The sequence below is a fragment of the Lactuca serriola genome, chromosome 3 (genome assembly GCF_051521515.1).
Source record: "Lactuca serriola cultivar US96UC23 chromosome 3, Lser_US96UC23_V15, whole genome shotgun sequence".
Lineage (NCBI taxonomy): Eukaryota > Viridiplantae > Streptophyta > Magnoliopsida > Asterales > Asteraceae > Lactuca > Lactuca serriola.
This window is the reverse complement of record NC_136410.1, coordinates 284,294,241-284,438,419: the sequence shown is the minus strand read 5'-3', so window position 1 is coordinate 284,438,419 and position 144,179 is coordinate 284,294,241.

The window sequence follows — 144,179 nt, the reverse complement described above, 5'->3', positions numbered from 1 at the left end:
ACGTTTTCGAGTCCGGTGAGTTCATACCCCTACCTTTTTCACTGTTTTTCACTGTTTTCAGGGGGGAACACAAGCAAAGTACAAGGGTTTTCTCGTACTCAAAACTTATTTTCGTGTGTGTGTTTCACATTTCATATGCTTTTAATACTGATATACGTAACTGATAACCAGTAGATCATACAGTTCACTTAAACATTTATTTGTGAAATGGATTTTATAAATGATTATGTTATATATATATTTCACAAATGGTTTCCACATTTTATCAGTTAAAAGCATGACATTATAACACATGAACAATATAATTCATACACTGTCTTGTCCTCGGTAACATTCCATAGAGATACGCGAATGGAGAATTATTCTATTATTACTAGTAAATTTGTTATTCCGTATGATTGGAGACACGTCCTCGGCTAACACTCCACAGACATACGCGAGTGGAGGACTAAACCCGTAACCAGAATCTCTGGAATTTAGAGAGCGTGACTTGAGTGTATAGATCTATACGGGGCTGACTACCCCACACCTGGCTGCTAGCTACAGCCGAACCGAAATGGTTCAAGGGTGACGAAAGTCATAGAAATTGTGGACTACTTATTGCCACAGGTTCAGTCTTTAGTATGGTTATGGAACTCGCAATTAGGATAACAGAGATTTACTTACAGTAATAATGAACCATATACTACATTTTACGGATAATCAGGATTCAGTTTACATCTTTTACATCTTTTACATATGATAACCAACATTCAGGAAGGTATGGGATCTTCATGGGGAAAACTTTGTACATAACCAAGTTGACAGAAAACATCTTTTACATTAAGAACAATCATACAGGAAAGCATGGGGCATTCCTGGGTAACATTCACATAACCAGAAAAGTGTAATCAATTGTATATCTTTACATCTTTTTCAATAACTAACTATTCAGGAAAGTATGGGACTTTCCTGGGAATATACTGATACATTTTCAGAAACAGAAAGGAAACATAAACATTTTCACAAAACAAAACTACTTATGAACTCACCAACTTTATGCTGATTTTCAAACCGCTTGTGTTCTCAGGTCAACGTTAGAACAGGTACCTGGAGATTTCTTTTGATCAGAAGATGGAGTACATGAAGATCCGTTTCTTTTGTCTATATATACTATGTATCACAACTGTACAAACTTTACTTTTGAAACAACTGTAAAACTTTATAATATAATGTAATGGTTGTTCTACTTTACTTACTATGTGCATTGGATTTGATACTCAACGTGGAGTCAACCCCGGAAATGTTTCCGCCTTCGGTTTTCGGGGTGTGACAGAAGCGTACTGTATTAGACTTAGTATATTTTTTGTACACTCAGGTCTCCTATAAATAGGGACTGAGGATAGAAGTAGAAAGAATTTTTTTTCCTCTCGAGTATTCTTTCTGCTTAAAAGCTTTGTAATTAGTCTTCATCAATATAAGATCTGATTAATATTTACTCATTGTGTTCTTACTTTTCAATCATTCAATCATAATTGCTTTCTTATTCTCGATAACAATTCTCTTCAATTGGTATCAGAGCAGGATTCAAACTGCATTGATCTGATTTTCATGTTAGAATTATTTGCTTTTTGAATAGTAACTTTACTCAAAATTTTCTGCGTAATTTGGTTTTGAAAATCACATTTGATCTTCAGATTTGAATTGATTATGTCTTTGAATTGTTTAGTCAAGTGATCGATTAGTAATTTGTGATCAATTCTCAAATTCATCAAGTTTTTCAAGCTTTCTGAAAATTTTCGTGTTCATCAATGGCGAACTTCAACATGAATACAATGACTTCTTTCTCTCACTTGCTTGGTTCCTCAACCAAAATAACGATGTTAATCCCTGAATACTATGATCGGTGGGCTAATAGAGTGGAGGATTACTTAAATGGAATTGAAGAAGAACTTTGGAATCGTATCGATGGAACAGTGCAAGCTCCTACTAATGTTCAACCAATTGGACCGTCTACTACTTTTGTTGAAGTTGCTGAACAACAAAACGTTTGAAGAATAATGAAAAGAGATGCATGAGGGAACTAAGAGGTGCTCTACCTCCTGTGGTTTACAATTACATCCATAGTTGTAAAACAACCAAGGAGATCTCGAACACTCTAAAAGAGAAGTATCAAGGTAGCGAAAAGACGAAGATCAACTATGTGAAGCAATGTCTAGTTGAACTGAAAGAATTCAGACAAAAGGATGCTGAAACACTTGAAAATTACTATGATCGTCTGAATGAGCATGTGTATCGCTGCAATAGGTATGGAATCACTAGGTCTCTCATGGAGTTCAATTTAACTTTCATCATGGGCCTTCGCAAGGAATGGCGAAGTGTGAGTGTGATGATTAAGAATCAACAGAGTTTTGATACAACCAGTTTGAATGATCTCTACAATCAGCTGAAAACACATGAAAGTGAAGTTTCAAAAATGTATGAAGAATCAAAACAAAGTATAGGAGGACCTTTGGATCTTGTTTCAAAGGTATCAGAAGTTGAAATTAATGAAACAGATGGTTCAGACAATGAAGGCTTCTTAATGAACGCAAATGATGAAACTTTGGCATTCTACTCAAACAATAGAGTTAAGAAGTTTTTTCAAAAACCCTTTTAATCCAAAAGGAAAGGCAAATGATGTGAAGAGTGGAGTCTCAAAAGTTGGAGGAGAGGAGAATAAGAAAATGGAAAAAGTTGATGAAAAGCAAAAAGATGATAAAGATATGAAGAAACTGAAAGGTGATTCTGGAATCTATTGTCATTACTACAATGGTGCGAATCACTTCGCAGCTGATTGCACGTTGCAAAAGAAAGAGGAGAAAAAGAACAAAGTGAAAGATGAAGCTTACTATTCAGAAAAGATTGAAGAGTTGCGTGCAAAGACAAAAGGAATGTCACTTGTTGTGAAGGGTGAATATGATAAGGAAGAAAGTGGGACATATCAGATAGGGTCTTTAGGATCCGATGACGAAGAAATGAGGCATCCAACTCATGGAGCAATGTTCGCAAGTTTTGAAGAAAATTGCGAAGAGATTGTTTCAGGTAGGTGCTTTGTATCCAAATCCACAGACAAATCACCAATGACTACCAAGGTACGTGCTATTCTTGAATCTTTCAATATTGCTTTATCTGCTTATGATACTGAAATTACTTGTTTTGATGATACTATTGCTTATTTTGATTATGTTATTGTGTCTGCTAGTACTGAAGCTCAAAATTTAAATATGCAACTAGTTGAGACACGAAGAGAGTTAGAAATAAAAAGAAGCAGAGTAGACAAACTTGAATTGCAAATTAAAATGTAAATTGTGATAGGGACAATCTTGGAAATGAAGTTAGGTTGTTCTTAGCACAAAGAAATATATATTGTAACTCTGCTAAGCATTTGTATGCAAAATTAACTGCTTTACATCATTCATCTGAAATTAGCAAAGAACAACATAGAAAACTTTTACCTTTTCTTGAATATGATCGTGAAAAAGTTGATGTTGTGTCGTATGATTGCAAAAACACAATTGCTCAATTTGACAAAATACCTGATGATAGATTCGCATATGGTATTGTCAAAATTGATGAATTGTTGAATGGTGATGAGTTGGTTAGTATTGTCAATGAAAGTTTGACAAATAATGAACAAGTGAAAATCTTAAAGAAAACTGAAACCTCAAATCTTGATTCTCAACTCAATTATGATGTTATTGATGACAATTCAGATAATGTGAGTGAAATCAGTGAGATTGAAGAGGAAGAAGAGGTTGATTGTTCTCAATTGTCAATCATTAATATCACATCTAAGATCAAATGTAAAGAAATTATAGTCGATTCGATGGTCAAAGATGACATTGAAAAACCCTCTACTTCGCAACATTGTAATTTTGATAATGTGGAAGTTGAAAGCTGGAAATCTGATGACACTGAAGAAAACAAAGAAGATGTGAAGGATTCACATGAAATACCTCCACGAGTTGTGGTTGATCAAGTGTTTGAGAATACAAAAGAATTTGACAAAATTTTAAATGACAAAGGCGCACATTATTTTGAAACCAACACTATGGTATATCCAAATTTTGTATGCACTGATAACACCATTTTTCCAAATCAAGTCTTTGTCACTAATGGGAATGCTGAGAAAATTCACCCTGAATTCAACAAAATGGTTGAAAAAGATAATCAAAGGTCAACTACTGAAGGTTTTTTCGCAAATCAAAACACAGAAGAAAACAATTTAACTCAAAATCCTTATGTGTTTCAAAGACAAAAATCATCACAAAAATGGGTAGTTAAAGGGGAAAAAGCAAACAAAGTTTTTGAAAAAGTTGAAAAACCAAAGGTTGAAGTGAAATTAAATTCTCATGAATTTAAATTGATGGTTGGAAATTATTCAACAGAAAATAATGTGTCAAAAAGAAAAGCAAGAAAAGCAATTTTTTGGCAAGTTATGTCCAATGATAAATCAAAAGTTGAAAAAGAACAAATTTCAAAGTCAAAATTATCAAAGTTTCAAAGCATAAATAAACAAAAATATAAAAGTTTTCATAAACCAATATATTCTGTTGACAAGATTCCAATGAAAAATAATGATAAACTTGTTCTCAAATATAACAACAATCGAAAATTTGAGAATTCGCGAAAATTTGTGAAAAATCCAAAGTTTCAAAAAGTTGGCAAATTCACGAATGATTTATCATCTTTGAATGTTACAAATCAAACAAAAATGAAGTTTTCTCCTAAACAACCAAATTTTGCAAATCCTTCAGTCTCAAAACCGACCAAAGTTTCATATACAAAAGGAAAATCTGGTGTAGGTATGATCAATCATTGGCTTGAAGGGAAAGGAAGACAATATTAAAGTGGGAAGTTTTCAGAACAACTAATAAAAAATGCATTTGATAAGTTTGCAAATAACTCTTCAACTGGTAGTTCATCATCTTATAATTCGTAAGTTCTAGTACAAAAATGGAAACCAGTTATCAAAGTTGCGAATGTTGTGAAAGATGAGATGAAACTCAATGAAAATCCAAAATTGTTGAACAACTGTATTTCAATATCTTGATCTGATGATGTTGATATAATTGATAGTGTCACAGACAAAGTGAAAACATGGTTTTTAAATTCAAAGCATTTGTTCAAAAATACTAATGGAGGACCCAATAAGTCTTGGGTTCATAAATTTTTTCAATAAATGCAAGTGATATGTGACGAGCAATATGATGCGAAATGGTATATTGATAGTGGTTGCTCTCGTGACATGACTGGAAGGAAGGAAAACTTGAGAGATTATCGAAGCTTTGAAAATGCAGGAGTAGTCAAATTCGAAAATAATCACAAATGTTAAGTGAAAGGTTATGGGAAAGTAACAAATGGACAATTCACTGTTAACAGGGTTGCTTATGTTGAAGGTCTTCAACATAACTTGATTAGTGTTTCGCAACTTGTTGTGGGTACTGGAAACTAGGTTGTGATTAATGAAGAAGGAAGTATCATTTCAAATGCAAAGACAAATGAAGTACTTCATAAATCCAAAAGATATGGTGATATGTTTACACTGGACATCAAACCAATCGTGGGAAACCTGTTGTGTGTTTACTATCAAATGCATCTAATGATGTCAGCTGGCTTTGGCATAGAAGATTGTCACATTTGAATTTTCGCAATATTAACAAACTTGTCACTGAAGATTTAGTTCGAGGTTTACCTGTACTAAAATTTGACAATGATTCTCTGTGTGCAACTTGCGAACAAGGAAAACAACATAGAAAAGGTCATCCGATTGTGATAGATTCAAAAATCGTAGAACCATTGGAACTTCTTCACATTGACTTATGTGGACCGTCGATTGTTGCTACAATCAATAAAAAGCGGTACATTTTAGTTATTGTTGATGATTTTTCTCGATTCACATGGGTATTTTTTCTCAGGTTAAAACCTGAAGTTGCTCAGACGATGATTGATTTTATCAAATTGATTGAGATTAGCCTTAAAAAGAATGTTCACAAAATTAAAAGTGATAATGGTTCTGAGTTTAAAAACCAAACTCTTGATTCATTTCTCATAGGCAAAGGAATTTCGCATAATTTCTCATCACCATATACTCCACAACAAAATGGTGTTGTTGAAAGAAGAAATCGATCTCTATGCGAAGCAACCAGAACCATGTTAACATATGCGAATCTACCTCAATATCTTTGGGCTGAAGTAGTTTCAACTGCATGCTTTACTCAGAATCGATCATTCATTCATTGCAGATTCAATATCACTCCATATGAAATACTCAACAATCGAAAACCTAATGTCAAATTTTTCCATGTTTTTGGTTGTAGGTGTTTCATAATGAATCTCAAAGATAATTTGACAAAGTTCCAAGCTAAAGCTGATGAAGGCATATTCTTAGGATATTCGCAAAATTCAGTAGCATACAGGGTGCTAAACAAGCAAACAAGAAAACTTGAAGAAACTTTCAACTTAACTTTTGATGATTACTATCTTAAACAAACGGATAGTAAATTTGAAAATAAATCAATTCTTGTTGATTCAGATACACAAATTGATAATTCTGAAATAAATGATTTTGATTATGACTTAATTTTTGGAATTCCTGACAGGGCAATTAATGCAGAAAACAATGTTCCTGATAATCAAACATCGGAATCCTCAAAACATACTGATGATTCAACAATCACTACAAGTTCAATATCTTGCGAAAGTATGCATGAAGTTCGTATGGAGGGGGAGCATACAATTAACAATGAACATAGAAAGCAAACTTTCGAGGGGGAGAATGAAAATTTGAATCATCAAGTTGAAGGGGAGTATTCGCAAATTCAACAGGATCATCGTTTTGAGGGGGAGCATCAAGATGAACATCATGTTGAGGGGGAGCATGATGAAACAGAGACAATTAATCTTGATGAAAATAATGAGTTTCATGTACTAAATGATAATTTTTCTGTTGCAGGATCTGAAAATGAAGATATGTACGAACATGCACCATTCGAATTTAATCCTGATTATCCACCACTTGAGAAATGGACAAGAAATCATCCAAAAGAATAGGTAATTGGCAATCCACAAGATGGTGTGTTAACAAGAGCTCAAATTCATGCGAAAAATGAGGTACTGAATGCGAACCAAGAACTGTGTATGTTTAATGTCTTTATTTCGAAAATAGAGCCAAAGACAGTAAAGGATGATATGGAACACTTAGATTGGGTTGTTGCTATGCAATCTGAACTGGTTGAATTTGAACGAAACAAGGTTTGGAGATTAATTACTAAACCTTCTGATGTTTCAATTGTCGGACTAAAATGGATTTTTAAAAATAAAACCGACAAATATAGCAATATTATTCGAAATAAAGCTAGACTAGTTGTTAAAGGTTATTCGCAACAAGAAGGAATAGACTACGAAGAAACATTTGCTCCTGTTGCAAGACTCGAAGCAGTTCGCATACTTTTAGCTTATGCAGCTCACAAAGATTTTGATGTTTTTCAAATGGATCTTAAGTGTGCATTCTTAAATGGAGAACTTGAAGAAACACTCTATGTCGAACAACCACCAGGATTTAAAAATAATGAACATCCTGATCATGTCTACATACTAGACAAGGCAGTGTATGGATTAAAACAAGCACCAAGAGCCTAGTACACAACACTTACAAACTTCTTGAAACAAGCTAAATTTAAACAAGGATCAGTTGACCCCACATTATTTCGCAAGAAAGTTGGGAATCATCTAATGCTTGTTCAAATTTATGTTGATGATATTATATTTGGCTCAACTGACCCAACATTGTCAATTGAATTTGAAAATCTAATGAAGAGTCAATTTGAAATGAGTATAATGGGAAAAATTAATAATTTTCTTGGATTGAACATAAGAGAGAACAGCGATGGAATTTTAATCAATCAAGAAAAATACACGAAGAACTTGCTTGAAAAGTTTGGAATGACCAACAGCACGAAACTAAGAGTACCAATGGCAGTGGGAATAAGATTAACTCCTTCGTTAGATGCTCCTGCTGTTGACTTAACACTTTATCGAAGCATGATATGGTCTTTATTGTACTTAACTGCATGTAGACCTGATATTATGTTTTCGGTATGTAATTGTGCTAGATATCAAGCTAATCCCAGAGAACCTCATTTGACTGCAATGAAAAATATTTTTCGCTATCTTCAGGGAACAGTTTTGTTAGGACTTTGGTATCCTTTGAAATTGGGATTTTTCATTCAAGCTTTTTCAGATTGTGATCTAGGAGAATGTACTTTGAATAGGAAAAGTACGAGAGGTGGATGTCAACTATTAGATGGGAAGTTGGTAATTTGGCAATCGAAGAAGCAAACTTGTGTGGCTATATCAACTGCTGAGGCTAAATACATTCCAGCTGTTGCTTGCACATCCCAAATTATTTGGATTCAGAGTCAACTTCGTGACTATGCAATAAACATGAAAAAGATTCCCTTGTATTGTGATTTTCAAAGTGCAATTCGCATTTGTCATAATCCAGTACAACATTCGAAGACAAAACACATTGCTCTTCGATATCATTTTATCAAAGATCATGTGGAAGATGGGATTATTGAAATTCATTTTGTTAAAACAACTGAACAACATGTCGATATTTTTACTAAACCTCTTGATGAAAAATCATTTGTAAGAATTTTAGCAGGTTTGGGGATGATTGATGCGAATTCAATTTCAAAATATCAGGCATGAAAGTTTCATTTAGCACTTGTGAGTCAGAATTGTTCAGATGTTACTGTTCATCCAGAGGCTTCGCATGGCTTCGCATCCACATTTCTTCGCATTTGCACTCATGACAACTAAGGTTAGGTTTACGATTCATTTTGTGTTTTTGTTTTTGAAAAATCAAAAATCCAAAAAGATTTTATGTTTATTCATTTTTATTTTTGAAAAATCAAAAATCCAAAAAGATTTTATTTTTTTATGTTTTTAATTTTGAAAAATTTAAAATCACAAAAATATTCTTTAGCGTGTTTTGAGTTTAGTCCAAGGCTTAATGCGAAGAGGTCATGCTTATATGTTTCTATGGGAAGGTATCATTTTTTTTAATTTGAACTAGTTAGGATGTTCCTAGAAGCATGCTGCAGCATGTTGACTCAAGCCTCATCTGACTCTATCTGTGAGAAAAGAAAGCCTTAATGAAATTATCACATGAAAATTTCTTCCCAAATGGCTTGTATTTGCATAAGTCAAAAGAGCTACCTTACTCTTCTCATATGAGTTAAGAGTTTTCTGTTTGGTCCACAAATACCAGAGGTACATTCGATCTTATAACCAATCTTTTTCATCTCAAAATTCTTCACACAAATCAAACGCAAAGATGTATGTCCAAGAGGTCTCTGATCAAACCCATCGAGACTTAGATATACAAAAATTCTGTGTTTATGATCTAACATCATGATTCCGTGATGAATGTGAAACCCAAACATCATAAACCTTGAAGAATTGATGGGGAACATAGTTCTAGATTTTAACGAAACTTTTCTTTCAGTACCAAAATTTCGAAACTCCAAATCATATTCAATTCGCATGTGTGGTCTTGATCAAACATTCTCAACCCACGATGTTTGTTACCCAACAAGATCCAATACTTAATTTTTTATGAATATGATTTCTGAGTGAGTTTTACTCGCAAATCCTAGTCATGATAAATATTTTCAAAAGCCAACTTGTCACTGACAACACTGGTCATACAAGTAATTTCAGTAACAATTCCTCACCTTATGTTAAGGTTGATATGTAATGAAATTTGAAACTAACCCAAAAGTATCCTTCAAAAGAAGCCCTTTGATACTTATCAAAAAGTATTCGATTTTAATTCACGGGAAACTACACAAGCTGTTGATCATCTCTCTTGATGATTAACGAAGCAACCTTTGCCTGGGGTTTAACTGTCTTTGTGTCAAATTGAATTTTTGACATCACAGAATTCCAAAAATTTTGTAAATTGTTTCTCATCTTATTTCTTTGGAACACTGCACTCACGAAATCCTTGAGGTTCTGATTAATACCACCTCAGGCTGATGATTTTGCAAATCTGGCATATGAATTCACTTTACATCCCAAAAGTGAAAGAGCCTTGCCTCCATGCGAAGGGTTTTAACGGTTCAAATTCTATAACGGGAAAATTGACAGGTTGTGTACTCAAGATGGTTGATATTCTGTCCGGTTTTCTAGGAGATGTGAGAGTTACTTTTTGCAGCATGGCTATCTTTTACTGTCATGATCCGATTTTCAAGATGCCACATTGGATAACATTAAATGTATCCCGCTTTAATTTCAAATTGATTTGGGTAACCTATAAAAGGGGGATCAATATCAGTGTATATGGTTACGCGAACAAAACTCTCACAATCCTAAAAAGCTTCAAATTTCTTCAACTTCATATCTTTCAAATCCTATCAATGGTCGGTACTCAATCAAACACTGATGAAGTTCTCTCACAATCACTCATGAAGATCTAAAGCACCAACTATCTGGTTGATCCCAATGTCTCATCATACCCAAAGGGATTGAAAACGTTAATCGTAGCCTTGAAAAGATCTCCTCTGTCTACTGCAATGTTCAATTTCTTCTCAGTTCCAATGACTTGGTTGTCCTTGGCAGCATCATCAGCCTCATACAACTATGCAACTGATGTCATTACCTTCCATATGATGAAGAACAAAAGGGTCAAACTCACCAAGAAATTGTTCATCGAGTTCTTGAACATTCCTAACAACCCTGCTTTTTTTAAACCTCTAAATTCCCAAATCATCTTTTTGTTCAATGAAATGGGTCATCAGCCAGCATTGGAGAAGATTAGTGATTTCAGAAAGTCTGGATTACCATGTATGTGGAATTTTCTATTTGGAATTTTCCTCAGATGTTTGACAGGAAGATCAGTTGGTCTGGACAGGGGACGTATGGAAGTCTACGCAATGGTGATGGGCTTATACTATGATCTTAATGTTGATTATGGAACTCAGTTGTGGAAGGAGTTCGTAAAAAGTTTGGAAAACACTAATTTTGAGAAAGGTGTCTCATGTGCAAGATATTTGAGCCTTATTCTGGAAAAGGCATATGAAAAAGAGGGTATTCCAGTTCCGTAGGATGCTAAGGTTGCGGAATTTTCAATGTATCAGTTTCCGAAGGAGGTGGAGGATGATGAAAATATTTTTTCTCATATTGCTCGCATTCCAGATGCGATGCTTCGCAAAGTATCATCCACTCACAAAGTGTTGATGCGCTACATGAAGACTTTTGATCCAGTTGTGGAGACTGGGATCTTGTTAGAAGTTACTGCCAAAACCCCAAAGAAGAAGAAAGCCACCAAGAAGGATGAAACTGTTCAATTTTCGAAACAAGGTCAAGAAGAAGAGGTTCATATAGAGGTGACCTCGTCAAAATCGAAGAAGGAAACAATACCCTCAAAATCAGGGGTATTGAAAAAGATTCTCAAAACTAAAGTGAGCAGTAATGGGGTGACAGTTCGCAGTATTCCAGCTCCTGTCTCTCCAGGATCAAAGAGGCAATGAGCTAAGGATGTTGCGAAACAGATGCAACAAACTTTGTTGAAGAAGCGAAAGTTGATTGTCCGCAATGAGTCTTTAGATGAAGAGGTGGTTCCAGACACTCCACTAGTTTCTACACCGGTAATCGTTTCTCTTCCACCTGTGTCCATTATACATGTTTCGCAAATTTCCACACAACCACTTGAAATAGTCACTACCAAATCAGTTTCTGAGGAGGTACCTATTTTCGATACGGTTGTCAACGTATCTGATACGGGGGCACCTATCACAAGTGTTGAAACCACATTGCTCATTAGCCTACCAATTAAATTACCCATTTCCTTACCACCAGTATCAATTCTGTGACAACCCGAAATTTCCATTCTGAACAAACCATCTGAAGCCAATAGAAGTACAACAGTTACAGTGAAAACTCAGATTTCGAGTATAAGTTTGGCAGTTTTCAGGATTTTACACTTAAGGAGATATTAGGAGAGTGGATGCACTAGGGTTTTGTGCAACACTGTTATTCCAATACTCTAGGACATTAGAGTTCGTTCCAGGAATAAAAATATTTTATGCCAAAAATATCTCAGGACTATAAATAGAATTCTGAACCAAATTGGTTCATTTGTTGAATTCCATTTAGAGAAAAGTCAAAATTCTCTCTCATGGATCTTCGGGTTTTTATCCCAAATTGTGAGTACTTCGATCTAGTTATGTTATATAGCTTAGATTGTGTTTAGAAACACCAATTACATATCAAATCTGTGAGACTCGGGAGTTTACCGCCCAAGAACGTTCTTGGGGAGTAAACTCCAATATGTGGCTTAAATGCTACTTAGTCCTTTCCCCGTGATTTGTAACTACCTTATACTTGTATGCTAGTGTGCATATGACTAGAAAACATCAAAATCGGATTAAGACCCCAAGATTTGGGAGTTTACCGCCCAAGAACACTTGGGGAGTAAACTCCATTTTAAGGTCCTAAAGGGTTCCAATGACCCTCAAAGCTTTGGAACTCGAACTAGAAGCCTTCATTTCATATTTAGGACACCAAACTCAATTAGAAACAATGATGAAAGTGAGTTCATGGACAAGGAGCTTCTTGGGCCGTGAACTCCATGTTTAGGTGCCAAAATGCTTTGAAACACTTCCTAAGGCTTAGGCTTAAATTAGGACAAGTACTCTAAAGTGTTTATAGCCTAGAAAACATAAGGAATCACATGTATTAAGGAGTTTACGGCCAAGACAAGTTCTTGGGCCGTAAACACCTATAAAGGGGTCAAATGACACCCTAACTCCTTCCTTATGCCTAGAACCCTACATAGATCATAACCTTGAAATGTTTGAGACTTGAAAACACCATAAAAACCCTCCCAAGGGAATTTACGGTCATAAACTCCAAGGGAATATGTTCCCACGGCCGTAAACCCCTCAAAGGAGTTAATAGGAAGCCCAAACACTTGATTTAGCCTTGAAACAATTCACCACTAGAGTTGTAATAATTCTAAGCTTCATTTAGAGACTTGGTTGAGAGTTTACGGCCAGGAGTTTACTCCCCTGGGCCGTAAACTCCAAAACATATGGCCATTAGACCATAAACTCCCATTAGGGGCATTGCACTCCTTTGTTGCAACCCATTAGCCTCCTAGCACTTAACCAAAAGTGTTTTCCTCGCGTTTAACTGTTTATACTTGTATAATTAGTGTTTTAGTCACTAATTATTTATATACATATGTCTTCATATGTAATTAGGATCATTGTGTGTGTCTAAAGGCTTCACTTGACACCAAGCACTTGTCTGATCCTTCCTTACGATAACAGTCCGTTCAATTCCAGTCACCTACTGCAGGTGACTTCATACCCCTTAAATAATGTTTTAAACTATTTTTAAATGTTTTATGGGGGGATACAAGTAGAATTATGCTAGTTATTATATCAATCACATGTGATTAATATGCATCATTCAAATGATTTACTACACATTAGCCGTTTTACCAAACAGTTTCCTTCAAACGATTTTTATAAACATTTTATATGTTTTAAACTCCTTATTACACTGTACATTTTACTCTGTATATCACATTTCAAACTTATTTACAATTGTGTTCCAAACAAAGGTTTCCTTATATTTAAACTGTTTTATCAAACCTATGCCTTCAAACTATTTTATTGGTTGACATCAAGTCAATCTTTTCTGAAAATAATAATTATGTTCAAATGTTTTACAAAACTTATTTATGCTTTTATATTATAAGAAATGTTTAAAAGACTTAGGAAGGCTATCCACCCTATTTCCTTTTTGCGCTTGAGATGTGGTCTGGTGAGATATCGGGTACTCGTACGAAGGTCGTTTAAATATTAGTTATATAACATATGTACATATATAGTCATAAAGGCCCTTCCAGTTCATCCCATGCTCTTGGGTAGCAAGGGTATACATCCATGTCCATACGTACCAGTTAGATTACTAGTAAACTACCATATGGGTGGTTTAGGAAGATACTAGAACTATTAGTAGAACGCGATATCATACTATGAGTCAGTTCATTAATGACTCAATACTTACTACTAGAAGAACATATACAACTATACTAGAGAAGAACATATACAACTATACTAGAGAGGAACATATACAACTATACTAGAAAGAGAACATATACAACGATACTAGAACGATTACATTACTATACTTGCTAGGTAGAGAGCACGTACATTATAGCTAAAACAGTTCATTACATTACATATACATGAATACTTTAATAATTGTGATCCACTGGATCGGAGCATGCTTTAAATGTCATGGCCCGAGTTGTAGCCAGAATTCTCTTGGAGGGAGAGCGTGAGCTTACGTATAGATCTATACTGGATTGACGATCCTACACCTTGCTGCTAGCTACAGCCGGACCAGCAGGTCTGCGGGTGCCAAACGTCATTCTGTTATTACGACCATTCTTATGTCGTTGTTACCAGTCAATAGTAAGGTAAATTAATCACATGATGCCTTAATATAAATACGGTTTAAGGTAGTTAGTACAGCAGGAGTTCTTATAGCGCTACGTTTTAGTAAGACATTAATTTTCCCCGTACATATATTTAGTGATCTTTTCACTTAAACTATAAATGTAAAAACTATATTTTGATAATGATAGTTACACTTGGGAAAATTACACACTTTTACAAGAGACGAACATATAGAACAGTTAAGTCTTGGTAGAAGACTGCATGGAGAATAGTTAGGTTTTGGTAGAAGACACCCTTATATAATAGTAGGAATCATAGGGATTTCTAGAGTTTTTCAAATGTTTAAAGTTGTTTTACAAACATTTTCATACTTACAGTTCATATACATTTTCAATACCTACGATTCATTTACTTACAAATTCCTACATACAAATTAAGACACTAAATACTTATGATCTCACCAGCTTCAAAGCTGATACTCGCTTTCAAAATTACTTGTATCCTCAGGTCATCAGAGACAGATACCGATGCAAGGAGAAAGGAAGACGGAGGTTGTTCTAGACTCATCTTTCATTTTGATTTATGCTTTAGTGTTTATCAAGATTTGACAGAACACTTGTACAATAATTATATTATTAATGCAATGGATGATGTTGTTGCTTGTTTACTACTTTTCATTGTTGTGATACTGTACATGACGTCCTCCGCCCTAGAACGTTTCCGCCGTTCTTGGTTTTGGGGTGTGACAGATTGGTATTGGAGCATTGTTTATAGTGAATTAAGTATATCAACCCATAAAAGATATACTAACTATAAATACATAAGGGATTAAAAATACTCTGACCAAGAGTTTATACTTTAAATAATAAAATATTTAAGTAAGTATACGTGCCTGCATTCATACTAAAATCAGTGTCACTAGGACAGTACAAAAGAATTACGATTGTTGGGCAACACAAGTGGGCTTAGAGGCATATGTCAAAACTGGAAAGATATAGCCTGATCACCTATATTATCTGAGGGTTGACTAGCATGTGCCTAAGTTTAATTGTGTGGTTGCAACAATGCTAAAATCTTACCAACCCTACCACAATGAGAACAATAGAACATAACATTAAAATTAAAATACTATAGGAGTATTTGGTGTTACTATAAGTACTTTATACTTGTGAACTAAAACGGGATCTTCATTACTAAGTTGATAGTTCCTAAGTGGATACACTAAGGCTATATGTAATTAGGATGTTATAGACTTAGAATCTGTGGAAATTTTACTTCACCCCTATTCTGTGTGAATACGGATTTAAGGTCACTTATTCGAAGGTCTATCCTGTTTAGAATACACATAGCTGGTATGCACTTCACAAATAGTGATGTAACTAATGAAGGTTTTCTACATAATTATCTAGATAGTTCGTCTAATAATTATTCTCTTACCCTAAATTCTCGCATAAAAAACATAGCTGGACTCATCCCCACGTCAACCAGTATCTTCTGAACGAAGTCGTAGCTGGTTGGTTTGGAGAAGAAGCAGAGTATGATCATCCTATCCCCTTGAATGATCACCATGATGAAGACCTTTCGTATGATGCTAACTCCGAACCAGAGGTTGAGAACCTACCCCGAGCAGCTCCCTTTCCAATTCCTAACCCTCGTCCGACTTTTCATGGCCCGATCCTGAGTGAGTGGAATGCTTGGAAACATGGAGCCAAGGACAAGATCAGCCCATGCCATTTAATGGCAACCGAAGCTTTTACAACTTAAGCAATGGGGGCTCAGCAGATAGAGTCTTGCCAATCTTGGTCCATAGAGTGGCCCGAAATGAGATTCAAGGCAGGAAAGCCTTACATCAGATTACCGAAGTTGTCGCCGATGCGAGAATGCATACCCTCCGCACCATTCGTCTAAGAAGATGCTCACGAGAGATCACAAAGAAACCATGAAACACTGCTGCAAGCACTAGCTGAATCACGAGCCAAAGTCATAGAGCTCCGAGTACACCAGAGGGTGTACGAAAGACACCTACTTGATGTAGAACGTCAACTGGCTGAACTGAGAGTTCACCAGAGGGGTGACCGTCGTCAGTAGTAGACTCTTTACTTTGCTTCCCTTGTTAGAAAGTAACCGTTTTATGTCTTTGCCTGATGTGGCATTTTTTATGAAATTACCTTGTATTGTAAGTACTTTAGGTTATGTCCTTATGCTGTCAAGAACTATCTTCTCGGGATATGATGTAAGACCTTTACAAGGTCATTTTTCCTTAATCTTTACGTCGTGAATATCAAAGATATTGACAGCCGGCTAACTTCTGTGTCATTCTTCATTCGAGTACTCTTATCATACTTTCATTGGGGTCTATCTGAAACATGCTTTATTCAAATCATTGGACTATAGTGATTTATCTCCGGAGACATTTCCAAGTCTCTTTCAGTGGTTGGATCCTGTTATTCACCAACCCACGATACCTCGGCTTGAACGACAAAAGTCTTGAGGCCATTCTACGAACATACTTTTACCCATTACTAGTACTGCATCATAGGAATGTAGGTGAACCTTCGCAAACATACTTCCAATCCGTGCTAGGACTGCATCATAGGGATGTAGGTCAAACTTTCGAGAACATAACCTTACTCTTTTCTTGAGCAATCTCAGTACATCTAGGGTCAAACAGAATCGCTCACAAATCCTTATCTTTCATGTTACAAAATCATGTCGTCATCAGGAAACAATCAGCCGAGCAACGAAACCCCCATCCTCCATATCGACACCGCTACATTACAAGCTGCAGTAGCAGTTGCTGTGACAACTTTCCTTCCACACATCAACTCAGGTAACCCAAACAAGACTGAAAAAGGAGTCGAGAGTTTAGATGGTAGTACCAAACCGGGAAACCAACAAATAGTAACAGTCACTGGCTCGCAAAGCCGAAAGACAGAGAACAAGAAACGAAAGCGTCAAGCCTAGAAAGAACGCAAGAAATCCCAAAGGCTGGCTATGCAACAACAACAAGTGGAAACCCCTGCCATCCCAGTACCGAGCAGGCCATACGAGGGAAAGCTCCCGAAGTGTGATAAGTGTAGTTTCCATCATCATGGAGCTTGCCATGAGATGCAGTGTTGCAATTGCCTAAAAATAGGGCACCATGCTCGTGGCTGTGGAGCACCGGCACGACCCATCACTCAAGTCCCTTTCATCGGGGCTAACCCTACACACGAGAGTAGTTATAATGTCGAACGCTTTAGGAAGCAATTTTCAAAGTGGAGTAACGAGGAAGGCACTCGTGTCCACATAACATTGGCTAAACACCGCAATCCCGTCACCAAAGCTAGTACTAGCCAGTCATGCCATCAATGCAGGGAGATAGGGCACTTCAAGAAAGATTGCCCGATAACAAAGAACTCGAGTGCTGATGGGAAGATTCTCAGGATCACAGCTGCAGGAGAGCCTACGCCGGAACCCTCGTTAATGTAACTTAGGCGTGTTGTTGTAACAGACTTATAAACTATCCAGAACTAGTGCAACTAGAGTCTTACTTTTTGCGAGATCCTGTCAGTATAGAGATTCTCGTGCTGCGTATACTTGTCTTTTGTAGTATATCTTATTCGTAGCAATAGTCTTGTGGTAAATCTAAAGTACTGTAACTCTGTTCATGGTTGCACAGTTGTGTTTTGTCTGTAAACATCTTATGTTCAAATCTAATGTCTTTAAGTTTCTGTATGATTTCGACATTATCATGCGACTAGATTCAATTTGATCCTCACAAAAACAGCTTCATACGTACATCGCTTTCTTCTAGATCACTTTTCCAGTGAAGCCGTCATATCAGAACACCGAAGTACTCATGCCAGCAGTACCTCTTAGTTATTTTCTTTCCGAAGAAATCCCCGAAGTACCACTCGTGCAATACGTCAAGTTTAATCCAAGGATTCATGCGATTGATCTATCACTGAGGAAGGTATACATAAGAGTGATATATAATCAAGCTTCTACAGGTTTAGAATTGATGATTGCACTTTAACTTCTTTTCCCCGATGGGATGTGAGCTTAAGGAAGAATCAGTTATACGACTACCTTTTCAATCTTAATTATATACGACTCGTATACCCGAAGTTGTGATTGTGAAACGATGTATGAATTCTAATATGAACTTCAGGATGGAGAACTACTTAAGACTACAAGTAATCACATCATGATGTGAACAAACTTAGAACCCAGTACGACTCCCGTAAACGGATCGCCCTATAGCTTAAACACCTACAGAGACACAAAAACAGTGCAGACAACTTAGCGAACCACACAGAAATAGAATTAGAAGACTAGGCTTCTCATCCTAGAGAACCCCAGTCTTATTCTCCCATAGATTGACGGATTGCATCGTATGTGCCTCAGATATCGAGGACTCTGTCAAGATTTTTCATTAGAAATCGTTATCTCTACCTTGCATAGATGAAATGGTTGAGCAAACGCAAGGAAAGAATTACTTTCAGAAATGGATCTGAGATCCGAATATCACCAGTTCGAGTGTTAGGGAAAGATGTACGGAAGACTATCTTCCGAATTCGATGCGGACACTTCGAGTCCGTAGTGATACCCTTCAGATAGGACCAATACGCCCATAGTTTTTATGAGCTAAATGAATAGGGTACGTCTTTCTTACTTGGATCAATTCGGCATTTCTCTATATAATGACTTACTTATCTACACTCGTAGTAAGAAGGAACCCCCTGGAAACATTTCCTACAGGGGAACTTTTAGCGAAGTTCTCTAGGCATGAGTTTTGAAATTGAAAAGTCAAATTTCTATGACACACTGTTGTAATGTGGGAAATTTTGAGTACTCTTTCAATTTGTCAAAACTGTTGAGCATTTATCGACACTAGAGACGCCGACAGTCTTTCTTCAAATTCTAGGTCTTACCGACCTACTATCATAGTTCATTCAGAACTCCTCGCAAATTACAGAAACCCGTACGACTTTGACCCAACAAGGGGTGGCCTTTGTCTGGGAAGTTAAACAAGAAAAAGAAACCTTGGAGATTCCAAGTGAGTCAGCAAATTCTCTAGGAAGTCTCACTCGGGAACGGCTTAATACACTTCGTAAAGTGTGGAAAGCTAAATCCAAGATAGACAGGACCTCCGAGATTCTTATCAGAATCGGTCCTATGCCTCGCAAACTAGACCTACTCCGCGAACTCAGTAACGTACATTCTACTCTTCGCAGCTCAATCGTGAAACCATACCTTTCCATTAGGACTCTTGTATGTCCACTCCTCGAGATCCTCACCTTCATATTTGAACCATAGAGACCCTCGACCAAGAGGTCAAGCGGACGAAGCAGCGCCATCGCCCGATAGTGAAGCTTCATTGGGATTCCAACCAAGAACCCGATTTCACTTAAGTGCGCTAGAACAAATCGATTAGGAAGTTTCCTCCTCACGACTCGATCATTCGTACATACTTCCTTGCCTAAATTCTAATTTGGGGACAAAATTCCCTTCAACAAGGGGATGATGTGACAACCCGAAATTTTCATTCTGAACAAACCATTTGAAGCCAATAGAAGTAGAATAGTTACAGTGAAAACTCAGATTTCGAGTATAAGTTTGGCAGTTTTCAGGATTTTACACTTCAGGAGATATTAGGAGAGTGGATGCACTAGGGTTTTGTGCAACACTGTTATTCCAATACTCTAGGACATTAAAGTTCATTCCAGGAATAAAAATATTTTCTGCCAAAAATATCTCAGGACTATAAATAGAATTCTGAACCAAATTGGTTCATTTGTTGAATTCCATTTAGAGAAAATTCAAAATTCTCTCTCACGGATCATCGGGTTTTTATCCCAAATTGTGAGTACTTCGATCTAGTTATGTTATATAGCTTAGATTGTGTTCAGAAACACCAATTACATATCAAATCTGTGAGACTCGGGAGTTTACCACCCAAGAACGTTCTTGGGGAGTAAACTCCAATATGTGGCTTAAATGGTACTTAGTCCTTTCCCCATAATTTGTAACTACCTTAGACTTGTATGCTAGTGTGTATATGACTAGAAAACATCAAAATCGGATTAAGACCCCAAGATTTGGGAGTTTACCGCCGAAGAACACTTGGGGAGTAAACTCCATTTTAAGGTCCTAAAGGGTTCCAATGACCCTCAAAGCTTTAGAATTTGAACTAGAAGCCTTCATTTCATACTTAGGACACCAAAATCAATTAGAAACAATGATGAAAGTGAGTTCACGGCCAAGGAGCTTCTTGGGCCGTGAACTCCATGTTTAGGTGCCAAAATATTTTGAAACACTTCCTAAGGCTTAGGCTTAAATTAGGACAAGTACTCTAAAGTGTTTATAGCCTAGAAAACATAAGGAATCACATGTATTAAGGAGTTTATGGCCAAGACAAGTTCTTGGGCCGTAAACACCTATAAAGGGGTCAAATGACACCCTAACTCCTTCCTTATGCCTAGAACCCATCATAGATCATAACCTTGAAATGTTTGAGACTTGAAAACACCATAAAAACCCTCCCAAGGGAGTTTAAGGTCGTAAACTCCAAGGGAATATGGTCCCACGGCCGTAAACTCCTCAAAGGAGTTAATAGGAAGCCCAAACACTTGATTTAGCCTTGAAACAATTCACCACTAGAGTTGTAATAATTCTAAGCTTCATTTAGAGACTTGGTTGAGAGTTTATGGCCAGGAGTTTACTCCCCTGGGCCGTAAACTCCAAAACATATGGCGATTAGACCATAAACTCCCATTAGGGGCATTGCACTCCTTTGTTGCAACCCATTAGCCTCGTAGCACTTGACCAAAAGTGTTTTCCTCGCGTTTAACTGTTTATACTTGTATAATTAATGTTTTAATCACTAATTATTTATATACATATGTCTTCATATGTAATTAGGATCATTGTGTGTGTCTAAAGTCTTCACTTGACACCAAGCACTTGTCCGATCCTTCCTTACGATAACAGTCCGTTCAATTCCAGTCACCTACTGTAGGTGAGTTCATACCCCTTAAATAATGTTTTAAACTATTTTTAAATGTTTTATGGGGGGGATACAAGTAGAATTATGCTAGTTATTATATCAATCACATGTTATTAATAAGTAGAATTATGCTAGTTATTATATCAATCACATGTGATTAATATGCAGCATTCAAATGATTTACTACACATTAGCCGTTTTACCAAACAGTTTCCTTCAAATGATTTTTATAAACATTTTATATGTTTTAAACTCCTTATTACACTGTGCATTTTACTCTGTATATCACATTTCAAACTTATTTGAAATTGTGTTCCAAACAAAGGTTTCCTTATACTTAAACTGTTTTATCAAACCTATGCCTTCAAACTGTTTTATTGCTTGACATCAATTCGATCTTTTCTGAAAATAATAATTATGTTCAAATGTTTTACAAAACTTATTTATGCTTTTATATTATAAGAAATGTTTAAAAGACTTAGGAAGGCTATCCACCCTCTTTCCTTTTTGCCCTTGAGATGTGGTCTGGTGAGATATCGGGTACTCGTCCGAAGGTCGTTTAAATATTAGTTATATAACATATGTACATATATAGTCATAAAGGCCCTTCCAGTTCATCCCATGCTCTTGGGTAGCAAGGGTATACATCCATGTCCATACGTACCAGTTAGATTACTAGTAAACTACCATATGGGTGGTTTAGGAAGATACTAGAACGCGATATCATACTATGAGTCAGTTCATTAATGACTCAATACTTACTACTAGAAGAACATATACAATTATACTAGAGAAGAACATATACAACTATACTAGACAAGATCATATACAACTATACTAGAGAAGAACATATACAACTATACTAGAGAAGAACATATACAGCTATACTAGAAAGAGAACATATACAATGATACTAGAACGATTACATTACTATACTTGCTAGGTAGAGAGCACGTACATTATAGCTAAAACAGTTCATTACATTACATATACATGAATACTTTAATAATTGTGATCCACTGGATCGGAGCATGCCTTAAATGTCATGCCCGAGTTGTAGCCAGAATTCTCTTGGAGGGAGAGCGTGAGTTTGCGTATAGATCTATACTGGATTGACTATCCTACACCTTATTGCTAGCTATAGCCGGACCTGCAGGTCTGCGGGTGCCAAACTTCATTCCGTTATTACGACCATTCTTATGTCGTTGTTACCAGTCAATAGTATGGTACAATTAATCACATGATGCCTTAATATAAATCCGGTTTAAGGTAGTCAGTACAGCAGTATTTCTTATAGCGCTATGTTTTAGTACTACATTAATTTTCCCCGTACATATATTTAGTGATCTCTTCACTTAAACTATAAATGTAAAAACTATATTCTGATAATGATAGTTACACTTGGGAAAATTACACACTTTTACAAGAGATGAACATATAGAACAATTAAGTCTTGGTAGAAGACTGCATCGAGAATAGTTAGGTCTTGGTAGAAGACACCCTTATATAATAGTAGGAATCATAGGGATTTGTAGAGTTTTTCAAATGTTTACAGTTGTTTTACAAACATTTTCATACTTACAGTTCATATACGTTTTCGATATCTACAATTCATTTACTTACAAATTCCGACATACAAGTTAAGACACTAAATACTTATGATCTCACCAGCTTCAAATCTGATACTCGCTTTCAAAATTACTTGTATCCTCAGGTCATCATAGACAGGTACCGACGCAAGGAGAAAGGAAGATGGAGCATGTTCAAGACTCATCTTTCATTTTGATTTATGCTTTAGTGTTTATCAAGATTTGACAGAACACTTGTATAATAATGATATTATTAATGTAATGGATGATGTTGTTGCTTGTTTACTACTTTTCATTGTTGTGATATTGTACATGACGTCCTCCACCCCAGAACGTTTCCGCCGTTCTTGGTTTTGGGGTGTGACAAATTCCATCTTCTAAACTATCTACCTCATCCATTTTTGACCATCCTCAACAAAATACTTTCACAACCTTATTTCCCTCACAATCACCTGAAACTCCTCAACCTTCGCAACCCATGTCTGATAATGAAACAGATGGAGGAGCTTTTGGAGGAGTATTTGAAGATATACACTTTGATTCAGAGGAGGAGGATATACCTGATCATATGCTTATGACAGGAAGGCAATTCAAAGTCCTGAATCAAAAGTTGAATGCCATTATTCAGTCACAAGCTGATTCTGGCAGAATGTCATCAATCTCAGGAATGGAGGTTGATGTGATGATCAAGGTGGCTGAGAAAAGAATACTTGATAAGGTTGATCAGACAGACAAAAACAATGAGCTTCGCATTAAAGCTCAAGGGAGTTCATTCAATGGAGTTGTTAAAGATTTACAATCTGTTGCAAAAGAACGTCATGTTTTGTTTGTGCATGATGTAAAGAAGGTGCGGGAGGATGTGAACTTTAAATTTTAAGAATTAAAGTATGAACTTGCGAAGGAGCTTCAAGATATTACTTCTCAACAAATTGAAGTACAGAAGAGGGTTGATGTAGTTATCTCAGACATCAACAAAGTTATTGCTGCTCCTATCTTTGAAGCGAATCACAAAGAAAATAAGGAGAAGTTTGATCTGCTGATTAAAATGGTGACAGAGTTGAAAGCCTTGATTTCGCAATCTTCATCTCCATCTATTCTCACTCCTGAATTCTTGTCTCTCAAAGTAAATACTTTGGAACAAGCATTTCAAAAGGAACTTGCTCCGATTGCGAACTTCACCTCTTTACTACCAAAGAGTGCCCCACCTGCTTTCACAGGGGTGCAAGGGGGAGAGAAAAACTCAAGAAAATAGGATGATGCGAAGACCGTGGGCAAAGTCATATCTACTCAGCTCAAATCTGCTCTTCCAATATTCACGATGCCGATTTCCTCAACAACAATAACCACAAGACCAATTGCCAAAGGAATATCGATTGGGTCAAAAGAAGGAAGTTCTAGTACGAAACCTCAAACTGTGTGGGAAAAGGAAAAGGAATTTTGTACGAAAAATTGAAGGAGGAGAAGAAAACTGAAGCAGAGGCTAAGTTGGAAAGAATGAGGCAAGTTCAAAGCATAATGAGACAAAGGGCAAGTGATCCTCCCACAATGAATAAAGGAGATCCTGCGAAGCTATACTCTTATGAAACTATAGAGTCGAAAGTTGTGGGAAGGGAGATGTATGAATTCGAGAAGAAGCCAAAGAGAAGTTACAATATTGCGAATTCGGACAAATGTTAGTTAGATTTTCCGATAAATGAAATGCTTTTCATTAAAGCTCAGTACAAGATTAGCGAAAATTTTGATAATGTTGATGACTTCATACACATGAAAATCAGATTTCATGTTGTATTGGGAAGGAATCCAGATGAAGTATGGTCTTTAATGAAGATCAAAAAGGTGTTGACGATCAAGAAGGATACAATGTTTGAAGACATGCTTCAGAACTTTTGTTATTTTGTTATTCGAGCTGATAACAAGCAGTATGATGTCACAATAGCTGACTTCCCTCTGATGAACTGCAATGATCTTATTCAAGTGGGTCTTATTTTGAAACATGTGGAAGAAAATAAGCTCAAAGGATCTGAAACAGAAGTGTTTAGAATCGGGTTCACACATGTCAAGACTTGTATCGATAATTACTTCGATTGTTTGGCTTTAACTGATTAAGAACTTGCAACTACTTTGGGAAGAGAAGTGAATGTCCCATAGGAAGATACCTTGACCCAGTCAGCATTATCTAAGTATGTTGTTGGGGAAATATGCATGAAACCGTTTGGCATGGTATTTTCAGGAAAAGATACGAAGGGGAAGCCCAAGAAATTTTTGTTCAAGGTCTCAGAGGTTGAAAGATATACTTCTTCGCAATATATGAACTTTATTGTTCGTATGAACAACTGCAAGAAGAATAACGAAGGAGACAAGAAGGAGCTTAAGAAGGTGATTTCTTGGTATGGAGAAGTGTGAAAGACAATTCACTCAGCTGTTCAAAGGCTTATGGACTGAATAGCTTCGACTGTTTACAAACGGGGAGATTGTAGAGGTTGAATTGTAAAAGTCGAAATGTTTGTTTGTTTAGTTTCGCATTTTTAGTTATTTTACTAAGTCAGTTTTATGAGAAGCGTATTGTAATAGAATTAGTATATTTTTTGTACACTCAGGTCTCATATAAATAGGGACTGAGATAGAAGTTGAATTTTTTTTTCTCTCGAGTATTCTTTCTGCTTAAAAGCTTTGTAATCAGTCTTCATCAATATAAGTGTAACACCGTAAATTTCAAAACAATTCTTTCTTTTTAAATAATCATTTTATTCTTAGAACACTTGTTAAAAATTTCATTCATAATCAAATTACAAAACATAGCTCCATTTTCACTTGCATAGAAAACTAGGATCCTCCAAAATATGACTCTTGCTCTGGTGTGTACAATCAAGCCGGTGCCGTACCGTGATACTGAAAGAAACCTGAAAACAACAAAACACAAAACACTGTAAGCACGAAGCTTAGTGAGTTCCCCAAAATACCACACACATAACACATACAAGCCACTCGAGGCTATAACTCTATGGGTCCGTGCACCCAAACTTTGTGAACCCTCAGGTTCTAACTCTATGAACCTTCCGGTTCTAACTCTAGGAACCCTTCGGTTCCAACTCTGCAACCATGCACAGCATAAATCACATAGAAATAATGCAGTACAACACATAACATACATAGCATACAAATACTCTGTCACATAACTCTGGTTACCTACTCAAGGTAAAGTATAGTGAGAAGACTCACCTGGCAAGCAAAAAGCAGATATCTCCATACTCGGATCTCGAACTCGCCACCGCCTAACACGTAAGGCAAAACTCTCATGACTATAACTCTCGAGACTAGAATCAATCCTCTCAATGCACCCTCTTAAGGGTAAAAGACTATTTTACCCCTCTCTTGGCCCAAAGGCCACATCGCTGACCAAACTGTAACATCCCGGAATCGCAAGAGTAGAGTTGAAGGGCTGAAAGTGTAAGTTTTAGAGGGTGACTCGGCGAGTCCATGGATAGACTCGGCGAGTCACGTCGCGGTCATGGTCGCGTGCCGGGTGGCCTACTCGGCGAGTCCAAGTATGGACTCGGCGAGTAGGTGCTGTATGAGGAAAACCCTAATTTCCGGTGTTGAGCCCTATATAAAGAACCTTACACCCCTCCACAGCCTCCCTTGTTCCCCCCTTGAGTTCCAGAGGCCCTAAGTTCATGGAGAAATCTTTTGTGGAGCAAGTTAAGGCTTGGAGAGGTGTTGATTGAAGAAATCTTGAAGGAGAAGTGGGTTGGATCAAAGGGCTTTGCTTGGATTCGTGTTTAGCTGTTATTGAGGCATCTTCTGGAGGTAATATCTTCGTCCTTAAGCTGTGCATTCCTAGTTTCTTCAATTGGGGTTGTGTGGGATGCTTGGTTGTGTGACATTTTGGTGTTGGAGGATGGATCTGAGGTTGCTACCTCAGATCTGGAATGGAGGAGTCATTGAGTGCATTAAAGTCCCAACCTTTGTGCTATGAATGAAGCTATCATGTCCCAAACCTTGGTTTTAAGGTGGAAATGGCCTAGATCTCGTTTGATTCACGTAAAGGTTGCTACTTTACGTGATGGTTGGATTGTAGGAGGTTGGATCTATGTTTTGGATCAATTGCATGGCCTGAGATGCTTCTGTATGGATTCAGACTGGTGGAACTCGGCGAGTCACATGGGTAGACTCGACGAGTTGCTTGAAGATGGCCTTGAACTCGACGAGTTGGAAGAACAACTCGGCGAGTAGGTTGAAGATGGCCATGAACTCGACGAGTTGGAAGAACAACTCGGCGAGTAGATTGAAGATGGCCTTGGACTCGACGAGTTCAGTTGGACTCGGCGAGTCTTGTCGAGGAAGTCCCAATATTTCTGGTTGAGTCGATGAATCGGTGAGTCGAGGGACAACTCGGTGAATTGGGTGCGAGTGGACTCAGAGTTGTTGCACTCGACGAGTCTTGGGGTGACTCGGCGAGTAGGGTCGCTAAGTGAGGGAAGTTCTGAGTATAAGGACTCGACGAGTCTTGGGGTGACTCGGCGAGTAGGGTCTGTCAGGGGTTGACTATGTCCTGTCCAGGGTTGACCAGTTGTCTTCCAGGGGTATTTTGGTAATCATGGGAGTTTATTGGGTTATTGTTTGATGTTCAGTGGAGGAGTTGTGTCAGAGTTCGGAGCAGCGGGATCTTATCTTTTCAGCCGTCAGTTCGAGGTGAGTTATCCTCACTATATCAACAGGGTCTAAGGCACCAAGGCCGCCCCTTTATTGTATTGAGATTCAGTTACGTTTATCATGTTAGTGCTGGTTATGTCTGCATCCTGGTAGTTAGGATGGTACATGCTAGGGGACCTTGTAAAGGTCAGTTCTCGATATGTTGAGTAATGCTATGCTAGTGATCGAATAGGGCGGTAGCCCGGTTAGGGTAATGGTATGCTATGTGATCTGTTTACTCGGTTTGTTGATTATGACTGTTATATGACTGTATGTTTTGTGCACATGGTTGTTTGGACTAGAGATGGGTTGAGGCGGGTCCTGCTTTGTGCTGTAGGCCAAGATACCCAGGGCGGACCGGTTGTTCCGAAGGCCCAGCGAGCGGTCCGGATAGGCTGTAGGCCCCACGAGGGCGGACCAGACGTGCCGAGGCTCGGAGAGTGGACCAGGATGACTGAAGGCCCGATGCGGGCGGACCAGTCACACTGTAGACTCGGAGAGTGGACCAGGTGGGTTGAAGGCCCAATGCGGGCGGACCAACCCCACTGTAGACTCAGAGGACATGACTAGACCCGGAGGATGGATCCGACGGACTGAAGGCCTGATAAGGCGGACCAGTCACGATAGACCCGATATGCATGATTGTTCTATGATCTGTTTTGTTATGTATGATTTATATGTTTTGGACCGGAAGGTCACGGCCTGGAAAGGCGTATGCGTGGTTGGTATTTTGGGGGTATCTCACTAAGCTTTCGGGCTTACAGTTGTGGTTTAATGTTTTTCAGGTTCTTCAGGAGACTGTGGCAAGGCGAAGGCGCGATCGTACCGTTCCTCATGATTTTGTAACAACGTGATTCTGGGAATACTTAAATGAATTATATTGAAAACCTTTTTGTGAACATTTTAATGAAAATCGGGTTGCTTTGAAAATTTTAAATTGGTTGTGTTTTTCGGATGTTACAAGTTGGTATCAGAGCCTTGGTTTGAGTGAATTGGAGGAACACTTGTGTGACTCCAGTCTCAAATCGAGGAGAGTTTTCAAAAAGAGAAATTAAAATGGTTTTCAAAACAAGTAAAGGAGGACGCGGAGGTACGATCAGCCGGAGCCAGTAAGTAACCCCAAAATATCATACATGGCAATTGTTTTATTGAGCTTTGATAGAACAGCATGCTAGAGTTAGGCTAGGAATCTTCAGGATTTATTGAGGAGTTGCCTGATTTATGATACCTGCTAGCCTAGGGTTCCTTGCGAGAGATTTCTAGTGTTCCTCTAGTGGTGAGGATAGAGCGTTGTTATATGTGTCACTAGGGTGTTGTGGGAGTACTTCATACAAACATGGGTTGGTGCGGAAGGTAGTATGGGCCCGTACTACTGAAAGCACGGACTCATACGCGTATCAGGGAAATCATGACCTCTAGGGTTGGGATGAGAGCTGGTTCCCGGTTAGTGGAATATGTCTGAGATTGGTGTTTTATTTTCAGTATGGAGATTCCAGGGCACGCTGGGGGTGGATCCGGGTCAGGATCAGGAGCAGGAGAGGGAGCTCCAAGTGGGTCTGCACAGCCAGAGGTTGTCAGTCAGATGAGTACGCACGAGTTGGATGCGAGGATTCGCGAGATTCTGCATGATGAGGTTGCCGCATTGATTCGGGCTGAGCTGCCAGAGTTGTTTGGGTCGATCAAGACCGCCATGGTGGAGTATTTTGATGAGCGTTATGCGGCTCTCACGGAGACGGCTGCCGCGGCGGCAGGAGGAGGAGCCAGTAGAGGTTTTCAGTATCGGGACTTCGATAATACGAAGCCTCCCACTTTTGATGGAGTTCAGGATCCGATCGTTGCTATGAGGTGGTTATCAGATGTAGAAGGATGTTTCTTCACTTGTTCATGCCCTGCTGATCAGAGGGTGAGGTGTGCTTTGAACCTGTTGAGGCTCGGAGCAAAGGATTGGTGGAGATTGACCACGGGATCGTATTCGGATGCGCAGAGGGCTGCGATTTCATGGGATCGGTTCAGGGAGATGTTCAGTACTCGCTATGTTCCACAGGTCGAGAGGGAGAGGTTGGCTCAGGAGTTCTTGGAGCTAAAGCAGGATTCGGAATCGGTGACGGAAATCACCAGGATGTTTACTGAGAGGGCGATGTTTTGTCCTGAGTTCGCTTCGGAGCAGGCTCAGATGTCCCGATATCTGAGTATGCTAAAGAGGGATATCAGACAGTTTGTGTCTGCGCAGAGGTGCGAGACTTTTTTGGAGTTGCAGGAGGCCGCCAGGCGGCGTGAGTTAGAGATTGAGTTACAGATGCGTGAGCTGAGGCAAGCTCCGGTTCAGTCGCAGCCGGCGACGAAACGGTCTAAGACCGTTGATTTCAGGATGGGAGATCAGGGTGGCCACGTCTATGGTAAGTGTGGAAGGGGTCATGCCGGGGTTTGTCGGTCCGGTGGAGCATGCCGCAAGTGCGGGAAGGAGGGACACTATGCGAGGGATTGTCGGCAGTCGGTGCCGGTTCGGGATTTGAGGATATGCTATCATTGTCATCAGGTTGGACATTTGAAGGTCAACTGTCCACAGATTGCTGCAGGATCGGTGCAGGCTCCAGCACCGGCTACGTTGAGGATCACAGGTGGAGGTCAGGGTGGAGCGGAGCCCCCAAGGGCCTAGGGTCGTGTTTTTCAGCTTGCTGTTGCGGGTATGTTTCTTTCTGATGTTTTGATTTTTTTTTATGCTTGTTGTGGAGTATTGTTATCTGCTAGTTTCGTTGGTAGGCTTTGGAAATTGCGTTTCGGGTTTCTTGTGGTATTCGTTGTTCCTGGAGGGATTGGCGAGTTGTGATCGGAATTTTAGTTTTTGTATCTTGTGTCCCTTGAGGGATCGTTGTGGTTTTGGGATTGTACTTCGAGCCATCATTGATGATCTTTGAGAAGATTGGTGGCGGATGCGGTGTTAGTTTGGAGGCTAGTTGGACTCTGCAATCTGAGGAATGGAAAGATGAAGATTGAGTCGCTTTCGAGCGGGTTGGACAGCGTAAGAGCATGATTTGTATGAAATTTGTCGGTACTGGTGAAATGCACTTGGAGTGCATGTGCTGATTCCTACGAGGTGCTTTGGGAGATCGGTGATGGCGACCGGTGATTATCTGTCAGCGTCTTAAGTGGGGGAGAATTGGAAATTCTCTGGATGGTCGTTGGGCAGGGAAGGTTGTTTAGCCGCTTGGGAATTCAGCGGTATTTCTATCAGATGAGAGCAGGCTCGGATGGGTGAGCAGTAGGCGTGCGGGGCGAAATACAGACCTAGAGCAGTTGATTGAGGAAGGCATGGGAGCAGGCCGGGATCGAGTATGTATGATGGAGCTAGAGTTCGGAACCCCTAGAGGGCTAGAACGGTATGCACGGGAGGATTTCCCGAAGGGATAGTTGGAATGATGAGTGATTGTGGGGCGGTCCGGATAGACTGAAGGCCGGTAGGCGTACCAGTCAGGCCGAAGGCTCGGAGGACGGTCCAGTCAGATTGGCTGAAGGTTCTGAGAGTGGTCCAGATTGGCTGAAGGCCCGGGGAGGCGGTCCAGTCATGCTGAAGACTCTGCGGGTAATATTGAATCGGTTAGAGGCTATGGGTTGCGTATGTCGCGATGGGATTACATTGGGAGGTCTGGCCCCGGCTAGCGATCTTGAGCAGTGAAGGTAGTGCATGGGCTTGAGAGTCCTTGTGCTAAGAGCCAGAGTAGCGGTAGTGCATGGATATTGGGTACGCCCTAAAGTGGTAATGTGGCGTAGGATGAGCACCATGGTGCCTGTCATGGTGGCTGGGCAGACAAGTGGGGTTTCACGAAGGTGAAAGCGGCAGTGCAGAGTTGCGATAGCAGTGGTCCGTCGATGATCTTTGAGTAGTGTGTTGCGGCGGCGGAATATGAGTTATTCGACTCGATATGTTGCTTTGGGCGCAGAGGGAATATCGCGACGTGGAGTCAGGGAGAGGAGTTAGGAAGGGATGCAGAGCAAGAGTCTTGGACTCTCAGTGAGATCATGATCAGGGTTCTGGGTATGTATCAGTGGTTTATCCTGGAAGGATGTTGAGGATATTGTCTATATATCAGGTTATCCGCACCTGAGGGTGCTAGAGCTAGATCGGCATGTAGGTGTGATTGCGATAGGAGAACTCGGGGGAGTTGCTCCGAAATGGAAGAATGAGTCTTTCGGTCGTTATGATAAGGGTAGAGTGGAATTTGGATCGGGAATCCGAGGGTGCGTGGCTTTATAGCCATGTGAGTCAAGTGGAAGATGAGAATAGGAGCAGTAAGGCGTCATGGGTAATTCTCGGTTGTTGAGTGTGGTTATCGGAGGGTACAGTGGGTGCCGGTTTGAGTAGGTGGTGGGAACACCGTATGGGATGAGAAAGTGAGCTTCTGGTTCTATGGTTGTACTTTGAGGGGCTTGGTTCGGTCAAGGTCAAGTGGCGCAGAGTGGGAAGTAGATTGAAGATGAGATGCCGAAGGCTTCGAGGGCGAAGCCTAATTTAAGTGGGGGAGAGTTGTAACATCCCGGAATCGCAAGAGTAGAGTTGAAGGGCTGAAAGTGTAAGTTTTAGAGGGTGACTCGGCGAGTCCATGGATAGACTCGGCGAGTCACGTCGCGGTCATGGTCGCGTGCCGGGTGGCCTACTCGGCGAGTCCAAGTATGGACTCGGCGAGTAGGTGCTGTATGAGGAAAACCCTAATTTCCGGTGTTGACCCCTATATAAAGAACCTTACACCCCTCCACAGCCTCCCTTGTTCCCCCCTTGAGTTCCAGAGGCCCTAAGTTCGTGGAGAAATCTTTTGTGGAGCAAGTTAAGGCTTGGAGAGGTGTTGATTGAAGAAATCTTGAAGGAGAAGTGGGTTGGATCAAAGGGCTTTGCTTGGATTCGTGTTTAGCTGTTATTGAGGCATCTTCTGGAGGTAATATCTTCGTCCTTAAGCTGTGCATTCCTAGTTTCTTCAATTGGGGTTGTGTGGGATGCTTGGTTGTGTGACATTTTGGTGTTGGAGGATGGATCTGAGGTTGCTACCTCAGATCTGGAATGGAGGAGTCATTGAGTGCATTAAAGTCCCAACCTTTGTGCTATGAATGAAGCTATCATGTCCCAAACCTTGGTTTTAAGGTGGAAATGGCCTAGATCTCGTTTGATTCACGTAAAGGTTGCTACTTTACGTGATGGTTGGATTGTAGGAGGTTGGATCTATGTTTTGGATCAATTGCATGGCCTGAGATGCTTCTGTATGGATTCAGACTGGTGGAACTCGGCGAGTCACATGGGTAGACTCGACGAGTTGCTTGAAGATGGCCTTGAACTCGACGAGTTGGAAGAACAACTCGGCGAGTAGGTTGAAGATGGCCATGAACTCGACGAGTTGGAAGAACAACTCGGCGAGTAGATTGAAGATGGCCTTGGACTTGACGAGTTCAGTTGGACTCGGCGAGTCTTGTCGAGGAAGTCCCAATATTTCTGGTTGAGTCGATGAATCGGTGAGTCGAGGGACAACTCGGTGAATTGGGTGCGAGTGGACTCAGAGTTGTTGCACTCGACGAGTCTTGGGGTGACTCGGCGAGTAGGGTCGCTAAGTGAGGGAAGTTCTGAGTATAAGGACTCGACGAGTCTTGGGGTGACTCGGCGAGTAGGGTCTGTCAGGGGTTGACTTTGTCCTGTACAGGGTTGACCAGTTGTCTTCCAGGGGTATTTTGGTAATCATGGGAGTTTATTGGGTTATTGTTTGATGTTCAGTGGAGGAGTTGTGTCAGAGTTCGGAGCAGCGGGATCTTATCTTTTCAGCCGTCAGTTCGAGGTGAGTTATCCTCACTATATCAACAGGGTCTAAGGCACCAAGGCCGCCCTTTTATTGTATTGAGATTCAGTTACGTTTATCATGTTAGTGCTGGTTGTGTTTGCATCCTGGTAGTTAGGATGGTACATGCTAGGGGACCTTGTAAAGGTCAGTTCTCGATATGTTGAGTAATGCTATGCTAGTGATCGAATAGGGCGGTAGCCCGGTTAGGGTAATGATATGCTATGTGATCTGTTTACTCGGTTTGTTGATTATGACTGTTATATGACTGTATGTTTTGTGCACATGGTTGTTTGGACTAGAGATGGGTTGAGGCGGGTCCTGCTTTGTGCTGTAGGCCAAGATACCCAGGGCGGACCGGTTGTTCCGAAGGCCCAGCGAGCGGTCCGGATAGGCTGTAGGCCCCACGAGGGCGGACCAGACGTGCCGAGGCTCGGAGAGTGGACCAGGATGACTGAAGGCCCGATGCGGGCGGACCAGTCACACTGTAGACTCGGAGAGTGGACCAGGTGGGTTGAAGGCCCAATGCGGGCGGACCAACCCCACTGTAGACTCAGAGGACATGACTAGACCCGGAGGATGGATCCGACGGACTGAAGGCCTGATAAGGCGGACCAGTCACGATAGACCCGATATGCATGATTGTTCTATGATCTGTTTTGTTATGTATGATTTATATGTTTTGGACCGGAAGGTCACGGCCTGGAAAGGCGTATGCGTGGTTGGTATTTTGGGGGTATCTCACTAAGCTTTCGGGCTTACAGTTGTGGTTTAATGTTTTTCAGGTTCTTCAGGAGACTGTGGCAAGGCGAAGGCGCAATCGTACCGTTCCTCATGATTTTGTAACAACGTGATTCTGGGAATACTTAAATGAATTATATTGAAAACCTTTTTGTGAACATTTTAATGAAAATCGGGTTGCTTTGAAAATTTTAAATTGGTTGTGTTTTTCGGATGTTACACAAACCCTAAAAGTCAACGGTCAACCCTTGGTCAAAATCAAAGTCCTCAGTCAAAGTCAACCCTGACTGACCCTACTCGCCGAGTCAACTCTATGACTCGCCGAGTTTCTATAATCAGAACTTCACTCAATCCGCGACCTAACTCGCCGAGTCACTCCGAGACTCGCCGAGTCCCACAACTCTGAGTCCACTCGCACACAACTCACCGAGTCATCCCTTGACTCACCGATTCTCGACTCAACCAGGGAATATCGGGACTCTTCGACAAGACTCGTCGAGTCCAAGAACAGACTCGCCGAGTCCAAGACTATCATCAACCTACTCGTCGAGTTGTTCATACAACTCGCCGAGTTCCAGGCCATCTTCATCCAACTCGTCGAGTACACCCATGTGACTCGCCGAGTACCACCGGTCTGAATCCATTCGGAAGCATTCCAGGCCATGCAATTGCTCCAAAACATAGATCTAGCCTCCTACCACTCATCCATCACGTAAAGTGGCAAACTTTACGTGAATCCAAAGAGATCTAGGCCATTTGCACATTGGGCTAGGGTTTGGGACATGAAAGCTTCACTAAACACTCCAACACAGGGACTTTCATGCTCTCTGATTCTTCTCCCTTCTAGATCTGAGGTAGCAACCTCAGATCTAACCTCTAGACTTCCCATTACATCCATAGACAAGTTCCCACAAACCCCAAAATGAAGAAACACATAATAACAGCCCAAGAACGAGATATTACCTCCAAGAGATGCCCCAACTGCAATGTAATTCGAATCCAAGCAAAGCCCCTTGCTCCAAGCCTTCAATCTCCCAAAATTCCTTCAACAATTACTTCTCCAAGCTCCAATCCACTCAACAATGGTGCTTCTCCGCGATTTAGGGTTTTCTGGGGCTCAAGGGGTGATAAGGAGGCTGGGAGGAAAACATAATGTTCTTTATATAGGGCTCAACCCCGAGAATTAGGGTTTTCTCCAATCAGCGCCTACTCGTCGAGTCCTCCTCACTGACTCGCCGAGTCGGCTACTTAGCACGCGACCCAGTCGCGACTCTACTCGCCGAGTCCATCCATGGACTCGCCGAGTCACTCTTTCACAACTTACTCTTTTAGCCCTTCAACTCTACTCTTGATATTTCGGGATGTTACAATTCTCCCCCACTTAAATTATGCTTCGTCCTCGAAGCCTATGGCAACTCAACTCCAAAATACTCCCACGGCGCGCCACCTGGCCCTAACTGGACCAGGTTCATCAAAGCATAACCATCGAACTCGAACTCACTTCCTCTTTCCGTGCGGTGTCCTGACCACCGTCTCAAACCAGGCACCGGCTGTACCCTCTGATAATCACACTCAACAATCGAGAATTACCCGAGATGTATCACTGCTCCAAATATCAACAACCGATCGACCCATAAGGGCTAGAAAGCCATGAACCATCGGATCCCCGATCCGAATCCCACTTTAACCATTCCGGAACGACTGAGAGACCAATTCTCACTCTCAGAGCAACTCTCACGAGTTCTCCTCTTGCAATCACATACACATGCTGAACTAGCTCCAACACTCTCAGGTTGGAAAACTCGATACACTGATGATATCCTCAAACATCCCCCCAGGATGAACCACTGATACATACCCAATACCCTGATCAGAATCACACTGAGAGTCCAGGATTCTCTCCCTGGATCCCTTCCGAGCCTCCTGGCTCTACACCTGTGGAATCCCTCCCGCGTCCTCAACAGACATCCCATCATGATGTCATTCCATACCACTGTAACAGACACCGCATTCAACCCTCATACCCTAAATCATCCATTCGCACTACTACCTTCACTTCCGTGAACCAACACTTCCCCCCCCCCCCCCCCCCCGGGGTTACATACCTTTCTCTGCCCTTACCTAGGGAAATCCACTTGACAACCTTGCCACTACTCCATGTATCGCACATGCTCTGGATCTGCTCGCAAGGACTCTCGGGTCCATGCGTTACCTCTCCTCAGCAAATGAGGGTCCGACACCTCCTCCTATACAACAGCTCAAAGGGCGGCATACCAATGCACTAATGATGGCTGTTAATATAGGACAACTCGACCAAGGATAATTACGTGCCGCAGCTTCCTCCGAAATCTAATACACATGCCCGAAGCATGACTTCGAGCGTCTGAATCGCTCACTCGCTCTGAAGTGTCCTCAGACAACCTCCTGATAAGCTCTAGCTCATTTCTCATATCCCTCTTCGAGACTGAGCACCAAGTCAGCTTTTGACTCCACAGCTGAGCCTCCAAAGGTCTCCCATAACATGATCCAAACATCTCACTAACCTTTTCCCCGTGACCACTATCACTGCCCAGTGACACACAAGTCACGAAATCCTCTTTTCCTCATGCGAGAAAATACGGTCCAACCAAGGATCGTCTCAACTCTGATCTCTGGTTTCTGCTGCGCATATCCCTTGCGCATCTCACCGCATCTCCCGACAGAGACGGAGACCCCAGTCTCGCCCCCGATTCAACATCCAGGCTCCAAAAAGTCAATACTAGGGCTACTCAAACCCAAAACTCTTCCACAACATACATTGTTCGGAAAACATTCCATCATCACATTCTCTTGCCATCTAGTGAGTACTGCGGCCCCCCCGCAGTATCACAACACCCTCAGAATAGTGAGTACTACGGCTCCCCGCAGTATCACAACACCCTCTGACTAGTGAGTACTACGGCTCCCCGCAGTATCACAACACCCTCTGACTAGTGAGTACTACGGCTCCCCGCAGTATCACAACACCCTCTGACTCCACTAGCTCGTGCTCCGAAGACTATCATCAACGGCTACCCATACTCGACTCGAATATCCATCACAGACTCTAGAGGCAATCAACATAACAAATGCCCACCCTTGCGAAAATCCACTCTCTCAAATAATCTCCATGGATGCCCATACTCGAAGGGCTCCCACTAGATCCATAGATACCTGATATACCACAAGTCGATTCAATTCAAGATTCACGAGTAACTCCGAAATAAAGATATCATACCCAGATATCTAGGAATACCCCAACAGAACATCACAAGATCCTGCCACAACCACTGATCTCCTTCCCCAAGCATCATATAGACACAATAATACATTTCCTCTGAACCCCATAATTAGATCTGCATTTTTTTTTTTTTTTTTTCCAAATTGCAACCTCGGTGTATCCAATTTCTCAATTGGAATACAAGAAAACGCTAACGCTACTAAATACGCTGATAATTCTCCGAACCCATTTTCTACCGCTCAAAATCCAAACAAGGATACACATACTGACCCGGGAGTTGGCTGCCCAATCATTCTCTATCTACTTGCAACAACACTGACCACCAAACACCTGCCGTGGAGACATTCATCATTCTCAACAAGTACTTCCCGCATTAACTCACTCTGACCTCTTTCCTCGATCACCGACATCTCTGGTCTCATGATTTCTTACAACAGATCTCTATACTCCACTTATAACTGCTCTTGACAAATCTCTGCTTTCTTACATACTGTACCCGGTTCTCCCCCACTTAGGGTTCGAACCATCATCAATTAGCACGCAACCAACCCACAACTATTTTTTACCAGCCAAATCGCACATGCCCCAGGAAAGTGCTACACAACGCCCGATAATTCCTTCTTAAGGAAATCAATCGACCTCATATACTGTGAACCTCTGATGAACTCCTCAAGAACTTCTCATCACGACTGCCTCTAGTCGTTCCAAATCTCATACCAATCTAGCACTAAGCATCTCAACTGCTCAATAACATCTCTGGCTCATAGACTGAACCGCAAAATCATCGTACCCCTCACCTCAACTCATCAAACATCGCTCCAACACCGGGATCATCCCAAGAACAGGGACCCACTCCCATATTCAACACCCAACATAGATAGAAAACTCTCTGCACTGCTAAACTCGACTGAACTCCCCACTGATACCACTATAATACATCCTACTATACTCAAATAGGTGTAGTGTGGTCCTCGACTACCTCAGTCCCAACTGACTATCTGCTCATGATAAGTCACCGCCTCGCGGCACACATGCTACCTAATACACTGGGGGAAAAATCATCATCAATGACGACCTGCAGGGTTTACCCCCAACCCAAAACTCAACATCATGCTTCTCATATTTGCACACGAACATAATCAGAACCACCCAGATCATAGAAGGTGACATCTCCTTTATCGACTGATCGCTCAACTCAGATTGAAATTCTTCCTTCTCACTGACTCCTTACTAAAATACTCTGAGAGGCTCTCGATCTTCCTCTCAAGGGACGCCTCTCCGAACTCAATCATAACCGGATAGCCGGGGAACCACAAACATCTTTCCCTATGAACCATGGTATTCATTCCATGACATCTCTTCTCAATATGCTCCGGCGTATGGTACTCGAACCATAACACCACTCCTCAATCCGCTTCGATGTATGGTACTCGAACCATAACATCACTCCTCAATCTGCTCCGATGTATGGTACTCGAACCATAACATCTCTCCTCAATCCGCTCCGATGTATGGTACTCGAACCATAACATCACTCTTCAATCCGCTCCGATGTATGGTACTCGAACCATAACATCACTCTTCAATCCGCTCCGATGTATGGTACTCGAACCATAACATCACTCCTCAATCCGCTCCGATGTATGGTACTCGAACCATAACATCACTCTTCACTCCACTCCGATGTATGGTACTCGAACCATAACATCACTCCTCAATCCGCTTCTTAGGACCTTCAGAATACTCCCTGTTTCATGTATGGGTCCTCTGCTTTCAGTAGTACGGGCCCATACTACCTGCCACATCTACCCATACTTTCCACACGGACCATCCCAGAGCTCCTAAGTAGCTGCTCGACCTGATTTGTCACTAATCCCATCGCGCGTGCTCGCTCCCCAGCGAAATTCTCTACTCTACCCGCGCACTCATCTGGCTAGGGTTACTCCCTAGGCTCTTCCGTTGTCCTCCCACTTCTTTGCTATCAGCTGCTGAAGAGCTCCCTGTGATGCCAGCCATCTACCTCCTGAATATCGTCATATTCACTTGGTAGCTGACTCCCATCATCGAGAGTTCCACAAAGCACAAAGCAAGCAACATTCGAGCATCGAAGAATACATAGGTCTCCCTCTCTGTGATAACTCCACTTTCTCGGCTCATCCTCGGAAGTACCACTGAACTCTGCAACTCTACCCCTCATGGGTTCTAACTGGGTACTCTCACTCATCACATACTCAAAAGCATAACACATATAACAACAAGTCCTAGGCTAAGGCATCACAGATCAGGCTACTCTAGTCCTAAGATGTGAAATACCTAGCCTGCCTCTAGCATGCAATAATATCTCATAAAGTGCATCATAAATATCTCATAACACAAAAATAAGGGTATTTTGGGAAATCACCGTTCGGGCTCTGGCTGATTGTACACACTGCTCTTTCTTGCTTTCTTTTGGAACTCTTATTCACTTTTTAGAAAATTATTTCTTTGAAAAATTTTTTTTTTTCTTACTTCCTCAGTTTGAGTCCAGATTTACCCAAAGGCGCATCCGAATCCCTCAAACCAAGGCTCTGATACCAACTTGTAACACCGTAAATTTCAAAACAATTCTTTCTTTTTAAATAATCATTTTATTCTTAGAACACTTGTTAAAAATTTCATTCATAATCAAATTACAAAACATAGCTCCATTTTCACTTGCATAGAAAACCAGGATCCTCCAAAATATGACTCTTGCTCTGGTGTGTACAATCAAGCCGGTGCCGTACCGTGATACTGAAAGAAACCTGAAAACAACAAAACACAAAACACTGTAAGCACGAAGCTTAGTGAGTTCCCCAAAATACCACACACATAACACATACAAGCCACTCGAGGCTATAACTCTATGGGTCCGTGCACCCAAACTCTGTGAACCCTCAGGTTCTAACTCTATGAACCTTCCGGTTCTAACTCTAGGAACCCTTCGGTTCCAACTCTGCAACCAGGCACAGCATAAATCACATAGAAATAATGCAGTACAACACATAACATACATAGCATACAAATACTCTGTCACATAACTCTGGTTACCTACTCAAGGTAAAGTATAGTGAGAAGACTCACCTGGCAAGCAAAAAGAAGATATCTCCATACTCGGATCTCGAACTCGCCACCGCCTAACACGTAAGGCAAAACTCTCATGACTATAACTCTCGAGACTAGAATCAATCCTCTCAATGCACCCTCTTAAGGGTAAAAGACTATTTTACCCCTCTCTTGGCCCAAAGGCCACATCGCTGACCAAACCCTAAAAGTCAACGGTCAACCCTTGGTCAAAATCAAAGTCCTCAGTCAAAGTCAACCCTGACTGACCCTACTCGCCGAGTCAACTCTATGACTCGTCGAGTTTCTATAATCAGAACTTCACTCAATCCGCGACCTAACTCGCCGAGTCACTCCGAGACTCGCCGAGTCCCACAACTCTGAGTCCACTCGCACACAACTCACCGAGTCATCCCTTGACTCACCGATTCTCGACTCAACCAGGGAATATCGGGACTCTTCGACAAGACTCGTCGAGTCCAAGAACAGACTCGCCGAGTCCAAGACTATCATCAACCTACTCGTCGAGTTGTTCATACAACTCGCCGAGTTCCAGGCCATCTTCATCCAACTCGTCGAGTACACCCATGTGACTCGCCGAGTACCACCGGTCTGAATCCATTCGGAAGCATTCCAGGCCATGCAATTGCTCCAAAACATAGATCTAGCCTCCTACCACTCATCCATCACGTAAAGTGGCAAACTTTACGTGAATCCAAAGAGATCTAGGCCATTTGCACATTGGGCTAGGGTTTGGGACATGAAAGCTTCACTAAACACTCCAACACAGGGACTTTCATGCTCTCTGATTCTTCTCCCTTCTAGATCTGAGGTAGCAACCTCAGATCTAACCTCTAGACTTCCCATTACATCCATAGACAAGTTCCCACAAACCCCAAAATGAAGAAACACATAATAACAGCCCAAGAACGAGATATTACCTCCAAGAGATGCCCCAACTGCAATGTAATTCGAATCCAAGCAAAGCCCCTTGCTCCAAGCCTTCAATCTCCCAAAATTCCTTCAACAATTACTTCTCCAAGCTCCAATCCACTCAACAATGGTGCTTCTCCGCGATTTAGGGTTTTCTGGGGCTCAAGGGGTGATAAGGAGACTGGGAGGAAAACATAATGTTCTTTATATAGGGCTCAACCCCGAGAATTAGGGTTTTCTCCAATCAGCGCCTACTCGTCGAGTCCTCCTCACTGACTCGCCGAGTCGGCTACTTAGCACGCGACCCAGTCGCGACTCTACTCGCCGAGTCCATCCATGGACTCGCCGAGTCACTCTTTCACAACTTACTCTTTTAGCCCTTCAACTCTACTCTTGATATTTCGGGATGTTACAATAAGATCTGATTAATATTTACTCATTGTGTTCTTACTTTTCAATCAGTCAATCATAATTGTTTTCTTATTCTCGATAACAATTCTCTTCATTGATGATACCCGAAGCGTAAATCGATCATGGAAAACCAAGACGCTCCCTAAAGCTGATCGAACAAATCATCTATCCTCGGAAGTGGGTAACTGTTTTTCACTGTTACCTTATTCAACTCCTGGTAATCTATACACATACGATGTGACACGTCCTTTTTCTTCACAAAAATCTGTGCTCCCCAAGGCGAACTACTCGATCTGATAAAACCCTTGTCTAGCAGCTCTTGCAGTTGCGTAGACAACTCCTGCATCTCTAGGGGAGCCAACCGATACGGCGCCTTGGCTATCGGAGCCGCACTAGGGATCAAGTCAATCCTGAACTCGACCTGCCTCTCGGGAGGTACTCCAGGAAAATCCTCTGGAAATACATCCGGGTAGTCTCGCACAACCGGAACATCATGAACCGATAACATGCCCTTCTCCCGGGCATCTACAACATAGGCAATATAACCGGCGCAACCCTGCTGGAAGTAGCGCCTCGCCCTCGCTGCTGAACACAGAACTGGTCCGCTCTGTTGCTTCTCGCCCTAAATCACTAACTCTCCCCCACTAGGAGTGCGAACCCTCACCAACTGTAGCTCACAGTCTATCACCGCCCAATTGGGACTCAGCCAATCCATGCCTACTATAACCTTATTCCCTCGCAGGGGAATAGGGATCAAGTCCACCGGAAACTGCTCATCGAATAACTGCAGGGAACATCCTTTGTGTACCCTTGCAACGCTAATGGTCCTATCAACTGCTATCAAAACCTCAAGTGGACAATCTAGCTCCCCTGGAGCTCTGCTAAACCTCTTGCTAAGCGGAAGAGACACGAATGATCGGGTAGCCCCCGAATCAAACAATATTATAGCTGAAATGCCGTTCACTGAGAACGGCCCTATACAAAACATATAACCATAAGAAACAATCAATAATAAATGCGTAGATAAGGGAGAAATACATACCCGTCACCACATCAGGAGTCGCTTGCGCCTCCTCCCCCATCAGCTGAAAAGCCCTACTCTTTGCCACCGGCGTCTCAACTCGGCCCTGACGACCATCCACAAACCTCAAGGTAGTAGGAGCAGATGCTGACACCTTCTATGCAGTGGCTAAACTCGGACATTGGGAGTTTTTATGTCCCCTCTGATTGCACTAAAAGCAAATCAGATCTGATGCCACAACGGCAGTAGTAGTGGTTGTACAATCTCTCCTCATATGCCCAGTCCGGCCGCACTTGTAGCAACCGGCACTCCCTGCCTTGCATGACCCATCGTGCGATCTCCCACACTCGCCACACCGACCGTGGCTCTGCTGACTCCTAGCTCTGTGATCTGAACCCTTGGGCTTTTTGCCCGAACTCCCTGAACCTGGAGCCGCCTTCGGCTTCCTCTTTCTCTCCATCTCAAGGTCAATCTATCTCTCTCGAGCCCTTGAAATCATGTCATCCAACATTTTACAGCTGGACCGGGTCACAAACTGGCGGATGTCACTCCACAACATCTCATGATACCGAGCCTTCTTCATTTCCTCCTCAGTTGCGTACTGAGGAACGAGAAGTGCTCTCTCCCTGAACTTGGCGGTGATCTCCGCCACTATCTGTGTCGTTTGGGTGAGGTCCTGAAACTCTCTGGCCAACTGCTGCACCTCAATAACCGGTGCAAACTCAGCCCTGAACAAGGCAGTAAAGTCAGCCCAGGTCATACAATCCAAAGCTGCGTCATCTCCAATGGCATGTCTGACCTCCTCCCACCAATCTCGTGCCCTGTCCTTCAGAAGACAGGACGTTAATCTGACCTTGTCCCCCTCGGGACATCTGCTCGTGCGGAAAGCGTTAGCCACATCCGCTAACCATCTAGTACTCGCTATGGGGTCCCGCGCCCCGTTGTAATCTGGAGCTCCACATGCACGGAAATCCCTGAAGGTAAGCGTGTGCGACACCATCATGGCCGCTACCTCAGCATGGAAAGTGCTCAATATCTCAACCATCAACTCTAAGATACCCTCCTTGATCGAACCAAAGATCACAGGAGTCTGCTCATGTATGGTGCGAGTAATCTCTGAGGAGAGAAACTCCCTAGTCTGCTCATCCAACTGCCCGACCTCCGGGCCTGATCCTAATCCCCCTCCGGCCTCTGAACTGCCGACAGGTGGCCTAGGGCATAGTACCACTATTATGAAAACACATCATAATAAACTTCAGAAACATAGATATATCTCGAGGGATCACTACTACCACAAGTTTCCTGGTCTCATCTCAGCTTTCCTTGATTCGAGTATGGATCCTCTGCTTTCAGTAGTACGGGCCCATACTACCTTCCACATTTATCCGTACTTTCCTCAAGTATCGTCTTGAATCCACCAAGTCACTACTACTGTTACTAATCTTTGCTACTCCCATCCTAGGCTTGCCCTATGGAAATCTCTGTCTCTACCCAAACCAGTCCTCAGTTGCTGAAAGGCCCCCTTGTAATACCAATTAGCCATCACCTGAATACCATCACATGTGGCGAGGCTCATATAATCCTTCGAGTAAAATGCCCGTCCCCACAATAGTTAAACTCATACAAGAGCTGTGCAATAGGGCCAGATCTAGCACTATGAGATTATACAACCCTGTTCACATGTGATGTGACGTAGTCACCTAATGGCTAACTCACATCACTCGGATCCCCAAAAAGCACATAGCAAGTAGCATTCAGACACAGGAAACTACTCAAGCAATTCTATCCTCATTACAAGGAACTGTACTGGCATACAATGCTAAGCTCATACTATCTGGCATAACCTAAACATGCTATCCTACTGCTGTCTACTCAAAACTAGCATGCAATTCTCATAAAGATGAAACACATATAGCAGTCACATAAGGCATCCTCCTAGATCCTTAGTCCTAATCTAGCATGTTGTTCTACTGAAACTGAAACTGATAATCATAGCATAAACTTGTATGGGTAATTTGGGAGTACTTACTTGAGCTCGGCCGATCGCATGCACCACACCCTTTTCCTTTTTTCAAAACTATTTCTCTTTTTAGGTTTTTGTTTTCAAAGTCTTTTTGAAAATACTTTTGAAAATCTTTCTACCATTTCCTTAGTTTGAGTCTAGTCACTCCCGAGAGTGTGCCTAAATCCCTCAAACCAAGGCTCTGATACCAACTTGAAACATCCCAGAAACACGAGCCAAATTTTTTTGTTTTCACATATAATAAATGTCATAGCACTAAATGTCATATAAAGAAAAACCATACGTCGGGTATCTCAAAAGACATAATAAAATGTCATATCAAAAACTGTATCAAATCATGTCTAAGTATCTGAACAAAACTCCCAGGAATAAAGTTGAAGTTGTGGTGTGTGCGATGCCATCATCCCGAGCTCTTCCCTTTACTTGCGGAAGTACCTGAAACCAAAACTGAAACTATAAGCACGAAGCATAGTGAGCTCCCCCAAACTACCTCATACCAAACAAACATATAAACAACTACTGGGCCCCCGCCCACTGCATCGGACCGAAGCCTAGAAACTGCATCGGACCGATGTCCGGAACTAACCAGGGCCCTGCCCTCTGCATCAGACCTAAGTCTGGAACTAACTGCCTCGGACCGAAGTCTGAAACTAGCTGCATCGGACCGTAGTCCGGAATTAACTGCATCAGACCGAAGTCCGAAACTACTTAATGTAACATAGCATACACATATCAACTAGCATAACAACATGGATTGTCTACTGAGTCGGGCCATACCCGAAACACATAACACACAAAACATGTCTGAGCCGCAAAGGCATCAAACATTCAAACTACTGCATCGGACCGATGTTCGGAAACTACTACTAATTAATTGGGCCGACATTATGGCCTTAGACCTGTTCCTACTGGAAGGAAACTCACCTCGTACCCTAGTTGTTGAAAGAACTGCTCTGGAATCTGTTTGTTGCGGCTCCGGCTTCACCCCGGCTACAATTTCCATAAGTACGCTCAATCAAATACTGATAATAATGCTGACAGTAAAAAGACATCTTACCCGTGGTCAAAGTCAACCTATCGGTCAAAGTCATAATTTAGTTGACCTGACTCGTCGAGTTGAGTCACCAACTCGTCGAGTCCTTACTCCCACTTTTTGGCTTCAGCCCGTTACTATTCTTCGAGTTTTTCATAGACTCGACGAGTTCCTCTTTCAAAACTAACACTCAGTTAATTTGCATCCGACTCACCGAGTTGTATGAACAACTCGTCGAGTTCTCCTTCAACATATGAACACTCTGACTGTGACTCGCCGAGTTGTATGAACAACTCGTCGAGTCTATTCTTGAGGCATGAAGGTTGCGTTGGACTCGCCGATTCAGGGCATTGACTCACCGAGTTCTTCCACGAATGAGTCTAACCTCTCTCACTGACTGGTTCCACTCGGTATAACTCGAAAAGGGGAAAACAGGGGACTCGCAACTCAACTCACCGAGTCTGAAGAACGACTCGCCGAGTCGTATACATGCAATCACTATATACACGATTCTGCTTGAAACCAGATCATTCCATTCATAGATCTGGGTTCTTGGGGCTTGATTAACACGTGATGTTTCCAACTTTCCGTGTAAATAACATCAAATGAAGGTTTTAGGGCTCAAAGCACACTATAAGAGTAGATTTAGAGCTTTCATGCAAAATGGCTCCATAAAGGTACTAGATCTAAGCTTCTGGAACTCAAACCTAGCTAGATCTGAAGGCTATTCATCTCAGTGAGTCCTCTATGCTACTACCAAGCCAAGAAATGGTTCAAGAATAGATTTAATGGCTTACCAAAGGGGATTAAAGCATAGAAACAGAAAAGGGTCGAGTTATACCTCACTAAACTCTGAAATGCCACAAAGATCTTGGATCTCCTTGTTATCCTCTTGATCTACCTTCCTTCTTCTCTCAAGGTCTTCAAAGAATCAAACCAAAACACACAAAAAGCTAAGAGAGTTCTAGGGTTTCGAGAAGGATGCTCTGGGGGTGATGGGGGATGACTTGGGGTCCCAAAAGTTTGTTTAAATAGGTTGCAAACCCTTGAAATTAGGTTTTCATCCAGACTAGCGGACTCGCCGAGTCCAGAATATGGACTCGCCGAGTAGCCAACTTAAACGTGCTCCAAATCCTGACACTACTCGACGAGTCTGGCTACTGACTCGTCGAGCTCCTGTTGAAAACTTGAAAAATAAATATTTAAATAACATACCAGAATTTGGGGTGTTACACAACTGCAAGCTTAGTAGCATCCATTAACAATGCATTTTCAGTTGTACTATCACATCATGCTCCTCCGTATTTTGGTCTACCAATGGCATCTCCCAACTCTTCTGCATCCAGTTCCTCCACCAAATCCACCTCGCAGACTCCAGTCACTGCCAAAGGAGATGAAGAAAACATGGCTATGATGGTTGGATTCATGAACTCCTACAATGCCTTTATTGCTGGTGAATTAGTTCCTCCATTTATGATTGGAGAACTCGATAAAATTCACCCTGAGGATGTTGAAGAGATTGACATATCATGGTAAATTTCTATGGCGGAGTTCAGGGTGAAGAAGTTCACCCAGAGAACTGGAAAGAATAATTGGGGAGTGAATGTGGATAACAAAGGGGGTTTCAACAAGAGTAAGTTGAGGTGTTACAACTGTCACGAGGCATGTCATTTTGCTCGTGAGTGCACTGGTGGATGTCGAGGCCAACAAAAGTAATAACCCTAAATATTACACACTAAAATAGTGTATAGTGGTAAAGGGGTCAAATCCACGGAGATTGGTTCAATTTATAACTCTATGAAAAATCTCTTTGTAAAAATACTTGAAAAATAACAAGAATAAAATAAAATTGGAGGTGGTTTGGTCTTTTAAAATACTTAAAATAAAACTAGAATTAAACTAAGATTTAAATGGACAATTCAACAAAAATAAGAATTTAATATAAAATCAATAGGGGAAACATGGTTGACTTACGGTTTCCTCACTTTGACTTTTAGATGAACATACCGTTAGAATCCAATAGTGCAATACTTGTTTTACATCCTCAATTTGTCCATAGTAATCCAACAAGCTTGAAATCATCTAGACTTTTCTTAGTTTTTAAAATGGTTAGAGAAGCTCATAACAATTTCCTTAGTCAAAGTCACAATTTCCATTAAGCATGTAATTAGTGAAAGTAAACTACCATTAAGAACTAAAAAGTCATCAAATCCAATAGGAGTCAATTGCTTTCACTACCATGTTGGAGAAAATGTTTTTATGATTGTGTGAAGCAAAAGCTACAGAAAAATCATTTGTTGCTTGCTAATTTGAGGATCATTTACTTAATCAAGAAATTAGCCAACTAATCACCACAAACACATTTAGACTCATGAATAAAAACATACTAGTAGTTATAATATGTTAAAATACAAACATTTCCATAAAGATTTAAGAACAAGTTCATGGATTCTTCAGCATTCAACAAAAGTTCAAAGGATTCAACAAAAAGTCAACCAAAATTAGTTTAGCCAAGCATGACTAAATTCAAAGAAGAAAAGTTAGAGAAGATTGTACCAAACATTTTACAATAATCAAGATGTGAAAAGAAGATGTTCTTGAGGTGTTCTTGGCCTTCAAAAGTGCTCCAAACTCCAGAGAGAAAGTGTCAAAATCGGACATCCAAGATAAGGTTGAAGAGGCACACCAACCTTCCCAATATAGAGCTCTAGACAAAATCCTAAATTTGCCCTTGTCAGGAATCCACGCAGGCCGCGGGGAATCTTACGTGGGCCGCGTGACTATGAAAGAGTTTTTGGGCTTCTTCAAGATTGAGGCCCCCATAGTTTAACCATTGGCCCAGTTCGAGTCTAATCAAATTCTAACCCATTTTTATTCAATATTTTTCAATTTGAGCCCAATTTGCCTCTCCATATCACTCAAATCTTCCGCAAACTCCTAAACATCGATCTTGCACACTCTAGAATTCTCCTGTGCCTTTCAAATTAAAAGTTCAATACTTCCACGCCTTCAAGCAGTTGACAAGTCCACTCCATGAATCACCTCCACAGCCATCATGCATGAAATCCCCATTTCCCTTCAAGTCCAATCGCCTCCCAAAAATCCCGCTCCGCTAGTCTCCAAGAAAATCTGCAATATTGCTCAACAAAACTAGAAAGTACCCGAAATGGTCATAAAATAACCAAAAGGAAAACATGCATGGAAATTAACTAAAATGCGAAGGAAATGTGCTGAAATAAACTATAAAAAGAGTAAATAAAATGAAGCTATCATGCACCACACCAAGAGTGGAGAATAATGTTGAGAGGGCTTTGGTTCCAACTGGAAACAACAAAGAAGCACCTCTGAATAATGAAAATGCTATGGTGGCACAACAATTTTAATGGGAAGATCAAATGCAGTCTCTCAATCTTACTGAAGATGGAAGAGCTAATCTTTCCCATATTGAAGATGGTGAGGATGCAGATTTGGCTGGGGAGAATACGATGGAGTTACAGTTCGCTTTCATTATCTCCACCACTCCTACCACCAAAGAGGTTAGTAAAGTTTGATGCTCTAAATATTGCGTAGATAAAGTTGATAAATATCGTGAGCAGAATCAGTTATTAGTTAAAGAATATTTTGATCTTAAAAATGAAATCTATGAAATTAAGAAAGTAAACAAGCCTCTTAAATAAAAACTAGATGCTCAAAATAAAGATCTAATTAGGATTAAGGAGGAATATTGCATTAAAAGTGTGCACCATCGTTATGCTAAAGAGGAATTGCCAAATTAACTGCCGAACTTGATGCATTAAACGCTAAATTTAAAGATGTTGAATTTAACTTTAAGAAATTTGATGTGTCAAGTGAGATTGTTGAATCTATGATAGAAAAACAATTGAAATGTAAAGTTAACCAGAAAGATGGATTAGGGTATCATAGTGTCCCACCTCCTTTTAATGATAATTATGTTTCTGCCTCTGAGACTATAGAAATAGAAAAACCTGCCCAATATGGATAGCCCATTGTATCAATTTCAGTTAAGTCTGAACAATCTGGCCCCACTAAAAGTTTTGAGGTGAACGATACTGATGTCTCTACCTCATGTACATATCAAGTATTAGTGGAAGACGAGGACAAGGAGGACATTAATAATGCTAGCTCTGTTGAAAATATTTCAAAGACTAACATTTAATTTTCTTCTTTTTCAAATAATTTTGTGAACAAAGATATTAAAAATGTTGCTTTAGATTCTTTTAAAAATTGTGGTGATGTTGCTTTTAATTCAATTTCAAATAGTCATGTTTTTAAAAAATTTAAGACACATAAAGCTGTGAAAGAGTCTGATAAATGTAAATATGCGTGTGGAAATTCAGTTAGATAGGGACCAAGTTCTGAAATTATTCCTTTTAAAATATAAACCTGCTTTAACTGTGGAATTTCTACTCACATTGCCATAAATTGTCCAAATCGTGCATATATTCCTTACTATGCCCAAGGTAGGTAGAACGTATCTCGAGGAAGTTCTTTTAAGAGAAACTCCTCGAGATCACGTGATGGTGAGTGGAATACTACCAAGACCAAAAATCAAACTCTCAAGAACAAAAAGGTCATGTCTGACAAGAGATCTAATTTGAGAAATCATTCAGTCAAACCAGGATCGATAAGGTCGAAGTCATCTCAGCAATCGGTCTCAAGCTCCAAAACAAGTGTTGAAGCATCCATCCAATTAAACAAGAAAATGGTTAAACTTGACTATAGATGGGTACCAAAAGTTCCCACTCCAAAATCACCTAAAAATTCTAACATCTCTTCATTTTCTGTGTTTGATAAACATGATATGGCATGGGAATGCGTGTCACGTGCAAATGGCAAAGGTCAACCTAGTTTCAAAATGGACTGGGTTCCCAAAACTAGGGGTGGCAAGTGTTGACATGACACGACAAAAATACACGACATGAAACAAAATTAGGACGTAACTGACATTCAAATTCTCGTTTGTGCCGTGTTCTTGTTAAGTGTAAAAAACACGATGTCGTGTTCGTGTTTAAAATTCGACACGAAATTGACACGATTTAGCATTTATTTTTCGTGTTTTTCGTGTTATGTATGATTAAATATTAATTAAATAAATTATTTATTTATTATATTATCTTTTTCATGTCTTGTCGTGTTTGTCGTTTTTTAATCGGTTCGTTTCCGTGTTAGTTAACAAAAACACGACATTGTGTCGTGTCGTGTTCGTGATATATAAAACTTTGTCGTGTCGTGTCGTATCAGACAAAAACACGACACCATGGTCCAATTTGCCACCCCTACCCAAAACTAATTAATCCCACAACTTGTTCAGGAACAGTTATGGAGGAATATCATCAAACTTCGGTATGTTGATAATAGCTATTCCAGACACATGATAGGAGACATCTCTCATCTGCATGACGTTCAAAATTTTAATGAAGAGGATGTGTCCTTTGCGGGAAAGGAAAAGGAAATATCACAAATGGGGATTACATCAACTGCTGGATTATGCTTTGAATTTTTTTGACACTCCTATCTTCTGTGATAATGATGCAACTATTCAAATTGTTAAAAATCTCGTTTACCATTCTAAACCAAGCACATAGATATTAAAGTTCATTTTATACGAGATTGTTTTGAGTGTAAACTTGTTCATTTGGAACAAATACACACTGATAATAATGTGGCCGATTTGCTTACAAAACCTTTTGTAAAGGCTCGTTTTGATGTGCTTGTGAGTATTCTTAAAATCATTCGTTTGAAAGACTGAAAAAAAAATTGTACATTTTATATTTTATCTTTTGTTTTCGTTAAATTTGTTCACATTTTTTTTTGCTTTCTCCTAAATGAACAAATTTTTTTGGGGGGGGAGGGGGGGGGGGGGGGGGGGGATAAAACCAAAAAAAAAATCTTAAAATTCAAAAAAATTCCAAAAATATGTTTATTTCTATTTTTATTTATTTTTCAGAAAAATCAAAACTTCCAAAAAATATTTTATTTTTGTTTTTGTTTCTTTTTCAGAAAAATCAAAAATTCAAAAATTCAAAAATATTTTATTATTTTTTAGCGTATTTTAATTTTATTTTTAATCTTATTTTTATTTTTATTTTTGTTTCTAATATTTCTTTATCATGAAACGTGGATAAGGCAGGAGAAGAGACCTGGAAAGGAATTGATGGGAATTACATTTCACACTAGTTTCACAAGGAATTGACGGCTTGCGGATCTAAACTGTTTATGTTTCTTGATCTCATTGTTTCAAATTACTCTGGATGTCCAAGCTTAATTGCCTTGGTTAATCCAATACAACCGAAAGGCACGCACTCACTCTCAATAAGCGAGAGAAGATGGGAACTTTTTATGTACAAGTTGGTTTTGGCAGTATCTTCCTAAGCACTGTTATATTTAAGGAATTGAAGGCATGAAACTGTACAAATTGTCATGTCATACCCTGTTAAGACAGGTCACGTCCTTTACAGGCTAACCATGTTCATTCAACGAGCAGTGGTTGGGAGTTATGTCTCCAAGTCGGTGTTGTCAGTTCATGTATCCTAAGAATTGTCATGGTACTAGGGCGATTCACCCAACCGGGATATAGATATCGTTGAACATCCCACCCAGGGTCTTGACATTCTTTTTTCATGCAAAATTGCGGAGACTCAAATGTATTCTCGGATACATTCTCCGTAGGTGAGGAATTAACGGTATTGGTACTAGGGCAATGCACCTCGCAAGGCACGATTATTGCTGAATGTCCCGCCAAGGGCCTTGACCTCGTGTCATGCTAAACTGTGGAAATATGTCTTCGGATACATTTTTCTCAGGAATGGTTTTGTGAGCTATTCCTCATTAACTCTCATCGGCACTAGAATGGTACACTCAGCTGAGATTCAGAAACCATTCAACGTCTCACAAAGGGCCAAGTTAACTTGTTAACTTGAAAAACTATATTGTAATCTTTGATCGAGGATATGCAAGGGCTAACATCAAAAATAGCAACGAGTAGTTCTCCGATATTCAACAAATCGCAGTGCGTTCCTCCGTGTTCACACATATACTTCGAATAGTTAAGTAGTTTGTTATTTTGTTTCATATTGAATGTTTGACGTCCTGAATAATTTGATTATTTGAAACGCCATAGTCTCTCATACGTTAGGAAGTAAGTAGTGAACGAAGACTGTCAAGAACTGGATTGTAGATTGTCTAAGGAGTTTAGACATAGGAATTGTATTGCTACAACTTTCATGAGTACTTGGAAAATGCATATTTGAGTATTGGATAAACCCACGCTTAGAGAATTACTTCATTGACTATATCATGAATAATTTTGAGACGATAATACCTTAAATTCTTAAAATGGAGATATATGAGTTGTAAGTTACAAGTCGGTTGTACATTGGTATTGTGAAAATGCATCAGTAACTTTATATTATAAAACGTAGGGTCATGTATCATTTGGCGAGCAAAGGATACATCAACATAAGTCAAAATTTATTTCTTCCTTTTTCCATAATGGGAAAAACAATATATGTCGCCCCCTCGGTGATTTGGTGTTGACCTTTAGTGTTGGGCCCTGCTAGGACGAAATTAATGTGTTTAATTAGAATTATTATGATGTCATCATAATTCAAGAAGTCGGGAAACAAAATTTTGGGAAATGAGACCAATTCTAATCCATGTATCATATCCATATGATGTAACACCGTGATTTTTCACCCAAAATTATTCTTTTATGTTCAACCATTTTTATATATCAGAAAATGTTTGTGGAAGTCTTATTTAAGTGTAAAAAAACATCACCAATATTACATTTATTTTCAAAACATGTCCTTCAAAAATCAAGTATTGTAATTTCAAACCATAACACTCCAAACCAAGTGAAAAATGAAAACATCACATGAGTCTTAAAATGGTATCATTTAAAAACATCTAATAATAACTACCTAAAAGATTCTCATCCTTACGAGGCCATCGAATATCACGCTACCTATACCAATGCAGTCATAAAATCAACCAAGAACACGTGTTAGCATCAGCATAGTGCATCACCTCTATCATATGGACAAGAAAGCAACACACATCATACATCATGTTAAAACATATAAACAATCCATTCCAAACAAACATCAACCATCGATAGAATTGTTAATATATTAATTATATATTAATCTGATCATTTTTTCATCGTAGTAATTATTTATTTATGTTCGTCGGTGTATTTACTTTCTTAATGTCCCTCATCTTCCATCGCTTATAAATATTAATATATAATGTATATATTAATTTGAAATTCTTTCATCGAAGTAATTATTTATTTATTTCCATCAATATAATTATTGTTAATGTCCGTCGCTAAATGGGTCTACCCACCGCTAACTTCCACCCAAAGTAAGACTTCATTCACTAATAACGTGATTTGGCGACCCAATGCAACAAATGGGGTGGGACTCCCACCTGTGAGACTGTCCCTGGTTCTTCGTCTTCACTACTCCGACTTTGGACAAACGTAACCAATACGTTGTCGTCCGAGGGTGGTATCAACACCTTCACGAGCATGTCTACACCCAAACGTGATGTTTGTACATGGCATCCAAGATCAGAGACATCACTCCAGTCGAGTGCACCTTAGTGCACTCGAACCATGCCACAAGATGGTTATCTAGAAAACCACTAGATGTCGTCTTGGCTTAAGCTCTTTCTCCTCGATATCCCTCCATCGCGATATCTGAAAAAGGCACTCCCTTAAAATTTAGTTTCTACCGTTTTATCATGTGTATTTGTGTTCCCATTACTATTAATTAATTAATAATTAATTACTTCTCTCAAATGGGTAACGCACACATCACCATTATCTTGTAATCATGCATGTAGATTAAATTGTATTATCTAAGGCATATTACGAATACAACTAATCACTACAATCAATTCATTTTCTCACATTTTACATATATCATCAAAATAGAGAGTTACACCTTTTATCAATCAACTTTCTAGCATTCGCTACTTAGTTTCATTCAAATGTGAGAAAATAGAATGTTGCATACCAACATCATTTTTCAAACCGACATGCACACACTCACCACTAGCAGGAACCTAAACTCACAAATTACCACCATTTATTTCATATAATAATTTCTAGCATACCAAGAGTCCTACATTCATTATTATTGCACATACATCACAAGATCATACTTGCATACATATCATACAAAGAAAGACATAGCATCAAACTTTCATCACATCAACAAAAATAGTGTACAAGAATGATACCCCCTTAAACAAGTGTTAAATAGCCACAAGAAATGACTCACCTTTGTAAAAAATGAGTCCTCTCTACACTTAACCTCTTGTAGGAACGAAGCTATCAAACATTCCCCTAGTAAAGTTCAAATAAATGTACTACTAGAAGTTTACATGAACAAATAATAACAATCTACTACCCAATCATGCATATAAGTTTTTAGTTCAAATTCCCAGATTATGGCATCAAACAGCAACCTTTGCAATGCCACTTTAGCCCCACTTAGACCTGTATAAGTCGAAATTTATTTTCATATTCTACTAGATTTACTTTTAGCTTTTCATATAGTACTCTCACAAGTCCATATGTTTTATTCTGGAATTTCTTAAGAATTTTACAACACAGCATGTTCGTGCAGCTATTTTCTTCTTAGTTAGTGAAAAATACAATTTTCACATTGGTTACGGACAATATCAGGTCCCGGAAAAATCATGGACAAACAAGACTTAAAATGAAAACTTTTAGAGTTTACGGATCACTAATCTGCCTTCTGATAATTTTTATAAATTATTTTCAAAACAGGGACAAATCGGTAAATTTTTCAGAGTTTCTAAGCATTGCATTTAAAGGGTTAATTGACAACTTAGCACATTAAGCCATAACCAAAATCAACTATAAATATGGAAATTATGTTCTAATAGGAGAAACATGTCAACAAGTTAAAATAGCTAATACATCCTCAAAACGATGATTTAAGTGCATTGCTCTTATGGGAAAAAGAAAGTACGTTGCTAAAAAGAAAGCACCACTAGGGTTTAAGTTTCCTCCACCATCAACCCTCATATTTAGACCTTTAAAGACTGTTTTGTAGACCTTTTGGATGGATTAAAACATCTTCTTAATAAAAAACAACTCATGAAAAACCACTAGAATTGACATCGAAAGAAGTTTGAAATCAAGCAACAAAAGAAAGACATTGATTCCATGATTTTGAGAAATTCTTGAACATGATTAACAACACATTAAGAATTGTTCATCAGAAGATTTTGAAAGCCAATGAACCACTAAAACACACTCAATAACGCTGAAAATTTAACAACGCATAACTTCAAGAATTCAAAGTAGAAGGAAATATAATCAAGAATGTCAAATAGAAACCAATTGACAAAGATTTCATCCAATTCTCATCAATTGGTGAATGAATTTTCATAAGAAGATTATCAATTGCTTACAATAAACAACTCCTAGCCCCCAAATTGAACTAACATCCCAGCCCTTATCCATTTTGCCTCGGTTTTATTCTCAAAGGTGTTGCCTCCCTCTTCTTGATTCATGGTCGGACTCTATGGCTTTTTTTTCCTTTCTGATGTGCGACACAAACACGAGATCAATAGTCCCGCCTTAAGGATCAACACACATTATCATCCAAGGAATGATTGATTCGACTTCTTTGAACGTACGTATAGGCAACACAAGAAGAGAAAAAACGGACAAACTCCTTATTTTTCCTTAGCACGTTGATACCTTTCTATTGGGAGTTTTGGGCGAAATTTCCATACTAGTACCTAGAATTTCAACTTTAATTCCCTTTTTCCCCAAACCTAGATTACCTAACAGTTTAAGTTTCTCTAGTGACACCATGGCCCCTTAATTTTTGACAAAAACCATTTAATTAAATTATATTCCCGTGGAATATAAATTACTTCTTTTAGATATTAATTAACATCTCTTTTTTTAATTATTCCTTTTTTAATACACAAAAAATAAAAATAGATTTATTAAAATTAATTCTCGAGTAATGGAAGGTTAGCGTCGTTAACGGAAGGATTTTTAGGTCGTTACAATTCTTCCATCCTCGAAATCAGGTACCATTATGAACAATTTATGGTAACAAAAGTTCATGTCTTTTTCAACCACCTAGGTCACTTCTGACCCGTATGCATCTTTCCATTGGACTTTGATGATCTTGAATTACTTCATTCATTGTTGTCTGGTCTTTATCTAGCTAAGATATCTACCAACCCTCATTCTTGTGTATCGATTAGAAAACTCACATCTTGTCTAACACCAAGGTATCCGACTCTTAACTTGACTTGATTGTCAAAAAAGTATTTCTCATCCAATCAGTACTTTTCATTACCATTTGTAACAGCCCGGAATTCCAGGTAGTGTTATATTTATGATTTTGGGTGTTTTAAGAGAGGACTCGGCGAGTTGGAGCTCAGACTCGTCGAGTAGGATCGCGGATCTGGTCGCGGGTTCGCGACTGGACTCAGCGAGTCCGGATATGGACTCGGCGAGTCCGCGCTGTTTAGCGAAACCCTAACTTTCCAAGTTTGGGACATATATAAGGGGCCTTATGGCCGTCATTGTTCACCCCAGCCCTTTGAGTGAAACCCTAATTCGATTGTGAGCATCTGGAGCAAGGTAGAAGACCATTATTGATCTTGGAAGTGTTATTTTGCAAGGAAGAGGAGGTTTGGTTAAGGGAACAACAGGAGAAGCTATATTCTGAGAGTTGGGGACACAGAGCAACGTTATTCAGGTAATATTTTCGAGTTGTTCCCTTCTATGTTGATGTGTATATGGATTTAGGGTTTATTGAACCCTTTTATGGCTAGATTGAGTGTTTCCTTAGTCCCCCATGCGATTGGAACCCTATATTGGGACCCTTGGAAGTCCAGAGTGTCCCATGCCTGAGCTTTTCGGGAATCAACGGAGGTTTTGGATTGAAATCCTTATGCCTTAGGCCAAAACGTCAATTATGAGTCTTGGGGTGTATTATGAGCACCGAAATAAGGACTTTACGTGATGAACCAGTCTAGGAAGGCTAGACCTACGAATTGTCGGAGCAGATCTGACCTTAGAAAGCAGTTTGAGCGGTTGCATGGCATGGACTCGCCGAGTCCGATGAACAGACTCGGCGAGTAGCTTGAAGATTTCCTTAGAATGGTCCTGTCCGGGTTATGGGTTGGATCGGTGAGTCAGGGTGAGTTAGAGAGGGTTAACAGGTGGTCGGAGTCGAATTGGGACTCGCCGAGTTGTTCTTCAGACTCGGCGAGTTGAGTCGGGGTGGCCCCGCGATTCTTCCAGGAGGAACTCGTCGAGTCAGGGGGGATACTCGACGTGTAGAAAGGGAATCTTAGAGAATTGGTGAGAACGTCTAGACTCGCCGAGTCGCCCTAGCGCTCGCCGAGTCCAGTCAAAGTTGACCGTTGACCGTTGACCAGAGTGGACCTGTGTTGACTTCTTAGGGATAGTCAACATTAGAGATATAAAGTGTTAACTAGGGACATATGATGTGATATGAGGATTAGAGCTCGGAGAATCGGGCACGAGGGATTCCCAGGGTTGTGAGATATCGAGACACGCGAGGTGAGTCTTCTCACTATACTTTACCTTGAGTATGTAACCAGAGTTATGTGACAGAGTATTTGTATGCTATGTATGATATGTGTTGTACTGCATTATTTCTATGTGATTTATGTTGTGCCTGTTTGCAGAGTTGGAACCAAAGGGTTCCTAGAGTTAGAACCTGAGGGTTCACAGAGTTGGGTGCACGGACCCATAGAGTTATAGCCTCGAGTGGCTTATATGTGTTATATGTGTGGTATTTTGGGGAACTCACTAAGCTTCGTGCTTACAGTGTTTGTGTTATGTTGTTTCAGGTTTCTTTCAGTATCACGGGGCGGCACCGGCTTAATTGTACACACCAGAGAAGGAGTCATGATTTGGAGGATCCTAGTTTTCTACATAAGTGAAAATAGAGTTCCGTTTTGTAATTCGATTATGAATGAGTTTTCTAAACAAGTATATTTAAGAATAAAATGATTATCTTAAACGAAAATTTGTTTTGAAATTTACGGTGTTACACCATTCTTCAACTGTCTATAGTTTAAACTCCTTGACCACCTCCATAAATGACAATCACTGAGTACCTTGATCTCTCCATCGCATAAGCCAAAGGAACCTAACACTTACTCTCCAAAAAGAAAAAAAAAATTATGGAAATAAACCCTAGATTTCTCTCCTAACAAAACAGACATACCCTCACATGAAAAGCATAACTCACAGACGCTTTTAGCCCAGAGAATCTCAGATTAGCTGGCAGACAACCAACACATATCCATGATGACATCGCATGACTTGATCTTGATTGGATTCTAAGTCGAAAGGAGAAGTATGTTCAACCATAATACTAGAACACTCATAGTACATTCCCCAAACATGAAAACAAAATTCCCTACCGTTATCACAATACGTAACACAAAAATTCAGAAAACACTGAACTAACAGAAACAAGCACAAAAAGTAGCAAATACAAATGATCTACCACCACTAGCATCAAACATAATTATAAATAGAAAACAAGACACTAGGTGAAAAAGTTATGAAAGTACCTCTTCATCGCGTCTGACCTCCTTGTCTGACATTTAAAATACATGAGATGGAGCTCTGCCTTTCTCCATCTTCTGATCTAAACTGGCTGTAATGACTTTTGGATTTAGGCACTGCCTACTCATGTGTCACATCTGCTTGAAATTATACTAGATGGGCTAAGTGCTGGTACACTCAAATATCTTATGGCCGAATTTGCCACACCGTCTGCAGTTGATAGTGTTGTTGATGTAAGGACCCTTGTGAGAAGACTTACACTTCCCATAGAAACTCGACTTTTATCCTTTCATCCCAAAAAATCTCTTCTTCTTATTTGAAGAGTCAGAGTGACCCTCCCACTCCCTATTCTCTCCATTTTTTACAATGGTATGTTCTGGTGTAGCCAGATCCACCTCAATCTATATAGCCTCATCCATAGCAGCTGCTAAAGTGTTGTGTTGTCTCATATTAGCCCAATACTTTGTCGGTAAGCCCTCAACATAATGCTTCACCTGCTTTGCCTCGGTAAGGAAGTATTTCTTCACAAACTGTATCTTTTCCGAGAATAATGAATTTTATTTCGCAACAGACATGGTTCCTTTTTCCAGTCCAAAGAACTCCTACTCAATCCTCCTTATCTTAAGCGATGGACAAAAATGCTCTTGGAGCCTTGGGCTGAGAGCATCCCAGTTCATGGAACGACGCGTAGCCTCAAGAACAACATAATCCAACGCCACCCGCAACTGAGCGGCATCACCATCCAGCTTCAGTACTGCATAATTAACCTTCTGTGACTTAGTGAAATCGCCTGAACAAAAAATCTGCCTAATCTTATGCAACCATTTCATACACAACGTTGGGTTATCTTCTCCTTGAAAGATAGGGGGTTTGCGGTATGTGAATGCGTTGAAGGAACTACCCATCCCATCATCAAGATCTACAATGGGATCCCTATTTTACTCCTGGGTAACTGAGTGACTCTCAGCTATCACCTTGTGTAGCTCCTCATTCTCCTCTTCTTCATCCACCAAGGGTAAGTGAACAACAACTCACATAGTCTGTTGCATTCGCTCTACAAACCAATCACATCTCTACAAATTAGCATTTGGTGCCTCAAGCTGCTCCTAAAGGTCTGTAATGATAGCAACACTTACAGTGTTGCGCTCGCTAGATGTTGTTTGGGCTCGTGGCTAACGACCGACATTTGGGGTTTGAAAAAAATGGTGGCATCTCAGCGGTACAGCTGACTTGGTCTCCGCTGGTACTCCCAACATTAGCATGCTCATCAGTGCGTGACATGTTCCTAAATAATGAAGAGTTTTAGTTATAATACAATTTCAAGAAGGGAAAGTTCAAACCATTTTTTATAACTAACATATACCTCTCAGCGCACACCCTCCCGACCCCCCCCCCCCTCCTTAAGATCCCAAAGAACCTAATTAAGCCATTCTAAAATGTAAGTCTGAACATCGGCCTCTGTTTTCCGTTTGCTCACGGCATGGATCTTATACCAACTTGTAACACCGTGATTTTCATGCAAATTTTTTCTTTCTTTTAAACCATTTTTATATCAGAAAATGTTAGAGAAAGTCTTATTTAAAGTTAAAAAAAACATCACCAATGTTACATTTATTTTCAAAACATGTCCTTCAAAAATCAAGTATTGTAATACCAAACCATAACACTCCAATCCATGTGAAAAATGAAAACATAACATGAGTCTCAAAATGGTATCATCTAAAAACATCTAATAATAACTACCCCAAAGTTTACCATCCTCAGCAGGTCGTCAAATATCACGCTACATATACCAACGCAGCCATAACAACAACCAAGAGCAAGTGTTAGCACCAGCACAATGAATCACCTCAAGCACATGGATAAGAAAGCAACATACATAATACATCATGTTCAAACATATAAACAATCCATGCAAAACAAACATCAAACATCGATAGAATCGTTAATATATTAATTATACATTAATGTAGACATTCTTTGATCGCAATAATTATTTATTTATGTTCATTGGTGTAATTAGTTTTTATAATGTCCCTCATCTTCCATCACTTATAAATATTAATATATAATGTATGTATTCATTTGGACATTCTTTCATTGAAGTAATTAGTTGTTTATTTCCATCAATATAATTACTATTAATGTCCCTCGCTAAATGGGTCTACTTACCGCTAACTTCCCCCCAAAGTAAGACACCATTTGCGACTAATGTGACCTAGCGACCCAGTGCACCAAAAGGGGCACGACTCCCACCAGTAACAATGTGCTTGGTTCTTCGTCTTCACTACTCTGAATTTTCACGGACGTAACCAATGAATTTTCGTTCGAGTGTGGTATCAACACCTCGACGAGCATCCTTACACCCAAACGAGATGTGTGTAAATTGCATCCAAGATCAACGAAATCACTTGAATCACGTGCAAGTTAGTGCACTCGAACCATGCCTCAAGATGGTTGTCTGGAAACCACTCGACATTGTCTTGGCGTAGGCTCTTTCTCCTTGATATCCTTTTATCATGATATCCCAAAAGGCACTCACCTAAAATTAGGTTTCTACCCTTTTATCTTGCACACATGTGTTCCCATTATTATTAATTAATTACTAATTAATTACTTCACTCACATGGGTAACACACACCTCACCATTATCTTGTAATCATGCATGTAGATTAAAGTGTATTATCGAAGGCATATTCCAACTACAACTCATCACAACAATCAATGCATTTGTCACATTTAACATATACCATCAAAATAAAGAGTTTCACCTTTTAGCAATCAACTTTCTAGCATACAATACTTAGTTTCATTCAAATGTGACAAAATAGAAACTAGCATGCCACCATCATTTTTCAAACCAACATGCAAACACTTACCACTAGCATGAACCTAAACTCACAAATTAGCACCATTTATTTCATTTAATAATTTCTATCATAACTAGAGTAGTACATTCATTATTATTTCACATACATCACAAGATCATACTTGCATACATCTCATAAAAAGCAATATATATCATTAAACATTCATAACATCAAGCACACAAGTGTACAACCATGATACCTCCTAAACAAGTGCTAATTAACCATAACAAATGACTCATCTTTGTCAAAAACATTTCCTCTCTACACTTCAAATCTTGTAGGAACTAAGGTATCAAACCTTCCACTAGTGAAGCCCCAATAAATGTACTACTAGAAGTTTACATGAACAAATAATAACATTCTACTACCAAACATGCAAATTAGCTTTTAGGTCAAATTCCTAGATTATGGTTTGAAACATCGTCCTGTTCAATGCTACTTTAGCCACACTTAAACTTGAATAATTTACAATTTCTTTTCATATTCTAGTATATTATACTTTTATCTTTTCATAAAGTACTCGCACAAGTCCATACGAGTTTTCTATAATTTTCGATGAATTTTACAGCATGTTCGTGCAGTAAATTTCCGACCAGTCATTCAAAAAAGATGATTTTCACCTTTGTTAGGGACAATATCAGGTCTTGGGAAAAATCATGGACAAACTAGACTCAAAACGAAAACTTTGAGAGTTTAAGGATCACCAATCCGACTGCCGATGATTGTTTTAGATTTTTTTCAAAATAGGGATTGATTGGTACTTTTTTAGAATTTCTAGCATTGCATTTTAAGGGTTAATTAACAAATTAACTCATTAAGCCGTAACAAAAATCAACTATAAATATGGAAATTGAGCTCTTAATAGTAGAAACATGTGAAGAAGTTAAAATATCAAATACATCCTCAAACCATGACTCAAAGTGCATTGTTTTTATAGGAAAAACAAAGGGCATTGCTAAAAAGAAAATACCACTTGGGATTTAGTTTCCTCCACCATCAAACCTCATATGTCAAGATGGAAATTGAGTTCTTAACAGTAGAAACATGTCAAGAAATTAAAATATCAAATACATCCTCAAACCATGACTCAAAGTGCATTGCTTTTATAGGAAAAACAATGTGCTTTGCTAAAAAGAAAACACCACTTGGGCTTGAGTTTCCTCCACCATCAAGCCTCATATTAAAACCTTTAAAGGTTGTTTTGAAGAGCTTTTGGATGGATCAAAACATGGTATTTTTATAGAAAAATAACTCATGAAAAATCACTAGAATTGACATTGAAAGAAATATGAAATATAGCAACAAAAGAAAGGCATTGATTCCATGATTTTGAGCAATTCTTAAACATGAGTAACAATACATTAAGGAGTGATCATGAGAAGATTTTGATAGCAAATGAACCACTAAAACAAACTCAATATGGCTGAAAATTTAACAATACATAACTTCGCGAATTGAGAGTAGAAGGAAATATAATCAAGAATGTTCAATAGAAAGCATTTCACAAAGATTTCATCCAATTCTTATCAATTGTTGGATGAATTTCATAAGAAGATTATCAATTACTTACAAAAAAAACTCCTAGCCCCCAAATTAAAGCAAAATTGCAGCCCTTATCCCTCTTGCTTCGGTTTTCTTCTCAAAGTTGTTGCCTCTTCTTGATTCACAATTGGACTTCGTGGGTTTTTTTCTTTCTGATGTGCAACACAAACTCGAGAGCAATAGTCCCCCTAAGGATCGACACACGTTATCAGCCAAGGAATGATCAAGTTGACTTCTTTGAACGAATGTGTAGGCAACACAAGAAAAGAAAAAAAATGGATGAACTTATTACATTACCATACTAGTCACTAGACTTTCAGCTTTAATTCCCTTTTTCCCTAACCCTAGATAACCTAACAGTTTAAGTTTCTCTAATGACACCATGGCCCCTTAATTTTTGGTAAACCTCTTAATGAGTTATCTTTACCTCAATTCCCCACAAAAATCATTTTGATTAAATTATATGTCCGTTGAATATAAATTACTTTTTTTGGATATTAATTAATCTCTTTTTTTAATTATTCCTTTTTTAATACTCGTAGAATCAAACTATATTTATTACAACTAATTCCCTTATAACGGAAGGATTTTTGGGTCATTATGTACAATATCTTGTAGAACAAAGGAATATGTCACACCCGAAAACCAAGAATGACGGAAACGTTCTGGGGCGGAGGACGTCATGTACTGTATCATAACAATGCAAAGTAGTAAATAAGTAACAACATCATCCATTGCATTAATAGTATAATTTCATACAAGTGTGTTCTTTAATAGTAATAAGACACCAAAAAGAATAATCAAAATAAAAGACGAGTCTTGAAGATGCTCCGTCTTCTCAAAACCAGATCATCGGTACCTATCGACTGGTGACCTGAGAATACAAGTTATTTTGAAAGCGTAGATCAGCATTAAAGCTGGTGACTTCATAAGTATTTAGTGTCAATATTTGTATAAGTTTGATGCAAATGTTTGTATTTGAACAACGTAAATGTTTGTAAATGTTTGAAAACTCCTAGAAAGTCGTATATTGTCTACTAGTATAAAAAGTAGTCTTCTACCAAGAAACGACTGTTTCGTATGTTTGACTCTTTGTAAAGTGAATGCTTTTCCCAAGTATGACTATCATTACCAAAATATAGAATTATATTACCCTTTATGTGAGAAGATCACAATTTGAATATAATGGGAAAATATATATGTGTACTACAATATTATTTGTATTAATTACTGAAGTTATAACTACCTTAAAATCAATGGTTTAATTAAGGCAAAATATGATATGATTGTTACCATACTAATCTGACTATAACACGACGGTTAAAGTCGACAGAAGAAATGACATTTGGCACCCGTAGACTTGCAAGTCCCACTGTAGCGAACAACAAAGGTGTCAATCCAGTATAGATCTATATGCAAACTCATGCTCTCCTTCCAGGAGATTCTGGTTACAAAACGAGACATAACGAAATGGTCGATGTGTCATGAAGTATTATCTCAGATTATGTTATCTCTGAATCTTGTTATAGTATACTTGTTATAGTAATAGTAATATATGTATAGTATTCTCTAGATAGTATCCTTTGTATAGTATTATGTTATAGTATTCTCTGTTCTAGTATCCTCTGTTATAGTATTCTTTGTTATAGTATTTGTATATGATAGTATTCTACTAAACTATACCTATTATATTTTACTAGAAAGTTATGTATATGAATAGATGAATGTATACCCTTGCTACCCAAAAGTACTAAACTGATCGAATAGAACTTTTATGTCTACATATGTATACATAATATATATGTAATATTTAGACGACCTTCGGACAACTGGCCGATACCCTAAGTCCACATCCAAACAAGGAAAAGGAAATGAAGCGAGCTAGCAGTCCGAAGTCCTTTAGACAATATGTATATAACTATACATATATATATATATATATATATATATATATATATATATATATATATATACATGCTTTTGACAATATATATAATTTAAAAAGTGGGTTTGTAATACATTTAAAGAGTTTTGAACAATAAATAAATAATGACATGATGTTAGTTTATAAAACGATTTAAAAGTAGTTTGTTTTGAAACACAGTTTGAAGTATATGAAATCCTTGTTTGAAACACAATTATAAATCACATGTGATTGATCTTATAACTAGCATGTTTTCTATTTGTATCCCCCCCATATAAGCATTTAAATTTATTTAAAATATAAGTTTAAGGGGTATGAACTCACCAGAAGTGAGTGATGCGAATGTAAGATCGGTAAAGGATGCTAAGTGTCAAGTGAGGACTTGAGCACACACGGATCTTATTTAGCATATAATGAGACATATAAGCTTTCAATTAGTGTTTATAACAACTAATTAGGTAATGGAACAACCTCAAGGACTAGGAAACACTTGTATTGAAGTGTTAAACCACTTAGGATTGCATATAAGGGGTGTACGGCTTACTTGGGAGTTTATGGTCCATATGGTATGAACCACATGAGTTTACATCACAAAGACCATTTCCTCATGCGTTTATGGCCATAAACTCATGGTACTAAGTGTTAATTTTTTATTTAAGGTCTTATAACTCAATATGAAGTGTTCTATGATCAAGGATAAGCCCTAGGAAGGAATGGTGGCACCATTACACCACTAACTATTGTTCACAACCTAAGGACCATTTCCCCATAGGTTTACGGCCGTAAAATCATGGCACTTAGTGTCAAGTTGTGATTTAAGGTCTTATAAGTCAATATGAAGTGTTCTATGATCAAGTCTAAGCCCTAAGAAGGAATGGTGGCACCATTGCACCTCTAACTAGTGTTCACGGCCTAAGGACCATTTCCCCATGAGCTTACGGCCGTAAACTCATGGTATCATGTACCAAATCAAATTTTAAGGTCCCTAGCTTATGATAGAAGTGTTCTAGACTTGATCCTAAGGCTTGAGAAGAGATTAGGGTTCATTTGGACCTTTAAATAGGGTTTACGGCCCAGGAAGGTTCCTTGGCCGTAAACTCCCTTTTGATTATGTTTTTCTTGAAATGAAGAACACATGATTATATATCAAATGAAGAGATTTCATGAATGAAATCATTCACAAACACTAGATAATGATGATTATTAACTAATCATGGAAGAAAATACTTACTATGTTGAAGATCTAGTGATGATACCGATGGGTTTTGAGCATTCTAACACTTCCTAAGTGTACATGCAACCCTAATAACCTTGGATCTATGTTTGTCTAATTATCATGCAAAGTTGAATTCCAAGGTTATATTCCTATCTAGCATACATGGGGAACAATTTTAACTTGAATCATAGATAGAATAACTTACCTTGTTGTTGCTTGTGTTCCTTGAAACCTTGTGAGCCTAGCACCCCAAGTGTGATGCCTCAAATGCTTCACACAACACCAAATGCTCTTGGAAAAACTCTTGAGATAATACACACTTCTCAAAATCGGCCAAGCCCTCTAGTTTCTTAGTGTTCAACTTATGTAGCCAATTTTGTGGAGAATGGGTCTCTTATATAGTGTTGACAAATCTAGGGTTACACCATGTAAACCCTAATGTGTCATGACTCTTCATTTCCATGACCCATGGTTTTGTAACTCCCATGGAGCATCCATGGAGCATCCTATGGGTAGAACCCAACTTGATAATCCATGGAGCCTCTTAGCCCACTATATAAGATATAGATGATTTACATAATCAACCCATATATTTAATTAGTTATCCTTTGATCACTTAATTAATTCCAAATTAATTCTTTGATCAACTAATCAAATAATATTATTAATATATTAGAACTTATAATATATTAATAATCTCCAAGTGTTATTTCTCTCATTTATTCTATCCAATTGCATGGTGCCATGCAACCCAAATGGACCATGCCGGGTCGGGTCAAGTACAAGCCCGAAATAGTTATGGACTTAGACACCTTATCCAACAGTCTCCCACTTGGATAAGTCTAATAACTATATCTCTAGTACTTCAGGAACCGACCGGCAATCGTAGCTCTTTCAAGGTCTCTCGGAACAGAGAAGATGATGGTACGCCATTTAAGATAAGTGATCATATAATCCTCCATTCTAGATATCAGCCGGACAAATACATGGAACATTATCTTGCTTATTGTCCAGCATTTCTTTCCCGATTTCCGATTTGTTTGACAAAGAACTTAATTGAACACATCAACTTAGTTCTGACCGGGCCCGGTACATGGGTCAAAACAAAATCATCGAGGGGCCCAGATATCAGCTTCTAATCCAAGAAGGAACAGATAAACTTCGACTCATATGTTTGTTCTACCACTCATTGAATTACACACAAAAGTACGTTTTATAACATCGAGTTACCAATGTGGTTTCGTACAGTCAATGCATAACCAATTTGTAAGTAACAAATCATATCTCTATGTTTGAAGACTTATATGATATTACCGTCTCACGATCGCTCGAGATAGAATTCCATGAAGTGATTCCAGTGAGCGTGGGTTGAATCCAATGCTCAGAACTTATGAGCACTCATGATTGTTGTAGCCTTGTCCAAGACCTCTACAACCAAACATGACAGTCTTGATTCATATCTACTTCCAACATATGACCGACTGTGGAGTTTTGAATAATATGTTATACTAAACAAAATTATTTTGGAAGTCAAAACATGCAAAAGAAATATAGTAAACGATCGACAAGAGATAGTAACGCTTTACTCATAAATAAAATACTTTTATTCATCATCAAATATCAATTACACTTTACAAATTTCGAGATTATCTAACTACTAAATCTAATAACATCCTTCAGCCCTATGCTCCGAGCATGCTGGAGATGCTTAACCCGAGACAGTCCCTTTGTCAGGGGATCTGCTGGATTCTCATCTGATGATACCCTCTTTGCCACGAGGTGTCCTTCTTCGATCCGATGTCTAATGAAATGGTATTTTCTGTCGATGTGTCTGGATCTCCCATGATCCCTTGGTTCCTTGGCTAAGGCAACAGCACTTTCACTATCACAGAAAATTTCCATTGGCTCTTTAATAGCTGGTACAACTCCAAGGTCTCCAATGAAGTTCTTCAGCCATATAGCCTCCTTTGCTGCTTCGCTAGCTGCAATATACTCTGATTCACAAGTAGAATCTGCCACTGTCTCTTGCTTGGAACTCTTCCAAGAAATTGCTCCTCCGTTTAGGGTAAAGACCCAGCCCGACTGAGAGCGGAAATTATCCCTATCAGTCTGGAAGCTAGCATCACTATACCCTACAACTCTCAAGTCATCACTCCCACCGAGGGTAAGAACCCAGTCCTTAGTCCTCCGTAGGTACTTGAGGATATTCTTTACCGCAGTCCAGTGTGCCTTGCCAGGGTTCGCCTGATACCTGCTAACCATGCTCAAGGCAAACGCTACATCAGGTCGAGTACACGTCATAGCATACATGATCGATCCTATAGCCGAAGCGTAAGGTGTTCGACTCATTTCTGCTATCTCAGCCTCAGTGCTAGGGCTTTGTGTCTTACTCAATCTGGTGTTACTCTGGATGGGTAACTCTCCTTTCTTGGAATCCTGCATGCTGAATCTCTTCAGCACCTTATCCAAGTAGGTACTCTGACTAAGTCCAATTAGTCTTTTACTCCGATCTCTCAAGATCCTTATCCCTAGAATATAGGCAGCTTCACTTGGGTCCTTCATAGCGAAACACTTCCCAAGCCAGGATTTTACTTCCTGCAGGGTTGGAATGTCGTTTCCTATGAGTAGTATGTCATCCACATACAATACCAAAAAGCTAACTATACTCCCACTAGCCTTGACATAAACACAAGATTCATCTTCACTCCTAGAAAAGCCAAATTCCTTGACCTTTTCATCAAAGCAAAGATTCCATCTGCGAGGTGCTTGCTTCAATCCATAAATGGATTTCTCAAGCTTACACACTCTATTAGGGTACTTGTTGCTGACAAAACCCTCTGGCTGACTCATGTAAACATCTTCAGCCAACTTCCCATTAAGGAAAGCGGTTTTGACATCCATCTGCCATATTTCATAATCATGAAATGCAGCTATGGCTAACAGAACCCGAATAGACTTAATCTTGGCTACTGGAGAAAAGGTCTCATCATAATCCACTCCAGGAATTTGAGAGAAGCCCTTTGCAACCAGTCTAGCCTTATAAGTGTGTACTTTACCATCCATGTCGGTCTTCTTCTTGAAGACCCATTTGCACCCTACTGTCTTACGACCTGGTACATTTTCAACCAAGTTCCAAACTTGGTTGTCATACATGGATTGTATCTCGCTATCCATAGCCTCTTTCCATTTAGCAGACTCGGGGCCTGCCATGGCTTCCTCGTAGCTGTTAGGGTCATCTTGACTTACTAGTGTCTCATCACTAATAAGTGTCTCACCTTCTGCAGTAATATGGAAACCATAGTAATGCTCAGGTGCACTCCTAACTCTCGTGGAACGTCTCAGAGGTACAGATTTGTCAATTGGCTCAACAGGAGTTTCCTCCTCAAGTTGAGGGCTAGAGTTTGAAGTTCCTTCACCGCTTGATTCTTGAATTTCTTCAAGATCAATTTGCCTCCCACTGTCTCCTTGGCTTATATATTCTCTTTCTCGAAAGACTCCTCTTCTTGCTACAAAAACCACATTGTCACTAGGTCTGTAGAAGAGGTAACCAAAGGATCGCTGTGGGTAACCGATGAAAATACACCTCTCGCTTCGAGGTTCGAGCTTATCATGAGTCTCGCGTCTCACGAAAGCCTCGCAACCCCAAATCTTGATGTGGTCTAGTTTAGGTACTTTACCAGTCCACATCTCGTGAGGAGTTTTGGCAACTTTCTTTGTAGGGACTAGATTAAGAATATGGGCGGCAGTCTCTAAGGCATACCCCCAGAATGAGATTGGTAGCGAAGCTCGACTCATCATGGAACGAACCATATCCAACAAGGTTCGGTTACGCCTCTCAGCCACACCATTCAACTGTGGTGTCCTGGGAGGTGTCAATTGTGAGACTATCCCACATTCCCTTAGATAGTCGAGGAACTCTGAACTAAGATATTCACCACCACGATCGGATCGAAGCATCTTATTGTTCCTACCCAATTGATTCTCGACTTCCTGTTTAAATTCCTTAAACCTCTCGAAAGTCTCTGACTTATGCTTGATCAAGTAGACATATCCATATCTACTATAATCATCAGTAAAAGTCAAATAATAACGACTCGCATCCCTTGTGGCATGTTTGAATGGTCCACACACATCCGTGTGTATAAGGTCCAACAAACCTTCACCCCTCTCACACGAACCTGTGAAGGGTGACTTTGTCATTTTTCCAAGTAAGCATGATTCGCAACTATCATCTGACTTTAGGTCAAACGACTCCAAGACTCCATCCTTTTGGAGTTGGCCTATGCGTTTCTTGCTTATATGTCCAAGACGACAGTGCCATAAAGATGCTTTATCCAAGTTATTATTAGTAGAATCAATACACAAAACATTATTTCCTAAGTTATCTACAACAGATACAGCTTCATACACACCATCACAAGGTAATGCTTTAAAATAAAGAACATTATTAAAGAAAGCATCAATAGAACCAACTTCATTATTAAATGAAAAGGTAAACCCTTGTTTGTACAAAGCATGAAAGGAAATAATATTTCTTGCCATTCCTGGCGAATAACAACACTTATTCAAATCTAAACTAAACCCACTACTTAGCGATAAAGTATAAACTCCAATCTTGGTAACAGGTATAGCTTTCCTATTCCCCATGATCGAGTTTATCCTTCCTTGCTCCACATCCTCACTTCTTCTTAGTCCCTGCAAGTCACAACAAATATGAATACCACAACCGGTATCAAGGACCCAAGAATTAGAATGGGGTGAGTTATTAGAAATGATAGTGTAAATACCTGCATGGTTGGGTTTAACTTTCCCATCCTTGACATCTTGCTGGTATTTTGGGCAGTTCCGCTTCCAATGAGCCTTTTCATGGCAATAGAAGCATTCAGCCTCTTTTGGGTCAGAAGAAGGAGTAATGAAACCTTTCTTGGTTCCACTTGAAGAAGAGCCATCAAGGGTCCGAGCCTTGGTACCCTTAGAAGAGCTCTTTCTCTTCCTCCCTCGACTTTTCCCGATTGCCAAAACCGGAGTAGAGTTTGGAGTAGGAGTGATAGCAACCGACTTCCCCTTAAGACCTGTTTCTGCGGTCTTGAGAAGTTCCTGAAGTTTGCTGAGGGTGACTTCTTCCTTGTTCATGTGATATGTCATGCGGAATTGATCATAGCACAATGGTAAGGAATGCAAAATAATATCTATTGCAAGATCCTCCGGGAAGTTCACATTAAGCTTCAGCAAACGATCCACATACCTTTGCATTTTCTGCATGTGGCTCGTGACGGATTCCCCGTCCTTCATCATGGTTGTTATCATGGAGCAGATGATTTCATACCCCTCTTGTCTTGCACTTTGATGGTATCTTTCCATCAAATCTTGGTGCATGTCATAAGGGTAGAAATCCTCATAAGACTTTTGGAGTTCCACTGTCATCGTGGCCATCATGATGCAAGCCACTTTCGTAGCATCCTTTTCATGTGCCCGGAATTCAGCGATCTCCTGAGGAGTTGCAGTGGACTCATTAATATCCTTAAGCTCCTTGTCAAGGACATATTCTTTGTCCTCGTAGCGGGTAATCATCCTGATGTTTCTGATCCACTCATTAAAGTTGGATCCATCAAAGGTGACTTTCCCACACAAGTTCATAAGGGAAAAGGAGCCATTAGGATTAGAGCCAGAAGCATTGTTGAAAGACATCTGAAGAAAAGAGGACAAGACTAGTTTAGATAAGAGAGTCCTTAATAAAACACCCAAATGTAATATTAAGGCTAGGATCCAATCACAATATAATATAACTAAGAAGAGGTATGCCGTAATCTAAGCTATATCATATTTGAAAGGTAGGTGAATGACGATTCACCAATTTCCACCACGAAAACCGCAATATTTTAGTATTAGGTTTTTTGAATGGTCCTTAGAAATTCCTAGATTCTTTGTGATTCAATGAACTTTTCAAAGGCATGTTTCAATCTCGAGTGTGCCCTCCAAGTTTTGTGACTGGGATACCGAGGATCACAAAACGGGGTGTGAAGTAACCATGCCAATCACTTGGTACCCTTAAAGTTTATCACTCAATCGATGTGCCGGTTAACCACACACGCTCCACCGATACTATAATAAACCCTAAGTCACCCTTTACCTACCTTGTTAAGTCCAAGTTAGTGTGCCGGTTAACCACACACGCTCCACCAACGACTTAATCAAAGTGTAAAGTGTAATTTCATGGAATAGCACCTTATTCACATTTTTCCTAAAGTAACTAAGATTGGGAATTTAATAAAAACATTTAGTTACTTTATAATATTCATCATACTTTGAATGAGAATTAATAAGTCCTTGTCTTACCCGTTCGGCTAACGACCCTCCACCGATCAAGCAAGCGGTGGGTGAGAGTGGACACCCATTAAGTCACCATTTTATAGGCAACAACCTTATACCCACCTTATAGACCGGCTTCGTGAATGAGGCGTACTAGCGGTAAGAAGACTTTGTTCTTGTACATATATATATAATTATTTAAATCATAATAATATAAGTATAAGGGTTGAATTTTAACTTTTAAAATTCTAGGGGTTGGAACTAAAGTTTTAACTTAACTTTACTTGTTCCAAAACTTGAGGGCAAGTTTTGTAATCTTTCAAAACTTTTCATTTCTTGTAACTTATGAGTTTAATAGAGTAATAAAATGAGGACTTTTCATTTTTCCTAACTCTTGTGTTCTTTTAATGGTTTTTAATCCAAGAGACTTTTGGTTTTCCATAACTTGAGGACAAGTTATGGACTCCATTAAAACACATTATGATCATGAATTAATCTACCACATAGGTTACAAATAATTCCTATGATCATCTAAACATCATAAGAACAAGAATATGAATATGAACACTTTCAAAATCACAATTAATCTTTGTAATTTTGATAACTAGTTGTTGTAAATGAGTTAGAAAAGACATTACACCTTCTAAAATAAGTTTTCAGGTACCAAAACATTTTAGGGTAATGATTCTAATCCATTTCCAGCAACTCAAGTCGAAATTCTGCACTCTGTTGACCCTACTCGCCGAGTGCATAAACCTACTCGCCGAGTAGGTTGAAGATTCACATGAACTCGACGAGTCCTCCCCATGGACTCGCCGAGTCCATCAGTCAGACAACAGAATTTTCGACTTCCTTCAACTTTTAAGCACAAATAACAAACAAACAAGCCTAGGCTCTGATACCACTGATGGGTTTTGAGCATTCTAACACTTCCTAAGTGTACATGCAACCCTAATAACCTTGGATCTATGTTTGTCTAATTATCATGCAAAGTTGAATTCCAAGGTTATATTCCTATCTAGCATACATGGGGAACAATTTTAACTTGAATCATAGATAGAATAACTTACCTTGTTGTTGCTTGTGTTCCTTGAAACCTTGTGAGCCTAGCACCCCAAGTGTGATGCCTCAAATGCTTCACACAACACCAAATGCTCTTGGAAAAACTCTTGAGATAATACACACTTCTCAAAATCGGCCAAGCCCTCTAGTTTCTTAGTGTTCAACTTGTGTAGCCAATTTTCTGGAGAATGGGTCTCTTATATAGTGTTGACACATCTAGGGTTACACCATGTAAACCCTAATGTGTCATGACTCTTCATTTCCATGACCCATGGGTTTGTAACTCCCATGGAGCATCCATGGAGCATCCTATGGGTAGAACCCAACTTGATAATCCATGGAGCCTCTTAGCCCACTATATAAGATATAGATGATTTACATAATCAACCCATATATTTAATTAGTTATCCTTTGATCACTTAATTAATTCCAAATTAATTGTTTGATCAACTAATCAAATAATATTATTAATATATTAGAACTTATAATATATTAATAATCTCCAAGTGTTATTTCTCTCATTTAGTCTATCTAATTTCATGGTGCCATGCAACCCAAATGGACCATGCCGGGTCGGGTCAAGTACAAGCCTGAAATAGTTATGGACTTAGACAACTTATCCAACAGATACTTGAGAGAGAAATGATTTCTAAACATGAAAATGGTTAAAAATGACAAAATGACTAAGTGTCACCTTTATACCCTGGAGTTTACGGCTGTAAACTCCATGTTAGGGCCGTAAACTCCAAACTCTTGGAGTTTTGGAACATAAATGATGCATACTTTACCCTAAAGTATCCTCTCTCCAGTTATCTCTTGCAGTACTAGGCTTTAGAACACTCAAACTAACTCCAAAACTGTTAAAATTTAGCAATTGAAAGTTTGATTTGGATTAAATGCAGGGATTGATATAAGATAGAATTTTCGATTTGTCACATCATCCCCTGTTAGATGGAATTTCGTCCCGAAATTAGAGTTTTAGCAAATAAGTAGTTACAAATAACTAAGTAAAAAGATAAGGATATTTCAATTTCATTTAATCCTCGTTCTCCCATGTGAATTGAGGTCCTCGCTTGGTGTTCCATAGAACCTTCACTATCCGGATACGACTTTGTTTCGTTCGCTTGACCTCTTGGTCCATGTTCTCTACAGGTTCTTCCACGAAGTTGATGCTCTCGTTGATCTCCATCTCGTCGAGTGGGATTACAAGAGTCTCGTCGGACAGACACTTTTGTAAGTTCGAGACGTGGAAAGTAGGATGTACATTATAGAGTTCACGCGGTAGATAGAGTTTGTAAGCTATAGGGCCGATCCTAGCAAGAATCTCGAAAGGCCCTACGTATCTTGGATTTAGCTTTCCTTGCTTTCCGAAGCGTATAAAGCCCTTATAGGGTGAGAATTTCGAAAGGACTTGGTCTCCCACCTGGAATTCCAAAGGTTTCCTTCGCTTGTCTGTGTAGCTTTTCTGACGGTCTATAGAGGCTTGCAATCGTTCACGAATCTGAACGATCTTCTCTGTCGTTTCCCGTATGATTTCCGAACCTGTGAGAGTGCTGTTAGGAGCTCGTCCTGTAGCTAACTGGGTGTCACCCACCTCAGCCTAACACAGAGGGGATCTGCACTTTCGGCCATTGAGGGCTTCAAATGGAGCAACCTTTTGGTCGTGTAATAACTGTTGTTGTATGAAAATTCGACAAGGGGTAAATGAGTATCCCATGCCTTCCCAAAGTTGATCACACAGGCTCTCATCATATCTTCCAAGGTTTGGATAGTCCTCTCACTTTGTTCGTCGGTCTGTGGATGGTAGGTTGTACTCATGTCCAACCTCGTTCCTAGGGAACCTTGTAGCGACTGCCAGAACCTCGAAGTGAATCTACTATCTCTATCGGAGATAATGGATTTGGGAACACCATGAAGTCGTACGATCTCCCTAATGTATGTTCTTGTTAGTTTCTCCATCTTATCAGCTTCCTTGATTGGTAGAAATGTGCAGATTTAGTCAATCGGTCGACGATGACCCAAATGGTATCAAGTTCACCCGTTGTCTTGGGCAACTTGGTTATGAAGTCCATAGTAATCCGCTCCCATTTCCATTCTGGTATCCTTGGTTGCTGAAGTAAACATGATTGTTTCTGGTATTCGACCATAACCTTTGTGCAAGTAAGGCATTTACTCACGAAGGTAGCAATCTATGCTTTCATTTTAGGCCACCAGTATAACTTTTTGAAATCCAGATATATCTTATCTGAACCTAGGTGAACGGAATATCCAATGTTGTGCCCATCAGTCATGACCACGGCTCTGAAGCCACCGTGTTTTGGTGTCCAGATTCGGTCCATGAAATATAACGCTCCACCACCCTTGCTTTCCAAGTTCTTATCCATCCCTTTCAGGGATTCACCTTCCACATTTTCAGGTTTCAAAGTGTCGAGCTGAGCCTCCTTAATTTGTGTGGACAAGTGTAAATGGATAGTCATAGTCAATGATTTGACTCTACGACCAAAGTATTCTTTCTGACTTAGGGCGTCAGCTACTATGTTGGCCTTGTCGGGATGATAACAAATTTCTCATTCGTAGTCATTGAGTAGCTCGACCCATCGTCGTTGTCTCATGTTGAGCTCCTTCTGATCAAAGATGTGTTGAAGGCTTTTATGGTCTGTAATGACAGTGCTTTTTGTAACGTACATGTAGTGTCTCCAGATCCTTAAAGCAGACTTCATGTGTCTTCAGCTGTCTCGAGGCATAGGCGATGACCTTAACTCATTGCATCAGAACACATCCGAGGCCTTGGTTGGATGCATCGCAATAGACTACGAAGTCTTCTATTCCTTCTGGGAGGGATAGTATTGGCGCGGTGCATAAGGCTCGCTTCAGCGTTTGGAACGCCTTCTCTTGTTTCTCTTCCCAGTCAAAGGCCACACCCTCCTGGTTTAGTGTAGTAAGCGGCTTAGCGATGCTAGAAAAGTTCTGTATGAACTTGCGATAGTAGCCAGCAAGACCTAGAAATTGACGAATTTCTGTAGGTGTCTTCGGTGCTAACCAGTTCTCAATGGCCTTAATTTTGGAAGGGTCCACGTGAATTACCTCTTCACTAACAACGTAGCCCAAGAACTCGACTCTTCGAATCCATAACTCGCACTTAGAGAACTTTGCATAGAGCTTCTCCGATCGTATTATTTCTAAGACTCTTCGTAGGTGTTGACTATGCTCCTCCTTACTTCGAGAGTAGATCAGTATGTCATCGATGAAGACAATGACGAACTGATCCAAGTAAGGATGGCACACCCTATTCATTAGATCCATGAATACAGTTGGTGTGTTGGTTAATCCGAACGGCATCACTACAAACTCTTAGTGTCCATAACGAGTTCGGAAGGTTGTCTTGGGAACATCCTCCTCTATCACTCGTAACTGGTGATACCCGGATCGTAGATCTATCTTCGAGAAGTAGTTTGCTCCTTGAAGTTGATCAAATAAGTAGTCAATTCTGGGTAGAGGATAACGGCTTTTAACAGTAAGCTTGCTGAATTCCCATGTAGTCGATGCACATCCGAAATGATCCGTCTTTCTTCTTGACAAACAAGACCGGTGCTCCCCATGGTGACAAGCTTGGCCTAATAAATCCCTTCTTGAGAAGTTCGTTAAACTGACTGGAAAGTTCCTGCATCTCTTCCGGTGCCAGATGATATGGAGATTTGGCTACTGGAGTAGCCCCTGGAACTAAGTCGATTCGGAACTCGACTTGGCGTTGTTGTGGTAATCCTAGTAGATCTTCAGGAAAGACGTCGGGAAAGTCGCGTACTTCTGGAATGTTCTGAATTTCCTTCACTTCTTGACTCGTATCGACGATGTGAGCAAGGAATGCATGATATTCCTTTCGCAAGCACTTCTGAGCTTGGATACACGAAATGATGCGAAGGTTCGTACTAGATTTGCCGCCGTAGATAACTAGAGTTTCGTTGTTAGGGAGCTTAAGACGAAGTGTTTTCTCAAAGCACATGATGTTGGTGCGACGATGACTTAACTAATCCATGCCGATTATGACGTCAAAACTTTTAATTGAGACCGGCATGAGGTCTATTTGGAAAGAATGGCCATCCAGAGTTAGTGTACAACCTATGTATATGCAGTTAGTACTTTCCGTTTTCCCGTTTGCCATTTCTACAGTTAATGATTCCGCTGGTGTACGCGGTTTTTGTTTAAGTAAGTGAACAAATTTCTGGCATATGAAGCTTCTCTCTACTCTGCTATCGAATAGAATACGGGCATATGAATTATCGAGGAGAAACGTACTAGTAACTATCGTAGGATCAGCTACGACTTCCTCGTGGCCTATCGCCAGAATTCTTCCCACTCCGCCAGCATTCACTGCCTTCGGGCAGTCTCTCTTAAAATGACCAACTTCGCCACAACCGTATCAAGACTGGCCCGTACCAATGTCGGGGACATGGTTTATTGGCCTTGTTGGAGCCTTCCAGAATTGGGCAGTGTCCCCTTTTCAGTTGCAGTTAGCGCACTGCATTTGCCGGCAGGCGCCATTATGATGGAAAGTGCATTTGTTGCACTTGGGAAAATTTCCGGTATACGGCTTCCTTGGCGCTGTAGCAGCATGTACAATGGCGGCATTAAGAGTCACCACTTGCTGCTTCTTGGCAGAGCTCTGCGCCGATCTGCCCTTCTTGTTATCCTAGAACTTTCGCTTGTTGTCAACGACTTTGGAGGGTTCTAGGATAGCCAGGGTTGTTATCATTGTCGAGGTAGAGACTCTGTTATCAATGAGTCTTTGTTCCATTCGCTTGGCACTATCAAAAGTAGTGGGGTTTGAAGCTAAGACATTCCCCTGAAATTGAGGCACTAGCCCCTAAATGTACCTCTCAATATTCTTCCCCTCAGTGGGAACCATATTGGGACATAGCGCCACCAGATCGCTGAATCTGGCAGTGTATGCCACTTTGTTGGAGCCTTTCCTGGTCAGCCTCCAGAGTTCTTGTTCCCTCTTCTGAACCCTGCTTCTCGAGCAGTATTCTTCAACCATCAGCCCTTTAAGAGCTTCCTAGCCCATAGCATTTGCCACTATTATGGTTAGTGACTTGACATGGCTATTCCACCATGTCAGGGCTCTATCACTGAAGGTGCATGCAGTAAATTTTACTTTTCTTCCTTCACTACAAGAACAAATCTCAAAGATCGATTCCGTCTTTTCGAACCATTGCAACAACGCAATGACTCTACCGATCCCATTGAAGGTTCGAGGCTTACAGTTGGTGAAGTCGTTATAAGTGCACTCTTATGAGCACACGACCATGTCACCTTGCGTGGAATGAACGACTGTTCCACTTCCACTTGTTCCTTGGTTGTTGTGATATTGTGCCATGGTTGTAGCAACAGCCACAGCTACCACAACATTAAGAGTTGTTGTATCAAATTGTGAAGGAGGTGGTGTTTGAGTTGGAGTAATCGGAGGATTACACCTTGTTGACCTCCGGGGAGGCATCTTTCAACTATAAGTTTAAAAGATGAGTATAATGATAAGAACTCAATAGTGAAGTAAATGAATGAGTTCCGTGAACTAAATCGTCATAGTTCAACAACTAGATAAGATTATGAGTTCCATAGAGTTCTAGAATCACAAGAATGAATGTATTTGATCAAAGATTTCTAAGAAAGATTAGTTGACTACCAATATCATTGATATTAAGAATGGAATAAGTTTAGGGAAAATTGACCTAAGAGTAGGTCTTACATCACATCTGAAGTAGCAAAACTTTGACAGCTTAGAAGTCTAGTTAAAGTACTTGAATGACAGGAATATTTTACAGAAAAATGCTACTTAGAGCACCAATACAAAAGGCTATTCGTTAAACCAAAAGAAAAGATGAGTGAGACATCCTCTACTGGCGCCGGGAATTCCTCGGGCGAACCCTCAGATCTGCCAGTTCCCGTACTGCGTCCTGAAGATGTCGTTCATTAGCTCTCTGACGCACTCGAAGTTCTATAACCTCAATGAGGGATGCAGCTAGCTATTCCTGCAGAGCCTCATTGGTCCTTCTAGTCCTTTCCATGGCTTCCTCAAGATGGACAATCTGGACCGTGTTAACGCCCGAGTTAGCGTCAATTTCCACTACTCGGCCGATAACTGCTCTACTTGCTCAATATTCTGATTAATCATGCGGACCATAATGGGCAGGACACGGTCAGCAGAGCCTCCTTCGCTGAGATTGTAAAAGCTTCGATCTGCATTGAAGGGTAATGGTTGACCCTGCTCATCACTCTAGCGATTCAAGTTTGTCACCCACAAGAGTGTGGGACCTTGAAATGTAGGTCGGGGTTGAGATTTACGTTCTGAACAACTTGAGGTAGGTTGTTGACTTCTGGTTCGGAGTCATAACCATCCGAAAAGCCTTCTGCAAGGTGATCATCCAACGGGATTGGATGGTCATCTTCTGGCTCGTCATCCAGCCATCCAGCATTGCCCTGATTTGGGAAGTACGGGTCTCCGGGGATATGGAATCCAACCATGATATCTACGCGATAAAAGGGGTATAAGAAATAATTAATAGACGTACTAACTAAAATAATTATAAGATGATCTTTATTAGTTACTCCAACATTTGCGCAATTCATACCAGTCATATGAAATCCAAACAGGATAGACCTTCGAATAAGTGATCCTAACCCTAAGTCCACAACCAAACAAGGAACAGGAAGTAAAGCAAAGATCACAAATTCTAAGTCGATGCCACCATAGTTACATATAACCTTAGCGTGTCCACTCAACAACTATTGACATACTAATAAAGACCTGTTTATTTCTCAAATAACTAATTATAGTAATACAAAATACTCCTATAGTATTTTAAGTTTATCTTATGTTCGAATGTTCTCATTTGTAACAACGTCAAATTCAAAACAATTTTTCAATTTTTAATAACACAATTTCATTCATAAAAAGATTCCAATTCTCAATGTGTCACATAACAAATTCATAAAAATCATATCCCAATATCAAACATATAAAACTCCAATAGTGTGTACTGGTCATGCCGGCGCCTTCCCGCGATCCTCACTGGTACCTGAAACACATCACACAAACACTATAAGCACAAGGCTTAGCGAGTTCCCCAAAATACCGCATACAACACATATGCCTATCGAGGCTACAGTTCGACCCTCCGGTCGATGTGTCTCAGTGGGACTCTCCAGTCCTGTAGCTCGTTGGACCTTCTGATCTGGTCATAGCTCGTTGGGCCCTTCGGCTCGGTTTGTATCGTTGGACCCTTCGGTCCGATCTATATCGTTGGACCCTCCGTTCCAGTCTATACAATCACATAGCATACATATATCACATTGCACATAATCACATACATACACATAGCACATAAGACCCCCCGGTATCTCGGATAATCTCGCACTCGAACACACTAGTGTAGCCTCCCGCCTAAACCCATAACAACATTCTCAAATAAGTAATGGCTCTCAGAGGCTAGATTAGATCCACTCTACAATTCCACAGAAGGGCAAAAGACCATTTTACCCTTCCCTGACCCTGAAAGTCCAAAGGTTGAACAAAACCCTAAAAATCAACGGAAGTCAACAGAAGGCAGTACACAGCGTGTACCCTCTCTGTACGCGGGACGTACGCTGTCGAGTTAGAAACGGGGTCTCAACCCCTTACGCTGCGCGTATTGAGAGTTATGCCCAGCATAAGTCTCAGTTTCAGCCTTTCCTTGAGTTTTTGGTCTTAAACGGTTAAGACACTCATTCAACTTTTAGATCTGACTCATTCTAGACCTCTTATCCCATAAAGTCGGAACCTTTAAGCCTTTGCATGGCTGTAAAGGTCCTTACACCCTCTAACACTTTTCCTTTCTCCTCAAAAGGTCTAGATCTCATGCATGGCTCAATATCCACGTCCAAGATTGCATTTTTATGATCATACAACCCTTAATGTCCTGAAATATGATAGATCTAGGCCAATGGACACTATTTGCTCATAAAGTCTCCATCTTGGGACCAAAAACCCTAAATATTGTTCCAAGAAGCACACAACACAAATGAAAAGCCAAGATTTGAGCTTTTTACCTTAGGAAGAAGCTCCAACCTTTGAAAAGCTCAGATCTACTCTTGCTCATAACTTCTAGTCTCCAAAATGGCCTCTACTTCTCTTCCACCACCTTGAAATGACACATAGAAGCTTAGAACACCAACACACTAGCTACAAACGAAGGAGTACTCTCTATTAGGGTTTCACTGTCTAGAATTGGGGCTGAGGTCCAGGCCATAGCATTCCTTTTATAGTGCACAAGCCCCAAATTAGGGTTTTCACCTGGATTCGTTACGCCCAGCGTAACCCTAGGTACGCCCAACATACCCAAGCGAGTCCGCATCCGAAATAAGCATGCGAGTACGCGCAACATACTCTTCTGTACGCCCAGCGTACTCACAAGCTTAACAATTCCTTTAAAGGCTTAACTTGACAACTTGGGAAAAGAAGAAGGGTTTAAGAAACACACCTGAATTCGGGATGTTACAATTCTACCCCACTAGAACCAGACTTCGTCCTCGAAGTCTCATGTCGCGAACAATTCCGAATGTTGCTCCCGCATCTCTGACTCCGGCTCCCAAGTCACCTCGGACACTCTCCGATGTTGCCACTGGACCTGAACCAAAGGCACCTCCTTGTTTCTCAGAATCTTGACCTTCCGGTCCAAGATCACAATCGGACTCTCAACGTAATTCAGGCTCGCATCCACCTGAATATCCTCCAATGGCACCATTGCCGACTCGTCGACAATACACTTCCTCAGCTGATACACGTGGAAGGTATCATGAATCTGGCTCAACTTTGCAGGTAGCTCCAAACGATATGCTACCGTGCCCACCCTCGCGGACACTCTGAATGGGCTGATGTACCGGGGCCCCTACTTGCCTCTCTTCCTGAACTGGATCACTCATTTCCAAGGATACACCTTAAGGAGTAAAAAATCTCCGACCAAAAACTCGAGCTCGGATCATCGCCTGTCCGCGTAACTCTTCTGGCGATTCTGAGCTTTCAATAATCTCTGCATAACTTGTTGTATTTGCTCTATCGTCTGAAGCACTAACTCAATGCTACCCAACACTCGTTGCTCGACCTCTCCCTAGCAGATGGGAGTCTGACACCTCCGCCCATACAATAACTCAAAGGGATGCATACTGATACTCGAATGGTGGCTGTTATTATAAGAAAACTCGGCCAACGGCAAGTGCGTGTCCTAACATCCTCCAAAGTCCAACACGCATGCTCGGAGCATGTCCTCGAGCGTCTGAATCGTCCGCTCACTCTGCTCATCCTTCTGTGGATGGTAGGCGGTACTGAAATGTAACCTCGTGCCCAACTCCTCATGGAACTTCTTCCAGAATCTGGAAATGAAACATACATCCCGATCCAACACAATCGAGATCGGCACTCCATGTTGTGATACTACCTCTCTCACGTACAACTCGGCCAACTTCCCTGTAGAAGAGCCCACACTGATAGCAAGAAAGTGAGTGCTCTTCGTCAGCCGGTCAACGATCGCCCAAATTGCATCGACACCCCTCGCTGTCCTCAGCAATTTGGAGATGAAATCCATGGAAATCTGTTCCCACTACCATTAGGGAACCTGAAGTGGCTACAACTAGCCATGCGGATGCTGGTGCTCGGCCTTGACCTTGCGACAGGTCAAGCACCTCTCGACAAACCATGATACGTCCCTATTCATACAGGGCCACCAATAGTCTTTCTTTAGATCCAAATACATCTTAGTGGCCCCGAGATGGATCGAGAATCTTGTTCCATGCGCCTCCTCCATTAATGTGGTGCATGCCCCACCTGCATACGACACCCAAATCTGACCCTGAAAGGTCATAAGCCCGCGACTATCGGTAACAAACTCCGCTACCTGCCCAATCACCTGCTCCCTCTTACGGTTCTCCGACCTCACAGCATCTTCCTAGGCCTATCGGATGGTGTCCAACACCGGATTCATGACTGACATTCGCATAAAGATGTCTCGAATCGGGGCGCTCTCTGCCCTACGGCTCAGGGCATCACATACAACATTAGCCTTGCCCGGGTGGTACAGGATCTCATAATCATAATCGTTTACCACATCCAACCATCTCCTCTGGTGCATATTCAGGTTGGGATGATCCATCAAATAGTTCAAGCTCTTGTGGTCTGTGTATATAGTACACCGAACCCCATACAAATAGTGACACCAGATCTTGAGGGCGAACATTACTGCCCCCAACTCCAGATCGTGGGTGGGATACCTCGTCTCATGAGGCTTTAGCTGCCTCGATGCATATGCTATCACATGCCCCCTCTGCATAAGTACTGCACCCAACCCTGATATCGATGCATCACAATATACCACAAAGTACTCCCTCCCTTCTGGGAGGGCTAACACCGGGGCTTCGCATAATCTCTGGCGAAGTGTCTCAAACGAGGTCTGCTACTCAGGACCCCTTGAAAAAGTGACACCCTTCCGGGTCAACCTGGTGAGTGGCATGGCGATCTTGGAGAAATCTCTGATGAATCTCCGATAATAGCCCGCCAACCCAAGGAAACTCCTGATCTCGGTGGGCGATCTCGGCACCTCCCACCTCATAATTGCCATAATCTTGGTCGACTCGACCAAAATCCCGTTTTGGTTGACGAGATTCCCCAAGAACTGGACCTCCCGTAACTAGAACACGCATTTGGAGAATTTAGCATAAAGCCTCTTCGATCTCAGAACTCCGAGGACCTCCTTCAAATGCTCCTCATGCTGCTCTCTAGATCTCGAATATACCAAAATATCATCAAGGAACACGATCACTGAACGATCCAACATCGTCCTGCACATCCTGTTCATGAGATCGATGAACGTCGTTGGTGCATTGGTGAGCCCGAAAGGCATCACCACGAACTCGTAATGCCCATAATGAGTTCTGAACGCCGTCTTCTGATTATCCTCGTCCCGCACTCTCATCTGATGATATCCCGACCTCAGATCAATCTTGGAGAACCATTATGCCCCCTGCAACTGGTCGAACAAATCGTCGATCCTCAGTAGTGGGTAACGGTTCTTGACCGTCAACTTGTTCAACTCCCGGTAATCAATGCACATCCGGTGTGAACCATCTTTTTTCTTGACAAAAAGTATCGGCGCTCCCCACGGTGAGCTACTCGGTCTAATAAACCCCTTCCCCAGCAGCTCCTGAAGCTGCAAGGATAACTCCTGCATCTCTGGCGGCGCAAGGTGATAAGGCACCTTGGCGATAGGTGCTGCCCTCAGAATCAAATCGATGCGGAACTCAACCTGCATCTCGGGTGGCACACCCAACAACTCCTTGGGGAACACATCCGATAATTCTCACACTATCGGAACATCATCAGTCGAACTCGGCCTCTCGGCGGCCACTCGCGCATCCATCACATAGGCTACAAACCCACTGCAGCCTTGCTGTAAACTCTGTCTAGCTCTGGCAGCCGAATAGAATGCTGACCCAGAACGGGTATCCTCGCCATAAATCGTAAGAAATCCCCCACTACGGTCTTGTACGGTCACCAACTTTTGCTCGCAGTCGATAACTGCTCCAAACTTGCTCAACCAGTCCATGCCCACGATGACACAGACATCTCCCAAGGCAATCGGGACCAAATCAATCGGAAAATCAATGCCGAAAATCTCGAGCACACAACCTCGAATCACGTCAGTGGCATACACCGCTCGCTCATCATATATGGAAACTCGTAGAGGTCGACTCAATGCCTCTCGCTGGATACTGATGTGCTGACTAAAAGATAAAGACACAATTGACCGACTCGCACCCGAGTCAAATAACACCAAAGCATGTACAGAACTCACAAGAAAAGTACCTACGCATATCGCAATATAAGCTTAAAATCTCATAAATCAACATAATAATACATACCAACCACAACATCGGGCGTTGCATGGACCTCCTCCGCTGTTAACTGGAAGGATCTTCCGCGAGCCTTTGGAGCCTCGGCCTTAACCGGCCGGGCCTCAGTAGCTTGGGCAGCAGGTACAGATACCTGTGTCGATCCCTGCTGCAAATAAGGGAACTCGGCCTTCTAATGGCCGGTCTAGTTGCAATGGAAGCAAACCATGAATCCCTGGGGACAATCCCTCGCATAGTATCCCTCCTACCCACACTTGTAACACACCCCAGCTCTACACACTCCCTCATGACTCTTACCGCACTTCCCACAAGTACGCCCCTTCAAACCCCCAGATCTCGAATCAGCCGGATTTGCCCACTTGGCTGCCGGCTGCGCCTATGCCAGTCGCCTGTCCCGCCTCTGAGACTCAGCCTCCTCCCTGACCTGGGTCTCCATCTCAATCTCCCTCTTATGGGCATTTGCCTAGAGCTCGGCAAATGTCTGGTATGACGATTTCGCCACAAACTCACGGATCTCTCTCCTCAAGATGCTCAAGTATCGACTCATACGTGCCTGCTCGGTCGACACGTGCTCAGGGCAAAACAGCGCCCTCTCATGAAACATCCTCGTAATCACCGTAATAGACTCAGTTCCTTGCTTCAGGGACAAGAACTCCTGGGCTAGACGTTCCCTCTCCACAGGGGGAACATACTTATCTCAAAACATCATGGTGAACCTCTCCCAGGTCACCCCAGTAACCTATGTTGTAGTGAAGTCTGCCGTCACAAATTTCCACCAGTCCTTCGCCCCCAAGACAAGTTGGTTCAGTGCAAACCGAACTCTCAAATGATCCGGACACGAGCAAGTATAGAAACATCCCTCAATGTCCGAAATCCATCTCATCGCAGCAATCGGATCTTGCGTCCCGTTGAACTCTGGTGGCTTCGTGTTGTTGAACTCTCGGTTCAGCAACGAGTCACCCCTTGCAGCCTCACAGCAGCGAGGGCTGCAGTGGCAACAACAACAGCAACAACAGTAAGAGCAGTGTAACGCTCATCATAAGTCTCAATCAGAGTCATCTTGATAGACCCAAACATCTCCGGTACCTTGTCTTGGATGGCAGCAGTCACCTCCTCATGAATCAATCTGCGGATCTCCTCATCACTAACACCACTGCTCTTAGGTGTGTGGCGTGTCCCAACCATGATGTCTCTCTGAATTACAACAAAAAATATCATAGGCCCGCTCGAGCATACTCGCACTCGATAACTCAACCCTACTTGCTTCCTACTATCCTAGGGATTCTTACTTGGACTACGCACTGATACGGTGTCCTCGGTAGTACGGGCCCTTATACTACCGTCCACACCGCATCAGTATTCACTCCAAGTCCTCCTCCTTGGATCCCATATCACAAGTACTCTACATCTCGCTAGCATAGGCTACCCTTCGGTAGATCTCTCATAAGCTCCTCACTGCTACCTATTCACTCTCAAGCAGCAGAAATCACCCTAGGCTAAGTCATCACAAATCAGGCCACTCTAGTCCTAATATGAATACAGCCTACTCTAGCATGCATATCTTAGTCATAACACATAACGTAAGGGTATTTTGGGAAATCACCGTTCGGGCGCTGGCTGACCGTACACACTGCTTTCTTCTGTTTTTCTCTTTTACTTTTTTAGAAAAATTGTTTATCTTATTAAAACTTTCTCAAACCCTCAGCTTGAGTCCAGACACGCCCAAAGGTGCATCCGAATCCCTCAAACAAAGGCTATGATACCAACTTGTAACAACGTGAAATTCAAAAGAATTTTTGACTTTTTAATAACACAATTTCATTCATAAAAAGATTCCAATTCTCAAAGTGTCGCATAACAAATTCATAAAATCATATCCAAAGATCAAACATATAAAACTCCAATAGTGTGTACTGGTCATGCCGGCACCTTCCCGTGATCGTCACTGGTACCTGAAACACATCACACAAACACTATAAGCACAAGGTTTAGTGAGTTCCCCAAAATACGACATACAACACATATGCCTCTCGAGGCTACAGTTCGACCCTTCGATCGATGTGTCTCAGTGGGACCCTCCAGTCCTGTAGCTCGTTGGACCCTCTGATCCGGTCATAGCTCGTTGGGCCCTTCTGCCCGGTCTGTATCGTTGGACACTTCGGTCTAGTCTATATCGTTGGACCCTTTGGTCTGGTCTATACAATCACATAGCATACATATATCACATTGCACATAATCTCATACATACACATAGCACACAAAACCCCCCGATCTACACAAATATACCACTCTAGGTAATGTATAGTGAGAAGACTCACCTCGGGTATCTCGGATAATCTCGCACTCGAACACACTGGTCTAGCCCCCCTCCTAAACACATAACAACATTCTCAAATAACTAATGGCTCTCAAAGGCTAGATTAGATCCACTCTACAATTCCACAGAAGGGCAAAAGACCATTTTAACCTTCCCTGACCCAGAAAGTTCAATCGTTGACCAAAACCCTAAAAGTCAACGGAAGTCAATAGAAGGCAGTACGCGGTGCGTACCCTCTCTGTACGTGGGGTGTACGTCGGCGAGTCACAAACGGGGTCTCAACCCCTTACGTTGCGCGTACTGAGAGTTACGCCCAACGTAAGTATCAGTTTCAACCTTTCCTTGATTTTTGGTCTTAAACGGTTAAGACACCCACTCAACTTTTAGATCTGACTTATTCTAGACCTTTTATCCCATAAAGTTGGAACATTTAAGCCTTTGCATGGCTGTAAAGGTCCTTACACCCTCTAACACTTTTCGTTTCTCCTCGAAAGGTCTGGATCGCATGCATGGCTCAACCCTTAAAGTCCAGAAATATGATATATCTAGGCCAATGGAGACTATTTGCTCATAAAGTCTCCATCTTGGGACCAAAAACCCTAAATATTGGTCGAAGAAGCACACAACACAAATGACAAGCCAAGATTTGAGATTTTTAGCTCAGAAAGAAGCTCCACCCTTTGAAAGCTTAGATCTACTCATGCTCACAACTTCTAGTCTCCAAAATGGCCTCTACTTCTCTTCCACCACCTTGAAACGACAATTAGAAGCTTAGAACACCAACACACTAGCTAGAAACAAAGGAGGACTCTCTATTAGGGTTTCACTCTATGGAATGGGGGCTGAGGTCCAGGCCATAGCTTTCCTTTTATAGTGCACAAGCCCCAAATTAGGTTTTTCACCTAGACTCGTTATGCCCAGCGTACCCAGGTGAGTCCGCGTCCAAAATAAGCATGCGAGTACGCGCCGCGTACTCTTCTGTACGCCCAGCGTACTCACAAGCTTAACAATTCCTTTAAGGGATTAACTTGACAACTTGGGGAAAGAATAAGGGTTTAAGAAACACACCTAAATTCGGGATGTTACATCATTGTAGTAGTGTTGGTAAGTTCTTAGACTAGTTGATACATCACAACCATTCTCGACATATGCTAATCACTTCTTCGACCAACATAGTTGATCAGGCTATGTCATTCCGAGGACTGGCCATACATCCCTGAGCTTACTTGTGATGTTCAACAATCGTAATATTTTTGATATGTTCTAGTATGACACTGATCTATAGTAAGGACATAGGTATGTAATTATGTATACTTCTGATTAAGTATTTTAGTACATAAAAGTATAAAATCTTGGTCAGAGTATTTTAATCCCATTGCATTTATAGTTAGTATATCTTTTATTGGTTGATATACTCGATTCACTATAAACAATGCTTTGATACCAATCTATCACACCCTAAAACCAAGAATGGCGGAAACGTTCTGGGGCGGAGGACGTCATGTACACTATCATAACAATGCAAAGTAGTAAATAAGCAACAACATCATCCATTGCATTAATAGTATAATTTCATACAAGTGTGTTCTTTAATAGTAATAAGACACCAAAAAGCATAATCAAAATAAAAGACGAGTCTTCAAGATGCTCTGTCTTCTCAAAACCTGATCATCGGTACCTGTCTACTGGTGACCTGAGAATACAAGTTAGTTTGAAAGCATAGATCAGCATTAAAGCTGGTGAGTTCATAAGTATTTAGTGTCAATGTTTGTTTAAGTTTGTTGAAAATGTTTGTATTTGAATAATGTAAATGTTTGTATATGTTTGAAAACTCTTAGAAAATCCTATATTTTCTACTAGTATAAAAAGTAGTCTTCTACCAAGACACGACTGTTTTGTATGTTTGACTCTTTGTAAAGTGAATGTTTTTCCCAAATATGACTATCATTACCAAAATGTAGTTTTATATTACCCTTTATGTGAGAAGATCACAATTTGAATATAAGGGGAAAATGTATATGTGTACTACAGTGTTATTTTTATTAATCACTGAAGTAACAACTACCTTAAAACCAATGGTTTAATTAAGTCAAAATCTGATATGATTGTTACCATACTAATCTGACTATAATATGACGATGAAAGACGTCAGAAGAAATGACATTTGGCCTCCGTAGACTTGCAAGTCCCACTGTAGCGAACAACAAAGGTGTAGGATAGTCAATCCAGTATAGATCTATACAAAAACTCATGCTCTCCCTCCAGGAGATTTTGGTTACAAAACGAGACATAACGAAATGGTCGATGTGTCATGAAGTAGTATCTCACATTTTGTTATCTCTGAATCTTGATATAGTATACTTGTTATAGTAATAGTATTCTATATATAGTATTCTCTGTATAGTATCATTTGTATAGTATTATGTTATAGTATTCTCTGTCTAGTATTCTCTATTATAGTATTCTCTGTTAGAGTATCCTCTGTTATAGTATTCTTTGTTATAGTATTTGTATATGATAGTATTCTCCTAAACTATACCAGTTATAGTTTACTAGTAAGTTATGTATATGAATAGATGAATGTATAACCTTGCTACCCAAAGGTACTGAACTGATTGAATAGAACTTTTATGTCTACATATGTATACATAACATATATGCAATATTTAGACGACCTTTGGACAACTGGCCGATACCCTAAGTCCATATCCAAACAAGGAAAACGAAATGAAGCGAGCTAGCAGTCCTAAGTCCTTTAAACATTATGTATACAACTATACATATATATACATGCTTTTGACAGTATATATAAGTTAAAAAGTGGTTTTGTAATACATTTAAGGAGTTTTGAATAATAAATAAATAATGACATGATGTTAGTTTATAAAACGATTTAAAAGTAGTTTGTTTTGAAACACAGTTTGAAGTATATGAAATCCTTGTTTGAAACACAGTTATAAATCACATGTGATTGATCTTATAAATAGCATGTTTTCTACTTGTATCCCCCCCATATAAGCATTTAAATTTATTTAAAAGATAAGTTTAAGGGGTATGAACTCACCAGAAGTGAGTGATGCGAATGTAAGATCGGTAAAGGATGCTAAGTGTCAAGTGAGGACTTGAGCACACACGGATCCTATTTAACATATAATGACACATATATGCTTTCAATTCGTGTTTATAACAACTAATTAGGTAATTTAACAACCTCAAGGACTAGGAAACACTTGTACTGAAGTGTTAAACCACTTAGGGTTGCATATAAGGGGTGTAGGGCCTCACTTGGGATTTTATGGTCCATATGGTATGAACCACATGAGTTTACGGCCCAAAAACCATTTCCTCATGAGTTTACGGCCGTAAACTCATGGTACTAAGTGTCAAGTTGTAATTTAAGGTCTTATAAGTCAATATGAAGTGTTCTATGATCAAGTCTAAGCCCTAGGAAGGAATGGTGGCACCATTGCACCACGAACTAGTGTTCACGGGCTAAGGACCATTTCCCCATGAGTTTATAGCCGTAAACTCATGGTACTAGGTGTCTAGTTGTGATTTAAGGTCTTATAAGTCAATATGAAGTGTTCTATGATCAATTCAAAGCCCTAGGAAGAAATGGTGGCACCATTGCACCACTAACTAGTGTTCACGGCCTAAGGACCATTTCCCCATGAGTTTAGGGCCGTAAACTCATGTTATCTTGTACTGAATCAAAGTTTAAGGTCCCTAGCTTATGATAGAAGTGTTCTAGACTTGATCCTAAGGCTTGACAAGAGATTAGGTTTCATTTGGACCCTTAAATAGAGTTTACGGCCCAAGAAGGTTCCTTGGCCGTAAACTTCCTTTTGATTATGTTTTCTTGATGAAGCTTGAAAGGGTGCTTAAGGCTCAAGAACACTAGTGTGTGTTCTTGGTGTTCTTTGCGAAATGAAGAACGCTTGATTATCCATCAAATGAAGAGATTTCATGGATGAAATCCTTCACAAACACTAGATAATGATGATTATTAACTAATTAAGGAAGAAAATACTTACTATGTTGAAGATCTAGTGATGATACTTGAGAGAGAAATGGTTTTTAAACTTGAAAATGGTTAAAAATGACAAAAATGACTAAGTGTCACCTTTATACCATGGAGTTTACAGCCGTAAACTCCATGTTAGGGCCGTAAACTCCAAACTCTTGGAGTTTTGGAACATAAATTATGCATACTTTACCCTAAAGTATCCTCTCTCCAGTTATCTCTTGCAGTACTAGGCTTTAGAACACTCAAACTGACTCCAAAACTGCTAAAATTTAGCAATTGAAATTTTGATTTTGATTGAATGCAGGGATTGATATAAGATAGAAATCTTGAGTTGTCACAGAATATTTGATCACTTATCTAACGACCAATATTTGATCAGATCAAAGTTCGACAGTTGCTTTGAAAAACACCATTTGTTGTTTGATTCTGAAGTTATACCCATAATTTAGTTTTAGACTTATCCAAGTGGGAGACTGTAGATTAGGTGTCTAAGCCAATAATTGAATTAGTATAAACTTGAATTATTAACAAAGTCATTTTGGGTTGCCCTCAAATATAGTAATTGATTGGAATACTTTTTGGAGAGTGAGACTGATTTATTAATTTATTATATGATTAATAAATTAATTAGAATTAAAAATAAATGATTTATTAATATATTATGAGAATAATATATTAACCAGAAATAGTATTGTTTAATGATAAATTAATCAAAATTTAATTGGAATTAATTTTGGGATTAATTGGATTAATTAAAAGTAAAATGACTAAAGGTTAAAATGTTAAAAAGTTGAGCATTGACCAATTCTAAAACCTCCCACAGAGGAGACGTTTTATAAAGCGTCTCTAAAGGGTTTTTAGAGGTATTCTTGGGTTCTAAGGAAACTTGTAACGCCTTAGGGAGGAAGCAATGCGGTAAGTGTTATTTAAAAGGAATTTGCCTTACATACAACCTTCCTAACACCTATATAAAACCCTAAAGATTTATAATTTCTAAATTCATCTCATTCTAAGAGCTTACATTTGAAAATTTTCCTTCTTTACCCTTCTCCTCTGTTGCTTCCATTTTGCTAGGGTTTGGGTGTGAGCCATTAGAGGTACAAGATTTCTGGTTCTTTCTTTCTAAAGACCAAGCAAGAAGGAATACTTGTTTATTTGTTATAATAAACAAAATTTATGTAATTACTAGAACCCCTTTCTTAATTTCAAAAATAGCAATGTACTTTTAGGGTTCCTTATATTCACTAGTTGTTTGCAAATCATAGTGAAAACATAGATCATTTAGGTTGCATGTGAACTTAAGGTTTAAGTTTTTCCACTAAAATAAGATTTTTTAAGGTATAAAACCCATCAATTGTATGAGTAACAGGTAGAGATAACTTTTAGAGCAGTGATCAGTGCAACTATTCTTTCATATTGTAAGGTGAGTCTCCTCATTGTACTTATGGGTCGATGTACGTTGTAGGATAGTAGTGTTCTTTGTGAGACTTTTTGATATTCTTGTATATGCTTGCTATCTTTGTCACTGTTACTAGTATGATTATATGTTATATGCATAGAACCAGTTTGGGCTTGGAGTCCTTATGGACTCAGGGTTAATGCGAACCCAGGGGTTAATACGGACCCAGCACAACTACATTTTGTTACATGGAGTCATTATGGACTCGGGGTTGATATGCACCTGAGGGTTGATACGAAACCGACACTACCACGTGCTATTTTATATATATATATATATATATATATATATATATATATATATATATATATATATATACATATATATATATATATATATATATATATATATATATATATTGTATGTGGTACTTTGGGGAACTCACTAAGCTTTGTGCTTACAATTTATGTTTACGTTTTCAGGTACTTCCTTAGGAACAGTAATTTCAGTAAAAAAAAATATTATGCACTATCAAGGTTATTGCCCACCGCTTCTCCCCGTCCCTCTCACCAACTCTTCTTTCTTTTTTCGTTCATTTCCCTTCACCGCTTCCTCACCCTTATGAACACCCGATCTGCTACTTCTCCACCGATGTCTACTCAGATATGCGTGATCCAAATCTCTATGGAATTACTCTACATAAGCTATCACTTTGGAAGTACCCCTCTTCATGTTCTGCGATTCATTGAAGTGTTCTTCTGAGTTTAGGTTTTCCGATTTTGTAGTTACCTCGAATGTTAGATTCAAAATAGGATCGTCCTGATAGAACTTGACAATTACTCATTCAGTTGCGGCTTATTTCCCCTCTTCATACCTTCCTTTCATTTAAACCTAGCCCCATCTGGGTTTTCTTTTTTGTTGCTACTGGACAAAAAAGAAACGACATTGTACGAACCCATTTTTATAACGAACGGTGAATGCGAAAGTAAGATATCTCGAGATTAATCGTTTTCTTGTTAGTATGAACACGAAGAACCTATTATGAGTTCATGAAAGATAGCTAAGAAAAAAGAGAGAATAATAATAATATTGCATGAAGAACATGGTGGGAGAGAAACTGTCCATGGGTGGGAGAACCCACCACTTTTCTCTCTCTAGAGAATACATTTTTGAGAAAATTAAAAGTAATCACTAACTAAGAAAAAGTGAGCTAGCTTAAGTAAGAAATGACCAACTCTCCCTTTATATAGGAGAGAGAGTATTTACACCATAAATACAATAAAGGGAAAATACAACCTAACTATCACTCATTATTTGTAGAGCATTTCCATGCTCCAACATTCTCTCCCTAAATGGTTACAAATTATGAGAGATCCAATAAGTGATACAAGGCTATAATATAGTAATCCGACTAGCATGTATGGTAATAAAATGAAATCAAGTGCTGAAATGTCTCTAAAACTCTGAAGTGTCTGTGAAGTCTGAAACTGGCCATGAATCTCTGAAATGAAGGTCTTCAGCTTCAAAGCACAACCAATGAAGAAGAAAAGATAAGATCCAAAACTTCAAACCAATCATAATCACCCGAAGAAGGAGGTCACCACGAGCAAGTAGAAGATCCAATAAAAGAAACAATTCGGCTTCAAAAAGTCTGAAAAATATCTCGAGTTCTCGAATCATAATATACCGAAATTCTTCAAAGAATAACCTGCTAAAAATGTGAAGCATCCATAAAATGAAGTCCGGATAAAAATAATATGAGTCCAACGACATGGTCTAGCAATGCCAAAAATTTGATCGAAGGATCAAAAGTAAGTGCCACATCACATCTCCAAAATAATCTTCGTCTTCAACATATCATAAATCCAAACTCGTGAAACCATAAGATCTGAACCGGATACGAACACAAAATCATCTTGTAGTAAATTCCGAATAATAAATAATATGAATCGGAAAACATCGAGTAATGCCAAAAATTTAATCCGTGAAGACAAAAAATAAGTGTCACATCGCATCACTAAATAAATAATCGTCTTCGGAAGTCTTCAAAAATCCAAACTCAAACAATCATAGTAACGAAATATGGATTATATTCTCTCCCTATTTTTGATAACCAATGACCGGATATCAAAAATCAACAAATAATCGGCTGGAGAGTGTCAGATACTATGAGTAAAGAGAAACTCTCCCTAGATGTATGAAGGGTCTCGATAAGAAACGAGAAAGAGTAAAAGAGATACTCTTGCAGTCATGAGAAGGTGGGTGACATAGTTGCTGAAGTTGTGCTGAGAAAATAATCTATTGTTCCAAAAATATATATCCAAATATCCAAACTGTGGTTCCGGAACATTTGAAGTGGCTTAAAAAAAAATAAAGTCCACATGCTCAAGATACATGATTCGTCAATCAAAAATCATAAGCAACAACTCATAAAATCCCATAAAGTGAAGAATGCGGAAAAAACTTTGTTGATCAATCGTCGTTGCGGTGCAAGCATCACAAAGAATGATATGAAGTCCGACTGCGGTAGGAGTATTCTTCCAAAAATAATAACCGGCATGAAATAACCAATGTGACAATCCAAGGTTCGGTTGTGGCAAAAATTGGTGTTAAAAAACTTGCTTTTAAAAAAAATGGTTAGAATAAAAAAATGGGTAAATAAAAAAAATGGTGTTAAAAAAAATAATTGGTTAAATAAAAAATAATTGGCTGAAAAAAAAATTTAATTGAAAAAAAAAATAATACAAAAAAAAATCTGAATAAAATAAAAAATGATGTTTTTAAAAAAGAGGGTTTAAAAAAAAGGAAGGGGAGGGGAGGAAAAAGGAGGAGGAGGAGGAGGGGGGAGGAGGAGGAGGGTGGAGCTAAAGGAAGAAGAAGGAGAGGGGAGGTCTAGGCGAAGTCTGGAAGGAGGAAGGAGGGAATCAGAAGTTGAGGAGGGCATTGCAGGTCAAGGGAAGGTTGTTGGTGGAGTGAGGTTACGGTAGGAGAAGGTTGGTTGCGGTGGGGGTCCTGGGTGCGGACGAGGCAAAGGAAGTTGCGGATGGTGAGACTGCGGTGCGAGGGTGGTAAGCACGCCTGCGGTCCGAACTGCGGATAGCAGCTGCGGTCTGAGCCAAGAAGAGATCCGAACTGAGGGCAATTGAGGGTTTTTGGTTGCGGTTCTAGGGCTGCTGATCGAGGCTTTGGATGGGATCTGAGAGGACCTCATATCAAGGCTAAGAAGGGGCTGCAGGGAGGCTTCTAAGGGGACTCCGGATGGCAGTTTTTGGTTGCGGTCCGGGGGCTGAGAGAAGCTGAACAAATGACGAAAAATGCTATTTTTCCATGAAAAATGGTATCGCAAAGGCCATTTATTCATATTTTAATGAGGGAATCTTTTTATAAAGCATTCTAAGTCAAAAGTGGCTCTTGGGAAGGCAAAAAGAAGAGTGTGCAGGTGGGTTTTTAAGGACAAATGGTGATGGGATTTTTCATAGCCACATGGTCTTTGCTTGGGAAGGCAAATAAGAGTGATTTACTCTTTACCTAAAAGAGCAAAAAGGAAAAAGTGTTTTTCACAAACACAATTTACGTCCAAATTTCTTCACATTAAAGCTTCACAGCAAGAAAATGAGGAATAAAGAACTTCATACCTCAAGAAGATTTTCAAGCTGCTGGAAAAAATAAAATCAACTTCTCTTAAAAATAAGTCCATTAAATTTGTGTCTTCTCATCCAAGAAAAAATGAGCTTCCTGGAACCAATTCTTCATTTTTTCTAGACCACAAAATAATTTCTTCACCAAGTATTCTTCATTTCTTCAACAACAAAAATAATAACTTTTTAAGAACATCATTTTCAAGCAATAAATACAATGAGCAGCAGTAGCAACAATTTATTTATTTTACTAACATAGAATCACCCAGAAGATTGAACTAAGAATGAACTTCATAAAAAAAATTCTGGTTTGAAAGCCGAAATTTTTTGCTTGCAAAAACACAGAAAAATCACAAGATAATCACCGAACGGGAGTCGTTCCCTTGAACTAATCGTGAGCTCTTCAAGGTATACCAATTATAGGAACCCATTTTTATAACAAATGGTGAATGCGGAAGTAAGATATCTCGAGATTAATCATGTTTTTGTAAGTATGAACATGAAGAACATATTATGAGTTCATGAAAGAAAGCAAAGAACAAAGAGAGAATAATAATAATATTGCATGAAGAACATGGTGGTAGAGAAACTTGTTGGAATAGTGTCTAAGGCTGCAACTATATTAGGCAAGTATTTGACCCGATTGTGCATGGTCCTTTTGGGTTGCCTTCACCATAGCAACTTGATAGGATGATTTATTAAGAGATAATAAACATTATTAATATATTATGAGAATAATATAAAGAATAATAATATTGTTATTTGATTAATATAAGTCATAAATTAATTGGTATTAATTTGGTGACTTAAAGAGATTAATTAAATAAGAGGGTATAAACTGTCAATTGTTTGATAGTTACACTTTAGACTGTAAATCCTTATTGGATAGGGGTTGGACGAAGTCTAGAGCTAAGGATAGATCAAAATCGTCCAAGACTATCTATGGTAAGGATATGGATTGCTTTAAGAGAAGATTATCCAAGTAGGGTTTAAGTTGTAACCCTTAAGGAGTCTACAAGTATAAATAGACCCCATGGCTTAGGGAAATCGGAACCTCATTGAGAACAGAGAACCCCTGGCCGATTTCCTCCTAGCCTCTCTCTCCCAAATCATCTTCTTTGCTATTTGGTGTTTGTAAGCCATTAGAGGAGTGACAATTATGACTCTAGAGCTCCAAGACAACAAGATCAAAACAAGAGATTCAAAGGTAAACTTCTAGATCTGATTTTGTATTTTTTTATACCTAATTAGTTGTTAGAAGTCTTGGATTCAAAGCATGTTTAATTAGAAAGCCTAGATCCAAGCATTAGGGTTTTGCATGCGCACATACGAAAGTTCTTATGGCCAAAACCCATCAGTGGTATCAGAGCCTAGCTTGGTTTCTATTAAATTGTTGCTTGTTTGTTTGAAACTTAACTGCAAATTTCGATTTTTGTGTTTCTGAGTCATGGACTCAGCGAGTTCCATAGTGTACTCGGCGAGTTGGCTAGACTCGGTGAGTCCCTTGGTGCACTCGGCGAGTCCAAGTGTCAGGAAAGGCCAGATTCGGGATTTCTTCACGATTATCTTATGGAAACTTACCTTAATCATATTAGATCAACCCTAATCCGATTTTTTTGATATATATGGCTATAATCTTGATCGAATTAAAGATATTTATCAACTAATAAAATATTTAATTTCCTTATATGATAATTAATTAATTATTTTGGTTAAATTGGTAATTATCTTGCAAGAAATCTTGAATAAATCAAATATAGATAATTAGGAAATTAATTGTTAATTAGAATTATGTGTTATTTGATCCTCCATGTTTTAAATGTTTAAAACTTGTCCTCAAGTTTTGAAATTTATGTTTTGTGATTAAAAGTTTTAATTTAGACAATTTAAATTTCAAACCCTAAATTTTTTAAAAGTTTAAAATACAACCCTCTACTAATATAATATTACAAGATTAATATATATATATATATATATATACATATATATATATATATATATATATATATATATATATATATGTATAACTAAAATGCTAGTCTTACCGTTAGTAGGCCTCATTCACGAAGTCGATCTATAAGGTGGGTATAAGTTTGCGGCCTATAAAATGGCGCTTAATGGGTGTACACTCACACCTACTGCTTGCTTGATCGGTGGAGGGTTGTTAGCTGAACGGGTAGGATATGGCAACCTCATGCTCTCATTAAAAGTATAATACGAAATACAAAGTAACTACATATTTTTAAAAATTTCCCAATCTTAGTTACTTTAGGAAAAGTGAATTGATGCAATCCCAGGAAATGACACTTTGCACCCTTGTGAAGAAGTTAGTGGAGCGTGTGTGGTTTACCGCCACACTAATTGGTTCTAAGCAAAGGTGGCAAAGGGTGATTCATTGTTTATCATAGTTCGATGGAGCGTGTGTGGTTTACCGGCACATCGAATAGGTGATCCTTACAATGAAGGCACCATGTGAATTTGCATGGTAATTCACACCCGCTTTGTGATCATTAGTATCCCAGTCACAAACAAGAGGGGCATATCGAGATTTAAACATGCCATTGAATGGTTTCAATGAATCTCATCCGAACCTAGGAATTCTCAATACATTTAGGACTTAAAGTTAGGTTTTTATGGTGGAGAATTAGTGAATCGTCATTCACTTACCTTCATATTATTTGCATGTTGGATTACGGAATCCCTTTTCTAATATGTAAATATTGTTGTTGGATCCTAGCCCTAATTTTTCTTATTGGGTGATAATTAGGGATTCATATTCTAATCTATCTTTGTCCTTTCTATTTGTAGATGTCGAACGCAAACAACGCTGCTGCTAGTTCTTTCACAGTGATGAGCCTTTGTCAAAAGGTCACTTTCGATGGGATGAACTTTAGCAAATGGATAAGATACATTCGCACCGTTGCTCGCTATGAGGATAAGGAGTATGTCCTTGATGAGAAGCTCGAGAAAATTAACCCTGAAATCGCTACTCCGGCTGAAATGACCGCTTTTGAAACTCATGAGCACGATGTAACGAAGGTACATTGCATCATGATAGCCACCATGAACTCCGAATTCCAAAAGTCCTATGAGGACATGTACCCGTACGAGATGCATCAAGACTTATTGGAGAGAGACCACCAAAACGCGAGACAAGAGCGTTATGAGATTTTCACTAACATGATTTCCGCTAAGATGGGTCATGGAGAGTCTCTTACCGTGCACCTGCAAAAGATGCAAAGGGATGTCGACCGCCTTCGCAAGTTAAATGTTGACTTTGGGGAAGACTTGGCGATCGACATGGTGCTTCACTCTTTTCCTCCGAGCTACAATCAATTTAGGATGACCTACCACATGAACAAAGAGAAGGTCACCCTAAGCAAACTACAAGGTCTCTTGAGGGTCGCTGAGAGCAACTTCAAATACAAGTTTGTTGCACCAACTCCCAATCCACCCGCTGCTCCTGTTTTGGCTATTGGACAAGGAAAAGGAAAGAAGAGGAAGGCTTTGTCACACCCCAAAACCAAGAACGGCGGAAACGTTCTGGGGCGGAGGACGTCATGTATAGTATCACAACACAGTAAATGTAAATAAGCAAACAACATCATCCATTGCATTAAATATATAATTTTAATACAAGTGTGTTCTGTACAGTTATAGACACCAAAAATAATGAAACACAAAATAATATGAGATGAGTCTTGAATGCACTCCATCTTCTCAAAAGCTGGACTTTGTACCTGTCTACTGATGACCTGAGAATACAAGTTATTTTGGAAGAGTTTATCAGCATTAAGCTGGTGAGTTCATAAGTATTTTAGTGTCAATGTTTCTTGTAAAAACGTTTGAACCTGTCTCAATGTATAAGTTTGTAAAAATGTAAGCAAATGTTTGAAAGTGTTTGTAAAAGTTTGAATCCCTCAGAAAATCCTATATTTTCTATAAAAGTAACCTTCTACCAAGGCTAAACTGTTTTGTGAACCTGTCTGTTGTAAAAGTGTGTAATTTCCCAAGTATAACTATCATTTGTTAAAAATATAGTTTGTACATTCATGCTTGAGTGATGTTATCACTAAAATATGTAATGGGTAAATCATTGTAGTACTGTAGCTTTGTATAATAAGACTACTGTTGTACTAAATACTATTACTACCTTAAACCGGATTTATATTAAGGTATATTATGATAAATTGCACCATGCTATCGACTCGTAACAACGACATAATGAACGGTCGTAATAAAAGAAATGACGTTTGGCATCCGCAGACCTGCAGGTCCGGCTGTAGCTAGCAGCAAGGTGTAGGATAGTCAATCCAGTATAGATCTATACGCAAACTCACGCTCTCCCTCCAGGAGAATTCTGGCTACAACTCAGGCCATGACACTTAAGGCATGCCCGATACAGTGGATCACAATTGTTAAGTATTCATGTATATGTAATGTTTCTCGTTCTAGTGTTTCTGTATATGTTCATGTTTCTCGTATATCTGTATATGTATTGTTTCTAGTATATCTGTATATGTATTGTTTCTAGTATATCTGTATATGTATTGGTTCTAGTATATCTGTATATGTATTGTTTCTAGTATATCTGTATATGTATTGTTTCTAGTATATCTGTATATGTATTGTTTCTAGTATATATGTATATGTATTGTCCTGCGTTACCCCGATGGTAACCAGCTAATGATGTACTGATGATTATGAATATGGAAGTACTTTTATGTCTATACATGTATATATGATATATAAGTAATATGGAAATGACCTTCGGATGGTCACCCGAAATCCCACCAGACCACATCCAAATCGAGGAAAAGGAAATAGGGCGGATGGCATTCCTAAGCCTTTTGAACATTATTTATATATCTATATATATATGGGCATGCAATTGTATATATAAAGGATAAATAAGTTTTCATAAAACATTTTGAAGCATAAATATAATTTCAAGAGAAGATTGACTTGATGTCGATCTATAAATCATTTTGAAAGCATAAGTTGATAAAACAGTTTAAGTATAAGAAGCATTTGATTGAATCACAGTCTATAAGTAAGTTTTGATAGTAAAACAGTTTGTAAAACATTTCAATAGTAAAGCAGTTGAAAAACAGTTTGAACAGTGTGAAAATCGTTGTTTTCCTAGTTATTAATCACATGTGATTAAACACAATCACATGTGATTGAAGTAATAACTTATAAGTATTTGACTTGTATTCCCCCCCATAAAGTGTTATAAAACATTTAAAATCATTTCAAAGGTTGATTCAAGGGGTATGAACTCACTTGTGGTGAGTCGTTTGAATTGCAGTGTCGGCTACCGTGCTAGGTGACAAACGGAGACTGGTTTACACGCACGAGCCTAGTTATCATATAATAAGCATATATATAACTAATTAGACAAAGAATAACTTAAATAAATAAGTTTAAGACACTTAGAAAACATTTAAACACTTTTATGAGTGTTTATGGTCCAAATGGTTGCATCTAAGATGCTATGGGACAAGGCAAAAGGGTTTGAAACATCAAAGGGCCTTGTATATGAGTTCACCATCCAAAAAACCCCACACCTTTGAGTTTACGGCCGTAAACTCATAGGTTTATGGTCGTGAACTCCTCAAATGGTGTTTTTGGGTGTTTTGTGGTGCTATCTTGATCCTAGAACACTCCTAGCTTTATTGGAATAACACATGAAGTAGTTTAAGGCTTTAGAACACTCCATAAGGGAGTTTACGGCCTAAAGTCCTTCATCCTAGAGTTTACGGCCGTAAACTCTTGGATTTTAATTGATTTGAAGCACTTAAACAACAAGGATTGCTTTCATGAATTTATCTAAGGCTTATGGGGACAAGAGGCACACTTTGGTGCCTTCACTTGGAGTGTACGGCCCAAGTCATGTTCCTTGGCCGTAAACTCCTTTCAAGGAGTGATTTCTATGTGTTCTACTCTCCATTCTAGTCCCAACGGTGCAAGGTAAATTGTCTAAAGGCTTAAGGGTTGCTTGGAATGGTTTTTGTCCCACAAAAAGGGGTTTACGGCCCAAGAGGAGTTCTTGGCCGTAAACTCCTACTAACTTGTGATTTTGATGAGTTTTTGGTGTCCTAAACAAGCACAATTACTAGTAGTTAAAGTCCTTAAGCATTTGGGGAAGATTTGGGGCACTTTAAGCCCTTGAAAAGGGGTTTACGGCCCAAGGGAGTTCCTTGGCCGTAAACTCCTAGAACTTGTGTTTCTTGGATGCATTTAGGCCTATAAAGATCATATCCTAAATCCTAAACAAGTTGTCTACCAAGGAATCAGGACTAGGAAGCATCTAAGTTCCATTTTGGAGTTTACTCCCCAAGAACGTTCTTGGGCGGTAAACTCCCGGATCTAGGAATTTAAACATGTAATTTGTGTTAATAAGCATCTAACAAGTATTGAAACACATTTAGAAAAGTAAACTCACAATATGGGATGAAAACCCGAAGATCCGTCAGAGAGAATATGGCTTTTCTCTATTTGGAATTGTAAATAATGAATTAATTTCATTCAGAAACTATTTATAGTCCTGGAATATTTTGGCAGAAAATATTTTTATTCCTGATATTGGACTGTAACATGATGAAACTTGAAATGCCCAAGTTTCACAAAACCAGGAGTATCCGCTCTCCTGATATCATCTAAAACATAAACCCTAATGTACACAAATTTGTTCGGAAAAGCTTGAAAATCACTGAAACTGAATTAGCTTCTATTGAATAGATGAGGTTCATACAATTGGAAATTTCAGGTTGTCACATCATCCCCCCGTTAGAGGGAATTTCGTCCCGAAATTAGAATTTAAGCAAATAAAAGTTACAAACAATTAAGCGAAAAGATGAGGGTATTTCAACTTCATCTGATCCTCGCGTTCCCAAGTGAATTCCGGTCCTCGCTTGGCGTTCCAGCGAACCTTCACGATAGGGATACGACTTTGTTTCGTCTGCTTGACCTCACGGTCCATGACCTCTACAGGTTCTTCCACGAAGTTGAGGCTCTCGTTGATCTCGATCTCGTTGAGTGGGATTACGAGAGTCTCGTCGGACAGACACTTTTTCAAGTTAGATACGTGGAATGTAGAATGTACGTTACGCAGTGTGTCAGGTAGATCAAGTTTGTAAGCTATGGGGCCGACTCTGGCAAGAATCTCGAAAGGCCCTATGTACCTCGGATTAAGCTTCCCACGCTTGCCGAAGCGTATCAAGCCTTTCCAGGGTGAGACTTTGATAAGGACTCGGTCTCCCACCTGAAACTCCAAAGGTTTTCTTCGTTTGTCGGCGTAGCTCTTCTGTCGGTCTCTAGAGGCTTTCAATCGTTCACGGATTTGAACGATCTTCTCTGTCGTTTCCTGAATGATTTCCGGACCAGTGAGAGTACTGTCGGAAGCTTGCCCTCTTGCTAATTGGGTATCACCAACCTCAGCCCAGCACAGAGGGGATCTGCACTTGCGGCCGTAGAGAGCTTCAAATGGAGCAGCCTTGATGCTTGTGTGATAACTGTTATTATAGGAAAATTCGACAAGGGGTAAATGAGTATCCCATGCCTTCCCAAAATCAATCACACAGGCTCGCAACATGTCTTCCAATGTTTGAATGGTTCTCTCACTCTGTCCGTCGGTCTGTGGATGGTAGGCTGTGCTCATGTCCAGCCTTTTTCCTAGGGAATGTTGTAGGGATTGCCAAAATCTTGAGGTGAACCTACTATCACTATCGGAGATAATGGAAATAGGTACACCATGCAACCGTACAATTTCCCTGATGTATGTTCTCGTAAGTTTCTCCATCTTGTCGGTTTCTTTGATAGGCAGGAAGTGCGCAGACTTGGTCAATCTATCAACGATGACCCATATGGTGTCAAGTCCACCCGTCGACTTGGGCAACTTGGTTATGAAATCCATAGTGATCCGCTCCCACTTCCATTCCGGGATCTCTGGTTGTTGCAGTAAACCAGAGGGCTTCTGGTACTCGACCTTAACCTTCGCGTAAGTAAGGCATTTACTCACGAAGGTAGCAATCTCTGCTTTCATATTAGGCCACCAGTATAGCTTTTTAAGATCCAAATACATCTTATCTGAACCTGGGTGGACGGAATACCGAGTGTTGTGCGCCTCGGTCATGACCAAGTCTCGGAACCCACCGTGTTTCGGTGTCCAGATCCGGTTCATGAAATATAAAGCTCCGTCACCCCTGGCTTCGAAGTTTTTGTCCATTCCCCTAAGGGATTCACTCGACACATTTTCAGGTTTCATGGCCTCAAGTTGAGCCGCCTGAATTTGCTTGGTCAAGTGTGAATGGATGGTTATGGATAATGACTTGACCTTGCGACCAGAATATTCTTTCTGACTTAGGGCATCTGCTACTACGTTGGCTTTACCCGGATGATAACGAATATCGTATTCGTAGTCACTGAGTAGCTCGACCCACCATCGTTGTCTCATGTTGAGCTCCTTCTGATCGAAAATGTGTTGTAAACTCTTATGGTCGGTAAAGATAGTGCTCTTCGTTCCATACAAGTAATGTCTCCAGATCTTCAGAGCAAACACTACTGCTCCTAGTTCAAGATCGTGGGTCGTGTAGTTAACCTCATGTGTCTTCAACTGTCTCGAGGCGTAGGCGATGACCTTACCTCGCTGCATCAGAACACATTCGAGTCCTTGATTGGATGCATCGCAATAGACTACGAAGTCTTCTATTCCTTCAGGAAGGGATAGTATTGGTGCGGTGCACAAGGCTCGTTTGAGCGTTTGGAATGCTCTTTCTTGCTTCTCTTCCCAGTCAAAGGCCACGCCTTTCTGGGTCAGGGTCGTAAGAGGCTTTGCTATTCGTGAGAAGTTCTGAATGAATCTGCGGTAGTAGCCAGCTAGACCTAGAAATTGACGAATTTCTGTAGGTGTCTTTGGTGCTGACCAGTTGTCAATGGCTTTTATTTTGGATGGGTCCACGTGGATTCCTTCTTCGCTAACCACGTGTCCTAAGAATTCGACTCTTCGGATCCAAAATTCACATTTCGAGAACTTCGCATAAAGTTTCTCCTTTCGTAATGTCTCTAGAACTTGTCGTAGGTGATCACCATGCTCTTTCTCACTTCGAGAGTAGATCAGGATGTCGTCGATGAAAACGATGACGAACTGATCTAGGTAAGGTCGGCATACTCTATTCATCAGGTCCATGAAGACTGCGGGCGCATTGGTCAATCCGAATGGCATCACCACGAACTCGTAGTGTCCGTAACGAGTTCGGAAGGCTGTCTTCGGCACATCCTCCTCGAGCACTCGTAACTGGTGATATCCGGATCTCAGATCAATCTTGGAAAAATAGTTCGCCCCTTGCAGTTGATCGAATAGGGCATCTATGCGTGGCAGAGGGTAACGATTTTTGATCGTCAATTTGTTGAGTTCTCTGTAGTCAATACACATACGGAATGATCCGTCTTTCTTCTTAACGAACAAGACCGGTGCTCCCCAAGGTGAGAAACTTGGTCTTATAAAGCCCTTGCTGAGCAGTTCGTTAAGTTGACCAAAGAGTTCTTGCATCTCGGCTGGTGCTAAACGGTAGGGCGACTTGGATATTGGGGTAGCTCCTGGTACTAAGTCTATTTTGAACTCGACTTGTCGATGCGGAGGTAACCTAAGTAGTTCTTCTGGGAAAATGTCGGGGAAGTCGCTCACTACTGGGAGGTTCTTTAGTTCTTTCGTTTCTAGGTTCGTGTCGACGACGTGAGCAAGGAATGCGTGGTATTCTTTGCGCAAATATTTCTGTGCTTGAATACTAGATATAATGCGAAGGCTCGCACCGGGTTTGTCGCCGTAGACCATAAGCGTTTCGTTAGACGGGAGGTTTAGTCGGACTGCTTTCTCGTAGCACATGATGTCGGCGCGATGAAGACTTAACCAATCCATGCCGATAATAACGTCGAAACTTTTTATTGAGACCGGCATAAGGTCAATTGGGAATGAATGGTTATCTAAGGTTAGAAGACAACCTAAGTATATGCTATTAGTACTTTCAGTTTTCCCATTGGCCATTTCTACTGTGAATTGTTCATTAAGTGCGTGTGGTTGTTGCTTAAGCATGCGAGCAAATTTGTGGTTTACGAAGCTTCGCTCCGCTCCACTATCGAACAGAATGCATGCATAGGAGTTATCAAGGAGGAACGTACCAGTCACCACTGTCGGGTCAGCGACGGCTTCCCCGTGACATATTGCTAGTACCCTACCTGCTCCTCCAGTATTCCTCGCCTTAGGGCAGTCCTTCTTAAAGTGGCCTGTTTCGCCACATCCATAGCAAGTTGGGCTCGCGCCTGAGCCAGGAACTTGAGAGATCGGTTGCGCCGGGAACTTACAGAATCGGACAGTGTGTCCTTTTCTGTGGCAGTTAGTACACTGCATTTCACGGCAGGCGCCGTTATGGTGGAAGTTGCATTTGTTGCACTTCGGCAAACTTCCAGAATACTGCTTCCCCGGAGCAGTAACAGCAGTAGGGGCTACCGCAGCATGTACTGCTACGATTTGCTATTTCTTTGAAGCACGCTGCTTCTTCTTCTCATCCCAGAACTTCCGCTTGTTGCCAGTGGGTTTAGAGGGTTTCGGGATGGCTAGGGTGGTTGTAGTTGCAGGGGTCTTGACTCCATGGTCAATAAGTCTTTGTGTCAATCGCTTAGCACTGTCGAAGGTAGCAGGGTTGGATGCTAAGACATTCCCCTGGTATGGAGGTACTAGCCCCCATACATACCGTTCAATCTTTTTCCCTTCAGTGGGAACCATATTGGGGCATAGGGCCACCAGTTCGCTAAAGCGGGCAGTCTAAGCGATCACGTTGGTGCCCTTCATAGTCAGATTCTAGAGTTCATGTTCTAACTTCTGGACTTCGCCCCTCGGGCAATACTCCTCAGTCATGAGGTCCTTCATCGTTGCCCAGCCCATGTCGTTAGCCACGACGAGAGTTAGGGCTTTGATGTGGCCATTCCACCACGTTAGGGCTTTATCCTCGAAAGTGCACGCGGCATATTTCACTTTAAATGCAGCCGGGCACGAACATATTTCGAAGACTGATTCAGTCTTCTCGAACCATTGCGAAAGAGCAATGACTCCGCCGGTGCCATAGAAAGGCTTCGGCTTGCAGTTTGTAAAATCCTTATAAGAGCACTCCCTGGAGGGCACTGGGATTTCAACTGGGATAGATTCAATAGGGGTTCCACCTCTGCTAGCATCCGATGAGTGATACTGAGCCATGGCAGTTGCCACTGCTGCAGCTACGGCAGCATTCAGGGCTGCAGTATCGATGACTACAGGTGGTGGAGGCGGTACAGGATTATTCCTATTCCGGGGAGATTTGCGAGGAGGCATCCTTCAGCTATAAGTTTATAAAGACAAGAAGGATGTTAAGAATCAATTTGTAAGCAACATGAGAGTGACCCATGGGCTAACTAACCATAGCCCAACAGTTGAATGAGTGTTAGAAATCACAATAAGAAATATCAGTAGGAATACACAAGTGTACAAATTTTTCCCACAGATTAGGTAGATTTCAATAGTACGGGTATTACTGATGTAATAAGTTCAAGGAAAATCGACCTAACAGTAGGTCTTACATCATACCATAAGGACAATACTAACAGTCCTAGATTCCTAATTAGAGTACCGAAAGTTAGGAATATTTTACAGAAAAGTGCTACTTAGAGCACATAAGTTCAAGGCTATCTCTAAATCAAAAGACAGAGATGTACTAGACATCATCTAATGGCGACGGGAATTCCTCGGGCGATCCCTGAGGTCGGACACTTGGCGAAACACCTCTTGAAGGTGTCGGTCCTGAGCTCTCTGACGAGCTCGAGGTTCTAAGACTTCAGCACGGGAGGCAGCCAGCTGTTGCTGCAGAGTTTCATTGGTTCTCCGGGTCCGTTCCATGTCTTCTTCCAGACGGAGAATGCGGACTGTATTGACGCCTGAATTGGCATCAATCTCCATGACCCGGTCGATGGCTACTCGACCTTGCTCGACATTATGAGTTATTCTGCGGATGATCATCGGCAGAGCTTTGTCAGCAGAGCCACCATCGCTGATGTTGTAAAAGGTTCGGTCCCCAAAGTATGGCAAGGGCTGACCCTGCTCATCACTCCAGCGATTCAAGTCGTTTACCCACATGGGAGTAGGGCCTGGAAACGCTGGCCGAGGGTTGTTGTTCGGGGCTTGACCTACTAGCGGTAGGTTGTTAACTTCAGGCTCGGAGTCGGATCCATCCGAAAAGCCTTCTGCGAGGTGATCATCCAAAGGGATTGGATGCTCATCTTCAGGCTCTTCATCGATCCATCCGGCATTGCCCTCAATGGGGAAGTACGGGTCGCCATGATGGAATCCAGCCATTTAGATCTACGCGAGAAGAGAGGTATAAGAATATAGTATACGCATAACTAGCAGCACAAAATACTCCTATAGTATTTTAAGTTTAAGTTCTACTGATCTTCTTGTGGTATTGTTGGTAAGTTTTTAGACTTGTTAACATATCACAACCATTCTAGGGCATATGCTAATCACTCCTAGGACCAGCATAGTTGATCAGGCTATGCCATTCCCAGGACTGACCATACATCCCCGAGCTTACTTGTGATATTCAACAATCGTAATACTTTTGTTCTTGTCATTGTGACACTGATTTTAGTATGAATGCAGACTAGTATACTTAATTAAATATTTTATTATTTAAAGTATAGACTCTTGGTCAGAGTGTTTTAGTCCCTTCTGGGTTTATAGATTAGTATATCTTTTATGGGTTGATATACTTGATTCACTATAAACAATGCTCTGATACCAATCTGTCACACCCCAAAACCAAGAACGGCGGAAACGTTCTGGGGCGGAAGACGTCATGTATATTATCACAACACAGTAAATGTAAATAAGCAAACAACATCATCTATTGCATTAAATATATAATTTTAATACAAGTGTGTTCTGTACAGTTATAGACACCAAAAATAATGAAACACAAAATAATATGAGATGAGTCTTGAATGCACTCCATCTTCTCAAAAGCTGGCCTCTGTACCTGTCTACTGATGACCTGAGAATACAAGTTATTTTGGAAGAGTTTATCAGCATTAAGCTGGTGAGTTCATAAGTATTTTAGTGTCAATGTTTCTTGTAAAAACGTTTGAACCTGTCTCAATGTATAAGTTTGTAAAAATGTAAGCAAATGTTTGAAAGTGTTTGTAAAAGTTTGAATCCCTCAGAAAATCCTATATTTTCTATAAAAGTAACCTTCTACCAAGGCTAAACTGTTTTGTGAACCTGTCTGTTGTAAAAGTGTGTAATTTCCCAAGTATAACTATCATTTGTTAAAAATATAGTTTGTACATTCATGCTTGAGTGATGTTATCACTAAAATATGTAATGGGTAAATCATTGTAGTACTGTAGCTTTGTATAATAAGACTACTGTTGTACTAAATACTATTACTACCTTAAACCGGATTTATATTAAGGTATATTGTGATAAATTGCACCATGCTATCGACTGGTAACAACGACATAATGAACGGTCGTAATAAAAGAAATGACGTTTGGCACCCGCAGACCTGCAGGTCCGGCTGTAGCTAGCAGCAAGGTGTAGGATAGTCAATCCAGTATAGATCTATACGCAAACTCACGCTCTCCCTCCAGGAGAATTCTGGCTACAACTCAGACCATGACACTTAAGGCATGCCCGATACAGTGGATCACAATTGTTAAGTATTCATGTATATGTAATGTTTCTCGTTCTAGTGTTTCTGTATATGTTCATGTTTCTCGTATATCTGTATATGTATTGTTTCTAGTATATCTGTATATGTATTGTTTCTAGTATATCTGTATATGTATTGTTTCTAGTATATCTGTATATGTATTGTTTCTAGTATATCTGTATATGTATTGTTTCTAGTATATCTGTATATGTATTGTCCTGCGTTACCCCGATGGTAACCAGCTAATGATGTACTGATGATTATGAATATGGAAGTACTTTTATGTCTATACATGTATATATGATATATAAGTAATATGGAAATGACCTTCGGATGGTCACCCGAAATCCCACCAGACCACATCCAAATCGAGGAAAAGGAAATAGGGCGGATGGCATTCCTAAGCCTTTTGAACATTATTTATATATCTATACATATATGGGCATGCAATTGTATATATAAAGCATAAATAAGTTTTCATAAAACATTTTGAAGCATAAATATAATTTCAAGCGAAGATTGACTTGATGTCGATCTATAAATCATTTTGAAAGCATAAGTTGATAAAACAGTTTAAGTATAAGAAGCATTTGATTGAATCACAATCTATAAGTAAGTTTCGATAGTAAAACAGTTTGTAAAACATTTCAATAGTAAAGCAGTTGAAAAACAGTTTGAACAGTGTGAAAATCGTTGTTTTCCTACTTATTAATCACATGTGATTAAACACAATCACATGTGATTGAAGTAATAACTTATAAGTATTTGACTTGTATTCCCCCCCATAAAGTGTTATAAAACATTTAAAATCATTTCAAAGGTTGATTCAAGGGGTATGAACTCACTTGTGGTGAGTCGTTTGAATTGCAGTGTCGGCTACCGTGCTAGGTGACAAACGGAGACTGGTTTACACGCACGAGCCTAGTTATCATATAATAAGCATATATATAACTAATTAGACAAAGAATAACTTAAATAAATAAGTTTAAGACACTTAGAAAACATTTAAACACTTTTATGAGTGTTTATGGTCCAAATGGTTGCATCTAAGATGCTATGGGACAAGGCAAAAGGGTTTGAAACATCAAAGGGCCTTGTATATGAGTTCACCATCCAAAAAACCCCACACCTTGGAGTTTACGGCCATAAACTCATAGGTTTATGGTCGTGAACTCCTCAAATGGTGTTTTTGGGTGTTTTGTGGTGCTATCTTGATCCTAGAACACTCCTAGCTTTATTGGAATAACACATGAAGTAGTTTAAGGCTTTAGAACACTCCATAAGGGAGTTTACGGCCTAAAGTCCTTCATCCTAGAGTTTACGACCGTAAACTCTTGGATTTTAATTGATTTGAAGCACTTAAACAACAAGGATTGCTTTCATGAATTTATCTAAGGCTTATGGGGACAAGAGGCACACTTTGGTGCCTTCACTTGGAGTGTACGGCCCAAGTCATGTTCCTTGGCCGTAAACTCCTTTCAAGGAGTGATTTCTATGTGTTCTACTCTCCATTCTAGTCCCAAAGGTGCAAGGTAAATTGTCTAAAGGCTTAAGGGTTGCTTGGAATGGTTTTTGTCCCACAAAAAGGGGTTTACGGCCCAAGAGGAGTTCTTGGCCGTAAACTCCTACTAACTTGTGATTTTGATGAGTTTTTGGTGTCCTAAACAAGCACAATTACTAGTAGTTAAAGTCCTTAAGCATTTGGGGAAGATTTGGGGCACTTTAAGCCCTTGAAAAGGGGTTTACGGCCCAAGGGAGTTCCTTGGCTGTAAACTCCTAGAACTTGTGTTTCTTGGATGCATTTAGGCCTATAAAGATCATATCCTAAATCCTAAACAAGTTGTCTACCAAGGAATCGGGACTAGGAAGCATCTAAGTTCCATTTTGGAGTTTACTCCCCAAGAACGTTCTTGGGCGGTAAACTCCCGGATCTTGGAATTTAAACATGTAATTTGTGTTAATAAGCATCTAACAAGTATTGAAACACATTTAGAAAAGTAAACTCACAATATGGGATGAAAACCCGAAGATCCGTCAGAGAGAATATGGCTTTTCTCTATTTGGAATTGTAAATAATGAATTAATTTCATTCAGAAACTATTTATAGTCCTGGAATATTTTGGCAGAAAATATTTTTATTCCTGATATTGGACTGTAACATGATGAAACTTGAAATGCCCAAGTTTCACAAAACCAGGAGTATCCACTCTCCTGATATCATCTAAAACATAAACCCTAATGTACACAAATTTGTTCGGAAAAGCTTGAAAATCACTGAAACTGAACTAGCTTCTATTGAATAGATGAGGTTCATACAATTGGAAATTTCAGGTTGTCACAGGCTTCGTCTAAGAACTATCGCAAGGTTAAAGCTCGAGATGGTGCCTCTTCTAGTGGGACCAAAGTTGATCCTGCTAAGCCCTGCCCTAACCCAAAGGAGGCAGAGTGCCACCACTGCCATAAGATAGGACATTGGAAGAGAAGTTGCCCAGAGTACCTGCAAGCCATTAAGGAAGGAAAGATCAAGTCGTCTTTCGCAGGTTTATACACAATTAAATCTAACGATTCTAATCATGCTATTTCTTGGGTTCTTGATACCGGTTGTGGTTATGACATTTGTTCTAATGTGCAGGGACTAAGAAGAAGTAGGGATGTGGAGCAAGGAAGGATCAATCTAATCATGGAGAATAGAAGATCGTCGCCTGTGACCAAGATTGGAGTATATTCTTTAGTGCTTAGGAATAATTTATGTTTAGATTTGAACAATTGTTGCTATTCGCCAGAAATGGCTAGAAACATCATTTCATTTCATGGTTTGTTTAGACAAGGTTTTAGATTTTCTTTTAATAATGAGAATGGTTCTATTTTAGCTTATCTAAATGGTGTCTTTTATTTTGAAGCTATACCATGTAATGGAATATATGAAACTGTTAAGATTGTTGATAACTTAGGAAATGATGTTTTGAACATAGATTCTTCCAATAGTATAGATAGAGCATCCTTGTGGCACTGTCATCTTGGACATGTCAACAAGAAACGCATAGCCCAACTCCAAAAGGATGGAGTGTTGGAGTCATTCGACCTTAGGGAAGATGACACGCGCGAGTCTTGTTTACTTGGAAAGATGACTAAGTCACCCTTCACAAGTACTTGCGAAAGGAGTGAGGGTCTATTGGACCTAATACATACTGATATATGTGGACCGTTTAGAACAACCACGAAGGATGGGAACCGCTTCTACGTGACTTTTACCGATGACTATAGTAGATAAGGGTATATCTATTTAATCAAGCAAAAGTCAGAAAATTTTGAAAAGTTCAAAGAGTTCAAGAATGAATTGGAGAATCAATTGGGCAGGAAAATCAAGATGCATCGATCCGATCGAGGAGGAGAGTACCTAAGTCTTGAATTCCACGATTATCTCATGGAGTGTGGAATAGTTTCACAATTGACGCCTCCTAGGACACCGCAGTTGAATGGTGTGGCAGAAAGGCGTAAACGAACCTTGTTGGACATGGTTTGCTCTATGATGAGTCGTGCTTCACTACCTATCTCTTTTTGGGGGTATGCCTTAGAGACTGCCGCCCATATCCTTAACCGAGTCCCTACTAAGAAGGTTGCCAAAACACCTCACGAGATGTGGACAGGGAAAGCTCCCTCGTTAGCACATATCAAGGTTTGGGGTTGCGAGGATTTCGTAAGACGAGATACTCACGACAAGCTCGAACCTCGTAGTGAGCGATGTATTTTCATCGGCTAGCTGCAGAAATCCTTTGGATATCTCTTCTATAGACCGAAGGACAATGTTGTCTTTGTTGCGAGGAGAGGGGTTTTCCGAGAGCGAGAACTCATAAGCCAAGGAGACAGTGGGAGGAAAATCAAACTTGAAGAGATTCAAGAGTCGATAGATGAAGGAACCTCTACCGCTGACACTCAACCCGAGGAGGAAACTCCGGTTGAACTGATTGACGAATCCTTACCTCTTAGACGTTCCGATAAAGTTAGAGTTCAACCACAGTTTTATGGTTTTCATATTACTACCGAAGGGGACACGTAGATTAGTGATGGTACACTAATAAATCTTGATGAACCTAATAGCTATAAGGAAGCCATGGCAGGCTCGGAGTTTGCAAAATGGAAAGAGGCAATGGATAGCGATATCCAATCCATGTATGATAACCAAGTTTGGAATCTGGTTGATTATGTGCCCGGACGTAAGACCGTTGGGTGCAAATGGATCTTCAAGAAGAAGACCGGCATGGATGGAAACGTACACACATATAAAGCGCGATTGGTCGCGAATGGCTTTACTCAAACTCCCGGAGTTGACTATGATGAGACCTTCTCACCAGTTGCAAAGATAAAATCTATTATAGTGATGCTAGCGATTGCCGCATTTCATGATTATGAGATTTGGCAAATGGATGTCAAGACCGCTTTCCTTAACGGAAAGTTGGCTGAGGATGTTTACATGGCTCAGCCAGAGGGGTTTATGGATCCGAAGCATCCGAATAAAGTGTGTAAGCTTGAGAAGTCCATTATTGGACTTAAGCAAGCGTATCACAGATGGAATCTTTTCTTCGATGAGAAAGTCAAAGAGTTTGGATTTGTACGAAGCGAAGATGAATCTTGTGTATATGTCAAAGCCAGTGGGAGTATAGTAAGCTTCCTCGTTCTATATGTCGATGACATATTACTCATAGGAAACGACATCCCGACTCTGCAGGAAGTTAAGTCCTGGCTCGGGAAGTGCTTCGCTATGAAGGACCTCGGAGAGGCTTCTTACATTTTGGGAATAAGGATAGTAAGAGAGAGAAGTAAGAGACTAATTGGACTTAGTCAGAACACTTACTTAGAGAAGGTACTAAAACGTTTTAGTATGGAATACTCGAAGAAGGGAGAATTACCGATACAAAGTAATGCCAAGTTGAGTAAGACTCAAAGTCCGAGTACCGAAGCTGAAATAGCAGAAATGAGCCGAGTACCATACGCTTCCGCAGTTGGCTCAATCATGTATGCTATGACTTGTACTCGCCCTGATGTAGCCTTTGCTTTGAGCATGGTTAGTAGATATCAAGGGAACCCTGGTAGATCCCATTGGATTCCGGTGAAGAATATCCTTAAGTACATTAGGAGGACGAAGGAATGGTCTTTAGTCCGCGGAGGGAGTGAGGACTTGAAGGTGCGAGGGTATAGTGACGCCAGCTTTCAGACCGACAGGGACAACTACCGTTCGCAGTCGGGCTGGGTCTTTACCTTGAATGGAGGAGCAGTGACTTGGAAAAGTTCCAAGCAGGAAACCGTAGTTGATTCAACATGCGAATCAGAGTACATTGCAGCGAGCGAAGCGTCGAAGGAGGCAATATGGTTGAAGAACTTCATCGGTGATCTTGGAGTTGTACCTGCCATAAAGGAGCCCATGGAGATTTTCTGTGATAATGAAGGAGCGGTTGCCTTGACCAAGGAACCGAGAGATCATGGTAGATCAAGACATATCGACAGAAAATATCACTTTATTAGACATCGTGTAGAAGAAGGACAACTCGTAGTGAAGAGGATATCATCAGAAGATAACCCAGCAGATCCGCTTACGAAGGGACTGAATAGGGTTAAGCACTTGCAGCATCCTAGGAGTATTGGGCTGAAGGATGATATTAGCATAGATTAGATAGATAGTATTAGAAACGTGTAATAGATAAATGTAATTAACCTTTGATGATTAAATAAAGGAGTTTTATTTATAAGTAATGTTACTATCTTATGTTAGTTGTTTAACTATTGTTTCATTTTGCATGTTTTGACTTCCAGAATAATTGAGTTTATTATGAAAAATCGAATTATTCAAATTGTCCACAATCATTCATATGTTGGAAGTAGATATGAATGAAGATTGTCATGAATCGGTGTGTAGATTGTCTAAATGGTATTAGACATAGCAAAGGGTTGCTACAACGTTCATGAGTGCTTATGAACTAGTTTTGAGCATTGGAACAAACTCGTGCTTGCTGGAATCACCTTATGGAATATGATATAAAAGGGTGATCGCAAGACGATAATATCATATAGTCTTAAAACCTAGATATATCGTTTGTTATTTGTTAATTGGTTGTACATTGATAATGCGAAAACGCATCAGTAACTCGGTGTTATAAAACACATTATATTGTATAGTTGATTAATGAATAAGTAAATGCATATAAGTCGAAGTTTATCTGTAACTATTATCCTAAGAAGGTAAAAGTGATATCTCGGCCGCTCGATGATTTGATTTGACTTATGTGTCGGGCCCGGTCAGAACTGAATTGATGTGTTCGATTAAGTTCTATGTCAAATAAATCAGAGATCGAGAAACCTAAATGCTTGACTAATCATTCCATAGAATTGTCAGCATCATATCTAACAGAGGACTATACGATCCCTTATCTAAAGGACAAGATTGATTAGATCAGAGTTTGACAGCGTCTTTGAGAGCTACGATTGCAAATCAAATTGTACTTGTGCAGATAGTTACTATACTTGTCCAAGTGGGAGACTGTTGGAATAGTGTCTAAGGCTGCAACTATATTAGGCAAGTATTTGAGCCGATTGTGCATGGTCCTTTTGGGTTGCCTTCACCATAGCAACTTGATAGGATGATTTATTAAGAGAGAATAAATATTATTAATATATTATGAGAATAATATAGAGAATAATAATATTGTTATTTGATTAATATAAGTCATAAATTAATTGGTATTAATTTGGTGACTTAAAGAGATTAATTAAATAAGAGGGTATAAACTGTCAATTGTTTGATAGTTACACTTTAGACTGTAAATCCTTATTGGATAGGGGTTGGAGGAATTCTAGAGCTAAGGATAGCTCAAAATCGTCCAAGACTATCTATGGTAAGGATATGGATTGCTTTAAGAGAAGATTATCCAAGTAGGGTTTAAGTTGTAACCCTTAAGGAGTCTACAAGTATAAATAGACCCCATGGCTTAGGGAAATCGGCACCTCATTGAGAACAGAGAACCCCTGGCCGATTTCCTCCTAGCCTCTCTCTCCCAAATCATCTTCTTTGCTATTTGGTGTTTGTAACCCATTAGAGGAGTGACAATTGTGACTCTAGAGATCCAAGACAACAAGATCAAAACAAGAGATTCAAAGGTAAACTTCTAGATCTGATTTTGTATTGTTTTATACCTAATTAGTTGTTAGAAGTCTTGGATTCAAAGCATGTTTAATTAGAAAGCCTAGATCCAAGCATTAGGGTTTTGCATGCACACATAGGAAAGTTCTTATGGCCAAAACCCATCAAAACTCTCCCTGGGTGGGAGAACCCACCACTTTTCTCTCTCTAGAGATTACATTTTTGAGAAAAGTAAAAGTAATCACTAACTAAGAAAAAATGAGGTAGCTTAAGTAAGAAATGACCAACTCTCCCTTTATATAGGAGGGAGAGTATTTACACCATAAATTCAATAAAGGGAAAATACAACCTAACTATCACTCATTATTTGTAGAGCATTTCCATGCTCCAATAGACATCAATGAAATTTTAGAGAACAGTTATCCAAACTTCACTACCGATGATCCCCTCTACCAAGAAGCTATACCACCACATCCCATCTGATTTATATATTAATCCACATTTGAAAGTGTGTTTTTATACATGTATGTTTATTTCAATGAATTGAGTACCAATTATAATCGAATATCATAACTTGTTTATAGATAAAGATATCTTAGTTAGTATTAAGTTTTAATCATAAGTGTATTTTTTAAAAAGTTCCATACTTGGAATTTTCAATCAGTAATAGCTGCATATTGTTCGTTTCAGTTGCTTTTCAGCTCCGCATACATCTTCTTAAGTTGTAACCATAAGTGTTTTATTCAATAGCAGTCGGACTTAGGTTTATATGGATATGATCTTAATCAACAACAGTTGAGGCCCAAATATGAACAATCTTCCTTAGATTAGAGAATAAGCGATTCAAAAACTAACATCATGGTTATTCTTCTGTTTCTCTGCATTTGTATGTTTTTCTATGTTTTAAGGTTCCATTTGGACCCAAAATATTGAGAATAGATGTTAATTATAATAATCTTAGGAGGCGAGTGGTGGAAGAAGATGGATTGACCTGCTTTCCAGCGTAGCTTATTCGTAAGATATTTTCTTCTTTTGGATGGTGAACTTCATTCTACATTTGTCTACTCTCTGGATAAATGAAACTAAATTGATTCATTATTATTTTTTTCAGCTAACTTTTACCCTAATTGGATCAGTATGTATCTATTATGGTATTGTTTAGAAGATTTGTTACCGATAAAGAAGAAAGCACCGCTGCTTGAGCTGGAGTTACGAGTAGAAAAATGGCTACATGAATAGGAAGTATCGATGAATTTGACATTAATTGCTTTAATGATTATGGTAGTTATGCATAATTGATACATTATATTTATATAATAGAGGTACTATAGCTGCTACTCTCATGAGCCCATTACATTTGACATTAATTGCTTATAAGAAACTATTAATTACTGAAGCACACAAATCATTATAAGAAACGTGTTTTTGGTTACTTCTTTTTGTTATATTTTTTGAATTTTTTTTGATGTTTATTAGATAGTGTTATTATGACATGCTTTCAAAACATCATAAGAAATGAAGGATCATTAGTTGTGTTAGTTCCAAATTGACTTGTGAGTATTACGTAACCATGGCCACCTCTTTTATGTTTTTATTGTTAGAACTATAAGCTAGACTTAATTAAAATATTAATTAGGAATCATGCCATCCAAACACATGACAAATTATGATTCCTTCATATTACAATTATTTTGATAGATTCATTTCATTCCCAAAAAAATATTATGATACAAGTTCTCTTTCATTTCATCCTGCACTACGCTTCATTGAAGCCATTGGGTCATAGAGTGTTTGTCACACCCCCGAACCAGACGACGAAAACATCCGAGGGCTTGCGTGACTTAAATTAAATATCATCATAATGAGTATACATGAATCATAACATAAACATCACCATGCATAAATCTAGTACAACTAACATTGTTCACATCAAGTACATTGTTTTAACATTACACATCCATAACATAAAGTGTTTGATAGTTTTCAAAAGCACAACACCCTAACATACTTGGTACTACTCCTCAGCTTACCTGTTACCTAAGAATACAAGTAAGTTGTTTTGAAAAACGGTCAACATATGGAACGTTGGTGAGTTCATAAGCAGGTTTGATATGAAAAATGTTTTGTGTAGTTTGAAAGAAAAGAACCCAGAAAATCCGATATTTTCTGAAAAGACAATTGTTTACATAAAAGTGTGAAGATCCGTAAATATATGCATGATGATTTCCAGACATGTTTAGTTGAAAAGCTTCATATTAAAAGTACCAATGAAAAATGTTGAATTTCCCCGGAAAACCCAATGTTTTCTGACAATAAAAAAAATATCATATAACTGTTCGAATTATTATTCATCACTTGAATGATTTTTGATTTGCCTTGATTACTTGATTATTATTTGATTTACATATGTGAGTCATTATAACCATGCATGATAATGACTAATTCGTCTGTCTTGGCACTGTGGTGAACGCCGCAATTGATCTTAAGATTTTGTCACCCTAGACTAGTCGACTCTAACAGTAGCAAACAGCTGACGTGTGGGGGAGTCACCCCCGTATAGATCTATGCACAAACTCTCGTTCTCCCTCCAGGATACTTTGACTATAACTACAGACTACGACCGACACACGTTGCTGCCACCCGTTATTACTCACTAAATCCCAATTGACTTTGATTACTATTGATTATCAACCCATATTTGTTTACTTGGATTGACGATAGGCCTAATAAACTGTAACATCCCAAAATGCGACCCAAAAAATTTTGTTTAATCATTACTAAAATCATTAGATCAATACCATAAAATTAAACGCATACGTCAATGTATCCAAAACCATAACAAGTACAATATGAAAACTATATCAAAACTGTATCAAATCATTTCACTGAAAAGCTAATCGACTCCAAGGACAACAACTGAAGTTGTGGTGTGTGCGATGCAATCATCCCGAGCTCTTTCCTTTACTTACGGAAGTACCTGAAACCAAAACTGAAACAGTAAGCACGAAGCTTATTGAGCTCCCCCAAACTACCACATACTATACAATAACATATAAACACATATTGGGCCTTGCCCACTGCATCGGACCGAAGTTCGGAACTAACCAAGGCCTTGCCCTCTGCATCAGACCGAAACCCGGAAACTGCATCGGACTGGAGTCCAGAACTGACTGGGATCTTGTCCCCTGCATCGGACAGAAGTCCGAAACTAATTGCATCGGACCGAAGTTCGGAACTGACTAGGACCTTGTCCCCTGCATCGGACCGAAGTCTGGAAACTGACTGAGCATAACATGGCATAGCATAAACATATCAACTAGCATTGGAACATATACTACATACTGCATCGGACCGAAGTCCGGAACACATAATACGAAACATACTTGAATCACAAAGACATCAAGCGATCTAACTACTACATCGGACCGAGGTCCGGAACTACTGTTAACTAAACGGGTCGGCATTGTGGCCGTAGACCCGTTCCTACTGGAAGGAAGACTCACCTCATACTCTAGCTGTTGAGTGAACTGCTCTGGAATCTGTCTGCTGTTGCTCCGGTTTCACCCCGGCTCAATAAACTTTGCAGTGGGTGCAAGATCTTGGATCTCCTTCTACTCCTTTGGATCTAGCTTCCTTTTTCTCATTAAAACTTCAAGATTCACACAAGAAATGCTCAAAATGCTCAAGGAATGACTAGGGTTTGCTAAATGATGCTCTAAGGGTGAAGGAGGCGAGTTTGGGGCTCATAACATGGTTTAAATAGGGTGCAAAACCCGTGCATCTAGGGTTTCTTACAGACTGGCGGACTCGCCGAGTCCAGGATATGGACTCGCCGATTCGCCAACTTAAACGTGCTTAATATCTCGTCTCTACTCGGCGAGTCGGGCCTACAAATCGCCGAGTCCCAGCTAAAATGCGAAAAATTACTTCGATTAAAATACATACCAGGAACTAGGTGCTACATAAACAAGGAGAAGAGGATTACAATATCCTATTGCTCTGGAATTTTTCTGCTGCTGCTCCGGTTTCACCCAGGCTCAATAAACTCCGCAGTGGGTGCAAGATCTTGGATCCCCTTCTACTCCTTTGGATCTAGCTTCCTTCTTCTCTTTAAAACTTCAAGATTCACACAAGAAATACTCAAAATGCTCAAGGAATGGCTAGGGTTTGCTAAATGATGCTTTGAGGGTGAAGGAGGTGAGTTTGGGGCTCATAACATGGTTTAAATAGGGTGCAAACCCCGTGGATCTAGGGTTTCTTCCGGGCTGGCGGACTCGCCGAGTCCAGGATATGGACTCGCCGAGTCGCTAACTTAAACGTGCTCAAAATATCGTCTCCACTCGGCGAGTCGGGCCTACAACTCGCCGAGTCCCAGCTAAAATGCCAAAAATTACTTAGATTAAAATACATACCAGGAACCAGGTGCTACAAATCTCCCCCAATTATTTTAGACTTCGTCCTCGAGGTCTGTTGCTGCTGCATCTGGAAACAACTCTGGGTAGTGCTCCCTCATCTCCTCATCGGCCTCCCACGTCCACTCAGACCCCTTCCGGTGTTGCCACTACACCTTTACCAACTGAACCACCTTATTCCTCAAGGTCTTCGTCTTTCGATCCAAAATCGCAACCGGTCTCTCAATATAATTCAGGCTACTATCAACCTGAACATCTTCCAAGGGTACAACTGCTGACTCGTCTACCAAACACTTCCTCAACTTGGAAACATAGAAAGTGTTGTGGATCTGGCTAAGCTCTGCTGGAAGATCCAGCCGATAAGCAACACGACCCACCCGGGCCAAAACTCTAAAAGGACCGATGAACCTGGGGCCTAGCTTGCCCCTCTTCCGAAACCTGATGACACCCTTCCAGGATGATACCTTCAGGAGGACCATGTTGCCTACCTGAAACTCAAAGTCTGATCGCCACCTGTCGGGGTAACTCTTCTGCCGACTCTGCGCAGTCTGCAGTCTACTACGAACCTGTTGGATCAACTATGTCGTCTTGAGCACCACCTCGGTGCTCCCAAATGACACGCTGACCGAACTCGCCCCAACAAATCGGGGTCCTGCACTTCCTCCTGTAGAGCATCTCGAAGGGAGGGCGGTCAATACTCGCATGACAATTGTTGTTATACAAAAATTCCGCTAACGGAAGATACGTATCCCAACTGCCACTGAAATCTAGGACATATGCCTGGAGCATGTCCTCAAGAGTCTAAATCGTCCTCTCGCTCTGCCCGTCCGTCTTAGGGTGGAAAGCGGTGTTGAAATGGAGACGAGTACCCATCTCGTCATGAAACCGCTTCCAGAATTTGGAAGTAAAACAGACATCTCGATCTGACACCATTGAAACAGGCACTCCATGCCGTGCCACAACCTCTTGCACATAAATATCGGCTAGCGTCTCAGCCGATATACTCTCCTGGATCGGTATAAAATAAGCACTCTTCATCAACCGATCCACTATAACCCAAATCGAATCCACTCCACGTGCGGTCGTGGGAAGCATAGTGACAAAATCCGTGGTGATATCTTCCCATTTCCACACTGGAATGTCTAAGGGTTGCATCTTTTCGTGAGGCCTCTAGTGTTCCGCCTTAACCTTCTTGCAAATCAGGCACCTCTCCACATACCAGGCGACATCCCGCTTCATGCAGGGCCACTAATAGACGAGTCGAAGATCCCTATACATCTTCGTTACCCTTGGGTGGATGGAAAATCGAGACTTATGAGCCTCGTCCATCAGCACTTGCCGTACTCCGCCCCAGTACGGTACCCAAACTCTCCTATGAAGGGTCAACAATCCTCAACTATCATAGTCGAAGGAAGCTACTTGGCCCACAATCCTCTCACACTTCTTCCTCTCCTCCTTGAGGCCTTCGACCTGAGCCTCTCTGATCTGCTCTAACAATGGAGTAATTATTGTCATCCTCAAACATATGTCTTTGATCGGGGTCACTTCCGCCTTGCAGCTCAGGGCGTCGACCACTACGTTGGCCTTCCCTGGGTGATAAAGGATCTCACAATCATAATCCTTTACCATTTCTAACCACCGCCGTTGCCTCATGTTAAGATTCGGGTGATCCATGAGATACCTCAGACTCTTGTGATCCGTGTAGATGGTACAACGGACCCCATAAAGGTTATGCCTCCAAATTTTGAGAGCAAACACCATTGCCCCCAGCTCTAAATCATGCGTAGAATAGTTAGCCTCGTGAGGCTTCAACTGTCTCGAGGCGTAAGCTATCACACGGCCTCGCTGCATCAACACTGCTCCCATACCTATGATCGAAGCATCACAGTAGACTACAAAATCCTCTACTCCTTCTTGCAGGGTAAGGATCGGTGCCTCGCACAATCTTTTCCTGAGGGTCTCAAATGTTGTCTGCTGCTCAGGCCCCCAGCGAAACAGTAGCAACTTCTTAGTCAGTCGGGTGAGTGGTACAGCTATCTTGGAGAAATCCTGGATGAATCTCCTGTAGTATCCTGCCAACCCTAGGAAGCTCTGAATCTCAGATGGAGATCTCGGGACCTCCCACTGCATCACGGTCTCTATCTTGGCTGGATCTGCCAAAATACCCTTCTGATTGACGAGGTGCCCAAGGAACTACATCTCGCGCAACCAGAACTCGCACTTGGACAACTTTGCGAAAAGTCTCTCCTTTCTCAGAATCTGTAGCACCTCCCTCGGGTGCTCCTCATGCTGCTCCTGAGTCTTGGAATAAACCAAGATGTCATCAATGAATACTATCACCGACCAATCCAACAACGGCCGAAAAACACGGTTCATGAGATCCATGAACGCGGCTGGAGCGTCGGTGAGCCCAAATGGCATCACCATGAACTCATAATGACCATATCGGGTCCTGAAAGTAGTCTTCTGCACATCCTCATCTCTGACTCGCATCTAATGATACCCGGAACATAAATCGATCTTGGAAAACCAAGACGCTCCCTGCAGCTGATCAAACAAATCATATATCCTTGGGAGTGGGTAACGGTACTTCATTGTTACCTTATTCAACTCCTGATAATGTATAAAAATACGGTGCGACCCGTCCTTCTTCATCACGAACAAAATTGGTGCTCCCCAGGGTGAACTGCTCGGCCTGATAAAACCCTTGTCTAGCAGCGCATGCAGCTGCGTAGACAACTCATGCATCTCTGGGGGAGCCAACCGATATGGTGTCTTTTCTATCGGAGCCACGCCAGGGACCAGGTCAATCCTGAACTCGACCTGTCTATCGGCAGGTATTCCAGGCAAATCCTCTGGAAATACATCCGGGTAGTCTCGCACTACCGGAACATCGTCAACTGTTGCCTTGCCCTTCTCCCGGGCATCTAGAAAATAGGCAATATAACCGGCGCAACCCTGCTGGAAATAGCGCCTCACCCTCGCTGCTGAACACAGAACTAGTCCGCTGATATTGTCATATTTATACCTATTTTTAGGCAATATTTAAGTACATTTTTATTAATAAGTTGGTAATTTGTTTGGAATAATGGTACTTATGAGCTTCAATGTTATTTGCAGCCAAAAAGAAGACATTTTGAAGAAAAGGGACTAAAAGAGTTAAACAAAGAAACTTTGGGAATTAAAAGATTAAAAGAGAAGAAAATCTGGAAAAAGCGTTATCACGTCGTGGGAACTTGAAGATTCACGACATGAGAGTTGGTTCTAGAAGATATGTACGCGGGTGAAGGAATCCTTGACGGAAACGGTTATCTGAAACTCAAGACATGAATATCTTATTATTCACAACGTGCATTTGTGAAAATCAACAACTATATAAACCCTTGACCATTACGAATAGAGGGGACTTTTGGCTGAAGAAAGGAGTTCCAGAAGGCGATTTTGAGCAGAGAAAAGTTCTGAGAAGAGGCTTTCAACACCAAAAGATGTTGGGTCAAAATATGGTTTATACTTTACTTTTCTGGGCAATTATATTTTTGTGTAATATTTGGAACTTTATGGTCTAGTTTACGGCTGAGTTTATGGCCATAAACACCTTACGGCCGTAAACTCATTTACGGCCCATGTGTGTCCGGCCCATATTCAAGTATAAATAGAGGTGTTAGGGTGAGGAGTAGATTTTGATGAACAGTAGAGAGTTTTCGGCCAGAGAGAAACAGGAGCTTTTATGTGTGTGTGAATCTTTTGTATCCGGATTATAATTCTAATCAATTCATACATAGATTCATCATATTCTTTTTCTCCTTCTCTTTTATTTTTGATCTTACATCATCCGTTTGATTGGGATTCCGCACCATCAAACGGATCTGCCTGATACACGGGCAGATTAGGGACTTACAATTGGTATCAGAGCCAAGTTGTATCAGTCAAAAGATTTTATTGTTTCGTTTGGAATCTGAATAATTGGTGTTTATGGTTCAAGCTTACAGCCGTAAACTCCGAGTTCTTGGGCCGTAAACTCTATTTGGAGCATTATTTGATCTTATTTTCGAAACATTTTTGCGTTTTTGGATAGGTCTCGTAAAAATAAAGGGGGTTTGTTCTTTGTGTTTTTCATAAAAAAAGGGTTTTTGATTGAGTTTTGGAGCTTCAAAGTCGAAAAATCGTTGTTTTTCACGTAATCGTTGACGGTTTTTCGGCCGGAGCTTACTGCCAGAAACAGTTCACGGTCGGAGTTTACGGCCGGAAACTATTCACGGCCGGTGGCGGAGTTCGTGTTTGCGGCTAGGGTTTCTCGTCGGTGGCGGCTAGGGTTTCGGAGTTCACGGCCGGAGTTTACGGCCGGAAATCATTCACAGTCGCTGGATATTTGCGTCCGGTGTTTGCGATCTCGGCTTGGAGAACGGCGTCGGCTCGGTTGGAGTATACGGCTCGGATTTCGGCTCGGCTACGGAAGCCGGCTAAGCAAGCCGCACAGTGTCTTCTTAAAAATCGAAACTGAATTGGGGGGTGCCGGGATTCGAACCTGGGTCCCTTGGGTCATCAAACATGCGGCTTACCAGTTGAACTACCAAGCCTCTTATTTCATTCCTTCGAAAATTAAAATATAACCCGTCTTTTTCGCACTAAATTTCGAATTTTGACACTTTTAACCCAAAAATCAATTTCCTTTTATTTTAAAATTCTTTTTTCATCCAAAATTAAAATAATAATAATAATAATAATAATAATAATAATAATAATAATAATAATAATAATAATAAATTGCTTTTATTTTTTTTCCTTTATTTTTGACTTTTTATTTCAAATTTTGATTTTGACTTTAAGGTTTGACCTTTGATTTTAAACTTTTACTTTCTCGTTTAACTTTTAAAATTTCAAATTTAGCTTTTCGGTTTGACTTTTCAAGTTTGACTTTTGAGTTTGAGTTTTTTTAATTTGATTTAAAAAAAAACATTTTAAATTTGACGTTTAATTTTTATTTTAGCTTATAGTTTTTTTATTATTGATTTTAAGGTCTACGAGTGAGTTGAAAACATGAAAGAAAGTCGTCAGGATATGTTAAGACAAAATTTCAACTTTTTCGATTATGTCCCTAGAGAAACGCTCGAAACTCAGTTGCAGCGGTCTACTACACTCACTACTAAGATGAATATAGTCGGGATCTTCTTGACTAAGTCCGAGATAAACAAAAAGCTATTGAATTCACTTCCAAAATCGTGGGATATGAATGTAGCCATCATCAAGAAGACGAAAGATCTCAATCATCTTAGTCTTGCTGATGTTATTCAAGAACTTGATGCTTTGAAGTGTAGAGAAACAATGAGTTCTGAAAACATTCCGGTCACTAAAGTTACATGTACTCCAGCTTGTGAAGCCACGATTAAATTTCTTCGGGAACAAATTGATGTATTTAAAAGAGAAGTTAAGGACCTGAGATATGAAGGATATCAACTCAGGGAAGGACAAAAACCCTTGAAGGCTGAATTAGAAGCTAAAACCAAGGACTTTAGGAAACTTTAGGAAGAGTATAGCAGTAAGTGTGAAAATTATGATTATGTTAAGGGACAACTTGCTGCTGTAACTGAAGAACTTGACGCTTTAAAAATGAAGTGTGGAAAAACTGATGTCAGTTTGAAAAATTATACTGCGTCAAGTCAGACAGTCGAGTCCTTATATGAGACCCAGTTAAAATTCAAAGAAAATCAAAGCAAGGGTCTAGGGTATGATAGTGTACCTCCTCCTTACAATCATAACTACACATCTATCCCTATGAAACAAGAAGAAATTGACAGGGAGGCACATCTTAAATACGGAAAACCAGCTGGATTTGTGTCAGGAGGAGTTATTAATGTTGAAAATATTGATGTTTCTGTTACATGTGCAGGTAAAGTAGTAGAGGATGAGAACAAGGAGAGTTCTTCTGAACAAACCAATAACTCCTTGAACTCTAAATCTGTTGCTTCGAACTCGGCTGCTTCTAACAAACCTGTCGTTGAGAAATACAGGCCACCAATTCCAACGCAACAGAGTTCTTGTGGCAAGTGTGTATGTGGTAACAACAAGAAACGAGGCAAGGATACGCCACCAGGGGCAGGAAGAGATAACTTCACAGTGAAGAAAAAGACTTGCTTTCACTGTGGAACACCTGGACACATTGACAGAAATTGTCCTAATCGCGCGTATGTTCCCTACTATGCACAAGGCTGGCAGAACACACCAAGAGGGAGATTTTTCAAAAGAAACCCCTCAAAGTCACGTTCAGACCATGATGACTGGAACGCTCAGAAGGCCAAGAATCAAACTCCAAAGGCCAAGAATCCGAATGCCAAGGGAAAGAAGGAAACGCCGGCCCAAAAGTCTAGTTCAAGACATGCTCCTGTGAAGCCAAGACCGGTTAGGTCAAAGTCATCTCGGCAGTCGGCTTCTAGTTCCAAATCAAGTACTGAGCCACCCATAGGATCGAAAAAGAAATGGGTTAAACCCAACTACAAATGGGTTCCGAAGGCTCAATCTTCCAAATCAACTAACGACTCTAATGTTTCTACATCTTCTGTTTGTGATAAGCAGGATATGTCATGGGAGAGGGTATCGTGCAAGGATGACAAAGGTCGACCAAGTTTCAAAATGGACTGGGTTCCAAAGACCAACTAATCCCGCTCTATGTCGGAGCAGCTATGGAGGCATATCATTAGACTTCGGAATCCCAATCAAACGGATAATGTCAAATAAAATAGAGAAACCCTTGAAACTCAGTTGCAGCGATTCACTACACTCACTACTGAGATGAATATAGTCGGGATCTTCTTGACTAAGTCCGAGATCAACAAAAAGCTGCTAAATTCACTTCCGAAATCGTGAGATATGAACGTGGCCATCATCAAGAAGACAAAAGATCTAAATCATCTTAGTCTTGCTGATGTTATTCAAGAACTTGATGCTTTGAAGTGTAGAGAAACAATGAGTTCTGAAAACATTCCGGTCATTGAAGTTACATGTACTCCAGCTTGTGAAGCCATGATTAAATTTCTTCGGGAACAAATTGATGTATTTAAAAGAGAAGTTGAGGACCTGAGATATGAAGGATATCAACTCAGGGAATGACAGAAACCCCTGAAGGCTGAATTGGAAGCAAAAGCCAAGGACTTTAGGAAACTTCAGGAAGAGTACAACAACAAGTGTGAAAATTATGATTATGTTAAGAGTCAACTTGCTGCTGTAACTAAAGAACTTGACGCTTTAAAAATGAAGTGTGGAAAAACTAATGTCAGTTTCAAAAATTCTACAGCGTCAAGTCAGACAGTCGAGTCCTTATATGAGACCCAGTTAAAATTCAAAGAAAATCAAAGCAAGGGTCTAGGGTATGATAGTGTACCTCCTCCTTACAATCATAACTACACATCCATCCCTATGAAACAAGAAGAAATTGACAGGGAGGCACATCTTAAATACGGAAAACCAGCTGGATTTGTGTCAGGAGGAGTTATTAATGTTGAAAATATTGATGTTTCTATTACATGTGCAAGTAAAGTAGCAGAGGATGAGAACAAGGAGAGTTCTTCTGAACAAACCAATAACTCCTTGAACTCTAAATATGTTGCTTCGAACTCGGCTGCTTCTAACAAACCTGCCGTTGAGAAATACAGGCCACCAATTCCAACGCAACAGAGTTCTTGTGGCAAGTATGCATGTGGGAACAACAAGAAACGAGGCAAGGATACGCCACCAGGGGCAGGAAGAAACAATTTCCCAGTAAAGAAAAGGACTTGTGTTCACTGTGGAACACCTGGACACATTGCCCGAAACTGCCCAAATCACGCGTATGTTCCCTACTACGCACAAGGCTAGAAAAACGCGCCAAGTGGGAGATGCTTGAAAAGAAACCCTTCCAGGTCTCGCTCAGACAATGGTGACTAGAATGCGAAGAAGGCCAAGAATCAATCCCACAAGGCCAAGAATCTAAATCCCAAGGGCAAGAAGGGAATGTCAGCCAAGAAGTCCAATCTAAGAGATGCTCCTGTGAAGCCAAGACCGGTTAGGTCAAAGTTATCTCGGCAGCCGGCTTCAAGTTCCAAATCAAGTACTGAGCCACCCATAGGATCGAAAAAGAAATGGGTTAAACCCAACTACAAATGGGTTCCGAAGGCTCAATCTCCCAAATCAACTAACGACTCTAATGTTTCTACATCTTCTGTTTGTGATAAGCAGGATATGTCATGGGAGAAAGTTTTGTGTGTTGATGACAAAGGTCGACCCAGTTTCAAAATGGACTGGGTTCCAAAGACCAACTAATCTCGCTCTGTGTCGGAGCAGCTATGGAGGCATATCATCAAACTTTGGTTTGTTGGTAATGGCTGTTCCAGGCACATGATAAGGGACATCTCTCAACTGTACAACATTCAGACCTTTGTTTGAGAGTATGTGTCCTTTTGTGGGAAAAGAAGAAAGGAAGGGATCACATGGGGTTTGTGCTTAATGACATGAAGAATTTTCAGATCTATTCTGAGATTACGCATGCTATTCTCGGACCTTCTGGATGCAAATTCAATCGGTGACTTACGGTTTGCGTTTTCATCTACTCCTAAGTTTTTTCTTAACCTGATTCTCTTTAAAGACTAATTTTTGTTTTAGAATAGTTTAAATTTGCGCATTTACTTTTGTTTCTCTCCTATGCACAAATTTAGGGGGAGAAACAAAAACAAAACAAAAATTAAAAAGTTAAAAAAATTAAAAAATTGTTGGTTATGAAATGTGCTTGCAGGAGTTGTTTTGGGAAGTGATATTATCTAGTGATAACAGGCAACCTGAGTCTGCGTGACGTACCCAAAGTTGAAGGGTCTATGCTCTGGCTTGATGCGTCGGTAGGCACGAAAAATTTTAAATGGACTTGACTAGGGAGAGTTGAACTTAGGAAATTTATAGACTTGACAAATCTTGACCTAGTTAGATACGTTTAGCCTGACAATACGACGCTCGGATAGGTTGAGCAGGGAGATAAACATGAGAATCTACTCGTCACATTAATTGAACTTGTACTTGGAACCGTGGCTTAACTTTTCCTCGATGTGCGGATTCTGTCCTTAATTCCGGTTGGATGGGGCGACTGGTAAATTCCGATAAATTAGGTCTGTAGAATATCATTTTCTTTCTTTCCGTCTGTTAGTCATATGTTGTCTCCTTTGCGTGACTTCTAATCCGACCTGGTACACAACATATGCGACTCTATTTCTCTGCAGGATATATATATGTGTGAAATATATGTGTGAAATACATCTCATCTGTTAGCCATATGATGTCTCCTTTGCGCGACTTCTAATCCGACCTGGTACACAGCATATGCAACCTTCTTCTTCTCAGCCCTCTGAAGTAGTTAGAAATAGAATTTTGAATCTTTTCTCTCTCTGAATGGTTGTCTGCTCACCCGGTGTAAGGAGTACTTCCGAAGTTCTTGATGGCTGGGGCATATCAGGAAGCGGGAAACACGTTCCAGTACACTTAAAATTGAACTCATATAGATTGTCTATAGATCTCGCTGCTCAATTTAGGTGGACAACAATATCCCTGGTCGTCGTCAGATGAATGGTCCTTAAGATATAGTATTTAAGGAATTAGGATCAGATATAATTTTTAGGAACTTAAGTTCACCTTGTCTTGTAACAAATAGTATGTCCTAAATCTGTCATAATTTTTCGTGTTTAAGTGAACCACAATACCGACGATCGACCAGACAAAGATGTGAATATGGAAGGTACCGACAAGTGGATAAAGGTTGTCTAAAAACTTTGATCCCAAATCACTCTTAAAGTTAGATATCATTTTTATTTTTGTTAAGTTTGTTCATAGTGTTCATCTAATTTAAATATTAGGGGAGAATTAAAAATTAATAATAATAAAGAAAATTGAAAAAAAAATTAAAAAAATAAAAAAAAATTCAAAAATCAAAGAAAAATCAAAAAAATTAAAAATCCAAAAATAGTGTTATTTCTGTTTTATTTCTTGTTCAGAAAAATCAAAAATCCAAAAATATTTTTGTTTCTATTTTAATTTGTGTGCTAAGTTTTCTTTTAGTTTTGTTTTGGTCTTGAATAGTGATTTCAGGTATAGATAAGACTCATGGAGTTTGCGTTGAAGATTTCTAAGTCAAAGGCTTCGTCCGTAAGCATCGAAGAATTCTCATTCGAAGGAGCAAGAAATGAAGATCATTATTTCAACATTCAATCTTTCAACCCTAGAAGCAAGGTGAAGCTGCAATTGAAGATTATGTGACGGATTTCATTGAAGCCTCCTCAATCAGTCTGATGCTATCTTTGTACCTGCTGAAGTGATCCAGAAGATTTGTTCTCTCTGAAGTTCTCTCTGAATATTCTCAAGCTGAAAGCGCTATCTTTCAAGAATCAGTACGTCAAGCCTCCTCACCCAATGTGCGATCAATGCCAAATTCTGAAGAAAAACCCAATTGCTGAAGATGAAGTCATTCATTGAAGATAAATGTTGAAGCCAAGTTCCCAATGAAGGTTATCAAGAAAGCCAGCTACTTTTTAGGGGAAGCTTGTTGGGTCAATTAAGAAAAGAAAGTTATAAACCAAGGGGGAGATTGTTGGGTCAAAATATGGTTTATACATTACTTTTCTAGGCAATTATATTTTTGTGTAATATTTGGAACTTTATGGTCTAGTTTACGGCTGAGTTTACGGCCGTAAACACCTTACGACCGTAAACTCATTTACGGCCCATTTGTTTCCAACCCATGTTCTACAAGTATAAATAGAGGTGTTAGGGTGTGGAGTAGAGATGGATGAACCCTAGAGAGTTTACGGCCAGAGAGCATTTTGTGTGAATCTTTTGTATATGGAGCTTTAATTCTAATCAATTCATACAGAAATTCAACATCTTCTTCTTCTCCTTTTCTTTTATTTTATCTGACATCATCCGTTTGATCGTGACCTGGAATGGTGACTGGAACGCACACAAGGCCAAGAATCAAACCCACAAGGCAAAGAATCTGAATCCTAAGGGCAAGAAGGGAATGCAGGCCCAGAAGTCTTGTTCAAGAGGTGATCCTATGAAACCAAGACCGGTTAGATCAAAGTCATCTAGGCAGACGGCTTCAAGTTCCAAATCAAGTGCCGAGGCACCCATCGGATCGAAAAAGAAATGGGTTAAACCCAACTACAAATGGGTTCCGAAGGCTCAATCTCTTAAATCAACTAACGACTCTAATGTTTCTACATCTTCTGTTTGTGATAAGCAGGATATGTCATGGGAGAAAGTTTTGTGTGTTGATGACAAAGGTCGACCCAGTTTCAAAATGGATTGGGTTCCAAAGACCAACTAATCCCGCTCTGTGTCGAAGCAGCTATGGAGACATATCATCAAACTTCGGTTTGTTGGTAGTGGCTATTCCAGGCACATGATAAGGGACATCTCTCAACTGTACAACATTCAGACCTTTGTTTGAGAGTATGTGTCCTTTTGCGGGAAAAGAAGAAAGGAAGGGATCACATGGGGTTTGTGCTTAATGACATGAAGAATTTTCGGATCTGTTACGAGATTACGCGTGCTATTCTCAGACCTTCTGGATGCAACTTCAATCGGTGACTTACGGTTTGCGTTTTCTTCTACTCCTAAGTTTTTTCTTAACCTGATTCGCTCTAAAGACTAATTTTTGTTTTAGGATAGTTTAAATTTGCGCATTTACTTTCGTTTCTCTCCTATGCACAAATTTAGGGGGAGAAATAAAAACAAAACAAAAATTAGAAAATTTTAATTTAAAAAAAAAAAGTAATATAAAAAAATCCAAAAACATTAGAAAATCAAAAAATCAAAAAATGTTGGTTATGAAATGTGCTTGAGGGAGATGTTTTGGGAAATGAAATTAGCAAGTGATAACAGGCAACCTGATTCTGCGTAACGTACCCGAAGTTGAAGGGTCTATGCTCTGACTTGATGCATCGGTAGGCACGAAAAATTTTTAAAATGGACTTGACTAGGGAGAGTTGAACTTAGGAAATTTATAGACTTGACAAACCTTAACCTAGTTAGATACATTCAGCCTGACAATACGACGCTCGGATAGGTTGAGCAGGGAGATATATATGGGAATCTACTCGTCACATTAATTGAACCCGTACTTGGAACCGTGGTTTAACTTTTCCTCGATGTGCGGATTCTGTCCTTAATTCCGGTTGGATGGGGCGACTGGTAAATTCCGATAAATTGGGTCTGTAGAATATCATTTTCTTTCTTTCCGTCTGTTAGTCATATGTTGTCTCCTTTGCGCGACCTTTAATCCGACCTGGTACACAACATATGCAACTCTATTTCTCTGCACGATATATCTATGTGTGTGAAATATATGTGTGAAATACTTCTCATATGTTAGCCATATGTTGTATCCTTTGCGCGACTTCTAATCCGACCTGGTACAAAGCATATGCAACCTTCTTCTTCTCAACCCCTATGAAGTAGTTAGCAATAGAATTCTGAATCTCTTCTCTCTCTGAATGGTTGTCTGCTCACCCGGTGTATGGAGTACTCTGGAAGTTCTTGATGGCTGGGGCATATCAGGAAGCGGGAAACACGTTCCAGTACACTTAAAATTGAACTCATACAGATTGTCTATAGATCTCGCTGCTCAATTTAGGTGGACAACAATATCCCTGGTCGTCGTCAGATGAATGGTCCTTAAGATATAGTATTTAAGGAATTAGGATCAGATATAATTTTTAGGAACTTAAGTTCACCTTGTCTTGTAACAAATAGTATGTCCTAAATCTGTCATAATTTTTCGTGTTTAAGTGAACCACAATACCGACGATCGACCAGACAAAGATGTGAATATGGAAGGTACCGACAAGTGGATAAAGGTTGTCTAAAAACTTTGATCCCAAATCACTCTTAAAGTTAGATATCATTTTTATTTTTGTTAAGTTTGTTCATAGTGTTCATCTAATTTAAATATTAGGGGAGAATTAAAAATTAATAATAATAAAGAAAATTGAAAAAAAAATTAAAAAAATAAAAAAAAATTCAAAAATCAAAGAAAAATCAAAAAAATTAAAAATCCAAAAATAGTGTTATTTCTGTTTTATTTCTTGTTCAGAAAAATCAAAAATCCAAAAATATTTTTGTTTCTATTTTAATTTGTGTGCTAAGTTTTCTTTTAGTTTTGTTTTGGTCTTCAATAGTGATTTCAGGTATAGATAAGACTCTTGGAGTTTGTGTTGAAGATTTCTAAGTCAAAGGCTTCGTCCGTGAGCATCGAAGAATTCTCATTCGAAGGAGCAAGAAATGAAGATCATTCTTTCAACATTCAATCTTTCAACCCTAGAAGCAAGGTGAAGCTGCAATTGAAGATTATGTGACGGATTTCATTGAAGCCTCCTCAATCAGTCTGATGCTATCTTTGTACCTGCTGAAGTGATCCAGAAGATTTGTTCTCTCTGAAGTTCTCTCTGAAGATTCTCAAGCTGAAAGCGCTATCTTTCAAGAATCAGTACGTCAAGCCTCCTCACCCAATGTGCGATCAATGCCAAATTCTGAAGAAAAGCTCAACTGCTCAAGATGAATTCATTCATTGAAGATAAATGCTGAAGCCAAGTTCCCAATGAAGATTATCAAGAAAGCCAGCTACTTTTTAGGGGGAGCTTGTTGGGTCAATTAAGAAAAGAAAGCTATAAACCAAGGGGGAGATTGTTGGGTCAAAATATGGTTCATACTTTACTTTTCTGGGCAATTATATTTTTGTGTAATATTTGGAACTTTATGGTCTAGTTTACGGCTGAGTTTACGGCCGTAAACACCTTACGACCGTAAACTCATTTACGGCCCATTTGTTTCCGGCCCATGTTCTACAAGTATAAATAGAGGTGTTAGGGTGATGAGTAGAGATGGATGAACCCTAGAGAGTTTACGGTTAGAGAGCATTTTGTGTGAATCTTTTGTATCTGGAGCTTTAATTCTAATCAATTCATACTGAAATTCAACATCTTCTTCTTTTCCTTTTCTTTTATTTTATCTGACATCATCCGTTTGATCGGGTGTTTACACATCCATCCCTATGACAATTACCGAAATTGACAGGGAGGCACATCTTAAATACGGAAAATATTCGCTATGATACCAATTGTAAGTCCCTAATCTGCCCGTGTATCAGTCAGATCCTTTTGATGGTGCGGAATCCCAATCAAAAGGATGATGTAAGAACAAAAATAAAAGAGAATGAGAAGAAGAATATGATGAATCTATGTATGAATTGATTAGAATTATAATCCGGATACAAAAGATTCACACACACATAAAAGCTCTTGTTTCTCTCTGGCCGAAAACTCTCTACTGTTCATCAAAATCTACTCCAAACCCTAACACCTCTATTTATACTTTAATATGGGCCGGACACACATCGGCCGTAAATGAGTTTACGGCCGTAAGGTGTTTACGGCCGTAAACTCAGCCGTAAACTAGACCATAAAGTTCCAAATATTACACAAAAATATAATTGCCCAGAAAAGTAAAGTATAAACCATATTTTGACCTAACAAAAGAGTAAAGGTCCATAGTTTAGTTTATTTAATCGTTAACTGTGAACATGTTTCGTATCACTTTGATTTGTGTTAGTATGTTAGTTGCTATTATGAGCAGTTGAATCTAGCTACTCTTGTTTAGCTAGATGAAGCTTCTAACTTATAAATAGCCTAATTTTAATGGATTTATTTAGTTGGTAAAATTGCTTGTGTTTGATTTGTATTACCTAGCATGCTTGTGTTTGTTTCTCTAATTGCTTGATTGCATGTTCTGTGTAGCTTAGTGACCATTAACTGCATGAACTTGTTTACCTAATGATTTGGTGAACATTGAATTGTTAGAGCTAGGATTGACCAATATTAGTTAGTAATTAGAATAAATAAACTTAGATGTGCTAGAGAACATGGATCGTGACTATAATTGCATTTATATAATAAATCTTACATAGCATATTTATATTCATAATTAGTTCTGCGTTTAATTATGTGTGAACATACATAGTTTGACATGAATTAGTTAATTATTGGTAAAGTTAGAACTAAATTACTAATACAATTAAAACTAACTCGATAATCCATAATCATTAGCTAGCCATAAGGAAGAAGTGGATTCAAACTAGACAAGAGTGTGTTTTTACTTATTGAATTTGAGTTAAGTTAGTCTGATCTTGTAAAATCAGATAAAACCCCCTTTTAAACTTGTTAATAATTAGGTTAATTTAATAGCAAATAGATTAATAGTAACACCGTTCCCTGTGATCGACACCCGACTTACCCAAGTTATACTGTAATCCGACTAGGTATACTGCATATAAGTGCATAGTTAGTTTAAGTTTGTTAGGTTATAAATATTAAAATTAGTGGGTACTTTTGTCATCAAGTTTTTGGCGTCGTTGCTGGGGAACGGCGCGTTTATTAGTTTATTTAGTAGCATTAGATTAATCGACCCTTTTCGTGGAATAAAATCTGCAAAAAGGTTAAGTGGTTATTTATTTTTGTTTATTAGCTTAGCTTAGTTGATTATCATATAACAAAAAAAATTGTTTTCTGTCACAGAATTCACGACGTGAGTTTTATAAACTCACGACGTGAAAGCTGCGATTTTCAGTTTTTAGTATTTTCTTATTTTAGTTCAGTTTTACGTTTTAGTTTAGCGAGTTGCAGGAGTTCATGACCAGAGGATCCACCACACCTTTGGTGCCACCAATTGAAGGTCCAGAAGCTGCACTACACAAGAAGACTTATAAGAAGACGCCACTGCAAGAATTAAAGTTAGCATTTTCTGTCACACCCCCGAACCAGACGGCGGAAACGTCCGGGGGCTGTCGTGACTCAATTGAATACCATAACATTGAATATATATGAAACATAACAACATTCGTCACCATGCATTAATATAGTACAACCGGTAGCGTTTACATGTCCACCATTGTTTAAACATTACATTCCCAAAAAAAAAAATGTTCGATTCGTTCATAATCAAACTGCAAGCCATCACCGAATATGTTTTCCTTTGGTTCACTGGTTCCCTAAGAATACAAGTATTTTGAAAAACGTCAACATATGAAATGTTGGTGAGTTCATAAGTAGTGTTTGAAATCCAATGTTTGTATTGTTTGAAAACTACCAGAAAATCCGACATTTTCTGAAAAGAAAAGCTTTTGAAAATGTTGTGAAGATCCATAGGTATGCTTGTTTGTTTCTATGCTTGTAAAAAAATTTGTTCATTTAAAATTGTATGCATTTCAAATCTATATGTATTGAAAACCCTAGGAAAACCCGATGTTTTCCTAATTCCTTGAATTCCATGAAGTCACATTGAAAACATTGCATAGCGTGTAGTGTCAGTCCCAGGCGACGTTGGATTATTTTTGAGCATGATTATTTGCTACAAACACGCGTTACACAAACGACTAGTCTATAGCTATACTAACGATCCCGTAGGCGTCATCCGTACTAATCACGTTATCCAATCGCCCTGACTATGTGTAGTCCCACATCCGAAGAGAAAGAGGTCACGAAGACCCCGATGACTCCATTAACCGGTTGGGGATAAAAATGTACGAGGGGTCCCCGACCCGCCTCGCATAAAATGTAGACTTTACTAGCTATACCAAATGACCCTTGGGGACCAGTAGTATACAAGCCATTGAAAGTCCATTTACGTTGTGTCGGATCGGTAAAACCCAAAACTCCGTAAAAAAAATGTCTTCGGGCCTTAAGATCAGGTCATTGGGCTAGCTAGGCTCAACGAACAAGATTTTAAACTTTTGGGGCCCAAAGATGGTGCGTAGACGTCTGTTCACACTCGCATGTATAATGAATTACCAAACGTTACTTGTATGAATCGTAGTATCGTAGTGTCGTAGTGTTAGTAGTTGTAGATTTCTATTGGTTCGAGACCGAGCCAATTCGTTTAACAACGACTTTTGGTATTGTAATGTATTGTATTTCGTCGATAGTCGTGGTACCATTGTTTGCATGTATTGAAATAGCCTTGAAAGTTTTCTGTTTCAGCCCCTCATTGATTGTAAAATTTACTTTTTCAACCCTTTTGTTAAATAATTTCCGGTTTGGTCCTTGAATCGATTTTCTTGACATTTTAACACCAAAAGTTATTGAAATTAATATTTTTCTGCATATATTTCAATGAAAACAGTTTAAGTCCCTGAAGTTTCAGTTTTCTCGGTTATAACCCTTCTTTTCGCAACTTTGACAGTTTTGGCCCAAATTGTAATATTTTTGCAATTTTGGTCCTTTTTAAATTTAAAAAGCATTTTAAACCTTTGGAAAGGATTTGGAACACTTATGGTTCACTGTTTTACAGAAAAATACAGCTTTGGCCCTCCAAAACAGAAAATCTCGCATAATGGGCCTCATTGGGCCAAAAATGTCATTTTTAGCCCATTAAGCTTGGAATTTATGTTTTTAATCCCCTAAATGAGTATATTTCCAGAAATTGTTTTATTGAAACTGTTTTGGCACACCTCATCCATCAGAATTCGTGATATGCCAATTTGGACCCTTAATTTTGTATTTTTCACATTTTAGGCCCAAAATTTGTGTTTTTAACCCAAAGAAAATTGTTACTAAACCACTTAACCATTTTTCTTGAAACACTTTGTACTTAGAAATATATTTGAAGCTAAAATCATTTAACACAAGATATATCTCGGTTTTGAGGGGTTTTATGGCTAGATCCAACATTATAACACACAAATGCATACATATAAGCATGGAAATCATACAAGGCATACAAATCACATATAGATCTACACTTTCACTTGTATTCCCCCCCCCCCCCCACAAAACTCATAAAAACAGAAAATATTGGGTATGAAGCTCACCTTGGGTGTGGTTTCGGTTTTTGGAAGAAAAGATGGAAGAAAACTTGATGATTTTTGGCCTTAGCACCTTTCCTTGGTAGATCTCGAGTTTGAGATGGTTCTAGGATGCAAGATCACGATTTTTGCATGGATTAGGAAAGGATTTTGATAACAAAAAGAATCTAAACCATAGATCCAAGCATAATCTTACCTTAGATGATGATTAACTTGCAAGATCCTCTTGAAAGCCCCTAATTTTCGAGATTTTTGGAGAGGGGAGGAAGGAGTGTTCTTAAGTGATCTAGAGAGAGTTTGAGAGATATTTGTGGTGTGTGTGTGTGTGTGCTTGTAGCCGAGAGTGAGAGAGAGGAAGAAGTGAGGTGATCTTTGAAGTGATACTTGCATGGAAGAATGGGATATCTTGCATGGAAATCCTATGGACAATAATGATGTGGCACAACAAGTCAACTCTCTTCTTATCTTCTTGGATTTGGGCCTTGGGCCGAGATTTTTAGGAGAGAAAGAAAAAAAATTGGGCCTTTGCCCCTAAGCCCACTATTAGAGTTAATATTGGGTATGTTTTAAGTCTAAAGGAATGTGGTAGGATTTTTTTTTTATATTTTTATTGGACTAGTTTAGGTTATTCATGTATCAAGGCTTTTAATGCATTTCATTCTAGGCCCAATATGACCCAAAATGTTGAAATAAATAAATGTGGGTCCAATTTGAGTCCAATTAGGGTTCTAAGCCCTTGATAGTCAAATTGGAAGCTTATTGGTCCATTTGGATCCAATAAGGGAGTCCTAGCCCAAAATGGACTTAAACAAGGACTTCTAAGGTTTCCAATTGCTTGATGACTATTTGTAGTACTTGTATGATGTATTTGATTGAAGTTTTTTATTCACATTAGCTTGAATGTATAGATTACATGACACAAAATTTCCAGTTGTGACATCATCCCCCCGTTAGAGGGAATTTGTCCCGAAATTCTGTTTGAAACCTAGATTTGAGAATGCTAGAATAGGTGAGGGTACTTCTGCTTCATTTGACCCTCGCGTTCCCACGTGAATTCTGGCCCACGCTTTGCGTTCCACCGTACCTTCACGATCGGGATGCGACTTTGCTTAGTACGCTTCACTTCCCTGTCCATGATTTCGATTGGTTCTTCGATGAACAGGAGGTTCTCATTGATTTCGATTTCGTCAAGAGGAATGACAAGGGTTTCATCTGATAGACACTTTTTCAGATTAGAGACATGAAACACGGGGTGTACACCGTTTAGCTCCGCAGGTAGTTGTAGTCTGTAGGCTACCGGACCTATTCGGGCGACGATTTCGAAAGGTCCAATGTACCGTGGGTTTAGCTTTCCCCGTTTTCCGAAACGTATAACCCCTTTCCAGGGTGAGACTTTTAACAATACTCGATCGCCGACCTGGAATTCTAAGGGCTTTCGCCGTTTATCGGCGTAGCTCTTTTGTCGGTCACGCGACGCTTGCAATCGAGCTCTGATCTGAACGATCTTTTCTGTGGTTTCGCGAATGATTTCTGGTCCTGTTAGTGCTTTGTCAGACGTATGTGTTCTTGCTAGCTGGGTATCACCTACTTCAGCCCAACATAATGGGGATCTACATTTACGCCCGTACAGTGCTTCGAAAGGAGCCACCATGATGCTTGAATGGTAACTATTGTTATATGAGAACCCAATCAACGGCAGGTGGGTATCCCAAGACTTTCCAAAGTCTATTACACATGCACGGAGCATGTCTTCAAGCGTCTGAATGGTTCGTTCGCTTTGACCGTCCGTTTGTGGGTGATACGCGGTGCTCATATCAAGATGAGTTCCCATTGCCTTGTGGAGTGATTGCCAAAAGCGCGATGTAAACCTACTGTACCTATCCGAGATGATAGATTTTGGCACTCCATGGAGTCTTATGATTTCTCGTAGGTACAAACGCGTCAGTCTCTCCATCTTGTAGGATTCTTTGATTGGCAGGAAATGGGCAGATTTCGTCAGTCGGTCGATTATTACCCATATGGTGTCCAATCCGTCCGACGTCTTGGGCAGCTTGGTCACGAAATCCATAGAAATCCCCTCCCATTTCCACTCAGGGATTGTTGGTTGCTGTAACAATCCGGAAGGTTTCTGGTACTCCACTTTTACTTTGGCGCACGTAAGGCACTTACCAACATAAGTCGCGATTTCCGCCTTCATGTTAGGCCACCAATAGTGTTGCTTAATGTCCAAATACATCTTGTCCGAACCAGGGTGAATGGAGTATCGTGTCTTGTGGGCTTCCTTCATAACGGTCTCTCTAAATCCTCTGATTTTTGGGACCCAAATACGGTTCATGAAGTAGTATACCCCATTCTTCTTGACTTCTAGGTTCTTCTCCATCCCGCGTAATGCCTCGCTAGTTCTATTTTCCGCTTTCATAGCCTCTGCCTGGACTGGTGCAATTTGAGTGGCCAGATGAGACTAAATGGTTATCAAGTGCGTTTTCGTACGGCGATTAGAGTACTCCTTCCGACTTAATGCATCGGCTACCACGTTGGCCTTGCCTGGATGGTACTTGATCTCGCATTCGTAGTCGTTTAGCAATTCCACCCATCTTCGTTGTCTCATGTTCAGCTCCTTCTAATTCAAGATGTGCTGGAGGCTCTTGTGGTCCGTGAAGATGGTGCACTTTGTACCGTACAGGTAGTGCCTCCAAATCTTTAGGGCGAAGACCACGGCTCCCAGTTCTAGGTCATGGGTCGTGTAATTTACTTCATGCGTCTTTAGTTGGCGGGACGCATATGCTATCACTCTTCCACGTTGCATGAGAACGCAACCTAAGCCCTGATTTGACGCGTCACAGTAGACTACAAAATCTTCCGTTCCTTCGGGTAGAGATAGCACAGGAGCGCTACAGAGAGCTTGCTTCAAGGTTCGAAACACAATTTCTTGTTGGTCTGTCCATTTGAATGGCACGCCCTTTTGCGTGAGCAAGGTAAGCGGCTTGGCGATCTTAGAGAAGTTTTGGATGAACCTCCTATAGTAGCCTGCTAGGCCTAAGAACTGACGAATTTCTGTGGGCGTAGTC